The 142543-nt window shown below is 40.4% G+C and overlaps 3 protein-coding genes across 3 annotated transcripts; all 3 read right to left on the reverse strand.

The window, feature by feature from the left end:
• Positions 1–7734: 7734 nt before the first annotated feature.
• SERPINB12 (serpin family B member 12) lies at positions 7735–57107 on the reverse strand. The gene is made up of 9 exons (XM_032151692.2): positions 57075–57107; positions 56766–56929; positions 18881–19066; positions 16274–16408; positions 15004–15144; positions 13508–13625; positions 10599–10741; positions 9133–9300; positions 7735–8139 (listed from the first exon to the last, which is right to left on the reverse strand). The coding sequence occupies exons 2-9, from the start codon at positions 56781–56783 to the stop codon at positions 7735–7737; spliced, it is 1314 nt and encodes a 437-aa protein (XP_032007583.2). The 5' UTR covers positions 56784–56929; positions 57075–57107.
• A 13824-nt stretch (positions 57108–70931) lies between these two features.
• SERPINB5 (serpin family B member 5) lies at positions 70932–96370 on the reverse strand. The gene is made up of 7 exons (XM_032152102.2): positions 96283–96370; positions 88716–88890; positions 86050–86187; positions 83675–83792; positions 80041–80183; positions 73860–74027; positions 70932–72691 (listed from the first exon to the last, which is right to left on the reverse strand). The coding sequence occupies exons 2-7, from the start codon at positions 88881–88883 to the stop codon at positions 72299–72301; spliced, it is 1128 nt and encodes a 375-aa protein (XP_032007993.1). The 5' UTR covers positions 88884–88890; positions 96283–96370; the 3' UTR covers positions 70932–72298.
• Positions 75747–76157, reverse strand: LOC116468490 (ATP synthase F(0) complex subunit C1, mitochondrial-like). The gene is given in 1 exon segment (XM_032755308.2): positions 75747–76157. A coding segment is annotated over 1 exon segment (411 nt).
• Positions 96371–142543: the final 46173 nt, after the last annotated feature.

The following is a 142543-nucleotide window of genomic DNA, read 5'->3' on the forward strand; positions in this document are numbered from 1 at the left end:
CAATTCATTTTAAAAAAATTTTTTGGAGCAGAACTTCTGGTCATTCCTTTAGGTTAAAATTTTCAGATGGTAAACTTAGAGTGCTTGCTCATGCATCTTGCCCTCACACTTGAATAAAACTTTTTATGGGTAAATATTTCAGTTGACAGTATTTTTTGCTCCCAGAACTTCAAAATATTGTTCTGTGTCTTCTTGTAGGACAAAGAGAAGCTAAACTCTATATGATTCTCGTTCCAGTTTATAAATTTGACCTTTTAACACAAAAGGCTTTTAGAATATATTATTTTTGCATTTATCTTCTTTAATTTTGGACAGTGTGGAAGTGTGGGTTCTGAACGGGTCCTTTCAAAATGAGAATGCATGACTGTTTTCAATTCTGTACATTTTTTTCTTATTTCTTTGAGTATTTCTATTCTTCAGTTATCTCTCTGTTCTTTTTTCCTGAAATGCCCCTTAATGAATGTTGAAACCCTTTAAACTACCTTACATGATTTTAACATTTTAAGTACTTTTTTTTTTTTTTTTTTTTGAGACAGAGTCTCACTCTGTCACCCTGGCTGGAGTGCAGTGGTGCAATCTCGGCTCATTGCGATCTCCACCTCCCAGGTTCAAGTGATTCTCATGCCTCAGCCTCCCAAGTAGCTGAGATTACAGGCATGCCACCACGCCCAGCTAATTTTTGTATTTTTAGTAGAGACAAGGTTTCACCATGTTGCCCAGACTGGTCTCGAACTCCTGGCCTCAGGCGATCCACCTGCCTCGGCCTCCCAAAGTACATGAACCACCACACCTGGCCAACATTTTTAAGTACTTTTGATCCCTTTATCCTTTTATTTTACATTTTGTACAATTCCACGGCTCTATCTACCAGCTAACTCTTCAGCTATTTTAATTCCATTATTCAATCTACTTAACTGCAATAATCAAATTTATTTCCAGAAACTCTAAATGAATATTTTTTAATAATTCTCTGTTCTTGTTTTATGGATGCTATCAAGTATATTACTTATATATTTTTAAAAATCTCGTTTGACCTGTCAACTCTGTTGAGGCTGATACCCTTTTTTCGTGTGATTATTTTCTACAGTCATGTGGTAGATCTGGGTTGTAGGTTTCTCTTTGTATTTGAGATTCTTCATTAGACTGTCTATGAATACTGCTTTGGGGTTTACCACAACTTGCCTTGGCAATTTCAGGGTGGTAGGGCCTGGATGTGCTTTGGGGCAAGTGTATTAGTGGCTTACAAACCTTGTTGGGAACTTCCACTTCTTGACACTTTCATTGAGTAGTGGTGATACATCTTCTGTATAACATCCAGCCAGACAGCCTGGTTAAAAATCCTAGTTCAATCATTTGCTATCTGAGGGATGTTACGCAAATTACTTAATCTCTTTGTCCCACGGTTTCCTCATTTGTTAAGGGCGGATAAGAATAATAATCCACCTCTTAGGATGAGTGAGAGTGTTAAGTGGGCACATAAAGGTCTTCGACCAAAGCTGGCACACAATAAGCACAAGAAGTATTAGTGTTATTACTGTCCCAGTTCAGATATTTCATGGTTGCAGTCTTATTCTGGATATTGAAACTCATTCCATGCCTGAACCCAACATTGTAAAAAAAAAAAAAAAAAAAAAAAAAACCAGTGCTAAGGGAAAAAACAATTATTAGGTATAGTGAGAATTCTAAATGAGGAATTTCTCTTCTTCCATTGATTATCAATTGAGGTCTTAGTTTTACTGAAGGAATTTTTTTACTGGCTGATATGGTTTGGCTCTGTATCCCCACCCAAATTTCACCTTGAATTATAATAATCCCCAGGTGTCATGGGAGGGACCTGGTGGGAAGTAATTGAATCATAGGAGCAGATCTTTCCTGTGATGTTCTCATGATAGTGAACAAGTCTCATGAGATCTGATGGTTTTATAAAGGGGAGTTCCCCTGCACATACTCTCTTGCCCACCGCCATGTAAGACATGAGTTTGCTCCTCCTTTGCCTTCCTTCCTACCTCCTTTGCCATGATTGTGAGGCCTCCCCAGCCATGTGGAATTGTGAGTCCATTAAACCTCTTTTTCTTTATAAATTACCCAGTCTTGGGTATGTCTTTATTAGCAGTATGAAATGGATTAATCCACTAGCTTTTTGAGTCTTTGACTGCATTGGATGCCACTCAAAACAACATGCATTTAATTTTAATTCCTGTGATGTTTGCAGCATGGTGTCAGGAGCTAAAGATAAAATATATCTGCACTTGCATACACCAAAATAGATCTGAGAATGGTTTTCTGTTCCATGCGTACACAAAAGCCAACCTGCCTAGATATTAAATTCTTTTTTTTTTTTTTTTTTGAGACGGAGTCTTGCTCTTTCACCCAGGCTGGAGTGCAGTGGCGCGATCTCGGCTCACTGCAGGCTCCACTCCCCGGGGTTCACGCCATTCTCCTGCCTCAGCCTCCCGCGTAGCTGGGACTACAGGCGCCTGCCACCTCGCCCGGCTAATTTTTTGTATTTTTAGTAGAGACGGGGTTTCACCGTGTTAGCCAGGGTGGTCTGGATCTCCTGACCTTGTGATCTGCCCACCTCGGCCTCCCAAAGTGCTGGGATTACAGGCGTGAGCCACCACTCCCGGCCAGATATTAAATTCTTTAATCATATATTTTCCCTCAGACTTGCGCACTAAGTTTCACTATCTTCAGAAATTTTGTACAAAACAAAATTTGATGCTCATCTGATTTTTTTTATCCTTTATACATTATAACTATTTCTTTTTTTGCCCAAATGCTGATAGGATTACTTTCTCAATCTTTTAAAGTTTCTTAGCATGTCTGTTTTTGCTCTGCAGAGGGAGGGGGAATCATTCAGTATGATCCTGTGACTATCCAGATTAAAAAGGTTTTCTTCCATCATGTCTTGGATTGTTGACTTTATGCCAATTAGTCTTCTTTTTTCCTGAGAAACACCAAAGTTGTTGGGTTTACTTTCTATTCTCTCTTTATATCTACCAACTTCTCTCTTATTATTTCCTATACATTCTAAGAGACACACTCAAATACACCCTATTCATCACTAACTAAAGTTTCCAGCATGTCAGTTTTGCTTCTTTATTGCCTTTAAAGTCTATTTAAATTCTTCTATGGCATCTATTGCATTTTTTTGTTCCCTAGTGGTCTGTTTTTATCTCATTTAGCTTTTTCACATCTTATCAGAGTTTATCTTCGTGGCATTGCACTCCAGTTCCATAGATTTTGTGTCTCCTTAAATCCTATTAATTATGCCCAAAAGTTTTCTAAAAGCTTCTTCCTGTTCTTGCTGTAAATCATTTTATGAAGTCAGTCTCTCTCTCTCTCTCTCTCTCTCTCTCTCTCATTTATAACATGATATATCTCTTCTTATTTGGCACTTATTTTTTTCATACCTTATACTTTTGTTTCTACTTATTTAATCTTGAACATGGAATGATCTGTTCAGGACCTATGTGTGTCAACAAGAGGTGTGCAAGTTTCTCAGCCCCACTGTTGTGCACTAGATTGCTTTTTAAATCCTTTTCATCTATCTGTAGCTAAAACTTTGTTGAGGCACATGAAGGAAAACAGTATTTAAATGGGAAATTTATTACATTAGAATATGAGCATTTATAAATTAAATATTAAGTATATTATACTTAATATAAATACTATGAATATATTATTATTTAATATTCTTAATAAGTATATTAATATGCTTAATATACTTAAGTACGCACATTTGGGGATATTTGCTGTTTTCATTGGGTAAAAAAAGGATTTGGATTCTTTTCATCGCGTAAGAAGAAAATAAAATGGATTTGGGAAACTAAGAATGTAAGATGAGTGGTGTGGATAAAGAACACATCTGGAATTGGCATTCAACTGTGGAGCAAAGAAATCCATCAAGACAACTGCACAAGCTTCCTCACCCTGTTGCTTCAATTGGACCTCCACCTCGGGTTAATGACAGTGTAATTTTTAAAAATACCAGCATGCAAAAGCTGTAAACAGCAATTAGGAATGAAGCAACACATGTTCTGGCTTGTCCCAGCTCAAGGAAAAAAACTACAGAAGAGTTTGAGGAATATGCACTAGACAATGTATGAAGTTATAAGGAGGACTTGAATTGAAACGCAATTGAACATACAGATTCTGTATGTATTAGGGAGCCTGTTGAGTACTATATGTCAATTTTTCTCTTACCAGAATATTTACAGTCAGCATAAGTGAAACAATTGTTTTTGAATCTACATTACCTCATCTTATTACCTCATATAGCAAGGTTGGCATACCTGTCAACATTGCTATATGGAGGAAACCTTAAACTGAGGAAGTGGGGAGCTCATTCTCTTGTTGATTTAAAATCATGCTCTGGTTGGCTTTCCAGCAATTATATCGGCCTACTGACTGGTAGGTTCTTTCTACCCCTGGGCACCATATTGCTGGGTCAATCTTGCTGGTGCAAGAAAAATGAAGAATCAAGATCTCGCTGTTTGGAGCATAATTTCCAGTGTCTGAAAGGCTTCCATCTAGTGTAGTTCTGCTGGGCTCAGGTAAATATTCTCCTCTTTGTATAGCCTGGGTCTGGGACACTTTAAACAGACAATGTAGATAAAATATCCAAGAACACTGCCACCAAGGATCTTCCTGTCCTTGGCTTCACCAAAGTATTTTATTTCTGATGACTAAACTGCCTAGGATGGAAGGAACAAATGCCTGTCCTCACCTTCTTCCAAGTCATAATTGAGAAGTCATTCAGTCTTCAAATGGCTGCAGAAAAAAAGAAACTAACTAATAAGAAAGACAGAGGGTGAAGGACAGCAGCAAGTACAAAGTAAAGAGATAGACGTCCAAAATTCAAGTTGAGAGATAGTGTGTTTCTGAACTCAGAGGAAGGCAGCAATGGGAGAAAACAGGCAGACTGACTCACTGGCAATGAGATGCAGGTGACCCCTCAATGATGCCTCACTGCCCAGCCTCATGAACTTGTGGTCAGCAGGGACCAGGCACAGTGGCTCAAGCCTGTAATCCCAGCACTTTGGGAGGCCAAGGCAGGTGGATCACTTGAGGTCAGGAGTTCAAGACCAGCCTGGCCAACATGGTGAAACCCCATCTCTACTAAAAATACAAAAATTAGCTGGGCATAGTGAGAGGTGCCTGTAATCCCAGCTACTCAGGAGGCTGAGGCTTGAGAATCGCTTGAACCCAGGAGGCAGAGGTTGCAGTGAGCCAAGATTTCACCACTGCACTCCAGCCTGGGCAACAATGCAAGACTCCATCTCAAAGAAAAAAAAAAAAAGAAAAACTTGTAGTCAGCAGAAATTTCTTCTATATTCTGATGATCAGCTGGCTATCACTCCGGTTTCAGCATTGTCAGTTTTCTTCTTTTTTATATACCTTCATATGTAATTATGATGGAAAGCTGGGAGAAACTATTACTGGGGCAAGATGTATTTTTCCTGTGTAACTGAGATGAATTGTTAGTTTCATAGATTATGTATTTTTATATTTTTGGATGACAGTTTGAAGTTAAATTTATATCCCTAAAAAAATCATTTGGCAACATATCATATATATTTTAACTAATAACAAAAGTGCTTTATTCATTCAGAAGAAACTTCTTAATAAATCAAAGGTTAGTAAAGAATGTTTACTGATTTACATAAAGATTTAAGATTCTTAATTTTCCTCATTATTGTAAATAGATACATTCTCCCTCTCATGCTTCAAAATCTGAGAAATCCCGATGTAAATGAAAAAAAAAATGTGTTTACCAAGTAAAAGAATAAGAACAAAAGAAATGCCAGGCAATGCAGGCCTATATACAGGTCATGGTTTCCAGCTTGGTGTCTGGCAGTGATGCCAAGTCAGACATGGAAACAGCCCCCAAAACGTCAACCCCAAAAGGAACCACAGGGGACATGAAGTTTTTGGTTATCTGAAATTAATTTGACCCATGGGACATGCATTCTGGAAAAGGCACTGCCTCAAACTGTCTCACGTTACCAACGACAAATTGTTTTAGGTCGTAAGTGAGCTTCAACAATGAGGTTGTATGGAGAATGTGGAACTTGTCTCTCAGAGCACAAAGAAATCACTGGGGTAGGTGAGAAAAGGGAGAGGAGGCTAGCATGGGAGCAGGTGTGGTTCACCTGCCTTCTCCAGCAAAAAACTGCTGCGGTCACACTGAACGACTTGGTGGCAGCTGGGAGAAGGAGAGCCACAAGGTGGGCCAAGGAAACTGAGCCACAAGCAAGACCTGAAACCCACCTCGATAGGAAAGAGACTGACTCCAAAGAGATGTGAGTCGGACATTCAGCTAAGACAGAAATTAGGAACCCAGATTACCACCAGAGAACAGAGGCCCTGAGTCCGTGAGTAGGAAAACTCAGGGGTCAGGCCTTCAGTAGACTAGAGCTTGAGATGAGCCAAATGGCCTTCTTGACAAGGATTTCAGGTTTTGTTTTGGCTTTTTGGGTTTTTTTGTTTGTTTGTTTGTTTGTTTTTTGAGGCAGGGTCTCGATCTGTCAGCCAGGCTGGAGTGCAGTGGCGCCATCTCAGCTTACTGCAGCCTCCACCCTCTGGGTTCAAGTGATCTTCCCACCTCAGCCTCCTGAGTAGCCGGGACTACAGGTGCATGCCACCACGCCCGGCTAATTTCCATATTTTTTGTAGAGTCAGGGTCTCAATATGTTGCCCAGGCTGGTCTCGAACTCCTGGACTCAAGTGATCCACCTGACTCGGCCTCCCAAGAAGTGCTGGGATTACAGGCATGAGCCATCATGCCCAGCCAACAAGTATTTCTATGGACACCATGCCCAGGCTCAAGCCTGTTCTCACCATATGGACTGGCATGAGACCTCTCAGAAGACACAAAAGTCCACGCGGCCAGAAGGCAGAGAGAGGGGCACACGGAGGCCAGCCGTCCACGATGCCAGCAGCACTCCTCTCCACACCTGCCTGTGTTGGGTGCATAAGAGGAACTAGCCATAGGTGGGAATTCTTGGAGCTAGGGGGAGGAGAGACAGAGGAAAGTGTTTGATGATAATGTTGGGGGACTCAATAAGGAAAACTGAGATAAACCTCCTCTAAATCCACTAGCCACTTTCCTGGGGCAGTGCCAAAATCACAAGACAAATATCATTCCTCTGCTCTGTGCAAAATGAGTGCTGGTTGGGGCATTCATACGTCTTTGAGCTACCACTTGAATACACCCAAGCCCTACCTTCTCCTAGGTGAAAAGACCTCACAGGACATCTTCCATGCAGTAGCTGTCAAAGGAAGAAACAGGGCATCTTGCCCAGTGATGACCACAATCATAACTACCCCAGAAACAGAGCTGAGTTTCCAAACACGTTCCAGTCAAATATGTTCTCTTGCCGCCCATGTTAAAGTGGCCATCTCTTAGAAATGGTCTAATGACCTGAACTTTTAGGATTCCTTCAAAAGGAGGTAGGTACTGTTCTGAATTGTGTTGACCTTCAGGTCACAGAGGGTGAATTTTCATGCTTGAAAGTTTACGGTAGAGAACAACAGCCCTTCAATACTAACAGATTCAGATGAAAATAAGCTACAGGGTGACAGAAAGATCAAGATAAGCATAAGCTGATGGCTGGAGGATGAAGGGAATGCTTTAGATATTACCAAAAACTCAAATGCCCATCGTATGCCAGGGGAAGATTGTAACTGATATTTTCCTCCAGCTCCAAAGTACTAGACAGTGCTCGCCTTTTAAGGAGAACAGACTCTGCCATAAAAGAGAATGGTTTGGGTTTTGTTGTGTCTAATGAAAAAGAGAAAAGGGTGGTTGGCATTAAACTCCACCCAAGAAGGTAGTGACCTTTCTGAGACAACAGCCCCAGTGGCTGCAGCTGCCTGGGTGCCATTTTCATCCACCTCCACAAAGGTTTTGTGGATAATTTTTGACAAGTACAAATTGGGACTTGGAGAGATTCCGGTAAGATCAGCCCTCGTTCCATCAAAGATATCCGTAATGCCCATGTGTTGTAAAATGGAATTGAGATCGTAGCTGTCTTCCAGGGTGAACTGGGGGAAGGACAGGACCACTGATTCTTCTGACATGTTTTCTGAGCTGCTCCAGGCCTCTATTTTTTCATAGGTGATTTTTCTTTCAAGCTACAAGAGGAAGGAAATAATATTTAGCATCAGATTATGGGACCGCAAAGAATGCCCCCAGTAACTTCAAGGTGCCTGAGTCCATTTCAGCGGGCAGTGACGAGCTTCAAGCCCTTTCCCTAAGCTAGAGAATAGTCTGATTTCATCTAAAACTTCAAGCAAATATCTTTCCTCTTTAGAAGAAGTTAGGGGACAACTCAGGTTCCAGTGTGTTCTGGTGTTTGACAGACAAGTGTTCAAAGCACAGCAAAGCTCAGTCGATTAGTTGGGTGCTGTGGCCAAGCCCTAATTTTCTGAAGTTAAATTTCCTCTTCCATAAAACAGATAATATGATTAAATTCTTGCAAGCATTAATAAAATCATGTATATAAAGTACTTAACACAGTGATAGCACATAGAAAATTCTGAATAATGGTTGTTATTGATGTTGTAACTACTATATCTGCTATATTGGTATTTCTCTCTCACTTTCTCTCTCCTTCTATCTTTATCTCTTTACCCCCTTGGACAATCTGTAGCTGAGCTTCTCCAGCCTTTATTAATTCCTACCTCGCAAGCAATCAATTCTGTTGTCACTCTCTACACTTCTGTCAAGGTACATATTCCCCAAAACAGGATTCAGTTAATTCTTTAATTAACTGAGCTATAGAAAAATGGTATGAGTAAGAGGCCGGAAGTCAGGATATTCAGAGAAAAGGAAAAACTTAAAAACTTCTCAAGTTACTCAGAACCCAGATTCCTTGATTTGCTGAAACAGTGGCAGAGAGCTATGAGATTAAAGAAGAAACTCTAATCCCAATATTTTTGGCATTTGTCGTTAAATTCTAAACAAATGAGGAATAAATATCTAATCTAATTCAGATTCTTATATATTCCTTAATGTCTCTGACAGCCGAGGTACTGTATTTCCTCGAGATGGTAGACAGTAGACAGTGTTGTTCTCTAAAGATCTATCATTAAATATTTTGTAGAGATGTGGAAATGAAGATTTACCTCTTCCAGACCCTTCAGGTTATCTTTAGAGTGAGATGGCAGCAGCACGAACATGCTGAGCTTCCCCTTGGTGTACCTCATTTCCAGGATCTGTGCCTTCACCTCCTCTATGAAGCCAATTCTGTAGAGGCCTTTTTGCGTCATCATCTTCACACTCTTGTTTTCATTCTGTAGTAGTCAAGGTAGGAGGTCACAGGATGGCTATGGGAAGCTCCCAAATTCATATGGCCCCAGCTTCACTGAGGACAGGGGTTCCTAAAGATGAGAAGGTTCTGCAGGAGAAGTCCTGAGCCACACCAGGGATCCAGCCTACAAGAGTCTGCCCACTCATCAGTGGCCCTTACTTTGCCAACACTTTATCTTTCTGTGTCTTTTTTTGTTGTGGCGTGACGGGGATGGGGGCCGGGTGTTTGCTTGTTTGTTTCTGAGACAGGGTCTTGCTCTGTCACCTAGGCTGGAGTGCAATGATGCCATCACAGCTCACTGCAGCCTCACCCTCCCGGGCTCAGGCAATGCTCCCACCTCAGCTTCCTGAGTAGCTGGGGCCACAGGCATGGACCACCACACCTGGTCTCCCTGTGTTGCCCAGGCCAGTCTCAAACTCCTAGTCTCAAGTGATCCTCCCTCCTCAGCCTCCAAAAATGCTGGGTAAGCCACCTCATCTGGCCCTTTCCATGTTTTTTAATCAGTTCTTCAGCTCCCAAGATGACTATTGGTAAACTTACTATCAAAGCATCTCCACTGTTAAGTCAGCAGAAACACACCCTGCCAAGCTGTCCCACCGTAGGGCCTACCCCAGCCCAGCCTCTTGGCCTCACACCACCCCATGCCAGCTGGCCTGGATGACCCCACCACAGCACCAAGGGCAGACATCATTAAGTGAGAATCATCTCCATATTAAATAACAACACCTGCTCCTTCAGAGGGACGGCACAACCCCAGGCACCTTAAATCTCATAATAACCTCAAGGTGGTGGGTGAGGGGTCATCAACCTACAGATGGGGATATTCGGTGCTTGAGAGAAAAATGTATCTCCAGTAATAAGCCAGCTGGCCAACAAGTGGATGGCTGGGACCCAACCCTTTCCGTTTCCTCCCATCCTAAATCTACTAGCTTAGAACACAAGTTTCTGGGGCAAACGCTCACAGATTGAATCCTAATGAATGAATCTGGCTAACTAACTTAGCCTTTCCATTTTTTGCCTCATATCCTAAGTAGAAATCATAATAACACCCATCTCATAATGCTCTTTGGGGGAACAAATCAAATAACAAATGGAAAAATACTCATGCAGGAAGCACTTGGCACAAAAATACTCAGTGAAATGCAGGTACTGGTTCTTATCAACGAAAAATGTTCTTATTGTAAATGTAAGCTGTAACTTTTTGAGTAGACATATTGCAAATCATTCCTAGTGGAAATTAGGAGTTGGCTAGCTAGAAAACCATGAGTTCTGATACAGTACCGCATTTAGACAGAAAGGTGCATCCACCGTGTTTTCATGGTCAAAATATGTTTCCCATTTGGCCTTGAAGTAAACAGCATTCACCAGTACCAGCACAGTGTCAGCATTAATAGCGTCCTCGCTGAAGAGTTCCTTGATTTTACCTAAAAGAAGATCCCAGAGAATATCCTGAGTATGAACTGTATCAAAAGCATTTGTGTAGATAACTTTTTTTTTTTTTGAGACAGAGTTTCGCTTTTGTCTCCCAGGCTGGAGTGCAATGGCGTGATCCTTGCTCACTGCAACCTCTGCCTTCTGGGTTCAAGTGATTCTCCTGCCTCAGCCTCCAGAGTAGCTGGGATTACAGGTGCCTGCCACCATGCCTGGCTAACTTTTTTTATTTTTAGTAGAGACAGAGTTTTGCCATGTTGGCCAGGCTGGTCTTGAACTCCTGACCTCAGGTGATCTGCCCACCTCAGCCTCCCAAAGTACTGGGATTACAGGAGTGAGCCACTGTGCCCGGCCGATAATTCTTTTTAATGCAGCTTATCACCCCCAGGACTAGGGAGTGTCTCATTCAAGAACTAACCCAAGAAGATTAATTCACAATCTCGGCTGGAGGTAAGAGAGGGGGTGATGGGGCAGGGGAGAAACTCTCTCACTCCACCTCGCAGGGTGTCCAATCACAGCACTGTAACAGAAGGAATCTCCTTTGATTCCCTGTATTGCTTGTGTTTGCAACTTGTCAATAGACATCTTATACTATGGTTTATCTTTCAAATTATATAGTTAGTCATCTGACAATATGATAAGCTCCCCTGAGAACAAAGAACTACAATATAAACTTCCTGTCTCAAGCACTCAACATAGCGTAAGATATATGCTTACATATAAACAAAAATACACATAAATGTGCTAGACCATGATATAAAACCTATTTTATAGATACTTTTATATGCTCTTTCTCATTCCATCCCACCTTAATCAATTAATTGATCCATCCCACGATAAGGAGGTATTGTTATCCCTTCTTCATAGAAGAATCAATTGCATCCAGGGAGAGCTGAAGTCACACAGCCAAGAAGCAGTAAGACTGGCGGGAATGGGTCCTCAGGCCTTCCACCTTTGGGCTCGGCTCTGGGGCTCCTTCCACAATAACACAGCCCTAAGCCCCACTTGAAAAGCCCCAGGCTAGCAGGCAATATCCTATCTTTGGGGTACACCCTTTTCTACCTTGAACTACCAGATCACCAGTTACTTGAATGTTTGCAGATGTCTTAAGAAGAAAAGATCTTCCATCTCAAGAAGAGCTCTGCTTAAATCCCATAATAATAGATTAGGTTGACATCATCTACAAAAATACTCTGGAGGAGTTAAGTTAACTCACTAAGGGGAAAGTACATATCCAGGCCTTAATATGAACTTCGTTAAGGAATTGCTTTCCTTTTGACATCTGAGTAGAGCCTTGAAAGAATGGTCATTTTTGTGGCCTATGAAAGAAGGAAGAAGCAATAATTTTGGAATTTAGAGACTTCTCCCAAGGAAAGGCAGGCAGGGGTATCCCATCCCTAAGTCAGTGTGAGAAAAAGAGGAGACAGGGAGAGAAAGTCACCAAATGGAAGGGAGGAACCAAAAGTGTCGCTCTGGTACCAAGGACAGCCTAAAGTAAGTCAACTATCATTTCCCAGCCTCCAGCCACTCAAAATGTATGCAAATGCCTGGGGTCATGGTCTCTCTCTGAAGGCAGGGGACGTAATGCACTACCTGTGCTCTCTCATGCACTCCAAACTTTTCACTGTACACGAACATCCTCGCCAGCCCCACACAATGATCAAAAAGGGGCCTAGTCTGTGTCCAGCAGCCTGACCTGACCCTTCAGGTCACTAACTTTGGTCCTGGAGGGAAGAGTTTATTCTGTTTTTCAAATTCACACATGCACCGGCAGAAGGGAGCATTCTCTAAGCCCCACCTAGATCAGCACTAACGAGGCTGGTGTCCTCCTTTCCCGCCCAGAGCCAGCAAGACCAGAGACCAAAACTGCAATAATAAATAACAGCAATATCTAAGCAGTTTAACTGTTTGATGCTGTTCAGATCATGCTTTTTTGTTTTGTTTTTTTAAATTTCAACTTTTATTTTAGATACAGGGAGTACATGTGCAGGTTTGTTACATGGCATGTTGCTCACAGACAGTAGACATAGTACCCAATAGGTAGTTTTTCAACCCATTCCTCTCTCCCTCCCTGCCCCCAGTTAGTATCTGGAGGGTACATTGTTCCTTGCCATATTTATGCCCATGTGTCCTCAATGTTTAGCTCCCACTTATAAGTGAGAACAATGTTTGCATTCCTGTTCCTGTGTTAATTCATAGGATTATGGCCTCCATTTCCATCATGTTACTGCAAAGGACATGATTTCATTCTTTTTTATGGCTGTGTAGTATTCCATGATGTATATGTACCACATTTTCTTTATCCAACCCACTATTGATGGACACTTAGGTTAATTCCATGTGTTTGCTATTGTGAATAGTGTGGTGATGAACATGAGTGCATATGTCTTTTTGGTAGAATGATCTCTATTTCTTCAGATATATACCCAGTAACGGGATTGCTGGGTTGAATGATAGCTCTGTTTTAACTTCTTTGAGAAATTTCCAAACCGCTTTCCACAATGGCTAATTTACATTCCCACCAATAGTGTATAAGTGTTCCCCTTTATCTGAAGCCTTGACAGAATCTGTCGTTTTTTAACTTTTTAATAATAGTCATTCTGACTGGTGTGAGATGGTATCTCATTCTGCAAACCAAGCTTTGAACACAGTCCACATATGTGAACTTCTGGCCCCCAGTAGACCAGCAATCTGCAAACAGACCAATTTTCTTTAAAATGGAAACCAATACCAGCTCCCGTGCTTTTGGGCTTTCTTACCTTCGGATTGACATTCAACCCAGAAGTTAATCTCTTGTCTGGATTTTTCAGGGTTTTTTTGGAAATCAACACTTTCAATCGTCGTGTGGTAAAATTGAATCACATCATCTGAGTATTCCTGTTCCATTGGAATAAAAGGGAAATCGTGCAATAAAGTCAGGCAGTGATGCTCGTAGTTAGGTGTGAGGCTCTCCTGAGAAGTGTCCCAAGAAAGATTAGCCTGGTCATTTCACATTGCAGGGAGAGGCCTGACAGTTTATAGCCATCCCCAGTCTTAAACTAGCCAGAGACATTTCGGTTTTTGTAGTGACAAATGAGGTTATCGAACATTATTCATGAACAGTCTATAGTTACAACAGGACAAGCCTTTCCTACTGGATATCCTTTTATTTCAACAACCCATCTGTGGAGCCATCCCAAGATAAATACCAAGTAACTTGAAAGACTTGGCTGGAAAATGCTTCTGTTTTTAAGAATTAAACTCCCACTTAATGGTTGCAGAGTTTCTGTTTAGAGTGATGAAAAAAAAGTTTTAGAAATAGATAAGGTGATGGTTACACAACATTGTGAATGTAAGTAATGCTACTGAAATGTACACATAAACATGGTTAAAATGGTAAATTTTATATGTATTTTACTACAATTTTAAAAAAAATCAGTCATGTAATATACCAAACCCATTGGTTTGTGTACTTTTAACAGGTGAATTGTTTAATATATGAATTTATAGCTCATAAAAAGGCTAGTTTTAAAAAATCCAGCGTGAAAAATCTTACTTTCATTGCAAGGGAACACAGTTATTTTGGCCAAAGGAGGCCACCCGACCCCTGGCTGGTCCCGCGCTAACCAGCCATGTCATGTCTTTGCCATTGGTCATATACCCCACATTTATTGTTTAGCACGTGGCTCCTTCCAGTGATTCGAAAGGAAACTGAAGCCCAGATGGAGACACAGCTTGCTCTAGGTACAAAGCTGTTTAGCCAGAGAGACAAGTCCTGTGCCTTTCAGCTCCAAACACCAAAATGCAGTCTCCTCCTGCTACCCCACTCTCAAAACAGCATAGTGAACACAATTGCATTGCAGGGGTAGCCTGATCCTGGCACAAAAGGAGATTCCACAGAAATGTCTTGGGGGCACCTAACAGATAAGGGAGAGAGAAGTGCAGCAACCAGGCACCTTGACTGGGGAAGACAGTCAGGAGAGGATGCCATTACCAAGCCCACACGTGCTCCAAAGCCTCCATTACTCACACAACCCTTTTCCACCCACTCTATTCCACCCACAATGGGCCCCGTAAACTGCTCAAGTTGAACACTTGGAAGAGAAGAAAAGTGTAGGACTGAAAGAGGGAGGTCCTGGACACCTCACCAGTCCACAGCGCATCATCCTGTCAAAGAGGTTTGTGTTCTAGATGGCAGGTGAGTAACCCAGCTACTCCCTGATTTTTAAATAGTACGCTACCTGGTAACTTTAGTCACCATTCGTGTGCAACTCACCTGACAGATTGGGAATTCCTGCTCTTCATAAAGCCTGTTGGCAATACTCAGTGTGTAATCAGTCTTGATCCTGTCTAATTTGGAGAGAAGCTGCCCAAAGTAGCAGCTGACCAGTCCGCTCTCATTGTTTAAGGACTCAGCCTAAGGAAAGAAGAAACAAAATGTGACCTTCACTGTGTCTATCGGAAGAGCTAAACACCACTAAAGGATACGTGTTTTGTACAGAAGCAAGATGGAGCTTCTTAGTAAGATGTCAGTTGTCTCTGTTACCATGCGGGGGGAAGTGAGCTGGGAAGAACAGAGGAATAGAGGGTGAGAAGTGGTCCCAACAGAAGATTATGGCTCCCGCATCTATATAAAGATCATCCAGGAAAAATATGTCTGGGGAACTCAGCAACACTCACTATATTTCAGACTCACACACCCTGATTTTCTTTATACTTAAAAGAGGCCAGGCGCGGTGGCTCATGCCTGTAATCCCAGCTACTCTGGAGGCTGAGGCAGGAGAATCGCTTGAACCCGGGAGGCAGAGGTTGCAGTGAGCTGAGATCAGCCCACTGCACTCCAGCCTGGCGACACAGTGAAACTCCATCTCAGAAAAGAAGTAAGAAATAGAGAGAGAGAGAGAGAGAGAGAGAGAGAGAAAGAAAGAAAAAAAAAGAAGAAAGAAAAGAAAGAAAGAAAGAAAGAAGAAAGAAGAAAGAAAGAAAGAAAGAAAGAAAGAAAGAAAGAAAGAAAGAAAGGAAGAAAGAAAGAAAGAAAGAAAGAAAATCATCTCTCCACCCTCTTCTTAAACTTTCTAAGATAGGGGGATGCATACCCTGGAGAATATCTTTCCTCCTCCTGGCATGAGGCAACCAATAAAAGTTTTGTCTGTCAGCGCAGATTTCAGCACAAAATGGAACAAGCAGAGGTGGAGGGAGACAGTAAGAATTCCACAGCTGACCCTACCCCTTACCACCTTTATCTTTGACCATGCTCTATGCTGGGGCCCTGTGGCCTGTAGAAGCAGATGAGTGACAGAGTGATGATCTAGGTTTCTTTCTCATAAGCAGAAGATACCAGATCCTACTCTTTAGGAAACTAGCTCATAGCCAAGGACATCTGAGATCCATACTCAGAAAGGAATCACAGATCACATGAGGTTATTGCTGTTGATGGTATCCAGAGTCTAATATTTGGGGATAAGCAACTATCACCAAATATCCTACAGCCAGAATAAGTAGTTTGTAAAAAAGAAGGGCAAGAGTTTCCTATGGTGGTGACTCACCTGCTGATCCAGAGACTCTGTCATTTTTTTCTGCCCCTCCAGAGAGCTGTCAGCTAGCACTTTTTGTTTGTTGCTTTTCAGACAAGGGTCAGGTTCTTTGCTTTCATTCTGGGAAAATTCGTTGAAGTGTAGTATCTGCGTGATAATGGGATGGGGTCTTTCAGATAGTATGAACACAGGGAAGCCTGAATAACTTCAGAAACATTTTCATAATGAGACAATGACAATGATTACATAGTCAAACAAAACAATCAACAACAGTTTAAAGGACAGTGGGTGCTTCTGTCCTTGGGTTGGGAGGTGGAATGGAGGAGAAGAACCAACTGCTACCCTGGGAGAGCATTTATGAATAAATATAACCAAACTAAAAGAATATAGAGGTATCCACAAGCTAAATGTAGCTATGGAGCATTTCATAGATACCCAATCTGAATTGACTGTAAGTGCAAAATACACACCAGATCTTGAATATAGTATAAAAAATAAAATAAAATAGCTCATTAAAATTTTTATATTGATGATATGTGGATATATTTTGCATATACTAGGTTAAAAAATTATTATTAAAATTAGTCCCACCTGTTTCTTTTTACTTTTGTAACACAGTTACTAAAAATTTTTAAATTACTATGTGGTTCTCATTATGTTTGTGTCAGACAGTGCTGATCTAGAGTTTCACATGAATCAAGGGAGTGAGGACAGCAAAAGACAAGTTATCCAGAGCCTGGTAGAAAGGTAGGAGACAGGTGTCATATCCTGTACTACTCAGACCCATTTGGTCAGCAGGTGCCCCCAACTGCCTAAGAAAGAACATCTGAATTCTGCCCTGCAAGATGCAAACCACACTCTAAAGCTAAGTTTTGCTAATGGAATAAGAAAATAATACACCAAATCTTAAGAGATGAATAAAGCAGAATGACCCTAGAAACACATTCTGTCTTAATCCATAAATTCTACTGCTCCATATTCAGGGGAAGCAGCCTGATTTGTGCATAACCCCTGCACTATGTGCTACGTCCAAGGAAGTATAAGGCCAACCATGGGAACTTGTAGTTTATTTGGGGATTTGTTCTTATCGCCTTCATTTATTTATTCCAGAAATGTTTATCAGGTGCCTACTGTAAGCCAAGCACTGTTCTAGGACAAAAATCCCTGCCCTCTAGGAGATTATATTCTAGTGGAGGAGGCATACAAAAATCAAGACACATAGTAATTAATTTCTGTATGCAGTATGTTAGACAGTGGAAAATGCCACATGAAAAAAAGGTATCCCTTATGGGTTGGAGGTCAGGATGCAGCACTAGATTAGGAGGTCAAAGTAGGCCCCGTATAGGAGATAAACACTGATCAAAGTCTTGAAGAAGAAAATGAGCTGAGGTCACTTACCAGGGGAAAGAGCCATCAGGCAAAGGGACCCAGAGCAAAGGCCCCAAGATAGGATGGGCATGGCTTACCCAAGGAAGCCAGGAGGCCGGTGTGACAGGTACAGTGAGGAGGGATGAAAGTGAGAGATGGAGTCACAGGGCTTAGCTGGGATTCAGATCTCCAGATCCTTGTGGGCCATTGTAAGGACTTGAACTGCTATCATGAGTGAAATGAGAAATCCAGGTTTTTGAACAGATGAGAAATAGAATCTGGCTCAGGTTTTAAAAGGGTCTCTTGGGCTGCTGTGCAAAGGATAGATTGCCAATGAGAGCAGGAAAGCCCATCAGGAAGTTGCTGCAGTATCCAGGTGAGAAAAGATGGTGGTGGTTCAGACCTCAAGGAGACTGGGAGAAGTGCCTGGATTATGGATATCTTTCAAAAGAAAAGCCAACAGAATTTTCGAACAAACGTGGTGTAAAGTGAAAGAGAAAGAGTCCAGGAGGACACCAAGCTGTCTAGCCACTGGAGCCATATATGGTACTTAATGAATATTTATTTAATGAAATGAGTGAGAGAGAAGACATATACACATACTAAAAATCGCTAGCAATATTGGTATTAGTGATCATAGAGTAAAAGAGTGACAGACATGCATACAGAGATAAAGATAGAGATGAATGAGAAAAGCTGCCAGACATGAAGTTGGGGAGCACCCTAAAGAAGGTAGAAGTGGCCAGGCGCAGTGGCTCATGCCTGTAATCCCAGCACTTTGGGAGGCTGAGACGGGCGGATCACAAGGTCATGAGATCGAGACCATCCTGGCTAACACCGTGAAACCCCGTCTCTACTAAAAATACAAAAAATTAGCCAGGCGTGTTGGCGGGCGCCTGTAGTCCCAGCTACTTGGGAGGCTGAGGCAGGAGAATGGCATGAACCTGGGAGGCGGAGCTTGCAGTGAGCCGAGATAGCGCCACTGCATTCCAGCCTGGGAGATAGAGCAAGAATCCTTCTCACAAAAAAAAAAAAAAAAATAGGTAGAAGTTTAAGTGAGACTTTAAGAATGGTAGGAACGAAGAGGAAGTAAGGTGGGGAAAATACAAATAAAGACTCAGAGACAGGGATGGGTTCTGACCAAGCCCAGGGTGCAATAAGCCCCTTGGCTTGCCTGAGTGGGATTAGCATCTGACTTTGAGTGTGGACCCAGAGTTTAGGACCCTGTATAGCACCCTAGTGGACACGTACCTCATCAATCTGACGTGCACTATCATTTCTAGCGCCCAAGCGGACCATACCAAGGGCAGCTGAGAGGCTCAGGGGAGAGAAAAATATGTTTTTATGACGATCATCTTTGCTTATTTCTTGAAAAAGATCAAAGCAAAATTTGGTATTTGCTGCAACAAGAGAGTCCATTGTAAAACTTATAACGATCTAAAACCAAAAAAAAGGAGAAGGAGAAAATGGTGATTGGAAGAAAATAAGTGAACAAACAATTTTATTTTACATACCTGAAATACAATCATGCACAATTATTCAGTATGCTATTAAGAACTGGAAAACTAAGGTCATTATCACCCCTGTATATAAATATTGGTGTTGATATTGATATTGATAGACAGAGATCTATTTTCATTTAGTAGTGTCAATTCATTTCCTGGGTCTGCCATAAGAAATTACCACAGACTGAGTGGTTTAAATAGCAGGAGTTTATTCTCCCATGGTTCTGGGGGACAGACATCCAAAATCAAGATGTCAGCAGATTTGGTTCATTTCAAGACTCTCAGGAAAAATCTGTTTCATGCCTCTCTCTCAGCTTCTGGTGGTTGCCAGCAAACTGACATTCCTTGACCTGTAGACAAATCACTCAAGTCTCTGCTTCCATCTTCACATTCTTCTCTTTATCGTCCATGTATGTATCCAAATTTCCCTCTTCTTTTAAAGACAGGGAAGGAGACCAGGATAAGTATAGACATAGGTGGGTTTGGAGATTTGGTATTAAAAGTTAAGAGACCTCCCAACAGAAGGTTTCTATATACTCGGAGAAGTAGGCCATGAGATCATCTACTAAGTGTTAAGGTCGAGGGAAAAAAGAAGGTAGGAAAGAGGGGAAAGTGGAGGTTTGATTTTTTTAAATGTTTAATAAAGATTAGCCTAGCAGTAGTAATGTCTTCCTCTTCAACTAGCTTGTGGCTAACACTCAATTAATTTGACTCAAGAAATCAGAAATGGGATATTTTTATACCAATATTAATAAAGGCAAAAGTGCTGTTATGATGTCAAAAAAAAAAAAAAAAAGACAGCAGTCATTGAATTAGAGCCCATCCTAAGCCAGTACAACCTCATCTTAATTTGACCACATCTGCAAAGACCCTATTTCCAAACAAGGTCATATTCACAGGTAGAAGGATTAGGACTTAAACTATATTTTTAGGAGACATAATCCTACCACTTTGTGGTAGAACTCCCTTTATTCATGTAAAATGAAGCCAAAGGCTAACATTCTTTATTACCAAGTTAGCAGCCAAGCAAACATCATCCCATCTCATTCTTCTCCACAGGTTGTGGCTGGTTCTGCTTACACCTTTTGCCTGTACTCTCCCCTCATTGCTCTGTGACTGAGGATATGCCCAGCAAATTCCCATAGGTCATGTCCCTTGTTAACATTCTCACCGCCTTTTGACTCGTCCCACATGCAAACTACAGAACTTGAGGCACTTTAGTCAGTCATTCATATTGTTCAAGACACAATAAATCTTGAATGATGCTGGGGGTTTTGATGTCACCAGGTGTACTAGTCCATTTTCACACTACTACAAAGAAATACTAGAGACTGTGTCATTTATAAAGGAAAGAGTTTTAATTGACTCACAGTTCTGCATGGCTGGGGAAGCCTCAGGAAACTTACAATCATGGCGGAAGGAGAAGGAGAAGCAAGGACTTTCTTCATTAGGCGGCAGGAGAGACAGCGAGAAAAGGAGGAACTGCCAAACACTTATAAAACCATCAGATCTCGTGAAAATTCACTCACTATCACGAGGACAGCATGGGGTAACTGCCCCCATGATCCAATCACCTCCCACCAGGTCCCTCCCTCAACACGTGGGGATTATGGGGATTACAGTGTGAGATGAGATTTGAGTAGGGACACAGAGCCAAACCATATCACCGGGTTCAATGTCCTCTTTTGACAGTGTAGAACTACAGATAATATAGAACCAAAGTAAGACAGTGACTTCCTAAGAACAGGTATCTTGCCTTCACCACCCAATCTATTCCAGATTATCAAGAGAATATGTAGATCTCACCACTGACCTATGCCTCTCAAATGAAATGCCTTTTCTTTTGTCTCTTTGCCTATGGATATTGTGTATTTCCAAGATAGAAATGTAAATCCTCTTATTTGTGCTTTTATCGTCAGATACAGCACACCATAAGCATGAAGAAATATTGCTGCATTGAATGGAATGGTGTAATTTGTTTTAACACTTTCCCAGTTAATATAGACTTTCTTAGCCTGTAAAACCTAATTCAAAAAGATAACATTATGTAACTTTTTTAAAAATGTGTCTAACATGTGCCAAATATCTTACATGTGTTAGCTTTAATCCTACAACTCTGCAAGGTAGACATGATCATTCCCTCTTTTTCAGAAAAGAAAACTGCAGAATCAAATAGCACATATATTTGGCCCCAAACTAAGTAATCTTTCTACTGTATCTATCATTTCTAAGTTGCCCCTCAACTGATGATAGGTGATCAAACACATGCCTGCTGTATGTGGGTACTTTCCCCCCTTATTCAGCTTATAGTCCATTTTATTCTTACATTTTCTTTCAGCCAAGTCTGTACCTAACTCACAGTTCTCAACTTGCATCTGGAAACTGGGTTTGAGGCATACTTTGTATTTTCAAACTAATTTCAGGGTAATCATAGATCACCAGAGTGTTTTCAGGAGCATTATGCCTTAATTGGTGGGTGTTTTTTGAGTAATGGATGCCCTGGATGTATCTGGAAATTCAATAATGCCTCACATCTCAGAAAGCTTCCCTTGCATATGTTGGTAAACATCTTGATGTCCAACAGATTTTCTCTACACATACCTCACATTACCCATCTAGTAACAAGTCTACTAACAAAGAAAAGAAAACCAACAAATTAAAGATGGTCTGAGTTGGGAGGATTTCACAGGCTTTCGATTAATGATAAAATTTTGTGTGAAATGTAGTCTAATATTTTTTAAAACCTTTGTTGTATAACTTAGGTTGATGTTTGATCAAAATTTTCAGCATCGAAGGAGGAGAACGTAAAGGGCATTCTGGCAATTTGGTCATCACTATTAAAAGAAGACTAGAGCCTGACTATATTGAAGGAAAAGAAGGGGTTGGATAGAAAGACTGAATTATCCCAACCTGGCCCTTCAAATGTTCCAGTTAATCACTTGGCTTCACCCCTTCTGCCTTCTAACATGAGCACTCCCAGAACTGAACGATCAGAGTCTTGCCTGCTTTAGAAAGGACATGACTACTCATGCAGGCCAACTCCCTACTTCTCAAGATTAAAAAAAAACTGAGGCCAAATGAGGTGAAGTGACTTGCAACAATCATGCAGCTGTCCAGAAGCAAAGCAAGGCTAAGACCTCCTCATGCCTAGGGCTGCTTCCTCCTAGATCACACAGTTTTTCACATTCCGTTCCACTCTAATTCTGGCACTACACTTACTCACTCTGTGGGCTACAGAACACTCTAAAACTCTCTCTGCCTGTTTCTGCATCAAGCTTCTATAAACTTTGTGAACTACTTTCCAGGAGTACTGTGATGCTCTCATCCCAGCAACAATTCCCTTTTCTGAGTGTTACCTGGTTCTAAGCTTTCATTACAGTTGTGTGCAGCTTTAATGCTGCCTCACCTTCCAAGGGAGTTGAGAGAACAATAGTAACAGAAAACAACGAAAAAAAAACAGCTGGACAGTTGCTGCTAAAGTTTTATTACTATATGTAAGTGCTTATAATAGAAAGATCTTTCCTGGCTTTACATACAAGTCTAAAACATAGCAAATAATGAATATTTAACAACTTGATTAAAATGTCATCTGCTAATCACCTTCTGAAGGGTTGTTTGGTTATTTTGGGGGGTGGGGGTGAGTGAGTTTTTTTTAATTAGAAACTGCCTAAATATGACACCAACCTAATTATGAAGTTCTCCCACTGGGTTAGTCACTATATATAAAAGACGAACTGAACAAGACACAATCTCTGCCTTTGAGAAACCTGTGACCTAACAGAGCAGATAATGCATTTGCAGATTCAGGAGTAGAGTTTAAGAAGCATAGAAGAGTAAGATATTAATTTACAGAATGAAATAGAAAAGGGAAAAGAGTATTTTGTAGGAAGCACTCATTAAGATTTGATTATTCTAATAACACAGATTCAAATAGGCAATTTTAAAACATAACGCTTTAAAAATACTTTAAAGCTTTTTAACATTGCTTTTATTTATTAAAAATAAGCTTAGACTGTTAGTAAAAATCATGTTATGTTGTTGCAATTAAAAAGAAAAGAAAAAGAAATTTAAGGTTAGTTGTCTTGTCCTCATCAAAAATCCCTTTGAAACCAGCCTAATTGTTCCATAGAAGTGAGTTTATGGTCTTTATGAATAAACATAGAAATTGACCCTTCTGGTCTTAAAGCTTGAAACTTACATTTGTCTTATCTGAATTCCTTCCTCAGGAAACCCATTCGCAGGCCTCCCAGAGAGTATCAAGCAACTGAAATTCACATCATGGCATGCAGAAAAAGAGATGGCAGAACCCACACTCATCTTGATTATTTTCTTTCCCCTCCCTAATTCTTATTTTCCCATATGTAGCTACATTTCTTCCCCACTATATAAACCTCCCATTTTAGTAAGTTGAGGGAGAATGATTTGAGATTTATCCCCATCCCTTTGGCTAACATCATCTGATTAAAGCCTTCTTCCCTGGCAACACTTGTCTCAGTGATTGCCTCTCTGTGTGGTGAGCAATAGGACATAGACCAAATCCCTGGCATTTCAATAATGCCTTTTACATGGACACTAATTTGAAAACAGTAATGACTAAATCACAAATTCCAAATCAATTGGATTCAAAATAGGACCAATCTAGCAAGAAATAGAAAAGGCAGAGAGCTAAATATTATAATACCAAAATGTAATTGTAAGAGAGATTTCTTAAAGGTATGTAGCAAAATCACCTTAAGAATTTTTTTTAAATATGTACAAATATGTTCATAGCAACAATTTCATAACAGCCAAAACTTAGGAACAACGCAAATGTCCATCATCAGCAGAATAAACACATAGCATGGATCTCACATCACATCATAACATAATGTTGAGTCAAAGAAATCATACATGCAGCCCGGCCAACATGGTGAAACCCCGTTTCTACTAAAAATACAAAATTAGCTGGGCACGGTGGCGTGCACCTGTAATCCCAGCTACTTGGGAGGCTGAGGCAGGAGAATCGCTTGAACCTGGGAGGCGGAGGTTGCAGTGAACTGAAATGGTGCCATTGCACTCTCAGCCTGGGCAACAAGAGTGAAATTCCATCTCAAAAAAGAAAAAAAAGAAATTACACATGAAAACTTTATCTTTTTTTGGTTTTGTTTGTTTGTTTGTTTGAGACGGAGTCTCGCTCCGTCACCCAAGGTGGAGTGCAGTGGCATGATCTCGGCTCACTGCAAGCTCCACTTCCCAGGTTCATGCCATTCTCCTGTCTCAGCCTCCTGAGTAGCTGGGACTACAGGTGCCCGCCACCACGCCCGGCTAATTTTTTGTATTTTTAGTAGAGACAGGGTTTTACCGTGTTAGCCAGGATGGTCTCGATCTCCTGACCTCGTGATCTGCCCACCTCGGCCTCCCAAAGTTCTGGGATTGCAGGCGTGAGTCACCAAGCCCGGCCAAAAACTTTCATACTGTATGATTCCATTTACATAAAGTTCCAAAACTGGCAAAACTAATCTGCAGTTTTAGAGGTCAAGAGAGTGGCTACCCTTAGGAATGGGTGGGGAGAACTGTGGTTAGCCACAGGTAGGGACAGCAGCAAACTAATAAACTGTCTCCCAAAACACAAAAGTCAACAAAAATCCATGATTCACAATGTTTGCTGATTTCTATGGTGTAAATACCCCCATTAAGGTTAATTTCAAACCGCCAACAAGACACCATTGTATCCAGAGTTGGGAAAAGATGCACAGAATCAGCTCTTGTGAGCTGGTATGAGCCAGCCTCAGGACACCACGTAAACTAGTCATGAAGGAGACTTCTAGGAAGCTGGTACTGGTTCCTTTTTTGATTGGAGTGTTGGTTACATATTAAGCTTACACTTATTTCTTATGCACTTATGTATTAATGTGTGTGGGGGTGATCATGTAGGTATATATGTATAAAGTTTAATTTTAAAATGTATTGTAGATGTATTACTAAACATGGCATTTAATTTTAAGACATTGCAAGTTAGAGCCTAACAAAATAGCTAAGAATACTGTATATGGAAAATTGAAGAGAAATTTTTCAGAATGAAATTTTGGCTCCAGATGCATTTAGGGAATGCTCCCCAAGCATTCACAGGCCGTACTTGGTGTTTACTCTGGAAAATATCCACCACACAAAGAAGTTATTGTTTGATTGAGTCTAAAGGCAATTGCTCACACAGGCTGCCTCTTAGTAACCTACAACTTGAAAAACTTGCATGCAATTTACTTCAGTCATCATTATTTTCAAACAGACTTGAAATAATCTTTTAAAATAGTAAGTTCCCCCAAAATTCATTCAGCTTAAGTAATTGGTGCTAACTCTCCACAATGACATACTACTAATAGCTACTGTTCAATTTGAGCTTGTGATATGTCTGGCATTTCACAAATATTGTCTCTATTTTTCAAAAAATCCTGCAAGTTAGAAACAACTTTCATTGTACATCCAACCACTACGTGGTACAAGTGGTGTGCAAATCAGTTCTTACAGTCTGATTTCAAGGCTACCCTCTTTCCTCCTATACCAGGCCACCCTCTGGAGCAGGTAACACTTGTGCTCACAAAGGCCATGTCCTGAGTGACCACCATGTGGCTCTATGGGATGCAGAGGCCACCAGCAGGTCCATGTCTTGTTTGTGTCTCTTACCAAGACCACTGGTTGTAGAAAGGACCTCCTAGCACTGAGAGTCCATCTCAGGACGGCCGTGAACTCCCTCTCTGGAAGGCACATCTCAAGCTCCAGTTTGTCCTCCAAAGATTCCTACAATCTCTATGGAGGTTGCTTCTCTAGACTGAAAATTTACTCAAAAAAATCCTTCTCAAATTGCATTGAAATCTGTGCAAATGTATCATAAATATAGATTGAGATTTCAAGATTGCAAACAACCTTAGCCTAATTGGGAGTAACTTACATGATAGCTCCCATGTACTATCTGCAATGTCACCTCCTACTGACCATAGCTATATAGGAAAGAGATGATAAGCAGATCTTAGTCAGAAGAAAAAGAAAAAAAATCACTTTATATCAATACAAATACTATCATATTTTTGCCTATAATATTTTCCAAGTAAGTGATTCACGATTTAACCTCTAATGAAGTAGAAGAAGGAATTTTATTCTCAAGGTCTAATTTGTTATACAGACGGCAGAACAATAGTAATGAGGAATTCTGCCCTCACAATACTGAAAAATAAATTGCCTTTATTCTTCTGTGTGCTTTCCAATCTCTCAATCACTGCACTCATGTGTGTGTACGTGTCTGTTTATATGAACATTTTATGTTCACTTGTTTTCACTTCAAATTGCATCTTAAGTGTTTATCCTCACTAATACTGTCTTCATACATGTTCTTTTAATGGCCTTATAATATCTCATTATATTGACATATCTAAATGTTTAAACTAACATCATATTGCTAGATATTTAAATTAGCTTCCCAGTTTTTATTAATATGAATAATTCTACAATAAACATTGTCATAAATATAGCTTTTATTTCCCTTCACATTATTTCTTCAGAGTATATTCTTCAACATGGGATTTCTAGGTCTAATATTATAAAGATTTTTAACTTTCATACTGTCAACAAAAAGTTACAGATGAAACAGCTATGTCATAATCACCTTTTTCAGATATTATTGCCATTCTTAATAACTTAAAAAATAAAAAGAAAATTGTATTATTTTTAAATGTACATGGCATTGATACTTGCTAACATTTGAACGTTTCTCCATGTGTTCTTTTCTCTTTATAAATTCTCACCTATTAACTGTCTCTTGTTCATTTGTCAATTATCTATTGAGGTCTTGATCATTTATTTATTGATCATTATGAACTCTTCATATTATATAAACATTTTGTGTTTTTCAAACATGTTCTTTAAAAAAAATTTCCTCTAGCTGTTTTATCTGCCTTTATTTATCTTCTTTGTTGTTATTATAGAATCGTTTTTACTCTTATTTACTGAAAATTGTCAATATTTTCTGGCACTCTATCACTTCAAAACCTTGAAAGTAATGTATTTTCAATTTAATTTTAAAACTTCATCTACTTTCAATTTTTTACAAGAAAGAAAATCTTTCCTGTAAGATTTTAACTTATGTTGTTAGCTTTGAAGATACATTTTTAAATATTGATTATCTGAAATGTGTAACATTTTTAATTTTTTACAGGTTTTTCCATTTTTATGGTGTTTGAGGTATCAACAAATGATCTATTTTGCTTGTTTTCTTTCCTTCTGGCTTTATTACACACGTAAAACCTTCTTCCACTTTCCTCCAACCTCTCCCTCTAAAGAGTTAATTAGTCACCACTGTATACAGTAACCATACAGCATTTGTTTCCCTTAACTCCTCTATCACACTGTAAGGTAATTATTTTTTATACTGCTGTCTTTACTTCCAAATCACAATTGTCTTGAAGGTGGGTTCAGTGTTTTTAATTCATCCTTGTACCCATCAGTGAAGAACAGAATGGCAGCACATGAGAGCCCTTCATAAGATTTATGGATTGATTTGTTATCATCTGCCCATTTTTCATTGTAGATAATCCTAATGTTTGAAATGTTAGAAGATTATTTAGCATTTCATGTTAACTTTATATATTCTGCAGGCAGCTGTAATTAACAGAGATTCTGCATAAGAGAATCAGCTTTTTATTAATTTTTTACTGTGTAAGAAAAAGTTCATTTACTACAATATAAGAAAACATTCATTTACTATATAAGAAAAAGTTCATTTATTATAATTTTCCCTTATAGTAAAAATGTAAAGGTTTAGACAAAATAGACATTCTAACAACCCAAAATATTCTGAGTAAAACTGGTTTTTCCTATATATAGTAGGAATAAAAATATTTATACTTCAAAAATATTTCATGTCTTATAATTTATATAATTCCCACAAAGCTACTAACAACTCAAGAATGAAATTCAGACTTTACACAAATAGATGCTATTCTGCTGGAACAAATATTCAAACCAGGTTATAGCAAACTAAATAATAACCAATGTCTAAAAACAAAGAAATACTTGTGAACAATACCATCGAAAGTGTTTTCCAACTTATGGTGCAAAAAAAAATCTAAACTCACATTGTTTAAAATATAGATATTCTAAATATTATACCATCTTATGGTTCAGAAATAATTCATTAAAAGATAAAATACAATATGTCAAGTATGCAAAAGTTTAAAAAGTTATTCAAACATCTACATTTTTAAAAAATCAATCATATACATCAGGCATCTGACCAGGTGGTTGGGGCTGAGCGAGGCGACAAGTATTGTTAATATCTCCCAGTGATGACTGCCACATCTGCAGAAAATCCAAAACATCATAAAACTAACTCTCTTTTTTTAAGTATTTGACTTAATAAAGACAAGTATATCCTTCTATTTCAATCACATCTCCTTTGGGATTCTATCCTTTAAAATGGTTTTCCAATTCAGTGTTCATTCTTAAAAATTATATCAGGCAATTCGAGCATTTACCTTCTTGCCTTCAGAGTTGCTGCTAACAGCTGGTCAGGTAAGCTTCCATCCACACCCTGTCAGGAATGGAAATATATCAACTTTGCCCCTCCCTCTGTGGCACTTTTCCAATGCCATTTTGGAATCCAGAGTAAAATCATCATTGATAGATTAAAGGGAAAAGAAAAGAGTGGCATACACTTTTTAAAACAAATGCTATGCTTTCAACTACATTGAATATTTATCTTAATATGCTTATATTTTCTTTGCTCTTTCCAATTTATAGAGCCCTCAAAACAATACTTGGCTCATACTTTTCAATTCAAATTTCTATACTAGAAGACCATGAAGCAGAAATGTATCTTACTCCATATACACATTGTCTTGGATGGTCTCTTATATTTGAATTTTTGCATTATTCTAAAATCTTTCTAAGTTATTACATAGGATTTGCAAAATGTGCTCTAAGCTACTTCGAAGTTTTTGTTTTCCTGCAGTAGGTGTGTGGTAGGGATGAGAATTATTATTTGATTATTGACACACATATTTTACAACTGAAAACATAAAACTTTTTAAACTTAGCCAAAGCATGTTCTGATGTTACTTTTGGTTCTAGCACTCTACAATCCTGTTATGTTGCTGACTGTAAACATGAGGGTCAGTGGATAGGGCAAAAAGTGTGGAGCAAATAGGAGAAAGCTAGGAAGAGTCAAACTCCAGGAACTGACATGTCTTAAGGACAAATGAGGACTCCTCTCTGACCTGGTTCTCCTACTGAGCCCTTTATCTTCCTTTTCTAACTTGTTGTCAGAAAACAATATTATCTGAACCATGACCCTACAAATATATCAGGCGTAGGGAAATTCAAAAGAAAACTTTTTAAAATAGAGAGATGGCCTTTATGGAAAATATAAACTACTTATGTAGCTAGTGTATAAATAAAACAAGTTTTATAAGATATTGACCAGTGGAAATTAGTGACTAAGCATCCAGAGCTTTTCTGAATTCTCAATAGTAAGCATAGAAAAGAAATGTGCTGTTAGTTTTCTTTACTCTGTGATCATTTGAAAATAATTATTTTTTTTCTAAATTCTTCCACAAAATTCTAAAAACCAGTCTAGTCATTGGTTGTGATTTGCAAGAGTTTGGAAAATTTTAACACGTGAATTATTTAATATTTTATGTCATTGGTTACTACTTCATGTTGCCCATCATAGCCTTTCCAAAAGGGTATACCATTCACATTCAGAACAGGACGAGTTCTTGCCTGGCTTCCTGAAAGTAGGTGTCACATCTGTTACTGTTGGGGGATAATATTCAAATTTCACTGGGCTTCTGGATACCTGAGAAGAGTATAAACTTGTTTGAATGTCTTTAATCTAGGTTTACGTCTGTTTATCTTCTTAAATAATTCAACAAAGATCTAACTACAGATGACTGTGCACTACAAGCCTAAAAATTTGGTGTGGTGCGATTGCTCAATGAGCGATGACGAAATCTGACACTAAATGTAGCTAAACATTAAGGTAGCTTGATAAATCACTAACAAGGGGATGAGAATTTCTTGAGCACTTACTAAATGCCAAGCTGCATTTGGTACTTTACACATGTAATATATCATTGAATGACTGAAGAAGGCGAGCCTCTCTAGTATCAGTGACTTCAAGTGCCGGAGAATTACACTAGGCTTTGAAAGAATTTTGGAGGTCAACTAGCCTGACAGTGCTATTCAAGGCAAGCTAAAAAAAAAAAAAAAAAAAAAAAAAAAACAAACAAACAAAAAAAAACAGTTCTATGTCAACAGGCCGTAAAAATAATGTTTACTTCATCAAGTATAGAGCTAGATGATTCCTCCTAGGTATGTTACAACTCAGCATGAATTATGAGCCAATCAATAAATCTTTCAGCAATTAGCCTTTTCTGCCTAGAATTAAAAATTTAAGGATGCCAGAATGATTCAACAGTCAAAGACTTTGCCAGTTTATGATGCAAAATGATATGATTAATCTTCCTGTACTGATAAAGGCAATATTTTTGAAATATTACAAAGAGGCTCTTTGTCATTTAATTTTACAACCCAATATTGAGAAAAGAAAACATGTTTATAGGAAAAATATCAGCATAGACACTTTCAACCTAATGAAAAAAATGCATCTTTTATCTAAAGCAGACAGTTTTCCTTATGTTTATCTTGTATCCTCCAAATGTAAGAGTCTTATGACACATAAAAAGAGGAAAAAATCTATTAAAATAACAATAAAGACTAAAACACAAACTCATTTCAAAACTTGCAATCACTCTTAAGATATCAATTACTCCTCTCATAAAAGCCCTTAGTTCTTTCAACTTCAAAAATGACATCTCCAGGATTGAAAAAATTCAGCTGTCCACCCCAATATGACAGAGACACAGAGATCAAAGACAGGCAAAGCTATGAGACAGCAAAGAACACATAGAAAAAGCAGTAAACTTGCAATCAGAAGAAGCAGGCCCTGGGCTGAATCTTACTAGCCTGAGACCTCAGGCAACTACATCATGAAAACTTCAATTTTCTCGCCCATAAAAATAAATAATAATAATATGGTTTTCCAAGCTCTTACGTGTTTACAACTATTCATGTTTTTGATATGATTACATATAATTAGTATTGCACAAAGCTTTTTTTTTATTTCTTAGCCAAATCTTTATAACATTATCTATTTCTTCCAAAACTGTAAATGAGGACTTCATCCTTCAAATCATGGCTTACAAACTACAGCCTGCGGGCCAAATCCAGCCCTCTGCCTGTTTTTGTAAATAAAGTTTTATTGGAACGAAACATTTCCATTCATTTATTACTGTCTATGGCTGTTTTGCTCTACAATGACAGAGTTGAACAGCGGTAGTGGAGAAGAAATCACATGGCCTGCAAAGCTGCAAATATTTACTATCTATCCCCTTACTGAAAAGTTTGCTCATCCCTGCTTTAAGTGATGAAATACCATGGTTTTTAAAAGCTTTGAAGTTTTTATCTCCTTAGATATATAACCTCTATTTACATAGAATAAATATTGTAATATGCTAACAAGAAACATATTTTCTTAAATCTATAAATGCACATTTTGCCCGGGTGCAGTGGCTCACACCTGTAAACCCAGCACATTAGGAGGCTGACACCAGCAGATCACTTGAGGTCAGGAGTTCAAGACCAGCCTGGCCAACATGGCAAAACCTCGTCTCTACTAAAAATACAAAAATTAGCCTGGTGTCTTGGTGCACGCCTGTAATCCTAGCTACAGGAGGCTGTAATCCCTGCCTCAGGAGGCTGAGGCAGGAGAATCACTTGAACTGGGGAGACGGAGGTTGCAGTAAGCCAAGATCATGCCACTGCACTCCAGCCTGGGCAACAGAATGAGACTCTGTCTCAATAAAAAAATAAATAAATAAAAATAAAAATAAATAAATAAAATGTATGTTTTGATTAGATCTTAACCCCAAGCAAAACCCTAATGCCCTTCAGTATTATAGTAAAATAACAGCCTAGACATTCATTTGTTGAACAATTATTTATCAAGTGCCTACAATGTGTCAGGCACTGAGTATACATCAACTCAATGAACTTTAAATTAAAGTGATTATCTCTACATTATCATTCCTTTAGAACGAAGCATTCCACCATGAGGGTCTCTCCTTTCAAAGGGATCAGTGGGAAAGGCACAGGTTAGGGTTAGAGCCTTTAGTAAAGGGGACTGCCATTGTCCCTGCACTCATGATGCCTCATGCAATAGGAGCTTACAGTCCAACTAGATGACCTGCATTTAGATACAATAAACATTTTTCAAGGACCTAATATGTAACAGGCCCTTACATGCCCATTATCTCATTCATTCCTAATAAGTCAGGAAGAGAGACATTATTATCCCAATATGACGAATAAGAAAACAAGGAGTCAGCGGAGGCCTTAAGTTGCTCATAATCGTAATGCTAGAAAGTAGCAGAATAATCTAAATAAAGAAAATGTGGTACATACACAGCATGGAATACTATGCAGTCATTAAAAAGAACAAGATCGTGTCCTTTGCAGCAACATGGATGGAGCTGGAGGCTATTATCCTAAGGGAACTAACACAGGAACAGAAAAACAAATACCACATGTTCTAACTTATAAGTGGGAGCTAAACATTGAGAACATATGGACACGAAAAAGGAATAACAGATACTGGGACCTACTTGAGGGTGAAGGACGGGAGAAGGGTAAGATTCGAAAAACTACCTATTGGGTACTGTGCTTATTACCTGGGTGACAAAATAATCTGTACGCCAAACCCCACTGGCATGCAATTTACCTATATAACAAACCTGCACACATACACCCGGACCTAAAATAAAATTTTTTTAAAAAAAAGTAGCAGAATAACTTTAGCACTTCCCTGACTCTCTGATCCCAAGAATGAAGACCTGCAACACATATAGCTTCACTACAAGGACAACTAGCCCCCAGAGGCATCTCTACCAACAATAGCTTGTCCACCTCTGGGCACATACCTAGAAGCCAGTGAGGACCGTCCCCAGCTAAGGTCTGTGCTCTGATGAAGTCAATTCAAAAATCAATCGAGCAGAGGAGGAACCAGGCAAGTCCTACAGCCTGTGAAAACTTACAAGGAGAGGCATTGACCAAGCTATTCTGTCACTTTAAATACAGGTTTGTGAATCAGGACAATTAACATATAAGGAGGAAAACAAGACATGCATTTATGGCCATCAATTCAATGAATTTTAAGTTAAAGTGATTATCTCTACATTATCACTCCTTTAGAGCAAACCGTTCCACCATGAGGACCTCTCCTTTCGAGGGGAACAGTGGGAAAAACACAGGTTAGGGGTTAGAGCCTTAGTAAAAGGAAGCGTCATATCTCTGTCCCTTATTCTCCCTAAAAAACTTACAGAGCCCTCCAGTCACTGTGTAACACATGAGTTCATAATTTATAACAGAATACACAAAATCCAAGCGGAATATTTTTCATCACCTATCCCAATGCACACCATCAAATGAATTGAGTAGTGACAGAACTGTGAGGTTCTCAGTCAAGTGTGAGCTAGAATTTTCAGATATTATCAACTGTTATTAGCTACTCTATCATGACTGCAACTCCACAGCTGTCTAGGATATTTTCCTGAGCATCTTCACCAGTTATTATTTTTTCTTCTGGCATCTCAGACTGTACCTAGCAAATGAACAAAAGGTGTCTCTCCCCTCTTCCCTTCTGTCTCTGTTCCTTCTCTTCATCTCTGTCTTCCTCATCTCCTCCATCCCCATTCGCCTCTGTCCCACCCCATCCCATTTCCTTGTCTCTTTCTCCCTCTCCTTCTCTCAGTACAAATACCTCAGAAGACTTCATTCACCTGCAAAACTCACTAGATATTACCTATCATCATAGAACAACATCAGCTCTTTTTCAAAACGTGGTTCATATTTGGTTAAGAAAAATAACGCATCCTTGGAGGTTTTTTGAGATATTTTGAGGGCATTTAGTTCAATTTGCAGTCTTAAAGCAAAGCCAGGCCCTTGGATTTCCACAAAAAGGCTCCTCCTCTTGAGGCTCCTGTCACAAAGTGTAACTTTAGGACAGTACATTCGAGATCTACAAAAACTCATCCTGCATCATGACTGAGTGAGGATCATAACTTGGGGAGCAGGCACTGTCTGCAATTATATTAAAAATGAAGACCCTACCCCACTACATGAGAAAGCCCTATGGTGCTGTGGGTGTTAAAGTTGTGAACGCCCAACCTGTAAACCAGGTAATAAGAGAATCTGAGGGAACGAGTGGCATGCAACTTGCAAACATGAAATTGGGTTCCCATGAACCAGCTTTAACAATAATCATATAACTGAGAATATAATTGTCAAAGCAATAAAAGTTTTGAATTAAGGAGATGGTAGAAAATTTGGGGTAGTCGACTGCAAATGAATTTTAAATAATATATGTCATTTGAGAAAATGTTTCAGTATTAAACATACGGAAAACATAAAGAAAAGTAAAGATAATTTGTAAGCCCATCAAAATCCACATTTTCCTTTTCTCCATACACACTTTATACATAGCTGAGCTCATACTAATTTGTAATTTTGTGTCCTTTTAACATTTAGTACTTAAACCTAGATATTTCTTCATATTTTAAAATTCCGATCATAAGAATTATTTTAGTGACTATGTTAATGATATCCATTCTCCTATTAATTAAACATTTAAGTGATTTCTAATTTATATACACAGTTTTATTAAAAATATCTGGTTTTAACACGTTTATTTGATTATCAGATGATCTTCCGAGCATAGAATATCAAGGTGTCGAATTACTGGATAAAAATGCATTAACATTTTTCAGTTTGAATGCATCATGTTGAATTTTACTCCAGAGAAATCCCACCAGCTGTGGGATTTTAACAGTTTGTCTGAATCTCAGATTACTTCCTTAGCATAGAATATCTAGGTCTTGAATTACTGGAGAAAATGCATGAGCATTTTTAAGCTGCAATGCGTTGTGTTGAATTGTACTTCAGGAAGATCTCATCAGCAGTGGGATTTTAAAAGTTTATCTGAATCTCAGATGATTTCCTTAGCATAGAATATCTAGGTGTTGAATTACGGGATAAAAATGCGTGAACATTTTTAAGCTGGAATGCGTTGTGTTGAATTGTACTCCAAGGAGATCCCATCAGCGATGCATGGAATGTACTGCCTTTGCACTCTTTTGTTTTTCATCCCATTTTCCTCTCCTAAAATCTAGTAACCAACCTCCACTCTCTTCAGGAGAGGAAAGAAAAAGATCAGCATTTTGTACAACTCCTCTAACATAAATCACTCATTTGCACAATCAGACAAGTGACTATTTAGACATTCTACAATTCTTTTGAGCCAGGTTTTAAGCATCCTTCAAGCTAGTCTCTCACCATGGAGTTGAAACAGGGTGTAACCACCTAATTTTCTGAGTATTCTTAGGGGAACACCAAAGACAAATTGGAGCCTACCTTTCTTGTGTTATTTTCCCTGTGACTCTAGCACCCAGTTGCAATTTTCTATGTCCATGTACTAAGAGTCTCCAGTGGCACCCAGCAATGACTTCTATAGGACACACCATTGAAAAACTTAGAAAGAAGACCACCCTCAAAAACTTAATTTATTTGGTAAAAGTTGTGCACAAAATGGAAGCTAAAAGAAACAACATACATGTAAATAATGCCCAGCTGGTTCTCCTTTCTATCAGGAGGGTTTCTGGGAGAGTAAAGGCCCCATATCATACCTCCCAGTGTGCTTGGGGAATATAACTCATTTTAGACAAACCCCACCATGCCAGACATTGGTGTGCACGCCCACAAAGAATGACAAGATTTTGCTGTTGCTTTTGTTTTGTTTTGTTTTGTTTTGTTTTGTTTTGTTTTGTTTTGAAAGCGGGCGGGGTGGGGTGGGGGGCACCTGATGAGTGGAGGGAATAGATTGATAAATTGAGAGAACAGACATTAATTCCTTGACCCAGACCCAGGAAACAATCCTCCCACATCCCTATCTCATGTATCTAGAACGCTTCTCTTCCTACTTCTGGAGAAATGGGGATAAAATCACTGGGACATGCAGCACCTCCTGGTGCTCATTCAGCTTTGCTGAAAAAGTATGGAAATTTTGTGCATTTTGCTTCTGTTTTTTCAGGGGACATGGGGAAGTGGAATAGACTTATTTTCTTTAGCACACTTTTAGAATTACTGAAAAGTTGGACAGGAATATAAAGACCATGCTTTCTTTTTTCACACCTCCTATCCATTCTGACTGAGCCTTTGGGAGGGCCTTGGCTATGGTTGCCAATGATAGCTATTGGAGACCTCGAGAAGAGTCATGGTCATAAAGAGAAAACAGCATTGGAGAGAGGAAATAACCCTGGTCAGGGAGCAACCTTCATTCTCTTCTCATAGAGAGAAAGGTTGGTGGTCTCAGCCATCCCGGGTGAATCTCCATCATTTAAATACTGGCCAGAAACCAAGGGGAAATTTTCAAGGAGAATTCACTATAGGCATGGCTACCACTCCCAGCCACCATTTTTAAATGACCAATATTATTAGTTGTTAGGGAAATGCAAAATAAAACTACAGTGAGATACTGCTTTATACACACTGGGATGGTTATAATTTAAAAACAGACAACAACAAGTCTTGGTAAAGATGTGGAAAAATTGGAACCATCATATATAGCTGGTGGAAATGTAAAATGATGCAGACACTTTAGAAAACAAAATGATGCAGCCACTTTGGAAAACAGTCTGGCAGTTCCTGAAAATGCTAAACATTGAGTTACTATATGATCCAGCAATTCCACTCATAGGTATAAACCTAAGAGAAATGAAAACCTATGTCCACACAAAAGCTTGTACACAAATGTTCATAGCAATATTAATCATACTAGCCAAAAAGAAAAAACAACTCAAATGTCCATCAACTGTCAAATGGATAAACAAAATGTAGTATATTCACACAATGGAATATTATTTGGCCTTTAAAAATATGAAGTATTAATACATGCTACAACATAGATGAACCTTGAAAGCATTATGCTAAGTGAAAGAAGCAAGTCACAAAAGACCACATATTTTACAATCTCATTTACATGAATATCCAGAATAGGCAAATCCATAGAGAGAGAAAGTAAATTATTGTGGTTGCCAGGACTAGAGGGAAGGGTAATGAGGACTGCTAATATATAGAGTTCTGTTTAGGGATGATGAAAATGTTCTAAAATTTATTGTGGTTATGGCTGTACAACTCTGTAAATTTATTCAAAGTCACTGAGTTATACACTTTAAAAGGGTGAATTTTATTGCATGTGAATTATATTTTAATAAAGTAGTTTTCGAAGAAAAGTGCTAGACATGTTGCTTTCAACAGATCAAGGCTTCCAGCAGAAGTCCTGGTGCCTAAAGTTCTTCCATACTTTCATATCTTATTTCCATATTATTTTTACACTCAGTTATCATTCAACAAGTAATCACTGAGCACCTATTAAATACTATGGCAGATGCATCTAGAAGTGAATAAGACAGATCCAAAATTAACATCTGGCGGAATTTCTCCTATATATTAGAAAAGCCACAACCATAGCCTTCATCCCACCACAGTCTCATACCTGTCCCACCTACTCTCAACTGATCCAAATGTGCTCCTTCAAGCTCTAAACCTCATCGCTAAGTGCAAAGACTTAATGCTGTTTTTGAATAATAGTAATTAAATGGTTTCTGAAGATTAGTCATTAAGTGTAAATTAATAAATGTGACAACCTTTATGAGTTTTTTCAAACCATGCACAAGAGGGATTCCATATGGTAAGATTTCGTTCAGATAGTGTTAAAACTCGGGCTTGATTGTTTGTAGTTGCCTCCCTAAAAAGTCAGGGTTCTACTGATTTGTTTTCATCTCCGAAGCTTCCAATAACAATTTATTGGGCACGAAAGAATATTCATATAATTTATCCACACTCCTAACAAATGTAGAAATATGGGTGTAGAATTAAATCAAATATCTTTCAAGCATAAAACTGTTGCAACTCTATCATTACCCTTGGTATGTCATCAGTCTAGGAACATGCCTTTGTGCTTTTCTATCATTCTCCTCTGGCCACACCTGAATACACTCTTTCATTTACTCGATGTACTAAAACAGAAAACACAATGAACAAGGTGTACTAGGTGCAGTGCAAGAAACTAGGAACACACAGGTCAGAAGAACACAGTAGCTTCCTTGGAGGAACATGTAGCTTATTAGGAGAGATACTTCTTTACAGGGCCCTGGCTGTCTCCAAACAAACCATCGCTGGCAATCAGTCCATGATGTAGATATGTACTAGTTGATTCTGATAAACATAGGTTTTCATGTGATAAATTTAATCTTTTCTTGATAATGTAATTATCTTATATTTACAAAGTTGTTCCACTTCCAGAGAGCAGATAGTTATTCATCTTCAGTTTCTTCTAGGTTTTATTTTTAACTTTTTATTTTTAGTCTACCAAGAATTTATTTTGGTCTATGATGTGAGGTAGGGATTTAAATAAATTGTTTCCCCTAAATACCCAGCCAGTGTTCCCAGCACTATATGAATTACCAACTCCTCCTTTGATTGGCATTGCTTCTCTTACCATCCAATTAGTTTGTATATATGATAAAGTTAAAACATTTGTAAAATAATACTATTATTATTTGTAAAACAAATTATTGTGATAGGTGAATGAAATAATTTATGTATATAAAATACACCATGTAGTACCTAGCACACGAATGCTCTCAACAAAGAAATTAGTTATTTTGGACCAATGGAGATCATTGTTCTGTCCAATCTAACCAATCTTCATTAGGTGAAATGGATGGGGAGTGGAAAGAGAGGAATTTTTAGTCAATCTGTTCTTCTTTCATGAGAACAGAAAAAAGGAAGTCCTCTTCTCTCTATAAGAAAGACAATTTCTTCTAATATCAATTCTTATAAATTTGCCAAAAATGGCAAAAAGTGGAATCACCTTATTTTATTTTGCATTTTTTGATTAGTTATAAGTTAAGCATCTAATCATATTCATTGGCATTTGTAGGTTATTTCTTTTTCTGTGTCTTTGTGTTCATTAATAATTTCTAAAATTGAGTAATTCATATTTTCTTATTGATTCATACATCCTCTTTTGTTGTTATAAATATTAACTGTACCTATTGTAAATGTTCTTCCATTTTTGTCATTTGACATTTAAATATAGTTATTTATTTCAAAACATATGATTTTAATTTTTATTAAATCAAGTCTGTCTTTTTCTTTATGACTTTTTTGAAAGAACTGTTTCTTTTTTATTTTTGCTTGTAATAAATTTCAAATGTATAGAATGTTGTGGGAATACTAACAAGAACTATATATATCATCTATCCAGATTTACCAATTATTAACATTTTGTCTCACTTGTTTTACAATTATCTCTATATATATGATATTTATATGTTCTGAATACATATAAATATTATACATAGAGAGAAAATAGTTCTGAATACACATATAAACACACATATATAGCAACTTATTCATCAATAGTTCTGAATACATATATATACACACATCTATGTAACTTATTCATCAATAGTTGTGAATACATATATATATGCATGTGTATGTGTGTATATATGTGTGTGTGTATATTTATATATGTATTCAGAACTATTGATGAATAAGTTGCATACATCATGTCCTATTAGCTCTAAATATTTTGTCATGCATTTCCTAAGGAAAACAACATGCTCTTACCTAACTATAGCACAAGTACTGAAATCTGGAAATGTAACATAATCCACAGTCCGTAGTTCATATTCCAATGTCACCAGTTATCCCAAAAATGTCTTTTATGTCCAGTTTTCTCAGTCCAAGATCCAACCCAGGATTGCACATTGCATTTAGTTGTCATATCTTTTTTGTCTTCTAATCTAGGAAAGTTTCTCTGCCTTTCTTTGACTTTCATGGAATTAACATTTTGACGGGTAATGGCCAGTTATTTTATAAAATGTCCTTCAGTTTGGGGTATTATTTTTAAGTTTCCTCATGATTAGATTCGAGTTACACATTTTTGGCAAGCACAATGCCTAAGCTATCTTGGGGCATCACCTCGGGAGGCACATCATGTTCCTTTTTTCCCTGCTACCTTTGATCATTCTACTTTTGATCATTTGGTTGGGTGATGTCCTGTAGATTTCTCCATTGTAAAGTTATTACTGCCCCTTTTATTGGATAAATACAAAGGAGGGAGATATTTTGAGACCTGTAACTATGCTTGCCCTCATCAAACATTTTCAAATTTTAGCATCCACTAACGATTTTTGCTTGAATCAATGACTACTATAATGTTTTTAAAGTTATTTTCTAACCAGTATTCTCTCTATATTTATTAGTTGCTAACCTGGAAAATTGTTCTGAAAAATCCATAAACCATTAGCAATATTCTGACTGAGCATAGTTTTTCTATATTTTGCTTTCCATCTCTCATCTAAAATATTTTAAGAAAAATATTCTTTCTTTGAGACATTTACTCTGCTCATGGTAAATCTAAGGGTGTTCCACACACACACGTGCCTGTGATCTGCACTCTTTTGTTGGTCATAAGGTGTTGTGAGTGAGACCATGTTCTGCAGTTTCAATTTCCAAATAGGTTCGATCACAGGCAAACAGCTTCCTCCACCACCCAATCATTATATCAGAAGCCACAAAGACAAAAGTGTTATTGCAAAGTGTCACCACTACTGGAAAAGCAACTCATAAAACAAGTACTGATGACTACAGAGAAACTATATTAGAATGGAAATGAGTACAGATTGCCAGGGATTCTGCTTGATCCGGTTTCTCCTAAACATCTATTCTTTCTACCGAGAAAAAAGAAAAAAAGTTTGTGAATTTCAGGTTATTTCCACGTTCCACTAGATTAAAACCTCAGAAATCAAGTCTGCAATCTGTATCAGTAGAGTCTAGCTTTTCTGTGCTGGCCAATATTATGCCGGTTCATGAAAAGTTCATAAAACAATTGTATGAGTACTAAGTAATTCAAATTCAGAAAATCTGGTCGTTTTGTATGATAAATAATACAATAAGGCAGCAAGGACATAGCTGACAAATTCAGGGCCCTTTAACTTTAGTAACTCCCCACAAGTACCCACAGATAATTGTTAGGTGTTTTTTTGTTTTGTTTTTTTTAATGTGTTGTCTTCTTATAAAACAGACTATCAATTGCTACTAGTCTTACAATTGCTTTTGATGAGTGCGTTCTTTATTTTTAGATTCTAAGACTGTCAGTGAAGCCACATTAATCTAAAAATATTGGTGAGGAATTTTTCAACAAGGCCTGTGAGTTGAGTGACAGGGATCAATTTTTTAAATCATGCCATAAAACAAGCCAGAATCAAGTCTAGGACAAGTAAGACTGGAAGCAGTAGGATGTGTCATTGTGATTTCAGACTCTGCCCAGAACAGTGTCTGTGCATCCCAAAACTACCTCACAAAACAGATTTGTTCTCTGCAGATGATAAACATTCTTGAAGAATTCAACCTATTCCCATTTAGTCAGTAATTCTCTTTATCTATGCCTATATCTCAGCCCCAAAATTTCAAAAAGTTTACATCTAGGAAAATATGAGGGATGGAAAAAAATCTCCCCTGCTCCAAATATGTTTATTTCCCACATGCACATGTGGATTTCTGTAATTCTAAGCTTGTAGATGTATTCCTTTGGCGATGAAAGTTCAAGAGGTGGGAGGGTACACATAAACGGAGGTGGGAAAATGCCAGAGTTACAAATATTATATTATAGATAGTGTTGTGCAAACTAATCTCTAAAATCCTGGCTCTGGATCAGCAGTGAAAGAGATCAGCACCTATTCATTACAGCCAGGAGGGAATCTGGATTAACGTGTTTTCAAAAGGATTAAAACTATGCCTCTGTTTCATTATCTGCAAAATTAAGGGGTTGAATAAATGAAACTCTAAGACTGCTCTCAGCTCTGCTCTTCTATAATTTCAGACTCGGCATTAGGTGTAATTGGGTGCCATATTTGTTCACATAAGAATTGTATGGGAGGACAGTGGACTAACTGGTAATCATATCAAACTGTCAAGGTTGAAAGATCTGATTAAATATCATACTCAGGATTCAACCTTCTTACACATTCCCAACCACCAGAACTTAAGTTCGATTCATTCATTAAGAAACATGAGGCCGGGCGCGGATGGCTCATGCCTGTAATCCCAACATTTTGGGAGGCCGAGGTGGGCGGATCACGAGATCAGGGGTTCCAGACCAGCCTGGCCAACATGGTGAAACCCCGTCTCTACTAAAAATACAAGAATTAGCCGGGCATGGTGGTGGGCGCCTGTAATCCCAGCTACTCAGGAGGATGAGGCAGGAGAATCCCTTGAACCCGGGAGGTGGAGTTGCTGTGAGCTGAGATCGCACCACTGCACTCCAGCCTGGACGACAGAGCGAGATTCTGTCTCAAAAAAAAAAGAAAGAAAAAGAAAAAGAAACATGAACTGAGTACTTACTAGGTACCAAAGATTTACATAATAAAAAGCTTCTATTACCTGCTAGGTCAACTTTTTCAGGCTCAGAAAGGTATAGGGACCCACTACAAACATATTCTGGTCTAAAAACAAGAATGGCAATGGGGTTTGCTTCTGCCGCTGTTGTTGTTTTCCTTACTTTTCAATTATATTCATCAAACATCACTCAGAAGCCAGAATTAGTACCACCTGATCTGTGGACACACCCTGAGAGGTTAGCAACCCCTCAGCAAACTCCTACTGAACTTCAAGAATCATTTGCATCTACCATAGAAACAATCTCTTTAATCTCAAGCAACCTGCTCTTGAAGATGAGTCAGAGCAAGTAAGACAAAACCGTAGAGTAGGTAAAATCTGCCCAAAACTTTCATCTCCTCCTCCAAAATCCCCACTGCTCCTATAGACATACAGTCCGGGGCTACATCACATAATACCCACTTCCTTAATCAGCATTCTCTTGCTGTACCCCAAACCCCCAACATTCAGGCCCCAACCAGAAACTGACCTTTGCATCACTCCCACAGAAGTGGAAGCTGTCAACTACCTGGTGTGATAAACTAGTGATAAGTGAAAACTTACTATAACCTATGTGGCCTTCTCTAGATGTCCCTGGCCTTGATGGACAACCATTAAAATATCAATGGGGAGTATTTTCAACCACGTGAAAGAGGATGTCAGGGTCTTAGCAACTGCAAGCAGAAGGCTGGAGATAAGCAACCCCTGAGTCTCTTGAACTAAGATGTATGATCGTGTCCTATATCTGTGTAGGGTGTCTACCACTGAAAGGATGCCTTCAGTCTTCCCTAGTAGAAAATGAGGTACAAGGAAGCAAAAGTATGAGCTAGAGTCCAAGTGACCTTGAAATCCATCTGATAGGTTTGTATTAATACAATGATACTATTCCCAAGATCTTGGAAATTCCCAATAATCCTATTTCCCAAGATCTTGGAAATAACTATTTAAATCAGTGGGAATTATCCGATTACATGATTACCTTATTATGGGAAGTAACAGTCATCCCTAAACCATACTGGCTAGAGGGGCTCAAGCCGTGATCTCACAATGCCCTGGGTGCCACAGTTTGGATTAAAATTTTCCTTGACCATATTTACATAACAGCACTTCCCCAAATCACAGAAATGAAATGTTAATAAATAGAATTATTTCATTGAAATAATGTCTTAGGCCTTTGGCATTTGTTGCAAGTTATCTATATTAGGACTAGGTATAAGATGATATTTAATTTAGGAGAATGGAAAAAGAAGTAACAAATATTTGTTGAATATTTACTATTGCCAGGCACTAAACTAGGTATTTTATTAGTTTATGTCACTGAACCTTCAGTAGGAGACAGGGAATATTATCTCAATTTTACAGATTAGGAAATGGAAACTCAGAGAGGTGCAGTGACTTGCTGAGGTCTCTGAACTCTAAATAGGGTAACTCAAACCTCTATCTTTCCTACTCTTAAATCTTTACTGCCTCAAAAACTATTTGCCTGTATTTACATCCAAAGAACAATGCTATTTGAGTTTGATGTAAAAATTGCTCGGTGGTCCATCCCTGAATGTTTGAGAAACATAGACGTGGCCCAGGTCTTTGACGTTTCTTGTCCCTCCCTGTGAAGTTGGCACAAATTAGTAATCCAAACGTTGACTACAATTTAAGAAAGGCCACAGCAACTCAAGCTTAATGATCTCAGGATCTATAAAGAAAGAGAAAATTAAATGACCCAAGGGAACTCTTCATCCATTTTTGTGCACGGATTCATAATTATCAACAATTGCTCATTGAACTCTCTTGAGCATCTGGGATTTGGCAAACTCCTGCACATTTGAGCAAGCAAGCTACACTCTTTAGGCTACAATGTTGTAATGAAAGATCTCGGTCTATTGGGCCTTAAGGAACTCTATGATTTCAAAGAATTGCTGTTTTTTCAAGCCATGCAGCATACACTTGAGGATGAATTATATTTCTTAGAGCAAAAATAATTATGTGGAAGTGCCTGGCACTTAGTAGCTGATCAGTAAGTGTTTATTAAATATGAAACTGAGTTTCTGAATGGTTCAAAGTCGGCCATCTTGGTTAGGTTCTCCACCTCTCTAACCTTCCCCTCCCATTTAAAGATATGGTTGTAATTACTGCCTTTCTGTGACATACTTCACTTAATTATGCACTTATCACCTATAAATCCTTGCAGGAGGGCCTGAGTGTGTGAGCACCATGTATTACACCATCTGTGGGCATCTGATAAGTACTCACAGCCTGATTATGTTGTCTAGTATAACTTGACACCGGGCATTGAGGCAACTCTGAAAGTAAGACATCTCTTGAAGGCAGCAGTGGGACAGCCGCCTGACTTTCATCTATTGTTTTGATTGATTCTAACAAGTTGTTTAAAGAAGTATCATTCTACGACAAGAAGTAGAAGCAAGCCCTGAATCCAATGGAAGGAAGTTCCTCCTCTGCTTCAAAAGCTGAGATATGGAACTTTGGGGGGAAAATGGGTCTAGACCTGGGCATCGTGTGGCATTCCTTAGAAAAATGGCTGCAAGTGTGTATACATTAACAAACATCAGCACCAAAATGGCAGTGTAACTGTAAAGAGTCCAGGCCTATGGTGGTGTGGTCTTTTTGTAACTGAGAATACTAATCAGGGCAAAGACATCTCCCACCCTATCCTCAAAACACTATCCTTGTGCCAGCAATACTGACTTCAGCGTTAGGTCACCAAAGAGCTTTGCTTCAGTGGACAGGGATGCCCTATCACTGAAGAGAAACCTGGCTGGGACATTACATACCCAGGTCACCCAGATCATTTAGCAACGAATGAAGTCATGTACCTCGTGCCTGTGTTTGAACAGGGACAGCGACCACGGCAATAGAATGAGACCCCTCCACAGACTTAGATAGCTTTTTTTCCCCAATATTATAGTATTCTAGTAATCACAATGATTCCTGGGAGCAAGTATGCATCCTGTAGGTTTTTTAATTGTCATGGGAAGGAGTTTCTGAAAAAGGGAAGAAAAATATTACATAACAAGTAAAATGACTAATAAGAGTTCTTTAATTTGAACAGAGTGGAAAAAAGGAACCTAATCTTGTGCCCCAATCAATAAACAAAACATCAGTTTTTAAATTATAAACTATTTTATTTTTAATTGGCATAATTATGTTTCACTGGTTTAAACATCTCTTCCCACCCCAAACTATACACACAGGTACACACACACACACATACACAGCACTCCACCAGTTTATGCAGTAAAGTTATGAAAGAATATTTCAATACATGATTTTAAATGAAGTGCTGACATCTGGGCCAGTAGAAAACTGTCAACACATCAAACCTATAACATCCAAACTGAATTCAATCTATTTCCTCCAAGCTGGCTTTCATCTGTGAAAGTTGTCAGAATCCAAATTGAGTCACCTGTACCAATCCCTGACAAAACGCAGCCTGGGAAAGCCATGAAGATGGGTTCTCACACACATATGCCTGATAACAAGAACTATCACCAAAGACTCTGCAAAACCACAACTGTGCATACAGGCCATCAAAACCTTAGAAAATACTTTGTTGGGGGCATCTGTCCAGCGACCACCTGTCCAACCTTGGATTGATGCCATCCTTGCTATCGATTCTTGTAGCCAAAGACAATGGATTCAAGGCAACTTACATAATCCTCCTTGTTTTGCCTTCAAAAACTTCCCCTTGCCTGAACCTCTTTGAATACACATATAATTTACTAAGACACATGTATTCCCATTGCAATGCTACTCCTGAATAAATATTTTTATTTAGAGAATTTTCCTCTCTGTTTGTTATTTAGTTTGACATAATAGTGTCCAGAAGCAGGATAGAGTGAGCTCGCCTCAGATGGATCAATGGCCCCTGGAACTGAGTGTGGTCCCAGCAGAGCCCTTTGCACTGTCTACTTCCAGGAGTCGTCACCTTTTCTACCCTGATGAATCTCCTCTCTGATTCTTACACTCCCTCCTTTTGACGAGTTCTTTTGACTTTATTTGGGATCTTCTCTTTTGGTATAAGACTGCCTTAAATGAAGGACCCTGCATCCCTCTTGAGACTATAAAGTCTTTTTTGACAAGCCCTTTCTGATGTAAAGATGAGTGTCCTTTTGGAGAATACTCTAGCTTCTACCGAATTTACATTCCGTTTGTGAGGACCTCATTTTTTCTGGTGAATTCAGTTTGGGATCTTTTTATATGCCTAATTTAAGTTATTTTTGTTTGGTCTGCTTGCCTGGCCTAAAATTTTTGTGAGCGCTCTTTGATTTCATCTTGGTTTGGCTACACATGTCTGTAAATTATCTGGCTATTTTACTATTTTCCCCCTACCTCATTTCTGAACATATCCTAAGAGTAAAAATGAACATTCCATATGGTAGGCACAAGATGGCCAAAATTAAAAGACACTAGGGCAGTATCCACCATCTAAAACATTAGTCCAAACCCCTGACATGGCCTGATAGGATTTACAGGATTTATTTGTTTATTTATTTTTTGCTCTCAAAGATTAAGAAATGAAACGAGATTCTGAAATCTTGAGGCATGCTAACCTTTCTGTGACTCCACCCAGCTATCTATTCAAAATTTATGGTCCATTCTCATATACATTTTTAATCAATGGACAAATTACACCAAGGATAATTTGTGGCTATTAAACAGATCATTCAAACTCCCTAAACTTATTTTTCTTAGAAGTTTCCTAGCTAATTCTTGATTACTGTATTTAGTCCATTTTCATGGTGCTAATAAAGACATACACAAGACTGGGTAATTTATAAAGAAAAAGAGGTTTAATAGACTTAAAGTTCCATGTGGCTGGGAAGGCCTCACAATCATGGTGGAAGGCAAGAAGGAGCAAGTCACCTCTTATATGGCAACAGGCAAAGAGTGAGCTTGTGCAGGGAAACTCCCCTGTATAAAACCATCAGATCTCACAAGACTTATTCACTATCATGAGAATGGCATGGGAAAGACCTGCCCCCATGATTCAATTACCTCTGACCAGATCCCTCCCACAACACATGGGAATTCAAGATGATATTTGAGTGGGGACACAGCCAAACCATATCAATTACCTATTGATGTTGATTCTACTTGAATAATTTTAATTCTATGTTTGTGAATTGCCTTTCTTAAAAACTTTCCCAGTTTGTTAAAGGAGTTCACACAGAATGGGAAACTATGCCCACTCCCTATCTAATTAATTTAGCAAACCAACTTGCCTACACTCTTGAGGACATTACTACAAAGAAAACCACTAACATCTTTAAACTTCAATTACAACAGATAGAAGCTCCCAGTATAAAAACTAGGATAAAAATGCAGCTCACTGGAAAAAAAATATTGCCACAAAAGAAAAAGGCCCATGCAATCTTTCTCTCAACTTCCACTTTCCCCACCAAAAGACCATTCTCAATGACAGCCTCTTAAGGAGTCATCCCTTTTAATGTAAATTTGGATTTGACTGCCTAATAATCACTTAGAGTAATGAAACTGTTATTTGAAGGATTGATAGTCTGAAAGGAAAGAACTAGATAAATGTTCTTATAAAAGGCTTCCAGGTCAAACAGGTCAATGTCTTGAGCTCAGAGCTATAATATATCTCTGTCCAGCATAAAACTTACTTGGTCCGCCATAAAAAAATGAAAATAAATTTTTCTAAAATGCTTCCCTGCCTGCATTGACTAGTCAAGCAAACCAGACTAGCAAGCAAAGGAAAATTTGTTACTAAAATTTAAGACCACTTGGAGATGGTCTTGCACAATTCAACCAATTCTAACTATAGTCATATACTACATAACAACATTTCAGTCATCAACCAACCACATACAGGACTGAGGTTTCATATGATTATAATACACATTTTTACTGCACCTTTTCTATGCTTAGATATGTTTAGATACACAAAAACATGCCATTGTGTTACAATTGCCTACAATATTCAGTACAGTTACATGCAGCACAGGTTTGTAGCAACAGGCAATATGATATGGCCTAGGTGTGTAGTGGCTATTGCCATCTAGGTTCATGTAAATACACTCTATGATGTTCCTACAATGAGAAAATCATCTAATGACATATTTGTCAGAATGTATCCTCATCATTAAACAACATATGACTGTAAAATGTAAACATTGAAAGAATTAATCTCTCAACTCACTTAAAATTGAAAAAAGACAGGAAAACATGGTAAAATACTTTTTTACACCAAACTGTTTTATCCCAAGTATGGTCCACAGCCTTCATAAAATTATCAGGCAAATAAAAATCATAAAGCTAAGCTATCAAGCAGGATAGATTTGTCCCATTTGTCAGAAACACAATTTGGATAAAAACATAAAACAGTTAATGTCATGAGTTTATTTTACTATATTTTACTGTCTCGTGACTAAATATAGTAAAAGGTAGGGGAGGTGGGCACCATGACTCATATCTGTAATCCCAACTACTCAGGATGCTGAAGTGGGAGGATCAGTAGAGTCCAGTAATTCAAGGCTGCAGTGAACTATGTTCACACCACTGCACTCCAGCCTGGGCAACAGAGCAAGACCCTATCTCTAAAAATAAGTAAATAAGTACTAGTAAATAAATAAATAAAAAGGAAGCTGGGGAATCTGCTTCTGTATTTATGTTGTTTGTGTGTTTTCATGTTGTGTGTATGTAATAGCTTTCAACCAAAATTCATGAAAGAGCTCTAGTTAATCAATTAACTTAAAGGGAAAAAAATAACTGTTTAAATCAAATATGTTATCAAAAATACAGGAACTAACTCAAATGTTTTTAAGTTCCCATCATTTTTAAATTATTGATAATATAAAAATAGAAATGTCTTCAGAATTATCAGCATACATTTTTCCTGGGTTTCCTGGTCAGATGGGATTATATTTGTCTCCCCAAGATGTTTTAAAGTCATGAAAGTATAAATCCAGCTTAAAAACAAAATGATTTTTGTGTAAGTCTTTGATGAATAAGACTAGTTTAATATTGTTAATTTAATGAAAATAGCTGTCCCAGGCCGGGCGTGGTGGCTCACGCTTATAATCCCAGCACTTTGGGAGGCCGAGGCGGGCGGATCGCGAGGTCAGGAGATCGAGACCACGGTGAAACCCTGTCTCTACTAAAAATACAAAAAATTAGCCGGGCGTGGTGGCGGGCGCCTGTAGTCCCAGCTACTTGGAGAGGCTGAGGCAGGAGAATGGCGTGAACCCGGGAGGCGGAGCTTGCAGTGAGCCGAGATCGCGCCACTGCACTCTAGCCTGGGCGACAGAGCGAGACTCTGTCTCAAAAAAAAAAAAAAAAAAAAGAAAAGAAAATAGCTGTCCCTTCTGAATTATTGGCAAAATACACACATATTTACTTTAAAGTTCTTACTTGGGTGATAAATGCCTGATATTTACAGGCTATAAAAGCAGTTAACAAAGAAATCACTTGAAATAATGACTAGACCTGTTGAATATTGCAGTTTTCATAACTAATCTAGGTATAATTATGTAAAAAAAGTAAATTTGGTAAATATAAGTTGTATAAATATTTATAAATAAACTTTTCATGTAATTTGAAATGTTAAAGTAACACTATGTTGAATTAAGTAATAGATACTCGTTAAGTGTCTCGGTCTTTTCCAATATGAAAAATAAATTGCTGAACACAAGTACAAGTTTGTTCTTGACTTAAATTTTATATAACAACTAAATATATTTGACTCTATTAATAAAATTGTTAACTATTGAAAATTGTTCTATGAGAAGCTATGTTTCTAAAAATTACAAAATATGTATTTATAAGCTGTTCGTATAAGAATAAGAGTTCAAAACTGCTCACTTCTAAGGTTTCACTAGAAATTAAGGTTACTATAAGTAAAATTCCTAATTAGTATATATAATTCTGTACACAAATTGTACCAGAAAACTAAGATGTATTTTTGATGGGAAAAATTATAAGAAAGACATAGAAAATGAGTTCTTTATTGTCTAAGTCAGAGGTCATTTAATGGTTGTTTCAAAATTCAGACTTAGAAGGGAAATAGAAACAAAATAGAAACCAGTAAGCATGTGAGAAAGAAAGAAAATTATAGGTATGAAAATACATTTTTGGTAAGGAAGGTTAAAAACCAAAGAACTTTTCAAAATGGGAAGGGGGCCAGGCACAGTAGCTCATGCCTGTAATCTAGCACTTTGGGAGGCCAAGGCTGGTAGATCACCTGAGGTCAGGAGTTCAAGACCAGCCTAGCCAACATGGCAAAACCCTGTCTCTACTAAAAATACAAAAATCAGCTAGCCATGGTGGCACATGCTTGTAATCCCAGCTACTGGGGTGGCTGAGACAGGAGAATCACTCGAATCCAGGAGGCTGAGGGTGCAGTGAGCCAAGATCACACCACTGCACTCAAGCCTGGGTGACAGAGCAAGACTCCATCTCAAAAAAAAAAAAAAAAAAGGAAAGGGAAAGGGAAAGAGAAGAAAAGAAAGTAAATTTTTTGTCCTAAAATAAAATGACTGGTAAAAGGAAGTATAGCACAAAACTACAAAACTAAAGGTCCAAGCATGTTGTAGAAGTTCTGAGTGCATTGCAAATGTTATATAAATCATAAATTTATAAAAGAAATTTTGACCAGGCACAGTGGCTCATGCTGGTAATCCCAACAATTTTAGGAGGCTGAAGCGGGTGGATCACTTGAGGTCAGGAGTTCAAGATCTGCCTGGCCAACGTGGTGAAACCCCATCTCTATCAAAAATGCAAAAATTAGCCGAGCATGGTGGCGTGCACCTGTAATCCCAGCTACTCAGGAGGCTGAGGCAGGAGAATTGCTTGACTCCAGGAGGCAGAGGTTGCAGTGAGCTGAGATCATGCCACTGTACTCCAGCCTGGGCAACAGAGCGAAACTGTCTCAGAAAAAAAAAAGGAAAGAAAAGAAAATAAAGAAATTTTGTGTGTAATCAATTTGGCTATAATTAAAAGGAATTATTTAGAAGTTTTTCCAAAAATCGAGCGTTAATATACTAATACAAAACTAGAATATTTTGGTCCCCTATGTTGGAATAACAAAATTTACTTAAAGTGTTGATCTTTTCTAGGAAAAAAAAAAAAAAAGTTTTTCTTTTAATTCTGAATTTTTTTCAACCATTTTCTGAACTGCAACTTCTTATTGTTTTACAGTTTTTATTTCTGCCATATTTCTTCCTGAGATCCATTTAATTTCCCTATTTAAGGTTGAGAATGCTGTCTTCTTCACTTAGAATGGCAATTTTATTTCTCAAGGTAGAATTTTCCTCTTGAAGCTTTTCAGATTCATTATCTTGGAAGTTCAACTTCTGCTGTATCCGCAGCTCCTGATTTGCAAGTCACGCATCACTGCCTCCTGCTGTTTCTGTCCTTGAGAAAGCACAGCTTTTTGCTTGGCTGGGATGGTAATTCTCTCCTTCAACCTTCTCATCAGTTCCTATAACTTTTTTTTCCGTTTATTAATCTGCTGCTGTGACCTGATGGGGAAATGTTGGTCCTGAAGGCTTAGAAAAGCAGTGTTTTCTTGCAGTATAACTTGATTCTGTACTCTTGGTTTTTCTTGATCTGTCTGAATTGTGCTTGCATCCAGGCAATTTCAGGTGCCTTTACTTTTTCTAAAAGCCATATGTTCCCCTGTTCAAGGTACTGGCTTTCTTGTTTATTTCTTCTGTCATATGGTGTACATTCATAACTTGGGCACAGACTCTTCCTGTGCTTGACTGAATTCAAATAGCTTTTCATCAGGTTTGACTTCCAGATTATCTAAACAAGCTTCCCATATGCAGAAGCAATCACAATGAAGGAGGTTTGTTTCTTTACATTTTAGTAATTGGCCTAGGAAACAAATATTTTGTCATTTCTTGTGCTTCATGTTTTCTTCATTAGTTTACTACTTAGGAAAACCGAACTTTGAAAGGGTTAAGGATTTTTCTTCTTACAACCATGTGACTGTCTATATTTGCTTCTAAAGTCTTTTGAATATCAGTTTGTTTAAATGAATGACTATTATTTCCACAGTGAGATGTTATCCCATTTTGATAAAGTGTTTTGAACCTTTTGACATTTTTGGCAGGCTTCCCCACAATCAAGTTCTAAATTAAATCTTTTTTTTAATCTCAAACTAACTTTGGGATGTTCCAGAGGACCCTGGAACATCTCAAAGTTTTATGTTAACGACATATTAAACTAAATTAGGCTGAATTAATATGTTGAATTATATGGGAAACATTATCAAATGGTATCAGATGCTAGATTTTTATCTCAGTTACATTTATGAGTATGTTATTGATATGAATGTTCCAAAGTGATACAAAATTCCTTAAAATCTAATATGTCATCAGTTCTAATTCTGGCTATCTTGTTGTATGCCACAAAAAAAACAAATTTTCTTAGCGATTTCCGGATTTTTAGCCATGGTTATTCTAAGTTTTTGTCATCCACAGTTATTGTTTTGATTCTTTTCTAAAGGCATCTGCAGTCAGATTCATGGCAAAGATTCTAACCAGTACTCTTGAATCCAGATTTCTAATAATGTTTAGATGATGGACTGAATAAAAATTTTCCTTAACTTTAAAGGAGAAACTGTTGAATTTGTGAAACTGCTAATCAAGATCAAGCAAAACAAAAATTTAATTACATGAAATTGAATAACTGATAAAGATTATGTTTTATGGCTTTTATTTGAAAACTATTGGTTCTTTATTTAAATGTTTTTTTCCCAGATTTAAAGAAATTTTCCCTTTAACATTTTTCTCTTTATCTACAGCTTGCAGTTTGGTAAAATATACTCTTGTGAACAAAAGTGGAAACATTTACTTTTTTTTGCTGATTGATCCCTCCAAAATTTGGAAACTATTTGTGAATATTCTTATTTTTCTAGCAATAAGAATCTCCTCTTTTTATAACAGGATACGATTGCAAGTATTGGTTATATTACCAGGGTTTTGACTTAGATTTTAGTTTTAAGTTGTTTATACGTCCTGCAGACAAAGTCTGAAGTCTGCCTTGGTTCGGCTTTCTAGCCTCAAGGGGCTTTTTAATCCGAAATTACCATGTGGCCAATCATTACTCTTGTCACACTACGTAAATGATCAGGTAAAATTTGATAAAAACTAAACTTATTCTACAAACAAATTAGTCTTACTTTGAGTATCTTTGATAAAAATCAGGATTACTATAGAGAGAAAAACTATATTTCTCTATAGCTATAATATGCTTTTCATTAGATTGTAGCCCTATACACTGTTTTTGAGTTCTGGTTATCTACCTGTAGACTGAACTAGGTTCTGAATTATCTTACTTTCCTCCAATATCTAGCTACAATGCTCCAACTAAGAACAATAATTGTTCTGTTCCTGAAGCCCGATAGCTGAAATTAAATGAATTTTAAGGGACAAGTCTCATGCCTGATGTATGGGTCACACCAAAAGTTCACTAGACCACCTAATTCCATTACTGGAGGTGTTCAGACTCCAAACCAGGATGAGGTATAGGCAGTTGACTGCTGTGGATAGCTTTTCTCACAGTGACAGAACAAAACTCCCAGCATAATGAGATTCTCACCCCTCTTAATTTTCCCTTGCTTGTGCCTACCTTTTTTTTGAGCAAGATAATGCTAAGTACATCCTAGCAGACTAATGCTGGCCCAGTGCTTTGAGATGATAGCCAAGGCCTATGGAATAGACAAAAATTGAACTTGACAATAGACTCCAGGTCGACTTAGTCAAGAGCCACTCCTTCCAAACCTCCCTTGTTGCTCAAATGTTGCTAAAAGAATTTTGACCCAGACTCCTAGTCACCAGTCACTTCTCTCCAACAGAGGATCAGATCAGCAACCTGGGACAGGTCCACACTGACACTGAGGGATAACCAAAACTTATCAAGATGACTGATCGCTGATGCTTTCAGAGAAAAGTCTTGAACAGAAGGGGGAAATGTGAACATTGTCAGAATCAAATGGAGTCATTTATGTGAAGCCCTGACAAAATGGAGCCAGAGAAGGCAAGAAGGGATTTTTTTCACACGCATATGCCTGATAACAAGAACTATCACGAAAGACTCTGCAAAAACCATAACTTTGCACAAAGGACATCACAACCTCACACACAAAAAAATTCCTTATACGAGGACATCTGTCCACCAACTGCCTGTTTAACATTGGACTGATGTCACCCTTGTTATTGATTCTTGTAGCCAAGGATAATTAATTCAAAACAACTTATGTAATCCTCCTTATTTTACCTTTAAAAATTTCTCCTTGCCTCAACCTCTTTGAATACACACATAGTTAATTTACTACGATACGCATATTCCCATTGCAATGCTACTGCCAAATAAATATTTTCTTTTAGAGAGTTTCCCTCTCTATGTGTTACTTAGTTTGACACCTTCTATTTGTCTTGTAGAATGGCCTCACCATCTGTTTATTCACTTCAGCTTGAAATGTTAGTTGTTGATGTCTCCTGTTTACCAACCCCTACCCTCAGTTGGGCTTCAAGATGCTTAGCTTCTACCTATCAAACTTCTCTACATTTTCTCCTCTGTGATCTGGTTTTTCTACCACTGTCCTGGTTTATGCCTTCATTACTTTTATTCTGTATCACAGTCAACAGCCTCTGATCAGCTTTTCTTTCTCCTACTGAGTCCCACTATTTCACTCAGTCGGTCTCCCCCTTGCAAAAGGACACCTGCTCACTCCCTAGCATGAAGGACAATCTCCTGACGGTGGATGTCCAGCCTCTCCACACCCTGCATCTGTGACTCATTCTCCACTGACACATGCATTTCAGCCACACAGCCTCTCTAGACTCCCAAACACACCTTGCCCTTTCACTGTTCTTGCTTTTCCTTTCCTAGAAATAGCTTCCACCGCACCCTTATCCTGCCTGAGAAATCGTCATCATCCTCTAGGGCTGGGCAGAAGCATGGCTCCTGCCACCATTGTCCCGTCCTGGTAACACTTGTTCTCTGTGTGCTCCACAATTAAAGCATTACCAAGCCTGCACTGGGCGTGAGGCCATGGCCTGCTTATAGGGAGTAGGCCCGACCGAAAGGAAAAGGTTACTCATGGAACCCGTCTCTAAGGAAGAGCAAGAGCCTCACACTTGAAAACAGAGCTAAGGGTGAAGGCACTGGTTTGGACTACAGAAGGTTCCCAGGGGCGAAGGGACAGATCCCTGATGAGCACGTTTCACACGGGGTACCTGTTCTAGAGATAGGCAGGGAGCCAAAAAGCAGGCACCGAGATAGGGCATCCATGACAATGAGCCAGCCCCATGGGGCTGAGTTTCCCAACACAGGACCATTGGAAACTGCCTCAGAATCACCCGTGATGCTTCTTTCAAAATACTCATTCTGGAGCCTACCTTAGATAATAAGTCAGAACCTATAGAGATAGTACCTTGGAATCTGCATTTTAACAAAATTCTCAGGAGATGCTGAGACATATGAAACTTTTAGGACTCCTAGAATGAGGGATGAGGCATCTCGTGACAAGAAACACAAGGCAAAGTTACCAACTCCCAGCCTTCAGGGCTGGATTCCACCCAGAAGACCTAGTTCCCTAACATGAAAGAGGCTCATGATTTTCATCAGTTAATTGCAGTAATGCACCAAATGGTACTGGAATCTAGGAAACCAAGCTAGGAGGGCAGTCCATTGGTATATCAGACTGAAAGGGACAGAAGGGGTGGAGTTGAGGCAGAAGCAAAGAACAATTAGCAAAAGTTCAAGAAACAAAGTGAGGATCAAAGTACCAGTCCCTACCTTACAGGGTTTTTGTGCTACACATAAACGTGGTTGTGTGTATCAAGCATCTAGCACATGGCTGGTACAGAGTAGATCCACAACAGATCTCAGCTGCCCTGAGATTCATTCCACTGATTTTTCCTTTTATATGCACTTTGCAGAGCCATTGTTGAAGGTTTTAAGGAAGCTAAACTAGGATGGTCCCTGTCTCCCAGCCCCACACACCTGGTGCTCACAGAGCCACATCAGGTAAGTTGGGGCTGAGTCCCGGGTCTTACCTGTGGACGGATGCTCATGCAGGTAGAGGTGCTTTTGGGCAGTGTCTTGCTTGCTCCTACTCACCAAGACCCAGTACCACCAGCCTCTATGAGCCACGTATTTCAGTGTCCCCACTCTGAACTGTGGGTGGTAAATCATAGTCATACCGGGTGCAACATGAGTTCTAGAAAGACGGAAAGTAAAGTTTCAATTAAGCAAGATGAATAGATTCTAAAGATCTGCTGTTCGACACTGTACCTATAGCTGATAATAATACATTGTTGTACACTGAAAATTAGGAAGTTACACCTCATATTAACCGTTCTTACCATAAACAAGTTTTTTAAGCTTGGGGAGGTGGCCGAGAATGAAACGTTAAGGAATGTTGCAGAGTGTCTTGGTGGCAAGGAGAAGAAAGCACTTCAACAACCTCCCCATAGCGGCAGGGGCAGGTCTAAGGCAGGGCGGGAGTTCACAGATCTGAAAGAAAAGCTGTAGCAACTGACGGTTCCAGACCCTGGGAGGCACTGTTATAATATGACGGACAGCGCCATCTAGTGGAAGAGGGACTGAACAGAAGTGACCGATTCTCTTAATGGTTGATAACATTGCGTTTGAGTTGGAAGGCACCTTAACAGTTAATATTTTACAGAGGAAACATGGAGACAAGTTTGATTTCCCCACAGATTAAGCCAGTTCTCAAGTGACAGAGCTGTTTCCTTCTCAGCACTGACATCCACCCAGACATAGAAGCAAACTCTCTATGGTGTCAGGGTCGAGACAACAACCAGAAACAACCTCACACCTAGCAAAAATAACACCTCGCCTGAGGCCAGTGGAGATAAAGGAAACCTGAAAAGCTCTTTTCTGGAGAGCATTTTTACTATTCCGCCCTGTTATATAGAGAGCGCCACCATATAATTAGTCTTCCACACCAGGACAATTCTGAAAGGGAAAAGGGCATCAAAAATAATTACAGTTACAGAGATAGAGATAGAGATAGAAATGGAGATAGAGATAGAGATAGAGATAAAGTTACATAGATAGATGAAATCTGAATTGACAACTGCTTTTATTTCACTGGCGGACCTCTAAAATCATTCTATACAAAAAAAAAGTTTTCAAAAACAAAATTCTCTTTTTTTTCTTTGAGGCAGAGTCTCGCTCTGTTGCCCAGGCTGGAGTGCAGTGGTGAAATCTCAGTTCACTGCAACCTCCACCTCCCGGGTTCAAGCGATTCTCCTGCCTCAGCCTCCCGAGTAGCTGGGATTACGGGTGTGCGCCACAACGCCTGGCTAATTTTTGTGTTATTAGTACAGACGTGGTTTCTCCATGTTGGCCAGGCTGGTCTCAAACTCCTGACCTCAGGTTATCCGCCCACCTAGGCCTCCCAAAGTGCTGGGATTACAGGGGTGAGCCATCGCGCCTGGCCCTAATTAAATTCTTTTTTAAAATAGCATGTGTCTGGCCAGACGCGCTGGTTCAAGCCTGTAATCCCAGCACTTTGGGAGCCTGAGGCCGGTGGATCATCTGAGGTCAGCAGTTCGAGACCAGCCTGGCCAACATGTTGAAATCCTGTCTCTACTAAAAATACAAAAATTAGCTGGACATGGTGGCGTGCACCTGTAATCCCAGCTACTCGGCAGGCTGAGACAGGAGAATCGTCTGAACCCGGGAGAAGAAGGTTGCAGTGAGCCAAGATCGCCCACTGCACTCCAGCCCCATCTCAAAAAATAATAATTAATTAATTAAAAATAAAATAGCATGTACCCGTACACACTAAGCAAAACGTGAAAAAACTTTTTAAGTTTGTTATCTCAGTGTTAAAAAAAAAACACAAACATACACAAAATCATTATTCTTGTATAATCTCAGGTATTTTAGAAATCCTGGTCTCTAAAGCTGTCACTACTATTTTTCCAAAGAATTTAGTTTTTCAATGTGCTGTATTATTTTTAATTCTTTTATAAAATTTCCAGAAATCTTCTTCAAAGTGCATTTTATGATTAATGAATGTTAGAAGATAGTCTTTCAGTAGATGCTGAGACACTTGCTAAGCTCAGAGCAAATTCTACATGGGGGATATTGTTGATTAAAACTTTTCCATAATTTAATTCTTAAATAATCCAGCTTCGATATTGTCACAGCTACAGTTTCTTCGCCTCTATTCAGAGAAAATGTTTTCAACAAGCCGGAACTTGTCAAATAAGTTATCTATTTATTATTATTTTGAACATTTCACCAAGTTTGGAAAGTGCAAAATTGAGGACCTTCGTTTCATTCTGTACTGGTAAAAAAAAAAAAAAAATATATATATATATATATGAAGTTGTCTAATTAAAAGTACAAATCCTATCAAAAGATCCCTCCCACGAGTTGAAATATTCCAAAATGCAATTATAGAATTTCAGAATTAAACATCACACACATTTGAACTCTTATTTTTAAATTTGTTCAGCTCCCTCTCCGGAACGGGTGATTAATTTATATGGCGTCCTGCCTGCAGGCTTTGCTTTTGATACTTTTAATTATCTAAAAGCTGACGTTTTCTTATGCTCTGTTTTATAAATGCTTTGTGTAGACACTTCTAACTGATTTTACGGGGGAAATGCAATGAAAAGGTAAATGATTTGTTTACTAAAAACAACAACAAAACTTTAATACTAATATGGGACATGATTTGATTCATAATATAGTTTTTCAAAGATTCCAACACTTCTAAAATCCAACTGATGAAGGCTTCACAAAAAACCTGCAATTATTCTGTACATACATTTAAAAATTTGTACAGAGGACACTAGAGATTGGTAAGAGATGGAGGGAAGATAGAAAGAGATTTGTTAAAAAATACAAAATTACAGTGTTCTATAGCACTGTGGGATGACTTTAGTTAATAGTAACATATTATATACCTTCTAATAGCTAGGTGTATATTGAATGTTCCCAACACAAAGCAATGATAAATATTTGAGATGGTGGATATGCTAATTACCCTGATCTGATTACTACACGTAATATGTATCAAAACATCACGCTATACCCCATAAATATATACAATTGTTATATGTCAATGTAAAAAATTAAAGGAAAAACAATTTTTAAAATAAATAAATGTTTATACATTTTTACAACTGTAACTTCTAGTTTTGTAAAATAACAGTGTATTTGGACACAATTATGAATTTTATGAGCCCTACAACCAATTCCAAGTTCATTGCTGACTCAGGGGATTTTTTTAATTTAGAAAAGAAAATGTGTTCATTATAACAGTGACATTATTTTCCTTTTGTAGAGAAACAAATGATGAAAAATAAATGCATATTTTTTTAAGTTGAAAAAAAACACTGACATTTCCAAATTTTCTATTTATGTTATCACTATAGAAATAAGTATTATCTTCAATTATGAACCTTTTACTAAATTTACAATTAAATGCATAATATTGTCAGATGTTTCTCATTTAATAGACAAATGTTCCAAAAGTTTTGTGAATCCCACAAAAGAAAATTGGAACCATTATTTAAATTAACATAAATAATTTTCTATTAGCAACAGCTCATGACACTGACATAAAACTGACCTCATTTAACTGTTGGGGGCATTCTTATAAGATGGAACTCACACATCTATAGCTATTGCTTCACTTGTCCTATGTAAACTTGGAATTAGAATGAGTTAATTAATTTGGACAATAGTCACATGATCTGAATGAAACATCACACTTCCCAGAGGGCTGCATGGAAGGCCTTTGTAGCCAGATGTGCTTAATTGTAACATTTGGCGGAGACCCTGGTGCTTCTCCAGCAGGTTACCATTTCATGTGGTCAGTGATGGCAGTGCAGCCCTTGGTTAATGGGAAATTTTAATCCAAGTTACATCATCAACAGGAAAAAAGCAAATTCAGCACCCTTGGTTTTTCATTAAATATGCTCTTTTTTTTTTTAAGCTCAATGTTGTCAACAGGGTTTACTACAAAATTAAAAGTTGTTACCAAATAAATAAGCAGCTGCAGATTTACCCCCATGCTCTGATAAAACCACAAGTGCCTTCAGACTATTCTGTATATGCTCACAGAACCCCTCAGCCTGCATTACCCGGTGTTTCACAATCACGCAAGCTGTAATTTCAGACATTTCCTATTGACCTCACCACCTGGCAGCCCTGGAGCTTTGTGAACCTCAAAGGCCAAGGCCTTTGAGGCAGCAGCCTCATGGAGCAGCAGCAGCCAATATTTCTCCCACACTCAGAGATCCTAAGTCAATGTCTAGATGTACTTTATTTCACTATCTTACATAGTATATTGAATGAATGGTATTAATTTTGTGGTATCTGGAAAGGCTCCAAGAAAATAAATAATGAATAAATCAATCAAACAGTGGTTTGCGTGTGTTGTTTTTTTTTCTTTTTTTTTATTAATGGGCCATCTTTTAGGTTTGACCCCGTGTTTAAATGAAAATTCCGTTTCACACTGTTAGAGAAGACAATGGCAAAGCTAGAAGTACAAGTTGCGAGGGAGGGGTTGAGCGAACTCATCCAAGATTGTCTTAAATATTAGGCAAATGTTAAATATATTTCACTTAAAATTATTTTAAATCTGGGGTAAATGCTAATAGACCTTCTGAAAACAGATGTAACGTGAGTACTGTCTCTATGCTTATAAAGAGCAATCTCCAATCCCTTTCTAAATTACCTCCACACCACCATTTGCATGCCAAGAGCTCAGGTGAATCTCAGCTGCAGCAGGAGAGGGGCTGACTGAGCTTTGGACAAGGCGCGCTCCTCCCCTGTGGAGGAAGATAGAAGTGGCCTCGTTCTTCCCCTTCCTTTACAGAGAAGAGGGTAGGCTATTCGCCAAAGGTTACTTACATAAACTTAAACTAATAGGAAACTGAGGCGTACAAAGGTAAGAGGAAGCAAATCAAATTGTTCTTGAGTTTCAGAGTGGGCTTCCTTTATGTTAGCATTCCTTAATCTTTGGAGATGACTTTCCACCTCACAGGTGGGTGCCTTGGATAACAGGTTTCCAGGATTTGTTCCCTTAAGTTTTTGTTCCCTTGTCATAGCTTTACTCATCAGGAATTTGCAATTGAAATGGGCTGAATTCCTTCTGTGGATAATATTAACGTGCTAATAGAGCAAGAAAACCCTGCAGACCTGCCTCCAAAATCATTCTTGCTCAGGTCAGTGAAAATGCAATAGGAACTTTTCAGTCTGTAAGGGAGCTGGGTTTTCTGCAGCACTGGGCTCTTGGCTCTCTAAATCATTCCTTTCTTAAACTCGTCCCGTCTCTCTGTGGCTCCTCTTCCTTGGCAGGCCACACATCCTGGCTTCCCTGGGTTCTGCCCTCAGCCCACTCTCTTCTCCTGATGCTCTCTCCCAGCCATGGTTTTGGACTCCACCAAAAGCTGATTCGTCTCTCGCCTCTAGAAACACTAGTATCCTTTCCTGTCTCTTGCTGAATGTCCCATTGGCATCTCAAAATCAACATAGCTAAAACTAAAAGCATGTTAAAAATGAAAACAAACAAAAAACCCTACTCCCCATCCTCCCCCTTTTTTTTTTTTTTTTTTTTTTGCTGTTAGAAAAAAATGCAACCCCACCTTTCTTGGGACAAAAATTTCATAGAAGACAAAAATGGCAACAGACCTCTAGATAAAAGCATTAGCAGAATTCCAATCAGAATACTGCATTCCCTTAATGATCAATTTAAAATGAAACCTAAAGTAACAGAACACATTGAGTACAATGTTTCTTAAGAGAATTTATTAGCAGATCTATACCATTAAAAATATTAGCAAGAAGGTATGTTTCCATTGAATTACTTAGTATGTTCCTATAGTGCAGCCAAAAGAGATGCACACACATCAATGGCTATCATCAAAATGTTAATATGAACACACCTGCATACTTCTCTCCCTTTATCCTTCCTTCTGCCCCTCTGCTGCCAACCTGGTAAACAAGTTGTAATATACACTGCTCAGAGGCAGTTTAGCAATTCCATGTCCAAGATGAATATTTTCTGTCAATTATAACAAAAAGATATTTAGAAACCAGCTAATTTGCTAACTCTTTTTAGTCTACATTTCCAACTCAGGACACCTATGAAATTTAAATGTTGCAAAATAATAAACTTTGTCCATAATAAACAGAGGGACTTTTCTAAAAATGCTCCTAGAGACCTACGGTTATCATCTCAAACCATCTTCTAGATCTGGAGATGCCAGCAGAGAGCACTGCCCTTCAAGACTGAGTCCTGTTCACAGTCACCCTGCAATTCCCATGTCCAAGATAGTTCCATTAAGTTGTATAAGCCTGAAAATGAAGAACCATCACAATCCCCCTGTGGTCCTTCTCCCACACATCCCTACCCAAAAAATCACCACGCCCATTTGCATCTACATTGGGTAAATGGCTCTCCAGAGTGCATATCCTGATCTCCTCTTCCCATCCCCACCACCACTGCTGAAGCTGGGGTCTCACACACTCTCACCTGGGTTACTTCAACTCCCTCCTCACCTGTCTTCATTCTTTCAGGCTTCATCAGGCACTGGCCAGGTACACCTTTCAAAAATGCAAATCTGAGCTCTCCTCTGCCCTCCTTTCAACTACTGAGACTCTAAGGAGGCTCCATGTCTGTGTCAGTCTGTGGATTCTGAAACTTGGCCATCATGAGATAAGTATAGAAATGGAGATTATGAATATAGAAACTGTTAGGACAATTTCACCAAGTAATTTTATGTATGTCAAAACTAATCATGAAAAGCGAGGGCTTCTGTTTTGGGTGTCTTCATTTTTTTATTTTACTTTCCTTGGAACTCATATTTATTTTGTTTTACTGAAGTATTGGTCTATGATGAATTGGTAATATAAAGGGGGAAACTGTTCCTTCACCATAGGTAGTTTCAGAGGCACCTCTGTGAATTCTCTTCCTCCTCCTGATCGTCCTTGGGATGAATTTCAACTTCCTAGAGTGTTGGGGTGTCATGCACAGTCCTGCCTACACTCACCACCCACCGGGACCCCGGTGGGGTCCTTTCTCCTGAGTCCTTCCTATGCGTGGGACACTATCCCCCTGGGCTTTCTTTTCCTAACTAATTCCTGCTGGTCCTTTCAGACTCAGCTCAGACTGAGCCGGGGGTCCTCCCTCTTGCTCCAGCGCCCATCGAATAACCCATCACAGCTCTGCTCGCGGCTCACTTTCTCTTACACGGCTATGAGCTCTGTGTCTTATTCGTACCTCTTCCCCCACACTTTGGCCAATAAATTTTTATCCAAAGAATTAATGAAAAGATAAGTTATTAGATTGATGAAAATTTCCTTGATAACCTTGTGGACAAGATGGAGACAGCAAATGACGGTCTAGTTAGGTCGTTTCAGACAGCTGTCTATTGGATGCTCAATACAATGTTATTAAATGAAAAAAATAAATTTATGACTGGGAATGATGTGCTTAAAATGATTGAATACAGAGTGCAAATCTTCTTTAATGCTTACTATACCTCCATTATCAGTGCCTGTGATGAATTTTGGTAACGAAGAGAACAATATCCAAATGGTCTCCTGTTCGCCAGCTCAGGCAGGCCAACTCTGAGGCCAGCGACATTGCAATGACACCTGCCCAACGATGGGAAAACCTGTTCTCTATGTGGAAAGCCATTGACCTAATTACCCAATCCATGAAGTTCCTGCTTTCCCCTAAGTCAGCAAGAAGAAGAATTAAGGGCAAGAGAAAACTGCTCATCCTAACTTCCCAGCCCCTCCCTCTAGCGGCTGACTAAATTTAGCAATCGACCCCAGCTCTTGACAAAGGAAATAAGGCTTGTTTATTTGGGTGCTGTGCACAAGTGTCCATCTCTCCAGTACCCAGGCTTTGGTTCTTAGGCATCCAGCTCCCTTTATCCAGGCGTCCTCCCTAAGGAAAGATGGAACTAGAGATGGCAACAACTCCTTTTGGACCCCGGGTTGACTCCAGTCAGGTCTCAGCATGTCATCACGGCTATCAGACTGCTCCTTGCGATAAATCAGCTGATACCAGCGCCCCTCACTCATGCTCTCCCCCAGGGTATGTCCATCTTCCTAAGCAGAGCCTACTTCTCATCAGCTTATTTGCTCCTAAAATCTGTATACTCCTAATTGCCCTAATTTTACAGTGGACCATTGTCTTAGCAAGGTACCATATTGAATTGATGATGCTGATGTCAGTGATGGTAATGATAGTAGTACTGAAGATGTAACGATGCTCTTTTTTCTCCTGCAAATTTTTCTGAGTACTGAACAGGGCCACTGCTAGCCTATACCCTATCTTTTTGTGACTGCAAAAGAGGTGACCGTTTCTCAGACAGGCACAGCCCCACACCCTGGAGCCCTGCTATGCAAGTGGACTACAAGCTTGACTTCGGCTGCCTCTAACCATCTCTGTAGGATATCCTTGTGCAGGGATCTACCTACACACCTGTGTGCAATGGTGCTCATGTGGGCAACAGCCTGAATAAATAGTAAAAGACTAGGCAGCCTACAAGAAAGAGGCAGGTCTGTGTTTATATTTGGGCAGGGGAAAAGCAGCTATATGGTGTGGAAGAGAAGCTGGCTGTATTGTCTTGACATTTCCTACCTCCCTCAGTAACTTTCTGGGATTGCTGGAAAGAAAAAGTCATTTCACCACTAATGCGTGGTCCTAGAATTGATATAACAAGTGAGTCTTTGCCTCACTTGTTCTCATTTTCCTGCCAAAGTTGTGTGGGGGGCATAGCAATCATGCCTCTTCACCTTTGGGAGGACAACCTTTGTTCCTAGTGTCAGAGAGGAGTGTCAGACCCTTGACCAAGCTTTTAGAGATGGGAATGGCAGCCATCTCCACATAGATGGATGGGTGAGGGATGGCTCAGGATAGAGGATTTGTTTGGGCCCTGTGAACTATTAGCTTCAAGAGGAATCTCAGAAATCACTGAGATAAAGACCCTCCCTCCCTCATATACAGGTAGAACCTGGGCCACTGATAGGAGTGGTTTGGTTGCTGGAATCCAGGGCTTCCTCCCACACCAGGGTTCTTTCCACAGCATCCACATGGCAACCGGAAAAAATCCTGATTTTTCTTACTGAGTCTATTTCCCAGCTAAGCTGACTTTTCCCAAAACTCACTCTACTAAACAATTGTCCTCCAAGATGCAGGGTGACTACCAGGTTTAGAGGTCATATAAATTTAAGAAACCAGGCCGGGCGCAGTAGCTCACTCCCGTAATGCCAGCACTTTGGGAGGCCAAGGCAGGCGGATCACGAGGCAGGAGATCAAGACCATCCTGGCTAACACGGTGAAACCCCACCTCTACTAAAAATATAAAAATTAGCCTGGTGCGGTGGCGGGCACCTGTAGTCCCAGCTACTGGGGAGGCTGAGGCAGGAGAATGGCGTGAACCCAGGAGGCAAAGCTTGCAGTGAGCCGAGATCGCACCACCGCACTCCAGCCTGGGCTACAGAGCGAGACTCTGTCTCTAAAAATAAAATAAAATAAAATAAATAAGAAAGCAGACACTGTACCCTCCTCCAGATATTCAGAAAACACGTCAACTGCGTCAACTTCTTTTTTTTTTTTTTTTTGAGACAGAGTCTTGCTCTGTTGCCCAGGCTGCAGTGCAATGGTGTGATCTCCACTCACTGCATCCTCTGCCTCCCTGGTTCAAGTGATTCTCCTGCCTCAGCCTCCCAGTTAATTTTTGTATTTTTAGCAGAGACAGGGTTTCACCATGTTGGCCAGGCTGGACTCGAACTCCTGACCTCAGGTGACCCACCTGCCTCAGCCTCCCAAAGTGCTGGGATTACAGGTGTGAGCCACTGTGTCTGGCCACATCAACTTCTTGAAAGCTTGAAGAGTACTGCAGAATCTGTTTAATTTTGTTCAAAACAGCTTTTTCAAGATTTTTCAACCATGGACTCCTATTTGGTAGAAGCTTCTCATACCCTACACAACTACTGTTCCTCCAGACACACTTTCAGTAACACAAGACAATCTTGTTTTATGTCATCAGAGAAGCCCTCATTAGATGCAAGGGGCAACCAATACAAACACATAGATCACCCGTCCGTTCAAACTCTATTTTCCATCCGTTGAAAATGTGCCTTGGTATTTATTTTACTATGTGTCCCAGGAGATGTGAGAAGTGCAAAGCAGCCTGTGATAGAGACAGGGAGGGCTGTCATTTCAGGCCACGTGCAACTGGCAAGACTCCTCAAATGCAGTCGGAAGTTCCAGGGACACGTCTGTATCTATCTCATCTCTAATGGAGAATAATGCCATTTCCTTTGTCTGTTCCAGAACTTGGGAAAGGAATAGTCGTTTTCTGTTAGTGAAACAGTTTGATCTCTTTTCTCGAAAAGCTTTCACAAACTCAAGCAGCTGTTATTGTCTGGCAGAGGATGGTGATAAGGACAAAAGAACAGGCAAATGCCCATTGCCTAAATCTTCCATGACTGCAGAGTGGGGTTGAGGGTAAGAATGTTGTGCTAGTGGTTTCTAGTCCAAGAGCTAAAACTTAGAAGAGAAGTCTTTTTTATCTGATATAAATCACAAATGCCATACAGTTGACTGAATAGGACTCCTGAGAAAGAAACAGAATTTTCCAAAAATTACATTTAACCAGACATATTTGAAAAGTAAATATTTATGGAATGTTTACTTATTATGTAAACATTTAACTTTTATTTTTATCTACATTCGTTTGTCTTCTATTCAACATAACATTTCATTTTTAACATAGAGGAAAATCTGCCCTTGAAGATTTTTGTTTTTTTTTTTTCCTATGAATCATCAATTTATTGATGCAAAGCAACCAATACTAAAGAGGCTAAAGGGACTTAGGTCTCTTTCTTTTTTCATTTGTAAAAATGTATGGGCACACATGAAATTTTGTTCCATGTGTAAAATGTGTAGTGATCAAGTCAGGGTATGTGGCTATCCATCACCCAAGTACAATACATTTTTGTTAAGTACAGTCACCCTACTCTGAAATCAAACATTGACTCTATTCCTTCTATCTCACTGTATGTTTGTACCCTTTAAGCCACTTTTCTTCATCTTCCCCTTCTCCCCCAGCTCACCCCTCCCAGTCTCTGATCTCTATCTTTCCACACTCTACCTCCATGTGATCAAATATTGTAGCTGTCACATATAAGTGAGAACATTCGATATTTCTCTTTTTATGTGGGTTATTTCACCTAAGATAATTAATCTGTCTTATTTTACTTCAGATAATGACCTTCAGTTCCATCCATGTTGCTGCAAATGACATGATTTAATTCTTTTTTATGGCCAAATACAAGTAAGTTTTGTAACATAATCAAATCATAGTAATTAGTAGCCATCTGTGCTCAGCAAGCTTTTTTGTTTCGCATGTCTGAACTTTAGCACCTTTCACCTCAAATGGTGCCCCATAGGGTTGCTGTGGAAGCTGAATTATAACATATGTCATGTCTAGCAAAGTGGCTGGCTCATAATAATTACTCCAAGAATGGCAGTGGTGATGGAAGGAGTCATAGTTGGAAAAAGTAATCACTCATAATTATTATACAATCATAATGAAAGATAGAGAGGCACTGGGAAAACCACTTTGGAAAACTGCTTGACATTCTCTACCAAAGCTATTTGCAAATAAATGTCACCAATCCCATTCGTAGGTAAATGAGTATATGTACATACATATGCTACTATATATATATATATATATATGTAACAATCAGGAATGCACACATATTTCATCAAAAAACATGTACTAGAGTATTCATAATGGTACTATTTGTAATAGCCCAAACCTGGAAATACCCAAATGTCCATCGAGAGTAGAATGAATAAATTGTGATATATTCACAACATATCAATCACAAAGATTTTAGAAATCTTAAAGAGATAGTGGCTCACACCTGTAATTCCAGCACTTTGGGAGGCCAAGGGGGGCAGATCATCTGAGGTCGGGATTTTGAGACCAGCCTAGCCAACATGGTGAAACCCCGTCTCTACTAAAAATACAAAACAATAGCCAGGTGGGGTGGCACATGCCTGTAGTCCCAGCTACTCAGGAGGCTGAGGCAGGAGAATCACTTGAACCGGAGGGAGGGAATTGTAGTGAGCCAAGATTGCACCACTGCACTCCAGGCTGGGCAACAGAGAGAGAGACTGCCTCAAAGAAAAATAATAATAATAATAATAATAATTACAGATGATTAAGTATAGAGGTGTCCATGGTAATATTATTTATAACAGAAAAACTAGAAACTAGCTAAATATTCATCAGTAAGGAAATAACTAAATATATGTTTTCACAGTAATAATGTTCACAAATCCAAGCCCTGCTGTTTACCCATTTGGATGCATTATCCAATTCTTCTGAGCCCATATTTCCTCGTAAAATAGATAGGCATAGCCCTTAACTCCAGGGTCACTGTGAGAATAAGCAAAGGCAGTAATTGGGCCCCTTACTGGTGGACTGTCTCTGACCCTAGGGATGGTTTAGTTGACAAGGAAAGGACTGCCAGGATAAGACAAATATTTTGGAACTGCTAAATAGAGAAGGTCTGGAAGAGAGGAATTCTTTCAGGTTCATTCAGTGACCGCCTGTCAGGGATTGCTGTCAGTTGGAAGAGGGCATGGAGCACAGAGGTTAGGAAGTCCAGCTCTGGAGTCAGTCTTCATGAGTTCAAATATAGCCACCAACATGCATTAGCTCTGTGACCTTGAGTTGGTTGTCTATCCATTCTCTGTCTCAGCATCCTCATTTATAAGATAGGATCATGGTTTCCTCCTGAAAGGTTTGTGGAGAGGACAAAATGAGATAATATACCTGTGACCAGTTTGCTAGTGAGCTGGGCTGGGCAGGGTGCTTGCAGAATGCACTGAATTCTTCCTTTCCAAACCGACCCTCTTGCATCTTCCTCCTCATCCTAGACAAAACCCCCCAGACTATCCACTAGATGAGAGTTCCCAGTTGCGATAATGAAAATGTCCCCTAGGGGGCAGAATTTCCCATGGTTGAAAAATCACTGAATTAGACTGTCCCAGCTAAGATGACCAAAATTTTCAGTGTTTTCCAAATGCCAGGAGACACTTTAAGCTCCCTGCATTCTTGATTTAAAGAGGCACTAACCTCTCCCCTCCTCTAAAAACTCACTAACGCTTTTCACAGTCATCTCACATTTTGTATTTCATAGCCTGGATAAGAGGGATGATGAACTAAGAGGGCAAAATCTAGCTTTGAGCAGCCCCAGCAATCCTGCACAAATAATCTTTTAAGGATGTGGGGGCATTTGTCAGCTTTTGTACTCACCATTTGTTGAAAGAGGAGACACGTTTAGTTCAAGCACACAATAGGGACAGAAAAGAGGCTATGTTGAATATTAGGTTCAGGGACACCACAACTAATTTCAAACAAATGCGCATGGCATTGAGAAAAACTCTTCATAAGAAGAAACAATGTTTTAGGCACATACAGTGTACCTAATAAAATGACTTTTGAGGGTGGGTTTAGAGTGAAAAGGGCTGGGAAGATCTCTATGTCCTGCCACAAGGTCTCTGATTCCATTATAGACGTTTATGCAGTTGAGAGTCATTCTAGCACCGCCCTGGTCTTTTACTCCCTAGGATGAAAGGAGTGTGGGAGGAAGAAGTGAGAGCTGGTGGCTAGGCAGAAAGGAAAACAAGGGAAAAGAGGAAGTAATTATTCTTATTTCTTTTTAGTCTGCCTCAATCTTCTAAAGAGCATTTTACATACAGGGATGCTTTGGGGTTTTGGGGGGTTTTTTTGTTTTGTTTTTGTTTTTGTTGTTTTTTTGTTTTTATGTTTTGAGTTGTTTTTTTTTTTGTTTTGTTTTGTTTTGTTTTTGTTTTTGTTTTTTGAGATGGAGTCTTGCTCTGTCGCCAGGCTAGAGTGCAGTGGCATGATCTCGGCTCACTGCAACCTCCACCTCCCAGGTTCAAGCGATTCTCCTGCCTCAGCCTCCCAAGTAGCTGGGACTACAGGTGCGTGCCACCACGCCCAGCTAATTTTTGTATTTTTAGTGGAGACGGGGTTCACTATGTTGGCCAGGATGGTCTCGATCTCTTGACCTTGTGATCTGCCTGCCTCAGGGATGCTTTTGTAAATGCATGGCTTGGTTCTATTTCAAAATAGTCTAACTTAATGGGAAAAAAAAAAAACAAGACATGTAGTTCAATAATATTTTATTGTCAATAGCATAGGAGAAATTCAATATTGAATCTCAGAACAAGAAGAACCTATTTACAATGCATGGCAAGGAAGAGATGGGAGAAGGAATGTCACAAAATCTTTGGTAAATATATATTTTTTTATAGAGAAGTAATCCATGAACCTGCAACATGGATAGCTTATCCAACCAACTTCACGAATTACTATTAATATAAGTTACATGCTTGCAATCTAAAATAACTAAACCCATAGACTGAAAAACTATGTGTCAAGGTAATGTGAGCACTTTAATCGCTTTACTTATATTTCTAAAGGCAGTAGTTTCCTCTCCTTTTCCCACTATCACATTAGACGAAAAGACAAGTTCCTTCAACACAAATTCTGATATTGGCTATTGTGAGAAGCCCTGTGTGAGTCAGTTAGAAGCCCCTGCCACCAGTCTAGTGCCAACCAAATGACCAGGTGGGACAGCTATCAAAAATGAAAGTGAATTTATATTAAGATCTGAACTTCTTCTTGGGGTCTTACATTTCAGCTACTAGAGGTCTATAATTCCTTATCCAACATTCCACAATCTGAAAAGCTCCACGAACAAAGTGTTTTTGTAAGTTGGTGGCATACGCATTTGGCAGCAAAATTTGATCCCTGATGGGCTACTTAGTCTTTATATGTCCATTTTGTCTGAATATTCTACATTTTGTTGCAGCATATTAAGGTGTTGATTTATAGGGTGCTGCCCCAGATCTGATCCATGAAGTTCTATAACATACAGTGTGTGTAAAATATTATCTTTTGAAAATCCCCAAAATTCAGAATTTGAATAAACACCTGCCTGCCAGGGTTTAACATAAGGACTTCTGGACCTATAGTAGCCTGAGCATGTGCCCAAGTTTCACTGGAGCCAGGGCAGTTTCGTGGGTCCCACGCACCACACTTTCTTCAGTCTTTCAGGGAAGCAAGAATGTCTGGAACATTCTCAATCCCAAAGAAGGAAGGCATAGTGCTGGGAAGAAGAGCTTCCAGTCTTCCTTAGAGGAGTTATCTTTGTGGAAGACTGTATTTCTGCCAACTACCCCGGACAATTTGACAAATAATGAATAAATATTTTTCCTCTAAGATGATTCCTTTTCATTAAAAGCATATGTCATTGTCTTATGGGAAAAAAGGAAACAAAAGATAGAATTGGAAAAAAAAAAAAAAAAAGGTCTATCCGTGTGAAGGCTACATATGACAAGTACTGGCGGCTTCCTGATCCAGCAATGTTAGCAATTTATTGTATCTAGAAAATGAATCTCTGGATGCAGAGTTTACAGAAATCGGCATCCACAGAAAAGTCAGGGGGGACTTAACGTGGGCTATGCCACTTAAGGAGAACAGAATTTGCCAAAGAAAACGATGTTTCGAGTTTTGTTGTGCCTGATGATGTAAATAAAGGGATGGTCAGCATTCAATTCATCCTTGTGCTGCAGGATCCGTGCTCCTGGCACCTCTATGGAATCCCCACCATCTTCAGTTATTTCTAAGCACACTTTGTGGATAACATTTGATAGGGCCACTCCCTTGGTCTCTGACATTCCAGAGAAATCAGATGTGTCTTCACTGAAGATATGTTTCAGCCCTAGATTTTCCAGACTAGCTTTGGGATCAATCATCTTTTCCACCTTAAATTTTGGAATGGAGAGTTTGACCTTGGCATTGGCCATGGTGCTGGGATTAGTCCACTGTGACAGCGACTCTGAGTTGAGTTGTTTTTCAATCTGAAGGACAAAAATGAAAAGAAATTATTTTGATTTATTTCCAGTTGTAAAAGACCTGGCTTGATTGAAAACATAAGGTGTTATTATAAGCCCAGTTTCAAAGCAGTCTGGGTGGAACATCAAAGATGGCCCAGAAGTTTTTGGTATGTGACTCAGGAGACCCAGCAGCCACCCAGCTGTGTCCTCCTCCTCCCCAGCCTATAACAGTGTTCCCTGTGCACTGAAATTTATGAGGACAGGGTTCTGTTTTTTCATTTTAAGTTAGACAGTAGTTTTTTGTTTGTTTGTTTGTCTGGGGTTTTTTAGACAATCTTGTTCTGTCACCCGGGCTGGAGTGTAATGGTGTGTTCTTGGCTCATTGCAACCTCCGCCTCCTGGGTTCAAGCAATTCTCATGCCTCAGCCTCTCAAGTAGCTGGGATTACAGGCACACTCCACCATGCCCAGCTAAATTTTCTTTTGTATTTGTAGTAGAGACAGGGTTTCATCATGTTGGCCAAGCTGGTCTCAAACTCCTGGCTTCAAGTGATGTGCCAGCCTCAGCCTCCCAAAGTGCTGGGATTAAAGGTGTGAGCCACCGCACCCAACCTTAAGTTGGAGAGTAGATTTATAGAAACAAATGCCTGGATTGTGATGTTGCATAGTGAAATGAATATAAAATTAGAAAGCCTTTTACACATATTTCTTGAATGCTTATTGTAATTTCTCTATGAGGAAATCCAGAATATTCATGTACTAGGAATGGCATCAGATTTAAAAAATTAAATTAAAGCTAAAGTTACTTTTTTTTTTTAATGGGAATTTGAACTAACTCTGAGCCCTGCCCATAGACCAGTTACCTACCCTCTGTGCCTCAGCTCCCTCACTGGTAAACAAGAGTGTGGTAACGGTCTCTAACTCATCAGCCTGCTGTAAGAATTAAATGAGATAATGTACATAGACAACTTAGCACAGTCCCTAGAACACTGTAAGTGCCAAATAAATGTTGGCTATTGTTAATATTAAGGAGGAAAGGCCCCAGAAAGAACCATGGGCCCTTGGAGGTGACTGAGCCCGTGGCAATAAGGGAGGGCTGCCGGCCCAGCTCTCACGGCCCACACAGCCCTGTTCGCACAACTCTTTGCCAAGGCAGGAGGTGCCTTTGTGGAGAGCACCTGCCTTCTCCTTACCTTCTCCAAGCCTGTGGACTCGTCCTCCACATCCTTGGGTAGCAGGATGAACATGCTGAGATGCTTATTTTGAAAAGGAAGCTCTATGATCTTACAATTGATACTGTCAATGTTTCCCATACAGAACGTGGCCTCCATGTTCATCATCTGCACTGGTTTGGTGTCTGTCTGTAAAAGGGAAAATTTGGCCTGCTTACTTTTCAATTTACACATGCATAAATATATATATATATATACACAAACACACACACACATATACCCACATGTATATATACAGACACACATACATATATACCTACACCTATATATATATACAGACATACATACATATATACATACACCTATATATACACATATGCATATATATGCATACATACATATACACACTTACGTACATATACATATACACACACCTATATATACACACACTTATATATACATACTATATATATACCCCATACATATATACACACATGCACATATATACACACATATATATGCAAACACATAAATATATATGTACATATATATACACAAATTTGCTCTTGACACAGTGTCAGATTATTATGGTTTATAATTCATCATCCACTGAGATCCAAACTGTATTGCACCCAAACCAGAGACTGCCCTGTGAAGAGTTTGTGTTCCTTTGAGAAGTTATTCACATACTTTATAATCTATATGTTACACATTACAGGAAGTATATATAATACTGTATTTGCATAGATCAAACCTTAAAAATAAGACCGTATGGCTGTAAATATAGGCAACGTTTGTTATTCTTTACAGATGCCTATGAGATCTTTAAACTATTCCTGGTGGAGCTGACTTGAAAGTAAATTCTCCTGCAAACCCACATAACCATTTATATAGCTTTTCCTAATAAAACACCTAATTTCAAAAACTGGCTGGGTGTGGTGCCTCACGCCTGTAATCCTGCACCTTGGGAGACCACTTGAGGTCAGGAGTTCGAGACCAGCCTGGCCAACATGGTGAAACATTGTCTCTACTAAAAAATACAAAAGTCAGCCAGGCGTGGTGGCACACACCTGTAATCTCAGCTACTTGGGAAACTGAAGGAGGAGAATTGCTTGAACCTGGGAGCCAGAAGTTGGTGTGAGCCAAGATCGCACCACTGCACTCACTCCAGCCTGGGCAACAGAGCGAGACTCCATCTCAAAACAAAACAGAACAATAACAACAACAAACTTAGCACATAGCAGAACAAAACAATATTTGTTGTGACCTCTGTGTTTGTCTTTGGTTTGAATTGCCCACTCCCCACTGTACTGCCACCTACTCAGATCCAAGCTAATGAACAAACTCTGAATTGAAGATAAGAACCTTGGTTTTTAGTCCCAAATGTGACATAAACAGACTCTGTGGCCTTGAGCAAATCACTCAATCTCTCCAGGCCTCAGTATTCTTGTCAGTAGAATGAAGAAATTGTAAATTCAGAATAATGGTTACCACTGGGGAGGAAGAAAGAGGAACAGGACAGTAGAGTGAGCAGTGAAGGGACACATACAAAGCAGTGCAACTGTTGTTATATTTTTTCTTTAAAATATCTGAAATAATTAAAGCAAAATATTAAGTTCAAAAAGATGACTGATCAGTATATGGGTGTTTGTTTTATTATTCTCTATCATTTTCTGAATGCTTGGAGTATTGCATAATTTTTAAAAAGGAAAATGTTCTTTAAAATTATCTCTAAGTCTTTTTAAAATTATCTCTAAGTCCCTTTGAGCTCCACTGTATGCCCTGTTCTTTTTTTTTTTTTTTTTTTCTCAGAAACGTTGTGTTCAATGGTAAAGCTTAGCACAACCCAGCACCAGGAATGGTGTGGAGTCGCAGCAGCAGGGACAGGCAGGTGACCCCCACAGAGCTTCACATGGCGAAGAGGATAAGGAAGGCGACCATCAAACAGAAAAGCCCCATCGCCTCAGACAGGGCAAAGCCCAGAATGGCATAGGAGAAGAGCTGCTGCTTGAGAGATGGGTTCCTGACATAGCCAATGATCAAGCTGCCAAACACTGTTCCAATGCTAGCCCCTGAACCAGCCACACCAACTGTGTCTGCCCCAGCAACAATAAACTTGGCTGCTGTTTCAATGTCCCAGGAGACAACCCTGGTCTAGAACTCCCGTCTGGCCACCTAAAGTGGGGAGCTGCTGTAGGGAGGCTGTTTAGATGAATTCTCTGGGCTATTCAAGAAGGAGGCAGACACAGGCCTGATTAGACCCCTAGTACAACAGCAGATCAGAGCTGGAGAAATAAGTAATGCCCCGGTGGTCTGCATTTTTTCAGTCTCCCAACTTTAGCCCTTGGTCTCACCCTCCTGCTCTTCTTAAAGGGAGCCCATGGAAGGGTCTGATCGTTCAGGTCTTTATCTCCAAGCACTGCCCAGGCCTTTTCTTCTCTTTGCTCCTATTAACACCTGGCCTCCTGTCTCTGCTCCAGAGATGACTGATTTCCTGAAGGAAAATCAATTCACGCTAAGATGTAAAAGACTAACAGTAACGTAGTATAATCTATTGACATATACCTCCCATGGGATATTTGCCTGTTAACTAAATCTCTTTGGGGAGAAATTTCAAGCTTCCTATCAAGCCTGCAAGGATAATACTCCAGTAAACTTGCATCTGGTATCTTCAAATACTAAGCTGAACCTTCCCCAATACCTCTCTCCAGCAGAGCTAAACCTTATTTATTTTACTTTTGTATATACCTCTATTTTAACACTTGCCACAGTGTTAGAAATATTATCTAGTGATTGTCTTTCCACTTCCCACCCCAACTGGAATACAGTCAAGGAAGAAACTAAGTCTTACTTTCTACCCCAGCTTGTAGTTGCTCACTGAATATTTGGCTGATAAATAATGGAAGACTTCAACTCTATGTGTAACCAAAAACAGAATTATATTAAAACATACTACTTTGGAGGTTAACAGATAATTCTTCCTTTTACTTCTACTAAAGAGGATATTGTCTTAAAATATATTCCTCCCAAAGAAATTTGTCTAAAAATCTCCAATAGGTTAGACTGCTCATAGTTTCTGAATGCGCACATAATTGTGGCCTCCAAAAACTGTCATCAATTTCACTTATCGGCACTGACTATGGGTATTTTATTTTCTGAAACATATGTTGAGACATATCTTCTGAAACGAGGACCAAATAAAGACTATCTACCCCAGAAAATATAATACAACATATATACTAATATAGATATATATGGATAGATATCTTTATCAGAATAAGTACTATACTAAACTTTTAATAATGTAACTTCACCAATTTAGTCTAACTCTTACCGGAGACACCACAGGGCATGAGAAAAGGTTTAGTAATGTCACTCAAAAAGTTCTAGGGCTGACAAAGCAATTCAAAGAAAACAAAGGAGAAGTAATAGCATCTGCATTCAAAAGAAGGGTGCAGCCTCAGGCAACTGTGAATAGCATTTTATTGCTTTATCAAGTGAAACACTGAGAGATCAATGACATTTCAAACTCTTATTAATTCTGTTCATAAAGGCTGAGTTTCCAGGATCTTATATAACCTAGCTTTATGATTTAATAGCAAGAATAAAGGAATAGCACAAATTCTTCTTCCCTTCTCAAAAAACACACATTAATACTTTCTTAATGAAAAAAGCACGACCCTTAGTGTGGTTGACACAAGAGTCCACATTCTACTCATTGACTATTGCAACATTTTCATGGTGTTCCTTCCAGGCTGGCTCTGGGATCTTGAAGAGAGGCACCATTGGCAACCTGTTTCAGATTTCACTTAAACAGAGTTAGGAACCCTTTGCCAGCCCTTGCTAGGGAGGAGAGCCAATCACTGATCAAAGGAGCCAGAGGGGTCACTCCATGACAGTAAAGGCTGTGTGGATGCCATCAGGGCCAGTGGGGCCAACACCCCTCCCTAACTCACAGTAGAGGCTGGGTAAAGTCACGTTCCACTTCCACTCCAGATAAAAGACAACACTGAGAAGGTCAAAAAGCCATGCTTAAAACTCAAGGACCTGTGTGTGCAAAACAGAAAAGTGTGAAGAGCCTAAGGTATGCCTCTAGAATCTCCGACAGACCTCTTGGGTGCAGTGTCAATCCTGTCTCTGCAGTCAGCTTTGAGAAGATCACTGCAGTTGGGAAGCTAAGCTCAGGAAGGTAGGAGGGCCTCCTACCCATCCCTCAGCACCCATGGATATTTTGAGTCGGTAAGGAGCAGTAACTGTCATCATTGTCTTCTCCCAGTGAAAATGCCCAACGGGTCTTGCTTAGGAAACCATGGTAGTCCCAAAGTCCAGTCAGGTTTTGTCTGCTATTGATTATTTAAACAAACTGACCCTTAGGGACTGACCATTCATTCAACAAATTTTCTGAGCACCTACTGATGTGTTAGAGACTTGGCCAGAAATTGTAGACACTGAGGTGAATAACACATTGTCCCTACCTTAAAAATCCCATGCACTAGTAGGGGATCTATGTATGTAAACAGATTTCACTGTGGAAAGCACATTCTGGCAGGGGACAGGGGAGAGTGTGAAAAAAATTCCATGGGAACAAAGAAAGAAAGAGTAATGGAAGCCATCCAGCTAACCCAGGCGTAGATTGTATCTTGCAGGGCTTTTCCTCATGGATGCTAGCATTAAGAAGGTGCTACTATATTTGGCAAAAACAAGATATTGATGCTAGGTACTCCAAGTACTGGGAGAAGCAGGAAAACTAGAACTGATGCATAGGAGCTGCAGGTAACTAAGCTACCTTCAAGTACTGTACTAACTGAAGTGCTGCTTCCAGTCTAACACAAGGCAGATCCCACCCACGGAGACCCCATCACATCATCATATAGATCTCTGGGTTTTCCAATAAAATGGGTAAAATTTCCAGTCTCAGTTCCTTGGTCTCATTTACAAAAGAGGTACTTTACCCATTTCTTTTTTTTTTTTTTTGAGATGGAGTCTCACTCTGTCACCCAGGCTGGAGTGCAGTGGCATAATCTCAGCTCACTGCAACCTCTGCCTCCTGGGTTCAAGCCATTCTCCTGTCTCAGCCTCCTGAGCAGCTGGGATTACAGGCACATGCCACCATGCCTGGCTAATTTTTGTATTTTTAGTAGAGATGGGGTTTTACCATGTTGGTCAGGCTGGTCTCAAACTCCTGACCTTGTGATCTGCCTGCCTCGACTTCCCAAAGTGCTGGGATTACAGGCATGAGCCACTGCGCCCACCCTCTATTATAATTATTTTAACATATTTACTTCAACAGTATCAATGAGACTGGCCTGCAAAACAGGTTCTTAATTCTTCCCATAATGACTTCCAGTGATGCCAATGAGTAAGCGATACTTTGTTTTTTCACAGCCAACAAGTGCCTCAAAGCATCTGGTTTTGTTTGTTTGTTTGCTTGTTTTTCTTGAGATGGAGTTTCACTCTTGTTGCCCAGCTGGAGTGCAGTGGTGCAGTCTCAGCTGACTGCAACCTCTGCCTCCCAGGGTCAAGTGATTCTCCTGCCTCAGCCTCCCATGTAGCTGAGATTACAGGCACCCATGACCATGCCCAGCTAATTTTTGTATTTTTAGTAGAGACAGGGTTTCACCAAGTTGGCCAGGCTGGTCTCCAACTCCTGACCTCAGGTGATCTGCCCGCCTCGGCCTCCCAAAGTCATGGGATTACAGGCGTGAGCCACCACGCCCAGCCATCAAAGCATCTTATAAATTATAAATTAAAATCCCAGAACAATATACTTCACTATCAACAGATAAGGAAATGAGATGCTAGAGAAGTTAATCAATCAGGAACAAGATTCCTAGATGTCAAGGTTTCATGATAATCCAAAGTCCTCTGATAATAGAGTTTGGTCTTTTCCTTTTCTGCTAAAGTTCTCAGATGTTTGTAGCTATTTTTCAGCCAGTGACTTAGCTTTCCTCGCTGGGTTATAAATTATATAAAGTTTCACTCAGCTCAGATCCTTGAAGACATTCTGGAAAAGAGGAGGGAGGGCCTCTGGATTCTGGCTCTTTTTGTACCACTTACCTTCCAGCTGTTCATCTCAGGAAAGGCACTTTGCCGGCCGTGCCCTCAGGTTCCTCATTGGAATGGATTTATGCCCCACTCTGTCCCTATCATTTTTCACATCTATAATTGGGCTCCTTTTGTTGCTACATGCTGCCCCACATACCTTGTTGACTCTGAAAGGACATTCTTTTGTTTCTGATTCAGGAAATTTCTTCATCCACTTGCCAACAAAGTAGGCGGCATTAACCACAAGGATTTTGGTCTGGTCGTTCACACTGTTGTCAGCTAAAATGTTCTCAAAGTGGCCTGCAACAATTTTAGGAAAACACAAATAGCAGAATTATTCTTCCAAACTACATCTGAAATTCACATGCATATTCGCTGAGTATTTACCACTTCGTGGAGTCACACCATGTAAGGCCTGGTAGTTCCAACCATCAAATTTCAGAAGGACTCTTTTCTCTCCTTCTACCTTGACACAACCAGATCTACCAAAGAGGTCAGGAGAGGAGAATGAAGGAGAGGGGAAGAAAAGAAGAGAAATAAGAAGGAAAGCACAGCTACCATTCTGAATGCCTATTCTGTGTCAGGCAGTATACAAGCTATTTGATACACATGATATATATTTCTTCCTACTTTACGAATGAGGAACCTGAGACTCAGTGATGATAAGTCATTTTCCAAGGATGATATATAAACAAGGGTGGATTCAGGATTCAAAGCCAGCTCTTTCTGACTCCAAAGCCTGTGCTCTTGAATGAAAACACGTAATCACTTTCCTTATGGCAGAATTTCACATATATTATCTCAGTCTTTTCACAATGGTCCTATAAGGCAAAGATCATTATCTCCATTTTACAGTGCAGTAAACTGAGGCTCAGAGAGGCCAAGGAGCTGTTCTAGTTTCCTCAGCTGGAAAGCATGTCTGAAGGTTCTCGCCTTCACCCCACAGCTCTCCATCCACTCCCTCAATTGCACTCCTTGCAGGCAGGCTGATTGCCTCAAGGTCAACTGTAATCACCATGGGGCTCAATCACAATTGCAGTTATTATAAAGCTAAATCCCAACAGCCAAAACAATTCAAGGGGAGTGATCCCTTAATAAAAAGAACTCCTCACATTTGAATAGCCCACAGGTTTTTTATAAAGGGTTTTCATTTACCTGATCTCCAATTTTCAGACCAATGTTCAGGGCCCACTTCACAGGCCTGTGACCCCTGTGTGAAGGACCCTGCACTTGGTTTAATGTTCAGATGTCATCACCTCAAAATTCTTAATAAATGTTTAAACAAGAGGCCCAGCATTTTTACTTTTGCCCTGGACCATGCAAATTATGTAAGTGGTCCTGCCAACACTATCTAATATGTTGAATATATATTAGTGTTATTGAAGAAACCTGAAGAACAAAGAAGTGTGGGAGCCGGTAAACGACAGAGCTTCAACTTCAATCCTGAGACTCCCATTTCAAATTCAGAAGTCTTTTCATGGCTGGATGCGGTGGCTGACACCTGTAATCCCAGCACTTTGGGAGGCTGAGGCGGGCGGATCACCTGAGGTCAGGAGTTTGAGACCAGCCTGGCCAACATGGTGAAACCCCGTCTCTACTAAAAATACAAAGATTAGCTGGGCGTAGTGGCACACACCTGTAGTCCCAGCTACTTGGGAGGCTGAGACAGGAGAACCCCTTGAACCTGGGATGTGGAGATTACAGTAAGCCAAGATCGTGCCACTGCACTCCAGCCTGGGCGACAGAGCAACATTCTGTCTCAAAAAAAAAAAAAAAGAAAGAAAGAATGGCATTCACAGCAACCTAGATGGAGCTGAAGACCATTATTCTTTTTTTTTTTTTTTTTTGGTGGGAGACACAGTTTCTCTCTTCTCACCCAGGCTGGAGTGCAATGGCGCAATCTCAGCTCATTGCAACCTCCACCTCCCAGGTTCAAGTGATTATCCTGCCTCAGCCTCCCAAGTAGCTGGGACTACAGGTGCGTGACACCATGCCCAGCTGATTTTTGTGTTTTTAGTAGAGACTGGGTTTCACCATGTTGGCCAAACTGGTCCTGAGCTCCTGACCTCAGGTGATCCACCTGCCTTGGCCTCCCAAAGTGCTGGGATTATGGCATGAGCCACCATGCCTAGTCTGAAGACCATTATTCTAAGTGAAGTAACTTAGGAATGGAAACCAAACATTGTATGTTCTCACTTATAAGTGGGAGCTAAGCTATGAGGATGCAAAGGCATAATAATGACATAATGGACTTTGTGGGGTGGGGGAAGAGTGGAAGGAGGTGAGGGATAGAAGACTACACACTGCATACAGTGTACACTGCTTGGGTGATGGGTACACCAAAATCTCAGAAGTAACCACTAAAGAGCTTATCCATGTAACCAAAAACCACCTGTTCCCCAAAACCTATTGAAATAAAACACAATATAATACAATTTTAAAAATTAAATCAGGTAACATGTGCCCCATTTTACAGTTCAGTAAATTGAAGCTTTGTGTCCAAATATCAGTTAGTAAGTACCAGTGTCTGGATTTGAACCTAGGTGCTGAATGACTCCAGAGACCCTGTTCTTTCCATGTTCTCATCCTGCAGCTACTGTCCTGTTAGAACTTGCTCAGTCAGTACAGAGAGAGAGCAGCTGGGGGCGCTAGTCACTCTCGCAGGAAGTGGGTCTCCCTTGCCCCGGAAGTGTATCCCTCCCTAGACAGCAGCGACTGCCTAGGCTTTATTCTTTCACGACTAGATTCGGCCTCCCAACGGGTCCCTCCAGATGCAATTATAAATATAGCCACTGGGGAAGGGGACAAAGTCACTGATTTGCCCTCAAAATCATCATAACCCTAATTCTTTTCCAGCAAGGAAGACGACTCACCGGCAATTTTAAAGGACGGACGAGGAGTTCCACGAGGCAGACGCCTGGGGGAAGCACTGAGCCGGAGAAAGAACCGGTTAGGAGCTTCTTGGACCCCGGGGCTATGAGTGGAACGACCAGCATGGGGAGCTGCGGCACCGAGGACAAGCTGACACTACGGTTTGCTTTGGTTTGGTTTTCTTTTTTCTTTAAGACAGAGTCTCGCTCTGTCTCCCAGGCTGGAGTGCAGTGGTGCGATCTCTGCTCACTGCAAGCTCCGCCTCCCGGGTTCACGCCATTCTCCTGTCTCAGCCTCCCGAGTAGCTGGGACTACAGGCGCCCGCCACCTCGCCCGGCTAATTTTTTGCATTTTTAGTAGAGATGGGATTTCACCGTGTCAGCCAGGATGGTCTCGATCTCCTGACCTCGTGATCCGCCCGCCTCGGCCTCCCAAAGTGCTGGGATTACAGACGTGAGCCACCGCGTCCGGCCGGTTTTTCTTATACATATGTTGCCTATGTCCCTTTTTCCTTAACAAATTTGTAAAATTTGTCACCTGAAAGGGGCCTCGGGGATCATGAAGACTATAATCCCGTCCCTCTATTTCCAGACTGAAAAATGGCCTCATGATTGACCCAAAGTCATACTTTGTTAGAGGCACAGCTAGGATTCCACTAGGGCCTGTGACAGCTCGTCAGAGAGCAAGACAAAATAGACTAACACTGAAGCACCAACAGTTTCTATCAAGTGATGAGATGATACAAGAATTGCCCAGAAATCCAAGTTGTTTACATGGCTTGAAGGGAAAGAATTTAGCTTGTGTGGTAAAAATATCCAGAGAATCCTCCAGATGTTTTTTTATCCTTGGAGCAAGCATTTATGAGATGGAAGGCCCTGTTTACTTGGTGATTGATAGCAGAACAATTAAAGGGTACTTGCCATCTGTGAGATCCTTAATTGAGTTGTTGATCTGACCTTTCGTTTCTTCCAGTTTATCTTTGAAGTCAACAGTTTCCAATTCCTTTGCATAGGGTCTCTTCGTAGAGCTGATGAACTCCTGAAAAACATGCAGTTCATAAAATCAGACTCTGTAGTCAAGCTGTTGCATTGTTATTCTCTTCTAACAAAAGGATTATTAAATATCAACTGCTATATGTACACTTTCAAAATTGGTAACACCGTATGAATTGAAACCTCATGTAGAAGTCAGTGAATTTCTTTGTATTGAATGTTCCATTCTTTTCAATTATAAGATAATTTCAATTATTAAATGCATCTATCAATTTAATATCAGCTTTGGGGAAAACAAAAGAGATACTATGTTAAATATACCCAATTCTCTTATGGGTTCTAATTTTAGAAACATGAAAATGTTGTATGTCTACAGATACATATATATTAGAATATAGGAAATGTATAGAAAAGAGAATTATGAGCAGAAAACGCTTGTCCTTGCTGAACTAAATAAATATCCTGTAGACCCTTGCTACTCAAACTGTGGTCCAAGGTGGTGTATAGCATCACCTGAGACCTTGTAAGAAATGAAGAATCTCAGACCCTACCCCAGACATACTGAATCAGAATGCATTTTAACAAAATTTCCAGGTGTGCCATCTGCAAATTAAGGTTGGAAATACACTGCAGTAGAGAACATAGCAGGAGTTCTTACTCTAATGTTTATTTAAAATGTGCAACCCTAAACCCCATTCCCACCTTGACAATCAAGAACTACCTGGGTTCAATCAGAACTACCTGGGTGTTAAAAGGGCCTGAAGAACTTGCCCTTTTAACACCCAGATAGTTCCGATGCAAGAGATCCTCCACAGACCAAACTTGTTTGGACCTTTAACTGGTAAATTTGCAGATGCTGTGCACCTAGCAGAAGCAATGGAAAGCAGTCTTTTAAAAAATCTTTTGTAATGAGCCAAGATCATGCCACTGCACCCCAGCCTGGGCAACAGAGCAAGACTCCATCTCAAAGGAAAAAAAAAAAAACTTTACAACTCCTAGTCTGGTTAAGATCATTCCAGATGTTGCATGGAAGTTCAGCCAAACTAAATATAACTTGATTCAGTGTCATGTCAGTTCACTTCCAAGCACAGGGCTTCTTGAATTTCTTCAGAGCAGCTTCAGCCTTAGCCAATTAACTTAGCTTCAGTTAATTGCAAATCAACCTTGGGACTCACTGTCACCATTGACTGAGAGAACCAATCTCACCTGAAAACATTAGAAAGCCTCAGCCAGATGGAGGAGGGCCTCCATTGTCCTCACTGCCAGCAATAAAAATGTGTTAATTGTCTCTTTAATTATCATTTAGGGAGCTTCTAGAAATTTTGTATACTCAGGCTTCAACTCACATCTCAGTTTTTTTTTTTAATTCTTCAGATGATTGTTGGAAGAAAAATGGTTGTGTATATGTATCTTTAAGCAACAAAAAATATACCCACAATATCTAGTAACCCATGTCCTCAAAAGATCTTAACCACAAAAATACCTACTGCAGAAAGTTGCAAAATCATGGTAAAATATTTAAAAACTGGTAGTCTAGCTTTTAGATTTGGAAAGCTTGAAATTCTGACCATCAAAACAGAAACTAAATCAACTCTATGTTACTGAAGTACAGAGGGAACCTTCATGTAGTCTAGAATATTGTCTGTGTGTTTCAAATACAGATTTTTAAAATATTACAACAATTGGTACCATAGTGTTGTTTGTATGATTCCTTAGAGCAATGGCTAAACTTAAATAACCAGAGCTGCCTGTGGAGATCCCCATCTGACCAGCCCAGCCAACAAAACTAATTTGTGACTGATGAAAATTGTGAATTCATAGTTATTATTTTCCTTACTGATTTTGAGAAACATCAGAAGAACTTTGTGTGCATAAAAAAATGAGGTGGAGAGCCTAAAACATTGTCCCAGGCCACATGCCCTGCTCTTTAAGGAGAAAGAAGTTTAAATCATGAGCTGTCTTACACTTTGTAAGACAGCTCATTGTCTATGGAGCTACATTTATTAGAGAGTTAATTACTCTGTTCTCCATTCTCTCAGAGGAAGCTAAAAGAAAGGGTAAGATTTATTTGAAAGGGAAAAGGAAAGCCCATAAGCTTCTGTATATTTTGAGTTAGAAGATGTGACTGCAATTGATTCCCACTATACTCAACCTCTCCACTAGGATTTATTTATTTAAAGCCTCAAATCACAAGTGAACATCCTAGAAATGAGTTTCACTGAAAAAAAGTTGTAGGTCTAACAGCATGAAAATGCCACTCCTTGTAAAAAGTTAAGTCTTGCCACTTGCTTTAAACAACTTACTGTAGAAAGATTCAGAGATTTGTCTACGTAGAGCCGCTTGATTAGTTTCAGTGAGTAAAAGGAACTAAGTTTGTTTACATCAGATGTTACTGTTTGAAATCCAAAGGGCACATCTTTGACATTTTCAAAATGAAGAACCTGTTAAGAGAAAAATCCATTACCCAAAAAGCATTGCCTCTGAATGGTGCTGCACTGAAGTGGACACGTGATAATGACCAACGTCCTTGGGCATACAGAATCCTCCTGCCTAGTTCCCGTAAAGTAAGGCTCCTCAACCTCAGCGCTATTGACATTCAGGCTGGATGAGTCTTTGTGGGGCTGTCCTGGGCACTGCAGGATGCTTAGCAGCATCCCTGACCTACTAGATGCCAGTGGCATCCTCCCCCTATTTGTGAGAACCCAAAATGTCTCCAGACATTGCCAGATTATCCCAGAGTGGGAAGGGGAGGACAGATTGTCCCCATTGAGAAACACTACCATAAAGGTACTCTTCCAAATCAGCCATCGAGAACATTTGTCCTTTCTTCAAAGTGATGCCTTTAATACTCACACAGAAGGATTTCCAAACTTGGAGAACGATGAAGCCGGGTTATAATTTCTATCCAATTCAGAGACCAGAGAGAGAGATTAATCAAAGACGCCATCATCAGGCAGGAATCAGATTTCAGGACAAGTGCCTCTAGCCAGAGTCTATCTAGTCCCTCTGGGTGCTTTAGCAAATGCCAGGTAAATAGATGTGTCATTTCTGATGGGCAGCTACAATAAATGGTGGGCTGCCCTGGGTGGGCTAGAGGCTAGAGTCAGACGGCCCTGCCTATGAATCCCAGCCTTCACCAACTCTTCTCCAACTCTTCAGAGCCCCCTTTCCTCTCTGTAAAATGGGCTGAAAATGCCTGCTTTCCTGAGTTGTTATGAGGATTACTTATATGTAAAACACGTAAAATATTATACGGATTCAAACTGTTAATTATTCTTGTAATAATATTGTAAGCCATTTAAAACCAGGATACTATCATTTGGAGGGCTTAAATCATTGTATTTTGTTCCTTTTTTGTTGTTGCAATAGTCCAGCATCTTTTCTGCCTTGCAACGCTGCAACATGTAATGTCAGCATAAGATGATACCCTCCTCGCTCCATAACTCATAATGGCCATGCTGTGGTTCCACAACCCAGATAATGAACGTTGCCAAACCGGCACATTGTGCCGGTGAATTACATAGCCTCAGCATTGCAGGGTCAAATGCTGGTCCCAGACAGTGCATAACTCTCATGCCTAAAGATGGATGAAGGAAACCAGAAAATTTAAGAGCCCAGGTAACTACTGCTGGGGAACTAGTTGCATATACTGAGAAGATCTTGAGGAATTATTGAGGAACAGACCCACTACCCGGAAGTTCTCTTTCTCTGGCCTTTCTCTAATGGTAGATGATAAATGAGGAATGGGAGATTGGGTAGGGATAGTGGAGTTGCTCATTCAGAGATGAGGCTCGATGAGAAGATACATCTCCTCTTTGCAGGAGTGAAGCTGCTTCAAGTCCCAAGTGTAAATTCTTCATCCTGACCTAAATAACTCTTATGGGCCATACTTTCTGGGCACATATGAATACAAGAAGGTGTTGCCTTTTTTTTTTTTTGTACAATCATGTTCTTTTTTTTTATTATTATACTTTAGGTTTTAGGGTACATGTGCACAATGTGCAGGTTTGTTACATATGTATCCATGTGCCATGTTGTTTTGCTGCACCCATTAACTCATCATTTAGCATTAGGTATATCTCCTAATGCTGTCCCTCCCCCCTCCCCCCACCCCACAACAGTCCCCGGAGTGTGATGTGTTGCCTTTTTAAATGCTTATGAGCTAATGGAAAAGAAATTCTATTGAACCTAGAATGATTAGCATAAGAGTAATAATGAAATAGAATAACATTCACCTATTATCTAAAACTACATGAGGACTTAAAATGGAACAATCAGGAGAATCATCTCATTTGAAGGTCTAAGAACTTTACAAAGCTAGATAATCAACCATAGCCAGAAAGAAACCCTAAAACGATACAGATGCTCCTTGATTATGATGAGGTTGCATCTCAATAAACCCACTGTAAGTTAAAAATATTATAAGTCAGAATGAAAAAGCTGTGATTACTCAGCAGATCTCCAGGTTCTCCATCACAGCCTGGTGCCTGTCCCAAATGTGAGTTGCATTACCTGCAAGCGAGCTTTCACATTGAAAAATAGATTAAGATGCCTGTAATCCCAGCACTTTGGGAGGCCGAGGCAGGCGGATCACCTGAGGTCAGGAGTTCGAGACCAGCCTGGCCACATGGTGAAACCCTGTCTCTACTAAAAATACAAAAATTAGTCGGGCATTGTGGCATGCGCCTGTCGTCCCAGCTACTTGGAAGGCTGAGGCACAACAATCGCTTGAACCCGGAGGCTGCAGTGAGCCAAGATCGCACCACTGCCCTCCAGCCTGGGTGACAGAGTGGGACCCTGTCTCAAAAAAAAAAAAAAAAAAAAGATTAAGAGAGTCCTAGAATGGCACAATTCTGAATCTTGACCAATTCTGGCCACAAAGTCTACATTCCTTTTTTCCGTAGGCACTGCCTATGGGTTCTAATAACTGTATTCCCACTTAAAGTAGAAACAAGGTTTTGGGGCTTACCTGTCCAATTTCATTTGCAGTGTCACCTTTAGCACCCACTTGAGCAAGTGACAGAGAGGTGGAGAGACAGATTGGAGAGAAGAGGACATTGCCCAGTGGCTCCTTTTCACATAGTTGTTTGAACAGATCAACAGCAAAAGCCGAATTTGCGAGTTGCAGGGCATCCATTGTGGGCCTGGAAGCAAGGACAAGGGAGCGGTTAGTTTCTGAAGCATCTTTAACGTCTTCTCAACTGCATCCTGCCAACACTGTAAGAATTCTATTTAAACAAAGTAATTGATCTCAGAAGAAACAAGGAACTTTCTGTAAATTCAAAAGTAGGATCAGTTGTGAAGAAACTTCCAGGCAAATGTCCGAAGGCGTATGAGGTCCTCTGTGTGTCCAGCTCTGCCTAGACTCCGCAGTCTTGGGCCTGCTCAGCCACAGTGGCCATTGTCGGGAGCCCAGTGGTCACACCTCTTCTCCAGCATATGTCAGAAAAGTTGACAGCACTAATCAACATCAGTTGGTTTTATTTATCACATATTGTTTCCATTAGGATTTCAGTTAAACTACAAAGTTAAAATTTTTATAAAACAAAAACAGTCGAACTGCAGCAGTTTTGCATGGTTCAGCTTAATATTTAGTAAGTGTTATGAGTTGAATTGTGTCCCCCAAAACGATATGTTAAGTCCTAATCCCCATTACCTGTGAATGTGACCTTATGTGGAAACAGGGTATTTCCTGTTTCTTAACTAATATATAATTAGTTAAGATGAAGTTACATTGGAGTTAGGTGAGCCCTAATCCAATATGACTGGTGTCCTTAAAGGAATAAGAGAAGAGACACAGAAACAGACATACACAGAGGGAAGATGTGAAGACACAAATGTCTTCACCTGTGTGAAGGACATGCCGTATGGCAATGGAGGCAGAGATTGGAGGGATGCTTCCACAAGCTAAAGAATGCTAAGAACTGCTGGCAACACCAGAAACCAAGAGAAAGTCGTGGAACATTCTCCCCTGGAGCCTTCAGAAACAGCATGACCCTGCCGACATCGTCACTTCAGAGTACTGGCCTCCAAGCCTGTGGATGAATAAAGCTTCTGTTGCTTTAAGCTGCCTGGTTTGTGGTGCTTTGTGATAGAAGTGCTAGAAAACCCTTAAAGTAAGTAATGCCTTTGCAGGACACCCAGCACATAACAATACTTAATAAACAGCAGCGGTTATTGTTTGTGTTCATAATATGCATCTGTGTGTAAGACACTACCCAGAGTGTTATAAGGATCAGTGGACCTCCTCCTTCTCTAAGCTCATAATCTCTTTGGGCAGATATGTAGACAAATAACTAGAATACAGAGCTGCCCAAGTCATGTGAGTGGTATAATAAGTAATATGGGAGTTAAAGAAAAGAGGGAACAGTTTCAAAATATGTAGCCTGGTAAAGTGGGTATAGCAGCAACTAGGCATCTTGTCACATCTCAGAGCTCTTCAATTCTAACACAGCAATTTCCAAAGTGTTGTGTCTTGACTCCTGGCAGTCCCTAACACCCTTTCAGGAGGTCCATGAGGTTAAAACTGTTCTCATAATAATACTAAGACATTATCATTCTCAATCTCTAATAGGCAGTGGAGTTTTCTAGAGGCTATATGACGTCCCTTCTGTTAAGCCAAATAATAAGGAGATGTGCAAAAATGAAAATATCACTCTTCTCATTATATTTTTTCACTTTAGAAAACTTTTTTAAAATATATATATATTCATATTAGTATTTAATGGTTATATTACTTTAATACATTAGTAAATGAACATTTCAAAATGTGTCTGGTTTTAATTTCTAGTTTGATAAATAGTGATAGATATAATCTACATTTTTTTAAAGAAACAATTCTTTGGGGTCCTCATTAATTTTTAAGAGTGTAACAGGGTCCTCAGATTTAAAAAGCTTCACTGTTCTATTTAGTCTAGTAGTTACTGATCGACTCCAAAGACAATTGGGTAAATTCAGGCAGTCAGGGCTTCCCTTTCTGGGAGCAGAGCTGAACTACATGGACTCCTGAGACGCCGCCTAAGCCAGGACAGCATGTTTCTAAGGGAAGCGAATTAATATTACTACCCCTGGGTGAGCAGTACAGGGATTAAACTCGAAGTGTTCCCGCAAAGCCTCAGGCACACACACACAGACACAAGGGCCGAATGTGACATTGAAGGTCTTCAGGTAGGACATGCACCCTGGCATCAGAAAGTAAGCTCCACTGCTTAAGATAGAGGACTGCCTTTGGCCAGTACCCAAACGTGTGTCAAGAGTCAAAGGCATGATGAATAGGACTGCAATTTGCACCTTATACCTGGACACAAATTCAGAATGCAGAGACGAGAATAAGATGGAGGAGAGGACTCCTGGTCTTTAAACATTTCTTCAGAATTCTCCCTCTTACGGGATATATGGCTTGTGTGTAGGGTGGACTCAAATCGATTATATCTCAGCGTCTGAAAAAGCGAGTTCATTATCCAAAAATAATGTTTTGTTGACTCTGTTCATGCTCACTGGTCATCTCCACGGGCTTCCTCCTTCTCCATATGTCCCTGATAAATCCAGCCATGCACTCAGGCCAGTTCCCATTGCAAATATACGATGGGGCCCCCTGAAGTCAGGTGGGCCTCTTACTTTTCTTTAAAGCCCACCACCTTACTCCTTCTCCCCTCAGGGCAGGGGCAGGGGCAAGGGCCGACAGGTGACATCACACCCCAGGGAAAGGTGACTGGCATTAGGTGTATACTGAGGTCAGCAGAGTATACTGAGGCAAAAATGAAAGCCTGTGGAGTGTTTCACCCAATGTGCCCGCCACTGGGAAAATACAGAGAAACTCTTCACAAAAGGTTTGGGGAATCTGTGGACAGACTTTCAGAATAGGAAACCTGGCTGCCTTCCGCAGCACATTTAATATTAATAAAACCAAGTTCATCTACAAGTAAAACTCAACATGTATAAGAAGTAATAAGTTATTTCTTCACCAAATAGAGAAGCCTAAACCCAGATCCCTGCAAGCTTCTTAACACTTCCACCAGTTGAGAGCTAATTGCACTGATAATAATATGAAAACAAACAAACTGCTTTAACAAACGCAAGTAGTTCCTCCCCGCATGTGTTTATTATCCTCCAAGAGAAACTAGAATAATTTTGCATAGTCAATAACAAACTATACTTTTAGTGATTTCTTTTGTATAGAAAAATGGTGTTTAAGATCTTAAATTAATGTGCTGAGGGAGTTTGGCTGCAACACCTACAAATGGATCTTAGAAGTGGATCAAAGGGTGAGATGTTCATTTTACCATTTTATTCCACTAAAGCATTATTCATTCACTCGTCATAACATTTTGAGATACATTTAGTCTAAATGATTGTGGATACAAGATCATTGTGGATACAAGATCATTGTGGCTTTTAGTGTAGTTAATTACACAATACAATTAATGCTCTGTTGCAATTCAAGGCTTAGATCCAGGTCCCTGTTGGAGGTGTAAATCGGTGCACACCTGACATCCTAACATCTCTGGGGCTTTCTCTCACCACTGGCAGACCTTCGCTTTGAGTGAGTCCCTTCCTTTGCATGCTAATCCTCAGTGCATGAACGCAAAGAGATCTGCCTTCCTGTTCCTATGCTGACTGGCTCCTTTCTCAGAAAATGCTCCTTCATGTCTGGGAAGGTCATACAGCCCTTAGTATCTGGGGTCCCAGCAGCAACAGCATTGTTTGATGCTGGCTAAAGGAAACAGGAAAGGTCTGTACATGGAAATGGTTGTAGTGGCAAAAAATCACCAAGTAATCAATCAAATATTGCCTGGTAAATCTGATCAGTGGCTCTATGATTAGTCCCAAGTGACCTAAAAACACTATAAAGTTGATCTGGTCTGAGATAGCTCAAAAGATGACTTTGGCCACAGTTGCCACATGACCGTGTTGCAAGACAATCAAAGCATTTAAACAAACCTCAGCAATGTTAGCAATACATGACCTGGAAAAAATACAAACTTCCTACACAGACCATTTTGCATGATCAAATGCTGTAAAATTGTAAGTACCAGAGTAGAGATTAGCAATTCCTATGTGGTAAATTTATGTGCCTAATGACTTCTGTTGAAAGTGCTACAATTGCTACGAATTTTTTTTCATTTTATTGCCTTGTCACAAGGGTCTTCTTCCATTTCTGTGAAAACCCTGTAACCATTTTAACAAGGAGAACTTCGTTTATAGTCGCAATGTAGAAAAAGTCTTTCGGCACTTAAAAGTTTAAAAGGAACTTTATTTTAACCATAGAAAAGTGAGATAGATGGAAGTTCAAGTAGTAATACAAATGCAGTTTTAAGAACTTATTTCCAAGTACCTTGCTTTCGCAATCTGTGCTAAATTATAAACCTTGAAAGTGGGACAAGATCTTGGAGAGGATCTAGGCTGGCCACACCTCTTCATTTTACAGATGAGGAAAATGAGGCAGACAAAGATGAAGTGAGTCTCCCAGGCCACCCACGCAGGGAGTGAGAGTGGCAAAACCAGACCTAGAATTCATCGCTTCTAGCTCCCAGCCTGGCACTTCCCCGCCACACCTGATCACCTGATTTCTTGGTAATTGCATCTTTGCTGGCATCTGTTCTCTCAGAAGTCTCTCGAGTTCCAAAAATCCTACATGTCCTGAAGTCTCCCCTTGAAGATATCAACATATCCTGCATGGTTTGTTTAATCGACACAAAACTTCTTCCCTATGATTTTCCTACTTGAAGAAGCCCTTGTTCCCTTTCTGCCACTTATGTTGTAAACTCTTGGTATGATGTTGCTTTCATCTAATAAGTATTAACTGAGTACCTAATGTGTGTCAGGGTAGGCATTAAGAAAACAAAGGTGAACACGACATAGCCCCTGCCTCCAAGGAGCTGTCAGTTAGTGGCATGATGAATGTTTTAAGTGTTTTGATGAGCACACAAGTCACTATGGGATCCCCAGCAGTGACAGACCCCCCATACTAGAAACCTCAGTGACACCTCCTCAGAGACAGTGACAACTGAGTAAGTCACATTAAAGGTGAGTCCTACAGGATAAGTAGGAGTTACCATTCCAAAAATGCGAGACAGGGAGAACTGACTCAATTCACAGACTGCAAGTGGCCCCAGTGAATGGAGACACATGTACTGGGCTGGGGGTAGGGGCTGTGCTCACTTCTCTAGACTTATAGCTTGTCACTGGTCTTTGTATGAAGATTTCCTAAGTTTTTTATGCATCTGAGCCAATGGTCCTCAAATTTTTTGTCTTTAGACCATTTAGGTGAGAAAAAAGTCCTGCAGATAGGATTACTATATATCCCACTTTGCCTGGGACAATCCTGGTTTATGTCTGCTGTCTTGACATTAATAACAGTGCCCCGTTTACTCTCAAACATATCCTGATTTGAACAATGTATGTTCATTTTACTTATAGACCATCAACCACACTCTTCAACCACACGTCACGGGTGTGCATATTTAAACAGAGCTATGAGCATAGTTTTTTCATCCCTGAAAACCTTAACTTTTGGCCAGGCACAGTGGCTCACACCTGTAATCCCAGCACTTTGGGAGGCCGAGGCGGGCAGATCACTTGAGGTCAGGAGTTCAAGACCAGCCTGGCCAACATGGTGAAACCCTGTGTCAACTAAAAATACAGAAATTAGCCAGGTGTGGTGGCACGTGCCTGTCATCCCAGCTACTTGGGAGGCTGAGGCAGAAAAATCACTTGAACCTGGGAGGCTGAGGTTGCAGTGAGCCAAGATCGTGCCACTGCACTCCAGCCTGGGTGACAGAGCAAGACTCCATCCCAAGAAAAAAAAAAAAAAACTACCTTTTCACTGTGTCAGAGTGTTGTTGATATCATTCAGCCTAGCCTGCTTCATTTTAAAGATGGAGAGACATGGTAAAAAACATCTCTCAAGTGTTTGGTATAACCAGTCCTTAGGGAATGCCATGAGAAACCTTGCCTATTATAATATCAGTAATGGAATGCCACAAAACACAACCTCCATTGTCCACATTCTAAGTCTTTGAGGAGCAAAGGATGTGCAGGATTAAGAAAATAGGATATTTTGAAGTTTCTGCAATGTGAAAGACTATGAGGACTAAACGAAGTGATTAAGTGAATCAATGTATATGAAAAGTGCTTTGTGGGCAAGAAAGTGCAATACAGCTATTAGTAATGAGATGAATTGCTTCAATTTCCCATGGCAGGGGGGCGTCTGCTTTGCTCTGAAGCATCATAGCTGCTCCTGTCTCTTCAGAAGCCTGATCTTGACCACTGACCCAGCCCACTGTTGCCAAGCAGTAAACTTACAGCCAGACTCAGCCACACCAGAATGGCCCAAATCGCTGAGACTGCATAGCCCCAAAGTCAATCCACAACCCAGAGGGATTGAAGTGGCACAATTCAAGGCGTTAGGAAGCAAAGATATAAACCTGCTGACTCATTTCCTTTGGAGACTCCTTTTCTCAGACAGGCTTCATCTCCACCCATGAAGGAACTCGTCAAACACTTAACACTAACTGGCAGGGACTGAGGTTTGAAACCCATTATTGAAAACCTCCCGGGAGATGCAGGGGATGAAAAAGATGGTAACAGAACACATGGTGTTGTGGAAACATCCCGAGCTGCAAGTTTGAAGGCCTGATTGGATCTCAGCGGTGCTACTTACAGGCTGTGTGACTTTGGACACCACATCACCAATGTGAGTTCTGCTCCTCATCTACAGAATGAGGGGGCTGGGCTGAAATATGCCTAAGAAACCCCAACTCTGAGGATCTGGTTACGAGTCTCTGGAATAGCCTGGCATGTTGGTTTGTAGTATGATATGCTTAAATGAAGCCATAAGAAAAAGCTTACAGCATATGAGTGAGAAACTACAAGCAGCCATTATAATTTATAAGTCCAAGAATATGCATCTGAAATGTGTAACTTGTTTAAAGTTATGCTGAAACCCAGAAAACTGGAGGGAGAATAATTTCGGCTTAGAAGAATGCAGTTGCAAGTAGATGAACAGTGATCTGATGCTTAAAAATGCCAAAAAGAAGGGCACTCCATATGCCTAAATCTCAGCCTTACGACGTCAGCCAGGGAGAAGTGCCAGCCAGATACACCAATACTTCTCAACTTTCCCCAGTTTGCGGGTACCACACCCTTTCTGAAACTAGCATTGCAAAATTCATTCTGAGTTCCAAGGTAGGCCTGAAAATGTCCTCAGAAGTATTTTCTACTCCATGAATCACAGTTGCACCCCTCTACCACCAAAACCTCCGAGCCATGTGACTTCTTCATATTCTTACCTTGTATGGTGAAGTGATTTTACTCCCTCTGTGGTGTTCCTGGTGCCCAAAAGGTTGGGAGCTGGAAATACTGCCAACATGGGGGATGAGAGGCGACAGTACTCAACCCGACAGCCCGTCTTTGAAAACAGCCCCAGAATGGACATAAGTCCATTTTGTTCACCGTCTCAAATCAGCTCAAATAACGATTTTTATGAATTTCCCTGAAAAAGGAAGTCATCAGCCCTGCTACCCCACCTTGCTTACCTGGGGTCACAGTTATCCTGGAAAATGAGTGGAAAAGGAACAGGCAAGCGAGGAGCACAAAGACCTGGATGTGGAGGCGACCGTGTCTAGGCAGAAGCAGCGGTGGCTCACCTGGGCAGCACCGCCACGCCCACTGTGCCAGCCCAGCTCCACGCCCCGCCCGCCCCGCCTCGGCGGCACTCCTCTCCTACTCAAGCCTCTTGGCAGCTTGTCCACAATTGAAAGAAATGATTCAGGCTGAAGTTGCTGTTGTCTGCACAGCTTCCAAAAGGCCTCCAACATGTTTGGGCAGGAAGGGGCTGTGAGTTACATGCGTACGTACAGACATGCGTACGGCAATCCCCTCAGCCCACGCAGGACCACGCTTATCTAGAATTCCCTATTGTACATTTACTCTGATCTCCATTCTTTCTGTGTGAACTGCAGCAGCTCATTCTGCTAGATGCCAAAAGAGGTAGCTGCCCATTAAACAGAAAGGCGATCAAAAAAGAAGGAATGGATGTATGTATAAACACAGTGTGCCTACCTAAAAATTAGGTACTATTAGCAAAATATTTACTACCAAATTGGTAGGAGATATTGTTTAATGGGTGGCACAGGAAGTTTCTTTTTAAAATCCTGTGATTAGGATTACTCAGGCCTGGCGCGGTGGCTCACATCTGTAATCCCAGCATTTGGGGACGTTGATGTGAGCGGATTGCTTGAGCCCAGGAGTTTGAGACCAACCTGGGCAACATAGTGAGACCCCATCTCTACAAAAAATGTAAAACAATAGCCTAGTGTGGTGGTGCATGCCTGTGGTCCCAGTTACTTGGAAAGCTGAGATGGGAGGATTGCTTGAGCCTGGGAGGTCAAAGCTGCAGTGAGCCGTGAGCTAACCACTGTACTTCAGCCTGGGTAACAGAGCAAAAGAAACAAAAAGAAAAAGGAGTACGCAGCTCTGCTCTGAAATCTCTGCGTGGAGACTGCTCTTGTCCTCCTGTCTTCCCACAGCTTCTTTATTTGGCGAGACCTACTCCCTTCCAGCCGAATCAGTCTCAGGAAAGGACCTGAAACGGAACTGGTTGCTTCTCTGCTGTGCTTATCTAGAATTCCCTATTGTACATTTACTACATTGTTTCATAATAATCTCTTACGTTCTCCTACGTTTGACTACAACAGCGTTAAAGGTAAGTGCCAAGCTTCATTCATTTTTACAACACCAACGCTTGATACAGACCTGATGTACAGTATGCAGTCAATAAGTGCTTGTTGACTAATGAATAAGAGCAACTCGCTATATTAACTTACTAAACTAAGAGTGATAACAGCTTCCCCTCCCCCATGTCCTGGGTATTTTAATGTTAACCAGAATCAAAGTCATAAACTAAGTGAACTCCAAAAACAGAATTTCAGGCATCAGTGGAGCAAGTGGAGGGAAGATCATAGGTGAGAAGGTGTGGAAGGATGCTTCTTAAAAATTCTATTATCCAGCTGTAGGAGGGAAAATGAGAATTTGGGAGCAGAGTCATAAATTTGCAAACTAAATCTAACCACTCATTGCTTGAGAAATCCTGAGCAAATTGCTTAATCTCTTTAGCTTCAGATTCCTCATCTGTAAAATGAGATCTATATATAGTTCTCATTTGTCAATAAGATCTATAAAATGAGATATAGACAGAGACGGATGAAGAGACAATTCTTACATAGTTTCTGGCACATAGCATGTGCTTCCTAATGATGGCAATTAGTACCACCTTGCCCATTGGTTAGGCAGGCTCGGGGAATAGTGGACAAAAGACTGGAGCATGTTATTGACATTGAATTCACCACATTTATTGAACACCTGCTTCGTGCTTGCTACTGTGGTCTACAGATTTCAAGCGACTTGCACTTAAATGGTAGAGCTTCTCTATTCTCCTTTTTGAAGTTTTAATTCCCTCTAAAACACTCCTGTTCAGTGCTTGCTCAGCCGGGGCAGAAACATTTCCAATGACAGGAATTCAACAATACCCAAGGAAGTTCAAGCAAAGCGAAATGCCTTCGGGTGATTCTAACTGTGTGAAAGAGGCACCATTCGATTGGGGCTATAAGACACGTTCCCTCTCCCCAAAGGGTACAGTAGGAAGACAAGAAACACAGGAAAGTATCTGGAGGCATGTAATAAGGGACATAAGAGAGGTGCAAAGGACAAAAGGAGTTCAGAGATGAGTGTGACCTTTTCAGTCTGGCTATGACTGGGGAAGGATCATGGAGGCAGCATCATTGGACATCAGGAGACCATTTAAGTCTGAGAATGGAGGTCCAGAGCTGGGACAATACAAGGTATATTGGACAGATATGTTAACAAAAGATTAAATAGAACATTTCCTGTCAAAAGCTTTCACTTGTTGAAGTATCTCTGGAGGTCAGACCCTGTACCTGAATGTTCTCACCCTCTCACTGAACCCAAGTAAGGCAAGGACTCACAAGTCTCAGGTGTAACATCACTGACAAAACACACTGTTGATTTAGGCAAAACAGTAAAAAAAAAAAAAAAAAAAAGTGGTTCCCATTCAGTGGAAAGAGTATTAAAACTGTGATTCTATTTGACTGAGAAGACCCGTTTCTCAGTAATATTCTTTTCCATGGCAGCCAAAATTTTAAGTTCTTTAGAATTCTACCTAAAAAGACACTAGAAAACAGAAAAGTGGGAGAAGACGGAGTTATACAAGTAGTTCACATTTTTTAAATTACAGAATTTCAAACTAGTTTCTGGAGAACATGCCTGCTGATTACTTTTAGGAAAGAGTGGCCTCAAGAATGCCTTCTGCATTCAACAGGTTTCTACTCTGCTTCCCTGTTTTAACTGGACATTTTGATTGGAGTCTGTGATTGACTGAATAAGCATTTGTTGAGTGTGTCAGACCCTGGGCAAGACCCAGAATAAGACCTAACTATGGATCTCAAGCTGACTACAGTTTAGCTTTGCATTTCTATAAGTCAGATACCTACACTAATTGTTATACTGTAAAAATAAATAAATAAATAAATAAATAAATACATCCTGAAGGAAATGCCTGGAAAGAACAAAGTTGTCATGTCAATTATGTTAACCTGTGGACTTAGAAGCATCAGACTTTTAAGAAAAAAGGTTCTACTCATACTAATAACTCAGAGAGCAACAATATCAAAATAACAATATGGTGTTATTATCCTGTTATAATCTTCAATCTCTTGCCTCATGAAAAGCTTTTTATGTGGGCCCATGAATAGTCAACTCGAGTATTTTTGATCTCCCTTCTTCTTGATGAACTTTGAATCTATAAGAAGCAGATATAAAGCCAGATTTTATAGTTTTCTATATGATATACTATACAATTCACTTATTATGTTTACTGTTGATGGCCTCCTTCAGCTGAAATCTAAGCAGATTTTTTTGGTCTGTCTTTTTCACTGATGGAGTCCAAGAACTTAGAACAGTATCTGGCACATAGTGGGTACTTAGCACATAGTGGGTAGAGAATGAATGAGTGGGAAATAACCCTACCTGACAGGAATTCAACTAAGGATGAATTCAACCCAAAATTTGAAGTCAGTTTGACATTTCCTTAAATACCAGCTACCTTTCCTCCAGTTCTCTTTGTATATACTGAAGACCAGTGCATCTGATTCATCCCAAACACTTTATATTTGTAAAATAAATGATTCTTTTTTTTTTTTTTTTTTTTTGAGACGGAGTCTCACTCTGTCACCCAGGCTGGAGTGCAGTGGTGCAATCTTGGCTCACTGCCACCTCCGCCTCCCAGGTTCAAGCGATTCTCCTGCCTCAGCCTCCTGAGTAGCTGGGATTACAGATGACTGCAACCACGCCCGGCTAGTTTTTGTATTTTTAGTAGAGACGGGCTTTCACCATGTTGGCCAGGATGATCTTGATCTCCTGACCTTGTGATCCACCTGCCTCAGACTCCCGAAGTGCTGGGATTACAGGCGTAAGCCACCGCACCCAGCCAAATAAATGATTTTTTTTTAATTTAGTGACAAAGAATACACCTGTTTGTAGGAAAAAGCATTTGCTCTATAATTTCAAAAATAATCCATAATGCTTTCCCCTGTCTTTATTTACCACAAAAACCATTTTATTGGCTATATATTTAAAAGAGTGGATTTTTTGGAGGGGAGATACATAGCTCAAAGAATGAATTATTCATTCATTCATTATACAATTTTATGAAGCAATAACTTCCTCTAGTTCAACACAAGTAGTCATTGGGCCAAATATTTAATAACCTAGGAGACTGTTTTGTTGGTGCTTTTTCTTACCTATAGGTTGAAGCTTTGCAAATATTATACTTGATTACTCAGCATCCAGGCTGAGGGATGATTCGACACACCCAGCCACTCCCAGGAACAAATGAAAGGAGCTTTGTTCTAGCATGTGCCTCTTGCTTTCTCTCTCTCTCTCTGTCTCTCTCTGTCTCACTCTCGCTCTCACTCAATCTCTCTCTCTCTTTTCCTAAGAGAAGTTTCAGCCACAAATTCTCAGCATTCTCCCCAGATTCCTATAAATCATCAAGTGATTATTTTCTTCACTGTTAAGGTGATTCCCACTAATTCACATGATGCCTCTCCCATACAATAGTGGAATGACATTAGCCTCCCACATTTCCAGCCATTCACAGTTCACGATAAAGGATCCTAACTAGTCACTGAGGACTATTGTGTCCTTTTCACTTGTGGAGAAACTGAGTCAGGGAAGATAAAGTGACTGCTTTAAAGTTTCTGACTGAGATAGAAAAAAAACTATTTTAAAAGCCCCAGATTTATAATTCTTTATCCTAACTACTCTATTTTGAGGATTTATTTTATACTTTTTGTCTTTTCAACTTCCGGCGTTTGTCTAGAAGAAATTTTATATTAAATGATAAACTGTTACAGAAAACAGGCTACGTGAAATTTCCTAAGAAGCAAACTTAAGAGAAAAAAAAGACCACAGTGAAAAAAAATAGAGTTAAACAGGACCCCAAAGTTAAACCAAAACCAGATAGAAGTGGTACAATTCGCCTCTAAAATGCTTCATTAACCAGGCTCACACCTGTAATTCTAACACTTTGGAAGGCCAAAACGGGAGGATCACTTGTGTTCAGAGTCTGAGACCAGCCTGGGCAACATAGCAATCCACAGTCTCTATTAAAAATATATATGAATAAATAAAATGCTTAATACTATGTGTAAAGGCATATCTGAGCAAAAAATTGAGTGACAAATCCCTTAGGCCACTACACTCCAGCCTAGGTGACAAGAGCGAAATTCCGTCTCAAAAAAAATATTATTTTATATACTGTCTTCAAGTCCTCTAAATATCTAATTTGCTAATACAAAATTAAGCAACCCTTAAGTGCTTTATAACAAGAAGCAGAAGCTCCTAATTTCTACTGGCTTACTGCGAACTCCACCTCCCAGGTTCAAGGGATTCTCCTGCCTCAGTCTCCCAAGTAGCTGGGACTACAGGCATATGCCAGCATGCCCAGCTAATTTTTGTATCTTTAGTTGAGACAGGGTTTTGCCATGTTAGCCAGGCTGGTCTCAAACTCCTGACCTCAGGTGATCCGCCCGGCTAGGGCTCCCAAAGTGCTGGGATTGCAGGTGTGAGCCACCTCACCTGGCCTAAACAATTTTAATAATAGTTATTTCTGGCTGGCAAAATTAAAGATTATTTTTCTGTATCTTTGGTGTATCTTGCAAATTTTCAACAATCACCATATATCATTTCTTATGATTAAAAAGTTGCATTTCTTAAGCAGTGGAAATTCCAGAGCATCTTTGTGAGGCATAGGACCTCTCAGCTGCACAACAGAAGCTGACGTCGTCCTGAGATGAGCAACCAGCCCTTGGCACACCACCCCTACCACCACCCACACCCCAGGTGAGCCAGGTTGAGGAGAGCCCAAGCCCGGGGCTCTGGGGTGCTCAGGAGCACCTCTGAGAGTATCAGCCCCCCCCAGGGGAGAGCTGCTCAAATGGGAACACGCCTGACCTCTTTCTCCCTCCTCCTCCCTTCTCCTCCTCTGTAGCATCAGCCAATGCGCTGACTCAGTTGCAGGCCATAATCTCTGCCTTGATAGGTGATGCAACTGAAATGTGCCAAGGAGAAGCGCAGCTCTTTGCTAAAGGAAGCTTGCTTCTACTAAGTCCAAACCTTGTTTCCAAATGGTGAAGAACGTACACCCACAGCGCCTTGTGTGAGCATTTTTTAAAGTCATATGAGGAAGACCTTTTATACATGCTTTGCAATAACACTTTATGTAAGATCTATTTTCATCCCAATTTATAAATGAAAAGGAAAAACATGCAGATGCCTCGGGCTATTGAGTAACTTCCCCCAGGTCACAACGTTAGTGAATGGTAGAACCCGATTTAAATCCAGGTAGCATTCTTAACAAACATACTATATCCACGTGTTAAACGTTATATTCTTGACCCTAATCTGAGATTAAATAAGCCTATTCTTGTATCAAATATAAAAAATACAGCCGGGTGCAGTGGCTCATGCCTGTAATCCCAGCACTTTGGGAGGCCAAGGAGGGCGGATTGCTTGAGGTCAAGAGTTCGAGACCACCCTGGCCAACATGGTGAAACCCTGTTTCTACTAAAAATACAAAACTTAACTGGGCATGGTGGCGGGCGCCTGTAATCCCAGCTACTTGGGAGGCTGAGGCAGGAGAATCATTTGAACCTGGGAAGAGGTGAGGTTGCAGTGTATCACGATAGCACTACTGCACTCCAGCCTGGGCAACAGAGTGAGACTCTGTCTCTAAAAAAAAAAAAATATATATATATATACACACACACACATATAATATATAAATTATAAAACATATAAATATATAATATATTTTTATATATTTTATAAAATATAAATATATAAATTTATATATTTATATTATATAAAATATATAAATATATGTTTATATATAATAGCAGTTATAAAATATATATATTTATAATTGTTATTATATAGAAATATATTGATATGAAATACTTTTTCCTCTAATAACACTTAGTTCTATGTGATGTCAGGATCCAATTCAAGAAGAGAGAGAATGCAGGAATTTACAGGCCTCAGAAACACAAAGTCAGCTGGCTTTACTTGGAAAGGGAGGAATTTTGTTTTAATTTTTTATTTTTTATTTTTCTGGGTAATTGTAAGTGTACATATTTATGGAATACATGAGATATTTTATTACAGGCATGCAATGTGTGATAATCGCATCATGGAGAATGGAGTATCCATCCCCTCAAGCATTTATTCTCTGTGTTACAAATAATCCCATTATACTCTTTTTGTCATTTTTAAATGTACAATTAAATTATTATTGACTATAGTCACCCTGTTGTGCTATCAAATACTAGATCTTATTCATTCTTTCTAGGTATTTCTTGTACCCATTAGCCATCCCCATCTCCTCCACACCCCATGGGAAGGGAGGACATTCTCATGAAGTCTTCGAAGGTCATTTGGCAGGGGCGGGGGAGATGTATAAATCAGCCTGTACCAGGTATGTAAAGCACTGCACTAGACTCTGCAGATGAGAACTCTGTCCTAGTCTCTGCCTTCTAAAATAAGATTTAAGAGTGAGTCCTTCTATCCAGCGACTTCAATTTCTCCCAGACCTGGAGGACTCTGAGATTCACTTGTAGCTCCAAGAGTGCCCCCCATAGAAACTTGAGAACAGACACTTCTTCATGAGTCCCATTCTGGACTTCTGTCTCTTCACTCACTCCCACATATGAGGGGGCTTAAAAAATTCATGGAAATTTTGAATTATAAAGAGAAAAATTAAAAATATAAACTCTACTTCTCAACGTAAGCTGCATCAAGTTCAAGACACTTTTCTAGGTGATGATATCAGCCATGTAGTCCATCTCTGAAGAAAGAAGAGTCCTGGGAATTCATGTCAATGCAGTCCCTTTTTCATTATCGCTGAAGAAAAATGTCTGCCCTTTGAAGATTTTTTTTTTTTTTTTTTACAATTAGGAAACAAAAAGAAGTCAGAAGGAGCCAAATTAGGACTGTAAGGCGGATGCCTAATGATTTCCCATCGAAACTCTCGCACACGTCCCCTCATCCGATGAGAGGAACAAACTGGAGCATTGTCATGGTAGAGAAGGGCTCTCTAGTGAAGTTTTCTCTGGTGTTTAAATAACATTTTGGCTGATTTTTTCAGAATGCTCTCAAAATAAGCAGATGTAATTGTTCCTTGGCTCTCCAGAAAGTCAACAAGCAAAATGCATTCAGTATCCCAGAAAACCATCGCAATAACCTTTGCTCCTGACCAGGCCCCCTTCTGTCTCTTGGTAGCCATTGCCGTGATGGTGCTTTGCATTCAGGGTCATACTGGTAAAGCCATGTTGCACTTCCTGTAACAGTTCTTCAAAGAATCTTCGGGATCTTGATCCCACTTGTTTAAAACTTCACTTGAAAGCTCTCCTCTTGTCTGCAGCTGATCTGGCTGTAACAGATTTGGCACCCATCAAGTAGAAAGTTTGCTCAGCTTTAATTTTTCAGCCAGAATTGTGTATGCTGAAGCACCTGAGATGTCTACAGTGTTAGCTATTGTTTGTGCTGTTAATCATTAGTCCTTTTCAATTAGGGCACAAACAAGATGAATTTTTTTCTTCACAATCTTCAATATCTTCTCATCCCTACTTAAAATGGGTTATCTATTTGTAAACTGCTGATTTCTTTAGGGCATTGTCTCCATAAACTTTTCACAGAGCATCAGTGATTTCACCATTCTTGCACTCAAGCTTCACCATAAATTTGATGTTTGTTCTTGTTTCAATTTTAGCAGAATTCATATTGCCTTGATAGGGGCTCTTTTCAAACTGATGTCTTATCTTTCTTAGCACCTCCAACTAGATCCTGTTTAGACATGTTGTAACCAGTTAGTATGAGCTTATTTTGATACGAAAAAATTGAAATCCATGCATTGTTTTTTCATGATACACATTTTTGATGAACTTTTTGAAGACCACCTTATATTACTTGCATTCGTGCCTGGTTCCTCTCTAGACCCTGAGCCATGGGGAGGCCCGGGACCACAGTTTATCTGTGGAAGTACATCCCTACTTCCTCTCCTAGAATTCACAAACTTCTTTTCAGACTACACATTAAATAAACTTGTCCTAGCCTAGTAATAGAAACCAGTCAATTACCTCTCACAATGTCATAGTGCAGACAGTGATTGTTAGGACAGGAAGTGGTGTCCATGAAAGATGGTGTTGCTATTTTAATATCTTGAAATATAAAGAAAGAATTAAACATTATAGCAAGTAAATCAAAGGTTTAGTTTTTTATCCAACTAGATAAAGATCCTTATGCTAGTGGTCCTTCAACCTCACTGCACATCAGAATCAAGAAGGAATAATGTGTGTGGAGGACAGGTGAAGAAGTACAATCAAATTTCACATTTCCAGACCCAAATCCTCAGAGACCTGGGATTTAGAGGTCTAGGGTGAGACCCAGGAACGTGAATCCCTTTGGGTGGTTCAGAACTGGTTGTTTACAGACCACACTTTCAGAATCACAAGCTTCTGGCAGGTTCTGCACAGACCACGGGTGGTCCAATGGTCAGCGCTGATTCTAGCATGAGACTGGTTGGTTCCCACTCTGCCATTAATGACACCATGGCCTTGAACAAATTAGTACATTTCACTTTGCCTCAGTCCTTTTGTCTGTAAAATGGAGGTGACATTAGCAATTCTTCATAGGGTTATAACAAGGACAAAATGAGATAATACATGCAAAAGGCTTAGAATATTGCCTGCCACCAGTAAATGTTCAAGAAATGTTAACTATCATGATTTCTGTACTCTAAAGGCTGTAGTGAAGTTACAAACCTCAGAGAGATTGGTTTTACCTCAACAGTAGGGATAGATAGAAAATCTTTTGTCTGTATTTGTATTAATATATTTCAAGATTTTTTAATTGGAAGAAAAACTGATAGTCTTTAAAGCTTGAGAAGAATTAAGAATCATTAACCATATTACATTCACACACACACACAATTTATGTGAAGTTTTCACTTTCTACCTTTGGGTTATGGTGTCTTATAACGTGAAAAACAAGAATAAAATGAAATTTACTCATAGTGAGAAAGGAGATTAAGATTTCAAAGAGTGGAGTATACATTTAATACTTCATATTACATAAATATCATCAATATGATCAGGCCGGGCGCAGTGGCTCACGCCTATAATCCCAGCACTTTGGGAGGCCGAGGCAGGCGGATCACGAGGTCAGGAAATCGAGACCATCCTGGCTAACACAGTGAAACCCCGTCTCTACTAAAAATACAAAAAATTAGCCGGGCGAGGTGGCGGGCGCCTGTAGTCCCAGCTACTCAGGAGGCTGAGGCAGGAGAGACTGCATGACAGAGACCCCACTGCACTCACCTGGCGACACGAGACTGTCTCATCAACAACACATCATAATTATGGTGCTTTGCAGCTTATTAGTTGTTATTGTTTACCCAGCCTTTTCTTCAAAGCAATTATATATGTATTATCTCTTTCAAACCTCACAATAAATCAGTCAGGTATGTATTATGATCTCCATTTTACAAATGAGAAAAGTGATATTAGAAATTTAAGTAATTACTAGTAAGAAGTAAAGTGAAAGTCACACTCAGAACTCAGTGAGACTGTACAAATACCATACTGCCTTCCATTGTCTAAAAAAAAAAAAGAATGGAGGCCGGGTGTGGTGGCTAATGCCTGTAATCCCAGCACTTTGGGAAGCCGAGGCAGGCGAATCACTTGAGATCCAGAGTTCCAGATGAGCCTGGGCAACATGGTGAAACCCCGTCTCTACTAAAAATACAAAACTTAGCTGGGCATTGTGGCATGCACCTGTAATCACAGCTACTCAGGAGGCTGAGGCAGGAGAATCACTTGAACCTCGGAGGCAGAGGCTGCAGTGAGCTGAGATCACATCACTGCACTCCAGCCTTGGCAACAGAGCAAGACCTTGTCTCAAAAAAAAAAAAAAAAAAAAAGGAAGAAAATGAATGAACCAAAGGTAATTCTCTCAAGATTTATTATCAGTTTCCTTTTCAAAGGAGGTTTTGAAGGGGAAGCCCAAAGACTCAGCACAAAGCCAGACCACCATGTAGACTCACTTGGTCCACAACGTGCTCACCCCCCTGAGGAGAACACGATTGGTGTCCATGGTAGATGCCTCCCTGGGGTCCCTCATCATAGAGCATACCCCTAACTGAATTACTGAATTATATGCATCACTTGCTAGGATGGCAAAAATGGTTCATTTTCTCTTCTTGTGTCAAATAATATGTCCTTGATATTAGTCAGAAACCTACTTTTCTTAAGCTCTTGTATTCCAGGAGTTGATGAGCAAACCAGTGTTTCCCTACTGTCATCAGTCATGACACGAAGATATCATTAGCCAGGGAGGAAAGAGCCGGAGGAAAGTGGGGCACATCTGAGTGGATTCACAGCAGGAGGAGGCTGTGTAAGAGGGACAGGACCTCTCCCCTTCCACTTTCCCTGTCCAAACAATTACAAGAATGTCTCTAAGTAGCTGAGCAACCATAGAATCAACGCTAGCTTGAAGTTAAGGAAGGAGAAAAACTAAAAAGAAATGCAATTCCTTTAAATTTAAAAAAAAAAGCCAATTAATAGGTTATTGGCACATGAGTTAAGAATTAAATAGAGAGGAGAGACATAAGGTGCAAACTAAACAGAGAGATTTCTCGCCCAGTAATGGGAAATCTGACACCTCATGCCAGAAAATGAGCACAAAGAGTAATGTGGCGTTTGAGTCATGAACTAAAAGTCTACAGTACATGGAAGGTGTTAGCTGTTCTTTTCAAGGAGGAGATAAATTGCCAAGTCATCATAAAGCTCACCAAATTGATTTTAGGCTAGGAGATGTTGTTAGGTAACAAATAAGAAAAATCTAGGTCAGGCATAGTGGCTCACACCTGTAATCCCAGCATTTTGAGAAGCAGAGGTGGGAGAAATACTTTAGACCAGGAGTTCAAGACCAGCCTGAACAACATAATGAGACCCCATCTTTACAAAAAATTTAAAAATTAGCTGGGTGTGGTGGCACATGCCTGTAATCCTAGCACTTTGGGAGGCCAAGGTGGGAGGATCACTTGAGCCCAGGAGGTTACAGTGAGCCATGATCATGCCTTTTCCTCCAGCCTGGGTGACAGTGCAAGACCTTGTCTCTAAAAACAAAGAAACAAAAATGAATATCAGAAAGAGGTTTCCAGGTTTCTTCCTTTTGGAAACACCTTCTGTTGATTGACTTTCCCCACACTGGCACCACCCACAGTGGGTTTGGTGCTGATGATGAAAGCTTACTTGAGGACCAGGTGATTATGGGCTGTTAGGGCAATTGTTCTGGGTGGAGAACACAAGTTTTGTATGTTCCAGCTCCAAGATGTTGAAATTATTTTAACTTCAACATCTCTACCGTGGAGAAGTCAAGTACCAGCCCAGATGTTCAGAAGACTGAGTCCCAAGAATTATATGATCTCTTGTTTGATTCAGGCTCACGATTACCTGGGGTCTTTCAGCACAGACTGTGTTCCAAGCTTAGTATAAATATTAATATTATCTTTGCTGTACATAAGAGGTAATCAGTGTAAACTAAATTGTTTCTAACCCGGAGGAAAAAAAAAAAAACAACTGTCATCTTCCAACTGCCTGCTGTACAGTAATTGAGAAGTCTGAATCTAGTGAGGAGGTTCCTGTCCATGTCACAGGACAGAGATATACAGTTGCAAATTGTGTATGGTGAACTAACAAACATCCACTCATCACCTGCCACGGGTCAGGCACTACAGCATCAAATACTTCGTTGATAATGCCCATGCCACAACGTGTCTTCAAGTCTCCACACACTGCACAACTCCTGGCATCAGAATGGAGTCAGAGACCCCCAGTTCCCTTTTCTCTGGCTCTGCCTGGACCTCCCTTCCTCAGGATGAAATTAAAAATCAAGCCACATGTAAATTACAATCTCATCTCTCATGGTGACGCCCTCTTAGCTTGGGGCAGGTGGCTCTCATCCCTTCTTTAAGTCTCCTTTTTCTTATCTTTAAAATGAAGTTAATAACACCTATTTCTTTGGGGAGATGGGAGAAATAATTAGCCCTGAAATGCTTTGAAGATGAAAAGAACCACATTACTCTTTGTGCTCATTTTCTGGCATAAGATGCCTAATTTCCCATTAGCATTGGCATGTTCTTCAGGAAAACCAAGGATGAGACTCTACTAAAAGAGTTTGCATGATTAATTATTGGCAAATGGACCAGCATCATCACATCGTATTTGCATTCTTCTACTATCTTAAAGAACACAACCATCCAGGCACAGTGGCTCACGCCTATAATCCCAGCACTTTGGGAGGCCGAGGTGGATGGATCACTCGAGGTCAGGAATTCAAGACCAGCCTGGCCAACATGGTGAATCCCGTCTCCACTAAAAATACAAAAATTAGCTGGGCGTGGAGGTGCGCACCTGTAGTCTCAGCTAGTTGGGAGGCTGAGGCAGGAGAATCACTTGAACCTGGGAAGCAGAGATTGCAGTGAGCCGAGGTCACGCCACTACACTCCAGCCTGGACAACAGAGCCAGACTCCATGTCAAAAAAAAAGAACACCATCTCCTAATCAACTTATTGTTTTGAAAACCAATGCAAAAGAGAAAGAGCCCAAATCTTAAATAACTAAATAGTAGATAAGGAGACGTTTTCTCTCTGTAGATATATTTCAGCTAATAAATACAGAAGAAATGATAGGAATATAACCCCTAATGAATTCATATATTTTAGGCTATGATTATCAATTGCTGATACCATCTCAAAAAGAGACACAGTCAGATATTGTCTATTTGTTGGTGGAAGCTCACAGCATCGTCTTGGAAGTAGTCTAAGCAAAACAAATTGAACCCGAATATGATCAAGTTTCTAGATCTGACTACAAATTTCAGGAAATAAAAAGAACATTTTTTAAAAGTATATTTAAACTATACTACAAGATTCAGTTAAAAAAAAAGAAAATTCAGATTATAGGAAACTTTATAAGCATACAACCTGTTTTCTTCGACAATTAAACTTCAAGAACAAAAAAGAGTTCAAAGGGGAACTTATAAATTCAAGTAAATTATGAGACATATCGAATGATCACAACTGTTTGGATCTTGCTTCACACTAGCCATAAAACAAATTAATGAGAAGACCAAGGAGATTTATTGATGATACTAAGAAGCTGATATAATTTTTTTAAGTGTAATAATGATATCAGAGTTATGATTTCTTAATATTCTCCTCGATTTAAGATAACTACTAATATTTTTTACAGATAAAGTGAGGGTTCATAAAGTATTCTCTGTGTCTGAAATGTTTCATAACAAAAGTTTAAAAAAGAAAAAAGAGACCAGGCATGGTGGCTCATGCCTGTCATCCCAGCAGTTTGGGAGGCTGAGGTAGGCAGATCGTTTGAGCCCGGAGTTTGAGACCAGCCTGGGCAACATGGCAAAACCCTGTCTCTACAAAAACGCAAAAGTTAGCAGGGTATGGTGGCATCTGCCTGTAGTCCCAATTACTCCGGAAACTGAGATGGGAGAGTCACTTGAGCCCAGGAGACTGAGGCTGCAGTGCTCCATGATCACGCCACTGCATCCTAGACTAAGCAGCAGAGCAAGATCCTGTCTCAAAAGAGAGAGAGAGAGAAAAGAAATCGCGATTTTTAAAAAAAGGAAGATGTAAACAGCCTCTGGATACAAGAAAGGGAAGAGATTTCTAGATAAAATGGATTTTTTTTTCTAGGCAGGTCATTTTACCAATTAAGGAAAGGCTTCAGGGTGAGGGGACCAGCAAGACCAGAACTAGACAGAGGGCAAGGGGGAAGAAGAAAACCAACCTGCAAGAGAAATAGTTTGAAGCAGTCAGGAAAGAGTATTAGGTTTTTATTAGACACCACTCGTAGGTCAAGTGTTGGATAGAGGTTGAGCGTACAGGTTCTGGACTCAGGTTTAATACTTGGCTTCACACTTCCTAGCTATGTGAACCTGGGCCAATTGCTTTCCTCTCTGTGCCTTCTTTCTTCATTTTTAATACGGGAATGATAGTAGTACCTACCTCATAGGGTAGTTATGAGAATGAAATAATACAAACAAAGTGCTCAAACTTAGTTTAGCATATTGTAAGTGCATGATAAAAGTTATTATTGTCTGTAAATTTAAAATCTTATCAGCTGATGCTCAACATCATTGATTATCAGGGAAATATAAATTGAAACCAAAATGAAGTATTACTGTACAATCTTAATTGCTAAAGTTAAAACAACTGGGCACATAAACTATTGGCAAGAATGTGGAGGAACTGGAACTTGTATACATTGCTGACAGGAATGCAAAATGATATAGTTACTTTAGAAAGCAATTTGGTAGTTTCTTGTAAATAAAAATATACCCCTAGCATAAAATCCAGCAGTTTTTCCCGAGAGACATGAAAACGTATGTTCACACAAAGACATGTACAAACATATTCATAACAGCTTTCTTCTTAATACCAAAAAAAGAAAGAAAACAACACAAATGTCTATCAACAGATAGACAAATCTTAATATGTCCATACAGTAGAATGCTACTTTAATTTTTTTAATGAACAATGAAACAAAAAAAGAAAATACAGAATAATATGTTTATATATTATATATGGTAATATATATGAATCTCAAAATGTTATGCTGAATTAAAGAAGTTGGACACAAAAGAGTACAGACTGTATCATTTCATTTGCACAAAATTGTAAACAAGATAAATCTCATCTAAAATAACAGAAAGAGATCAGAGGTTACCTAAGACCAGGAGTGAGACTGACTGGGAAGGAGCAGAGAGAATCTTTTGGGATGATGGAAATGTTCCATATCTTCATTGAAGTGGATACATGGAAGCATTAAGTCAAAATTCACTGGACTGCACACCTGACGTGGTACATTTTATTATGTGTACATTGTACCTCAAAAAAGCTGATTTTTAGAAAACACAGGCCAGGCATGGTGGCTCACACCTGTAATCCCAGCATTTTGGGAAGCCAAGGCGGGTGAATCACTTGAGGTCAAGAGTTCAAGAACAGCCTGGGCAACATGGTGAAACCCCATCTCTACTAAAAATACAAAAATTAGCCAGATGAGGTGGCACACCTGTAATCTCAGCTATTCGGGAGGCTGAAGCAGGAGAATTGCTTGAACCCAGAAAGTGGAGGTTGCAGTGAGCCAAGATTGTACCACTGCACTCCAGCCTGGGTGACAGAGTGAGACTCCGTCTCAAAGTTAATTAATTAATTAATTAAAATAAAAAATCCAACCAGGTAAACTAAATGAATGTGTGAATCTGTATTGGATCCTGAACCAGAAAAAGGGAGGAAAGAAGGAAGAGAAAAAAATAGTTTTTCTTTAGTTATATAGGACATTATTGGAACAACAGTTTGAGCAACCTTAGAGTAAGTGAGATTTTAAACTTTAGTGGTGACTTGACTTCACTTATACAGCAATGCAGTTGAATTAAGAATATGAAATCAAATGTTTTGAACCTTAGATCAAATATTCAAATAAGCAGAGCCCCAGAACTGGACTGGAAAGAATCATAGGGTCCCACCGAGACAAGAAACTGGGTGGTCTACTGGTCAGGGTCTGAAGAACTGCCTGGTCCAATAAGTATATTCAGGGATCAGTCATTTTCATTCAAAGCCCACCTCGGGAGGTCAAGCTTTCTCCTCCATCCTCCTACCCCCATGCCTGCTTCACTTGCCTCACAGAAGTGGCAAGAGGAAGCTCTGGACCTGGCAGATGAGTAACCAAAGCAATGGACTTTTAGAAGAGCTGATATGGTTTGGCTGTGTCCCCATGCAAATCTCAAATCTCATCTTGAATTGTAGTTCCCATAATCCCCACATGTTGTAGGGAGGGACCCAGTGGGAGGTAATTGAATCATGGGGGCAGTTACCGCTATGCTGTTTTCATGATAGTGAGGGAGTTCTCACAACATCTGATAGTTTTACAAGGGGCTTTTTCCCCTCTTAACTTATACTTCTCCTCGCTGCCGCCATGTGAAGAAGGACATGTTTGCTTCACCTTCTGCCATGATTGTAAGTTTCCTGAGGCCTCCCCAGCCATGCTGAACTGTGAGTCAATTAAACCTCTTTCCTTTATAAATTACCCAGTCTCAGGTATGTCTTTATTAGCATGTGAAAACAGACTAACACAAAAACCAAGAGTATCCATTGCTTATAGAATATTTCTGGTTTTCTCTGTTTTCTTATACTTCCAAATGTGCTTCAACTAACATACAGAGATTTTGTGATTTTTTTTTTTTTTTTTTTTTTTTGAGACGGAGTCTCGCTCTGTCACCCAGGCTGGAGTGCAGTGGCGCAATCTCGGCTCACTGCAAGCTCTGCCTCCCGGGTTCACGCCATTCTCCTGCCTCAGCCCCTCCGAGTAGCTGGGACTACAGGCGCCCGCCACCACGCCCGGCTAATTTTTTTGTATTTTTTAGTAGAGACGGGGTTTCACTGTGGTCTCGATCTCCTGACCTCGTGATCCGCCCACCTCGGCCTCCCAAAGTGCTGGGATTACAAGCGTGAGCCACCGCGCCCAGCCAGATTTTTTTTTAAAAATGCCAACAGCACATATGACAAGAAGAGAAAGCAATACTTTTATTTCAAGAAGATAGTCTAGATAAGAACATATGCATTATAATTATTAACTATGATTTAATATTAATTTTATTTTAACCCAAAACACCTACAAGTGTTATAAAAATGGGGGGTGGGAGGAAATCATGTAAACTAGGAGACAAACCTACGGGAATCCTTTGGGCATATGAAGATAAGTTTTCTCAGACTCCACTGAGACAAATACAAATGATTTTATATTGGGTTGAACACATTAGGGAATGATTTTTTTTTTTTTAGATGGAGTCTTGCTCTGTCACCCAGGCTGGAGTGCAGTGGCACTATCTCAGCTCACTGCAACCTCTGCCTCCTGGACTCAAGCAATTCTCCTGCCTCAGCCTCCCAAGTAGCCACCATGCCCGGCACGAGACACTATGCCCGATTAATTTTTTTATTTTTAGTAGAGATGGAGTTTCCCCATGTTGGCCAGGCTGGTCACGAACTCCTGTCCTCGAGTGACCCACCTGCCTTGGCCTCCCAAAGAGCTGAGATTACAGGCGTGAGCCACCACGCCCAGCTGCAAGCCTCATCTTTTACGATGTTATGGTTAGAATGATTAAATGATTGCCAGTTACAAAAGGTCTGTGAGTGTGATAAATCACTGGTATTGTAAGCCTAGATAAGAAAAGGAGTGGCAGCCACTGTGACTACTCATGGATTCGCAATATCTCCTCTGATCTAGAACGTGTTTGTTAACACCTAAAATACCATTTTATTTTTGTGTAAGCTGTGATTTTCACCCAAGACATGTTGGATAATCTTACCTATAGCCAAAATTTATAGCAATTCATAATACTTATAAATGTTCAAATGTGAAAGAAAATTCTGGAATGATGAAGAGTATTTTGAAAATATATATCAGAATTGTCTGTCACACACAGAACAGCACTTGAGTTAACCAGTATAATACAAAAATATAAAATTACGGTTGAAGGAACCACTTAGGGATATGGTAGTTAATCTACAACATGGAGAAATGAGATGGATGTATACCCATGAAATCTACCAAAAAAGTGTCCATTGTCTCATCTTTTCTATCTAAAATATAGGGAGCTAATTTAGTTCACAGTCAAAACCTAATAATTGATACAATTTTACAAGAAACTGTTTTCACATCCACATCCCAATAATCCTCATGAAGAAGAAATATTTTTTCACAACTGTAGGAGCAAGAAAAAATATTCTTGCCTCAGAAGGATCTCCCACAATGTCTAATACGTCAAGCATTTGATCTTTAGTACCAGCAATTAAATTATAAAAACTGTTTTAGGGTATATTCTGAAGACTTTTCCAGGCAGTTATATATTTTCAAATGTGTCATCGGATTTTCTTACATGTTTAATGCTCACCATTATAAGCTTGCCAGCTACTTGTAGGTTCAGGTTTATTTAATGCTAATTATCAGAAGTACTGCTATGCCAAATACAAACAAGTAGTCATTCAAAACCTCTAGGACTTGAATAGGGTGGAGTAGCTCACACCTGTAATACCAGCACTTTGGGAAGCCAAGGCAGAAGGATCGCTTGAGCCCAGGAGTTTGAGACCATACTGGGCAACATAGCAAGACTCCATTTCCACTAAAAACTTAAAAAATTAGCTGGTCATGGTAGTACATGCCTTTAGTCCCAGCAACTCAGGAGGCTGAGATGGGAGGATTGCTTGAACCCAGGAGTTCGTGACTTCAATGAGCTAGGATCATGCCACTGCACTCTTGCCTGGGCAACAGAGTGAGATTCTGTCTCTAAAAAATAAAAAAATTAGGCTGGTGCAGTGGCTCACGCCTGTAATCACTTTAGGAGGCCGAGGTGGGCAGATCATGAGGTCAGGAGATCAAGACCATCCTGGCCAACGTGGTGAAACCCCATCTCTACTAACAATACAAAAATTAACTTGGCTTGGTGGCACACGCCTGTAATCCCAGCTACTTGGAAGGCTGAGACAGGAGAATCGTTTGAACCCGGGAGTCAGAGGTTGCAGTCAGCCGAGATCGCACCACTGCACTCCAGTGTGGTGACAAAGCAAGACTCTGTCTCAAAAAACATAAATAAAATAAAAATAAAAATAAACAATCAGAGGTGAATTAACACTAGCATGTAAGAGCCCTCTTTTAAAGTGACTTGACACTTCAGTTGGTCCTTTAAATACAGACCACACAGAAATATCAGGTAGACCAATCACTGTCAAAACAGTGATATGATGTATTTATACCTTTTCAGTGTCATATGAAGTAATCCCCTAACAGGAGGTCTTCTCATGGGAAACAGTTATCTAGCTCCTTTTTACTCAAAGTGAGGTCCTTAGAGAAACAGGATCCACATCACCTGAGAGCTGACGATGAAATGCAGAACCTTGGACCCACCCCAGGCCTACTGAACAGGAACCTGCATTTTAACAAGCCCCCAGGTCTTGTTAAAGGGGGGTCAAGTTTGAGAAGCACTGATTTAAACTTGTCATCTGGATCATGTATGAACGAAAAGAAAAATAGATGAACTCTTTACATAGAGTTACCATATGACCCAGCCATTTTTCCCATCTATATATGCCCCCAAAAATGAAGAATATGTCCACAAAAACTTGGGCATGAATGCCCATAACAGCATTATCCATAGTAGCTAAAAATAGAAACAGGCCAAATGTACATCAACTGATCAATGGGTGAATAAAATGTGGCACATTCATACAATGGAGTATTACTCAGCCACAAAAACAAATGAAGTACTGACAGGTACCACAGCATGGATGAAACTTGAAAACATTACGCTAAGTGAAAGAAGCCAGACACAAGGTCACATAGTGTATGATTCCAGTTACACAAGATTCCCAGAATAAGCAAATCTATGGAGACAGAAAATATATTAGTGATTGCCAAGGACTGGGGGTGGGGGTGGGGTTGGAGTGAAATGAGAAGTGACTGTTAATGGGTATGGGGTTTCTTTTAGGAGTAATAAAAATGTCTGGGATTAGGTAGTGTGGTGATGGTTGCACATCTGTGAAAAAACTTTAAAAAAATTAATTAGGCCAGGTGCGGTGGCTCACGCCTGTAATCCCAGCACTTTGGGAGGCCGAGGCAGGTGGATCACGAGGTCAGGAGTTCAAGACCAGCCTGGCCAACGTAGTGAAACCCCATCTCTACTAAAAATACAAAAAAAAAAAAAATAATAATTAGCCGGGCATAGGGGCATGTGCCTGTAATCCCAGCTACTCGGGAGGCTGAGGCAGGAGAATCACTTGAACCAGGGAGGTGGAGGTTGCAGTGAGCCGAGATTGCACCACTGCACTCCAGCTTGGGCAACAGAGTAAGACTTCATCTCAAAAAACAAAACAAAACGAAACCAAAAAAAACCTTAATTATATACTTTAATGGGATGAACTTTATAGTATGTAAATTATATCTCAATAAAGCTGCTATTTTTAAAATATATGCTTTAGGAAAAGTCAGAGTGATACGTAAACACCAGTAGTGTGCCAGCTGCAGGTTGGAGGAAAACTGAGCTTTGCCAGACAGTCCTTGATAGAATGAATTGTGGGCTGTTTTAGAGGGTCTAGAAAAGATAAGAATGATACAAGGTGATGCTGGAGACCATTAATGGAAGATGGAGTGGGGGAGTCAGCAGCCATTCAGCCACCTTGTTGAAGCTGTCACTGCAGACCCTGTGAAGGAGGAAAGAAGAAATTACGCTGGGCACAGACACATCAGGGAGTGGCTGGTTGTGCAATTATAAATCACACAAATGTAAGGCTTCTTCTCAGTAGCATTCTAGCTATCATTCTGGAATATTATTGAAAAATCTAAAACCTAGAATATTAGTCTCTTTTTCAAACAGAGTCTACCTTCAAAATCAAAGTTTTTGCATCGTGACCTACTGAGAAAACTGTACCCTATTCAACCTTCTGTGAATGCAGGAAATAGATAAGATTCCTCTGTTTCACTGAAAAGAGCCCTTCCTTCATCCATGGGTAAACGGAGCCATGGGTGGGGCAGTTAATGGTGGTGTCCAAACAGCCCCAGGCCCTGGGTGCTCTGTGAGTAAGCCTGAGTCAAGGCCACGGCCTCTCCCAAGTTGTCTGGCAGCTGATGATGTGGAAGGGGAGAAAAAAAAATCATTTCTTTTTTGAACCCTCCTAAGTTTGTTGCTGGGACAGATTCCTGTTAACAAAACACAGATGAACAAGAGAAAACCAAGCATTTTTATTTATGCATGCCATGCCCATTATGCAGGAGAAAGCAACTGTCCCAAATCAGTGGCTTAGAGGACTTGCTTAAACAGTATCTTATCAAAGAGCAATAAATCTTAGAGCAGTGATGAGATATAAAATTTCCAGTCTCTCAAGGTGGGAAAACTGTGGGAAGGGAGTGAAGTTTGCTCCTAGATTCCCCTAGCCCTGCTGGCGCCAGTTTCTGAGCTGATGAGAGCCAGAGCCATCTCCAGCGAAGACAGAATTTACTTCTGTCTTTAGATGGGAAAAGAAGGGAAACGGGAGAAAGATTTTTTGTCCTTGTGAATCACCGTCTTCCCATCAGGCAAGCATAAGGAGCCTCGATATCCACCCTCTGCATTTTAACCTTCTTCAGCTCAACAACCTTCAGTATTTTGTAGAGAAATATTTTCGTTTTCTTCAACGTCACAAAGTAAAGGAAAGATGATGGGGACACTGTCAATATCCCTCTATAGAGATTGTATCAGATATGAAACACTGCAAAGGAGGAGCCGAGGGAAAAGATTTGGGATTAAATATTTTCTTTCAATTTTGGCACATGAATTGATGTTCCACTGAGATTCAGAACAATGATTGACAATCAACTTGAAGAAACAATAGGCCAATTGTTCTAGGAAGCACCTGTCTGGGAGGAACTGAATGGTTTTCCTGGAAGGAGTCTCCATCCCTGCAGCAAGTGGAAGTCGCTGGTATGTATGGGAGAGAATACATGACAATAGGTAGCTAGTCAGACGTGAGCAGGGCAGGAGAGGGGCCCCCCCAACACACACACCAGGAATGTCAGGCGGCCATCAGGTGATGGTCAGGTCGTTGTTAAACTGCCTCTCTAAAATAATAATTGTAGGCAGCCAATTATCTATCTATTGGGTGACTTCCTGGAAAAGGCAGTCTCCCAACAGATAGAAGAAAAAAACCACACTGGTAATCAGAAGCTTCCTAATAAGATCTCAGAAGTTGGGCCAGTGGGCTCAAGCATGCACACGAAGAGGCAAAATGGCGGAGTTTAACTAGCACAGACCTTCCTCTCGGAACGTCAGACTGTTAAGAGAAGAACGCTTTATTGGCGAGGGAAAAACACCTCAAGCCAGCATGTGCAGAACTCCAGTAAATACGCTGCATGTGCAGCCCTTCCCAAGTGCTGACAGGCCGCTGCACATGTGGACAGCTCATGCCAAGGGAAGCATCACAGGGGAAGGGATGCAAGACCCCAGAAGTATGCCAACATGTAACACTGAAGGAAATAAGGTATACAGTTACCCATTTCCAAGACAAAGTGCCTTGAATCGGCTTGTTGTGGGATTCAGGAGGATGAGAGAGACCTCGGGTTGAAAGAGGAGAATCTTTATTGAGTGCACTCAGGCCCACCTGACTGACGTCCAAAAGACTGGGCCCGGAACAAAGACAGTACTTGACTTTTATACATACTTCATAGAAAGGAGTGGGCTAGCTTGAAGCAAGCTTACAGTGGTGTGAAAGCAGGCAGTCAGAGGCAGGACAAAGACAAGATTGCACATGACTATTGCCAAGCAACCCAGATGTCCATTATCTAGGTTCGCCTGGGCACACACAAGCTTATCTTACAACCTTCACTATGGTGCCTAGGCAGCTGTAGTTCAGGCCTGCTTAGGCTTCTCATGACCTTCGTTGTACTTCTTAGATAAAACAGAATACTTGAAGTCACTAGTTACAGAGAACAGGAATCTATAAACTCACTCCATAAAACAAAGGAAATTTTGCGTTCTTTTCCCTATGTTGAGGGAGTGCTGGGAGAGTCTCCAGAGCACATTAGGTAATATTATCAAAACTGTTCCTGGGTCTGGGCTGTGCCTGTTGCTGCCTCTGGGAAAAGTTAGCCTAAAACAGGAAAACTGATTTCTCTTTCTTTTTAATTTAATTTTTCTTTAATTTCCCCCTCAGGCTTAGGCCAGCAAACTACATAGCAAATAGGATATACTAGGCCCCTTCTTGGATAGCCAATGCCTGCTCGTCTGCCTCCCCCTCCCCAACTTCTCCACCCCTTAGTTGCCCTCACCCAAACCAAAGAAGTGTAGTCTAAGATGTAAGTTTACTAGCCTGCAAAATAGCTCATTTTGTCTGTTCTTATCCGCCTGCCCAGTTTTTATTTAGGTCATAAATCGAATACTTGAAGAGCCCCAGAGCTGACTGGGATTGCAATGCATTGTGGGCAGCAACCAAACGCAGCAAGACAACCCTAAAAAAAAAAAAAAAAAACACCTAAAGTCCCTACCCAACAATCAATAGGTGACGTCCAGGAAGATTGTGACCCCCTGCCTATGTGTTCCCAGCCTATGAGGCTGGAGTCTTTTGGACATAAGCCAGCTGGGCTTGAGTGCACTCAGTAAAGATTCTCCTGTTTCAACCCGAGATCTCTCTCGTCCTCCTGAATCCCACAACAAGCTGATTCAAGGCACTTTGTCTCAGAAATGGATCACTGTATACATTATCTCCTTCGATGTTACATGTTGGCATACTTCTGGGGTCTTGCATCCCTTCCCCTGTGATTCTTCCCTTGGCATGAGCTGTCCACATGTGCAGCGGCCTGTCAGCACTATGTGTTCCCAGCCTATGAGGAACGAGGTGAGGGACCTGCGCACTGGGAGATAAATTGCTTGTTGAAACTGCACTGGGTGTGCCTGCCCGTCAGACTCCCAATCTTGCAAGACCATCATTAAAAGTCTCACTTTCGCTGTTCTCTGGGTCTCTGAGACCATTCTTTGGGTTTGGACAGGTGAGTTTGTTTCTCATAACACCCTAAGTCAAAAGGCCAACTGCACACTTGATCTCTCAAGTCACCCACTTGGCCCTCTTCCAAGTGTATTTTACTTCCTTTAATTCCTGCTGTAAAGCTTTTAATAAACTTTCTCTCCTGCTCTAAAACTTGCCTCAGTCTCTCCTTCTGCCTTATGCCCCTCAGTCGAATTCTTTCTTCTGAGGAGGCAAGAATTGAGGTTGCTGCAGACCCTTATGGATTTGCCACCAGCAACAAATAGATTTCACTTTCTATTTTTTTGAGATGGAGTCTCACTTTGTCACCTGGGCTGGAGTGCAGCGGTGGGATCTCAGCTCACTGCAACCTCTACCTCCCAGGTTCAAGCAATTCACGCCTCAGCCTCCCAAGTAGATGGGATTACAAGTGCGTGCCACCATGCCCAGCTAATTTTTGTATTTTTAGCAGAGACGAGGTATTGCCATGTTGGCCAGGCTGGTCTCGAACTCCTAATCTCAAGTGATCTCCCCACTTCGGCCTCCCAAAGTTCTGAGATTACAGGTGTGAGCCACTGCTCCCGACCTGACTTCACTTTCTTTCCACATAAGCAAAATTCCATATAAATCAGCAACACTTTTTACCCATTGACAAGGTTGTGTCCAGTTCATTGATCATTCCTCAGGTTACATGCACGTGACCTACCTAAGTTTATAACACAATGCTTAAAAACAGATTTCAATGGAGGCAATTTCTTATTAAGGCATTTTGATAATCAGTTGATTTCAATTCTAAAACTAAATTAAATTTGTTTTTCTCTTAGTGGAAGGAGGCAGCAAGATATATAGAAAAGGCCTTTAACTCCAGAATCTAATGATGGTTTCAGCGCTCAAATTAATAATGCAACTTTTCTAAGCCCTGGGTTTTTTAAATCAAAAGGTAGAGATAATCATACCAATGTCATAGAATTGTTGTAAGGTTTAAATAACCATCTTAAATCATGAGTAAACACCACTCTTTCCATGCATGCAACTGAATGCCAATATCACCCTAGACATTTGGTCGTCTAGCTAGGATCCTCCCTTCCCTGGCTTCATGTTAGAATCACCTGGGAGTATTTCACAAATACAGTTTCCAAGCTCCACCCCCAGAAATTCTGGTGTAATTGATCTGGGGTAGGGCCCAGGCATCATTATTTTTTTAAAGTTCCCAGCCAATTATAAATCACAGCCAGGTTTCAGAATCAATGGACAGAAGAATTCTCAAATTGAAATCTAGAAATCAATTTCAACAGAATCACCAGGGTTGATTACAGAATGAGGATTCCAGGGCAGGGCCTCACCCTATGCCGACTGAGTCAGAATTTCTGGAAGGAGCCTCAAAATCTTTTTTTCTTTTTTCCTTGGGTTTTTTTTTGAGATGGGGTCTTGCTCTGACGCCAGACTGCAGGGCAGTGGCACAATCTCGGCTCACTGCAGCCTCTGCCTCCTGTGTTAAAGCGATTCTTGTGCCTCAGCCTCCCTAGTAGCTGGGATTACAGCCACACGCCACCACACCCAGATAATTTTTGTGTTTTTAGTAGAGACGGGGTTTCACCATGTTGGCCAGGATGGTCTCAATCTCCTGACCTCATGATCCTCCCACCTCGGCCTCCCAAAGTGCTAAAATTACAGGCATGAGCCACCGTGCCCAGCCAAAATCTTCATTTTTAACAACTTCCCCAGGCAATTAGAATGTATACTAATTGCCTAATTTATTTATTTATTTATTTATTTGAGACAGGGTCCTGCTCTGTCACCCAGGCTGGAGTGTAATGCTGCTATCTTGGCTCTCTGTAGCCTCAATCTCCCTAGACTCAGGTGATCCTCCCACCTCAGCCTCCCAAGTAGCTGGGACCACAGGTGCCCACCACTATGCCCGGCTAATTTTTGTATTTTTTTGTAGGGGTGAGGTTTTGCCATGTTGCTCAGGCTGGTCTCGAACTCCTGGGCTCAAGCACTTCATCCACCTCAGCCTCCCAAAGTGCTGGGATTACAGGTGTAAGCCACTTCACCCAGCCACTACTTTTATTTTTCTTTAATGTATGGAAGTACGGATTTATAACACTATGAAGCTAAACATTGTTATGATATTTTTACAGATGAGAAAACTGGAATTCAGAGGAGTCCAGTAACCTTCTCCAGGTTAGGTGGTCCCCATCACTAAGAAGTGGTCCTCTTTAACTCATTTGTGCCGTGGCTGCTCTCTCAAGTGATTCCTTACTGAGTCATGAAAACCATTTCCCACTCCCCTCTTCTCTCCCACTGCCTCATTAAAGGAATTGTTTCTGGCCAGGCACAGTGGCTCACACCTGTAATCTCAGCACTTTGGAAGCCGAGGCGTGTGGATCATCTGAGGTCAGGAATTCAAGACCAGCCTGGCCAACACGGTGAAACCTCATCTCAACTAAAAATACAAAAATCAGCCGGGTGTGGTGGCGGACGCCTGTAATCCCAGCCACTCGGGAGGCTGAGGCAGGGGAATCACTTGAACCCAGGAGGCAGAGTTTGCAGTGAGCTGATATTGTGCCACTGTACTCCAGCCTGGGCTACAGAGTGAGACTTCATCTCCAATAAATAAATAAATAAGATGTAACCAGTGGGGGAAACAGTGAATGGAGGCTCTCCACACTATCTTTGCAATTTCCTGTGAACAGTTAATTATCTCAAAATTTAGAAGTTAAGAAGAAATACAGTGAAGCAACTCCAATAAGCGGCATATCCAGCTTGTTTACAGCATGCCCAGGATGTGTAAGCGGTGCACATTGTAGAATATATTTGAACGTAAAGGTAAAGGAGATGCCACCAGTCCCCACATCATGATGCTAAAAGTAGATAATCTTTTTTTTTTTTATTCTTCTGAGACGGAGTCTCGCTCTATCACCCAGGCTGGAGTGCAGTGGCGCGATCTCAGCTCACTGCAAGCTCCGCCTCCCGGGTTCACACCATTCTCCTGCCTCAGCCTCCCATGTAGCTGGGACTACAAGCACCCGCCACCACGCCCGGCTAATTTTTTGTATTTTTAGTAGAGACGGGGTTTCGCCGTGTTAGCCAGGGTGGTCTCGATCTCCTGACCTCGTGATCTGCCCACCTCAGCCTCCCAAAGTGCTGGGATTACAGGCGTGAGCCACCGCGCCCGGCCAAAAAGTACATAATCTTAACACCTGTTCTGCAGTGAGAAGCTCTATGAAACCTAGCCCCAAAGACCAAGGAAGCTGAGAGGCCACAGAAAGAGGCTGATAAATCCAGTTTCTCAGAAAGAAACATGTCGTAGGGGCTTAGGAACAGAAGCCGTGCTCCGTGCGGCCCTGAGATGGTGGATCCCACCCTGATACCCTCCAGACCCAGGGCTTATACACCATAGGGCATTTGCCTAAGGGAAGGATTTATGGTAAGTATGTGTTTATGATAACACAAAGGTTGTTTTGACCTAAGGGCAGGATTTACAGTAACTATGTGAGATTAGAAATCTTAGAGGTGTTCCCAGAACTTGGGTTAATCAGAAGTCAACTTGGGAGATTAGTATCCAAGATGCAGTTGCTGTAGCCTCCATTACTCTGGCTCCCAAATACAAGTTTCTGGGAGCAGATCGACATACATATTGAGCACCTGCCATTGGGCCATGCACTGTGCTAGGTGCAAAGATCATTGAACTTGGACTGTACAGCAAAAGCTAATGCGACATTCAGAGAACTGAGGCCCGTGCCAAGTATCTCCAGTAGAAAGCAAAATGGGAGAAGTGCCAGGAGTGTAAGAAAGGAACATTCGACCTTTACTGGGTGCCTGTTACAGGACAGAACTCTGCTGGGTCCTCGGGATATGAATATGACAAGTAGCACATCCCTGCTGTTAGGGAGCTCACAATCTAATCCAGGAACTGGGCACACACACACACAACGGGATGTACTTTCCAGCTATGTAAAGCAAGCCTTCAATTGGTGCAACTTTGTTTAACAATATATCAAACAATATATACCATTCCCATCAGCAGTGCCTTAATCATAAGTAAACACAGAGAAACGCCTAAAGGAGTACTCATGAAGCTACAGATGCGACGTACGACACGACCACAAACTTTACACCGGTGCCTTAGTGTTAAGTTTCCTTGCAAATTCAAGGAAATAATACTGAGTAATGGATCAGGTAGATCCTTTTGCTTGCAAGTAACAGAAACATAATCTTGCCCACAGTGAAAGGGGACAATATACGTCCGTTTAACCAAGTAGGGTAGGCAAAGCCCAGGGGTTTAGCGCAGGCAGGAAAGTATCTCACTTCCTTTCATCTCTGCTTCTCTCTGCATGTTGGCCTCAGTCTACCCCTGCAGGTGGGCTTTCTGCAGGCAACAGGAGACCTACAGCTTCATCAACACCTACCCCATGGCCAGAGAGCACAAAGCTCTATCCTGCCAACTCCACGAAGACTGACTTCAGGGAAACATGCTGATTGGCCAAACTCTGGTCACATGTCCATCTCCAGACCAATTAGTATTGTCCAAGTCTGTTACCAATGAAGTAAGTCCCACGGGTCGTTGAATTCAAATTGTTCCATTGCAAAGAGTGTCACCTCTCAGATGCCCTTTCAGAAATCTTACAGCAGTTATTATTGCAATGATTAAGCAACAATTAATAATAACAAGCCAAAGATCTTCCTTGATTTTAACTTCACGAATTTAAAATTTATTCTTATGTATTCATAGCACTGATTTGTATTTGTTTAAAAGTTCAAAATCACCTTTTAATGTTTATGATATATTAATATACAATGTAGGACTAAGAAAAATTATACTTTTGTAGGCCAGGTGCAGTGGCTCATGCCTGTAATCCTAGCACTTTGGGAGGCCCAGGTGGGTGGATCACTGGAGCCTCAAATGCTGGAGGAGGCCCAGGGAGACAGCAAGTCTCTATCAAAAAGTCCCCCCTGGGGTTACAGGTCATGACAACCCTGGAGGGGTAATGGCAGTACAAGATTGTGTCTAGGCCGGGCACCGTGGCTCACGTCTGTAATCCCAGCACTTTGGGAGGCCAAGACAGGTGGATCACCTGAGGTCAGGAGTTCAAGACCAGCCTGGCCAACATGGCGAAACCCTGTCTCTACTAAAGATACAAAAATTAGCTGGGCATAGTGATGCACGCTTTTAATCCCAGCTACTCAGGAGACTGAGGCAAGAGAATCACTTGAACCCGGGAGGCAAAGATTGCAGTGAGCCGAGATCATGCCACTGCACTCCAGCCTGGGCCACACAGGGAGACTCAGTCAGAAAGAAAGAGAGAAAGAGAGAAAGAAGAAAGAAAGAAAGAAAGAAAGAAAGAAAGAAAGAAAGAAAGAAAGAAAGAAAGAAAGAAAGAAAGAAAGAAAGAAAGAAAGAAAGAAAGAAAGAAAGAAAGAAAGAAAGAAAGAGTATACCTTTTCATTTAGTTGACTAATAACCATAGGTATTTGTGTTTATTATATACTTTGAAATATTAAATTATATTTCTTTTGAGATACTCCATCATTTAGAATTTTCCTTTATCTAAACTGACGTTCTTCCCAATAACTCTAAGCCAGTGAGGCTTGGCTCCTCTCTCCGGGCCTTTCTTTCTCTCTCACCTCAGTCAAATCCACCCTCTCTGCTGCTCCCATAAAACGTTTAGGAGAACTGGTTAATTTCTTCATAAGACAAGATATTTGGCTTTAGGATACAAATGTGACTGGGCCGGCTCTCTGCCCGGGGACTGGGCCCAGCTCCGAGTGGGGTTTGTTCCAACAGAGAATCACCCTAACAGGCCCCAACAAGAGGATCACGGGTTCCAGCTTCTAGGAATGAGGGCTTCTCTGCTACATGGTGCCCGGCGCCTTGTCTTCGGTGAATCTTGGCTCAAGAGAATGAATTCACACTTTGAGGAAGAATGGGGAAGAATTTTTGGGTGTGGTTTTTGGTTGTTCTGTGGGGGATTTTGGCCATTAAAGAAAAAAAGCTCCCATTTCAGGCGTATATTCACCCCAGGGATGGGGTTGCTGAACTGTGTCTTTGAAGAATGAATGCTAGTACTCAAATCCATCATCACGACAGGCACCCTACCTTAGGGATGAAGTTTTATGTGGTAATAAGTAATAAAATATGTATGTACGCATTTCGGGAAACATATTTACATCTCATGGAACCAGAAGCAGAACAAGCTGTTTCCCCAGAGACTCTTTTTTTAACTTCCTGTCAGCCTCAGTGATGGCTCCGCAAGTGTTTATTGCCAATGAGTGACATAATCGCTGTCTCATTCAGAGAGCACATTTTGCAGAGACACTCCATTGGACCCACTCAGACATACTGGGTGTGTGTGTTGTAATATTTCTATAAGCTACCACATGCTTTTAATTTATTGCATTTTCAAATGTCTAGGCATTTACTCAGGTTTAAAAGTAAGTACTCAAGAAATAAGCAATCCATATTTCTAACCACAACACTTGTTAAATTGAATAAACGGGAAAAAAAAAAAGGAATGAAAAATAAGCTTTTTAGAACTATGTTTCAGGCTGAATGAGGTGGCTCACACCTGTAATCTCAGCCAAGGCAGGCGGATCACTTGAGGTCAGGAGTTCGAGATCAGCCTAGCCAACATGGTGAAACCCCGTTTCTACTAAAAATCCAAAAATTAGCTGGGCTTGGTGGCAGGCGCCTGTAATCCCAGCTACTCGGGAGGCTGAGGAAGGAGAACTGCTTGACCCCAGGAGGCAGAGTTTGCAGTGAGCCGAGATCGCACCACTGCACTTCAGCCTGGGCGACAGAGCAAGACTCCATCTCAAAGGAAAAAAAAAAGGAAAAACAAGAACTATGGTTCAAATGGCTCATAGAACATAAGGTGAAGTTCTGCACACTTGTGATTTCCCCGCCTGTACCATGACACGCCCTTGACTCAATGCTCATTTTAGGTAACTACCATCGCTGACCTCCAGGTGCAAACCTCTCACCCTGACTTTACTATTTCTTTCCTGCTTGTTTCTCTGTCCTGATTAGCCCTCCCTGAGACACACATCATCTCTGTTCACCACCCTACCACTATGGGCCGTTTTAGAATCCCTGTTCTCCTGTGAACAGAGAGGGGTGTCTGTGTTTTGAAGTATGCGTTATTGGGTGTGGCAGCCACCTCCAGGCAGCTACACCCAATAACCCAACAATGCCTCTTTCCCTTACACTCTCAGGCTCTCCCACGAGCCCAGGCATGGCCAGAATTAGCAAGCAAAGGTGTCGAAAGGAGTAAAGCAGAAAGTATTTTAAAGAAGGCATAACAGAGAAGACCCAGTTCTCCTAGGCCCCACCCCCACTCCAATAAAACAAAAGACCCTCTGATTTGGATGACAGACGAAGAAGCCTTGGAAAGGAAGTAAGAGGGTAAGAGTCAGTGTGGTAGCCACAAAATTTGCCCGTCATTTGGCAAGTCAAGTTGGGGGTGGAAGGAGAAGTAGAAACACACTATAAAGCTCCCTTTTCACTTTCAATATCCGAGAACAGGCAGGGCCTGAGCCTCAAATGCTGGAGGAGGCCTAGGGAGACAGCAAGTCTCTACCAAAAAGTTCCCCCTGGGGTTACAGGTCATGACAACCCTGGAGGGGTAATGGCAGTATAAGAGTGTGTCTAGGCTGGGCACCGTGGCTCATGTCTGTAATCCCAGGACTTTGGGAGGCCAAGGCAGGTAGATCACCTGAAGTCAGGAGTTCAAGACCAGCCTGGCCAACATGGTGAAACCCCGTCTCTACTAAAAATACAAAAAGTAGCCAGGCATGGTAGCACGTGCCTGTAATTCCAGCTACTCAGGAAGCTGAGGCAGGAGAATCACTTGAATCCAGGAGGTGGAGGTTGCAGTCAGCCGAGATCACACCATTACACCCAGCCTGGGTAACAGAGTGAGACTCTGTCTCAAAAAAAAAAAAAAAGAAAGAAAAGAAAAGAAAAGAAAAGAGAGCATGTCTAGGCTTGGGACGGCATCTGGACACATCCATGGCCACCCCCTGCCAGGGGTCTCTTGTGCCTCAGATGCAAAGCTCACATCCTAATATCTATCCCAGGGAGAGGAATAGTGCCTGAAGTAATCATCCTGAATATGGCTGAGCTTGTTCCAAGCATGACAAAGCTTTAAGTCAGTAATGCCCCCAAATTACTGAATGTAGCTGGATATACTTAAAAGTAGCCAGACTATTTTTCCCTGTATGAGAACTAAATTCAGTTATCAAAAAATTACATTTTTGTATATCTGATTTTTGAAAATGTGTAACATTACATGCATGATTTAACCTGTATTTTCAAACATTTCTTTGTACACTTGTCCCATCTCCATACATTTTAATACTTGGAATTTGACTTCTGCCCACTGGCACCACATCCCTTACAATCTTCTCTAATGAAAGGTGAGTTTCGGCCATTCCTCCCTCGAGGGAAGCATTCCCCAACCACCCTCCTCCTCCTTCTTCCTTTAAACTCTCTCACAGAAGCTTCTCATCATAGCATTTATTGTACATGGTTACCTATTTCATTATTTGTGATTATCTCACCTACTGAACTACAAGATCCATGTCTTTTTTTATTGCTTCTATCTCCATGATCAAGAATGGTGCCTGTCCTAAAATTGGTATGCAGTAGAATCTAGCAGATTCTGTATTTACAAACATTCAACTCACAAACTTCACAGATATATACAAGCTCCTCTGGAAGACTAGAGTGCATCAAATCTAAACAGCAACAATATTGTGGCCTAATCTCTATTACAAATACAGTTAACTTATAGCTAACGTAAAGAGGTGGCTTTCCTTGGAACATACCCCACTCTGCTGCCTCAAAGGATTACTACTGGGAACACCCTTCTGCAAAATAAGCCCTATCTTCTTCTGTTGGTGTCTTTCCTGATCTTCAAGGCACAGTCTAAAAGCTTCACCATTCTATATCTTATTTCAGGAGAAAATTCAGCTCCACTTGGGATAGTTCAATGAGAATATTCATTTTAAATGTTCTTGATCTTGATTTACTTTTTGCTTTCCCAATTATAGGCAGACTTGGGGAGAAAGTTGACCAATATAAAGACAGGGAGAAAAGAGAAGCCTCAACATAAAAGTGAAGTCTTGGGAGGTTGGGGAATGCTGGTTAAGATATCACAGCATGTTTGGAGAGATGGTGGAGACCAGCAGGATAGTCCCTTGCCTTATAAGTTCCTGGTAGGGTGGCTTTACTTGCTGCTAGCATTCCCTGCCCTTCTTAAAGCAGCAGCCTAGGGGCTGCCACGTGCCTTGTTTGGTTTTCCTCAAACACTGAGTGTCTGGAATGCATCAGACACCCAAGACAGAGTGGAAAGGCATAGACTGTCCTCAAAGAAGATGAACAACAAAATGGATGACCACAATCTGATGTGAGACAAATGTCAGGGCAAAGCGTGGGTAAAAAGAGAGCAGCACACTTGTAATCCCAGCACTTTGGGAGGCCGAGGCAGGTAGATCACTTGAGGCCGAAAGTTCAAGACCAGCCTGGCCAACATGGTAAAACCCCGTCTCTACTAAAAATACAAAAATTAGCTGGGCATGGTGGTGCACGCTTATAATCCCAGCTACTTGGGAGGCTGAGGCAGGAGAATCACTTGAACCTGGGAGATGGAGGTTGCAGTGAGCCGAGATCATGCCACTGCACTCCTACATGGGTGACAGAACAAGAATCTGTCTCAAAAAAAAAAAAAAAAAAGCAAGAGCAGCGCCCAGCCTGAGGAGGCTGAAGCCGTAGGAGGGAGAAGGGCAAGGAAACAGGAGAGGTGAGCATTCATGGTGGGGATGGGAAGGGAAGAAGCTCAATGCCTCCTCCAGAACTAAGAGCCAATACATAATGACTAAAGCCAAAAATCCACAAACAGAAATACATGTAGCTGATTTGGAGAACTGGAAGTAAATTTCAAAATGACCAGTTCAGAGGTAGTGAGACATCTGGGGAGGAGAGAAGTGAAAGGGAAAGGGGCCGATGCTTTTCATAATAAACCGTACAAAACTCGGGTGTCATGGAGTCATGGATAAAACAAAACAAAAGAGGGAAAACATTAGTTGAAACCTTATTTGAAAGCTACATAATTTCCATCATATGGAAATGTCATATTGTTAAGCAATTTCCTACTGTTGAATATTTGTTTCAATTTGTTCCTAATATAAAGAAAGCTGGTTGAATAGATTTATCCATGGATCTTGCTTTGCATCTCTGTCTACCTCCTCTGGGTAGATTCCCCTTCCAGGGCAGAAGGTCCAGAAAAGCCATGCCCTTCCACCATAACCCATGGCTCCCTCTCATTAGAACCAACAAAACAGCCTGGAGGACAAAGACCTTCACAAACAATAATACATTTAATTAGTTTCATTATATACTTATTAGTAAAATTATACATGTTGATTACTAGTTTAATTTTATGGATGCATCTAATTTTTAACTAGCCCACCCCACCCAACCTCAGACCCCAAGGGAAAGGGAAAGAAAAGCAAGCCAAAAGTGTGACCAGCAGTCCGAAGGAGTGTCAGTGTTCCTGGGCCCAGGCCAAAGCAGGCCTGTCAGGGATGACTAGACATGTGCTGCTGAGGGTTACAGCCATCCTGAGAGCCCAGTCTTGCCAAAGTTGGGAGCAGAAATGCAGTCCAGCCCAGCAAAGAGACACAGCCCAACCCAGCAAACAGGAACGTGGCCCCCAAAGCCAGAGCTGTGCTCATATTTCACTGCCACAATCTCCATCAATATAACTGCTGATCTGGAAGCTGTGAATGTTTGTAAGCTCTGGATACATAATGTCAATCCACCTTCCAGAGTTCTGATGCTGCTACTTTGTATAATTGTTGTTGCGCCAAAAATGATACAAACACAATATTGACTTCTAGATTCTTGCAAGGGAATGTATGAATGTATAATGGTCTTTTTCTAGACAGATTTCAGGAAAATGGTAAGGTATTGCCTTGAGCTATGAATTGTAAATTGTGAAGCAGGTAAGGTCATATGCCTCACATCTTGTCTTTGTTTCTGGAGTTGTCTTGTACTGTCCAGCACAACAACCACCAGCCCCATGGGGCTACTAAACACTTGACATGCGTCTAGTCCACATCGAGATGCACTGCAAGTGGAAAGCACACACCGGATTTCAAAGACTCAGTGCAACAAAAACACTGAAAATGTCTCATTAATTTTTTATATTGATTACATGTTGAAATTACAACATTTTAAATATGTTAGGTTCAATAAAAATACATTCGTAAAATTATTTTCACTTGTTTCTTTACAGTTATCTTAATGTGACCACTAGAAAATTTGAAATTATATATGTGGCTCTCACTTGCAGCTTGCATTATTTTTCTATTGAACAGCATTGTTCTGTAGAGAAGTAAGCGTTTTTCAATTCAACCCGGAGGGCTGTGGGCCAAGGCTTACTTCACAGTGGGTTTCTTAATGTGTGTCTTTCGGTGTTGCTAGCCCTGAGCCTACTACCTCTGGCAATTTTCAAGGGGGGCTACAAGAAAAGGCAAACTACTTAACTGTTGAATCCCCCGTTCCAGCTGCACGGATAGAGAACTGTAGTTTCGGAGTATTGCCAGTAGAGGGCACTCTTACCACACTTAAGACCAAAAAACTAGCCCACTAACTGGAATACAGATTGTCTTTAATACATTCTGGATTGGTAGTTGATTAAAAGGTAGATTGAGCTAAGAAAATAAAATTAATTCAAGAGTGGGAGAATTTCTTTAAAATTTGCAGATGAAACTGATATTTGGGGATTGATCCAATGGCCGGAAAAAAAAAACATTAAAAGGAGCAACAGTATTTGAACTCCTCTTTTAGTTTTTTCTAAAACCCTTTGAATCACAATTTTTAAAATAATTTGAATTCCTTTGTCAGACCACTAGACACAGAAGAGTGAAATTCTTAAATTTTCTGAGATAATTACTTTATTTATAAAGGAGCTTTATCCTGTCATTTGTACAGAATATTTATAACAAAAGTTGACCTGGGAGTCAACATTTCATGTCGTGTCAGAATGCTCTTCATGGCAGTTACTCATCTGAAGCTAACTGTCGCTAGGTTCTGCTTCTCCTTGGAATCATTTAGTAATATTTGGATCATGAATTAGCTTCAGTTCATGTTGCCATTGCTCAGGGTTCTTGATTGCTGACTGGTATCCTTGTTAGAAGAGGGAAATTTTGGCTGGTGCCGGTGGCTCACACCTGTAATCCCAGCACTTTGGGAGGCTGAGGTGGGCAGATCACCTGAGGTCAGGCGTTCGAGACCAGCCTGGCCAACATGGTGAAACCCTGTCTCTACTAAAAATACAAAAATTAGCTGGTCATGGTGGTGCATGCCGTGGTCCCAGCTACTCAGGAGGCAGAGGCAAAAGAATCACCTAAACCAGGGAGGTGAAGGTTGCAGTGAGCCGAGATCGCACCCCTGCTCTCCAGCCTGGGTGACAGAGTAAGATTCTGTCTCAAAAAAAAAAAATAGTTGGGCACAGAGACTCAGACACAGAGGGAGAACATGATGTGATGACGATGGAGGCAGAGATGGAGTGATTTGTTTGTAAGCCAAGGAGAACAAAGGATTGCCAGCCACCACTGGAAACTAGAATTAGGCCAGGCAGGATCCTTCACTAGAGCCTTCAGAGGGAGCATCACTCTGATTTTCAGACTTCCAGATTCCAGGACAGTGACAGGATATATTTCTGTTGGTTTTTGTTTGGTTGGTTTTATTTTTAAGACAAGATCTTGCTCTGTCACCCAGATTGGAGTGCAGTGATGCAATCATGGCTCACTGTAGCCTCAAACCCCTGGGCTCAAGCTATCCTCCCATCTCAGCCTTCCAAGTAGCTAGGACTACAGGCATATGCCATGCCAGAGAAGTTAATTTTCTTTTTTTAAAATTTACTTTTTGTAGAGACAGAGTTTCAACATGTTGTGCAGGCTGGGGGTCTCAAACTCCTGGGCTCAAGCAGTCCTCCCGCCTTGACTCCCGAAGTGCTGGGATTGCAGGAATGAACCACCATGCCCCACACTCCATTTCTGTTGTTTGAAGCCATTCTGTTGGTGTTACATTGTTACAGCAGCAATCCAGACACAATTTTCTGTTTTCTGAGCTAAAACATTTGATAAGATTTCTTTAAAATTATTTTTTAAATTTCTTTCAATCCATTGCAGAAATATTTCAGAAAAAAAAGAGCTAGGAAACCTATTATGTTTAGATTTATTCACATAAGTATTCACATTAATTTGAAAATAAATACTTACATAAAATTATGTAAGATTGGTCAGGGGCTGTGGCTCACGCATATAATCCTAGCACCTTAGGAGGCCAAAGTGGAAGGATAGCTGGAGGCCAGGAGTCCGAGACCAGCCTGGGCAACATAGTGAGACTCTCATCACTACAAAAAAATAAATAATTAGCCAGGCATCATGGCACACACCTGTGGTCCCAGCTACCTGAAAGACTGAGGTGAGATTGCTTGAGCCCAGGAATTTGAGGCTGCAGTGAGCTATGACGGCAGCGCTGCACTCCAGCCTGGGTGACTGAACGAGATCCTGTCTCTTTGAAAAAAAAAAAAAATTACATAAGATTAATAAATTACAGAGATAGGCTAGGCGCAGTGGCTCACGCCTGTAATCTCAGCACTTTGGGAGGCCGAGGAGGGCAGATTGCCTGAGCTCAGGAGTTCGAGACCAGCTTGGGCAACACAGTGAAACCCTGTCTCTACTAAAATACAAAAAATTAGCCAGGCATGGTGGCGTGCACCTATAGTCCCAGCTACTAGGGAGGCTGAGGCATAAGAATCGCTTGAACCCAGGAGGCGGAGGTTGCAGTGAGACGAGATTGCGCCACTGCACTCCAGCCTGGGTGACAGAGCGAGACTCCATCGCAAAATAAATAAATAAATACATACATACATACATACATACAAATAAATTACAGAAATAAATATATCCCAATTCCCACTTGTCATATACATATTTCTGTGGAGCAGAGGGAGAGGTGGCATCACACCTTCATGAAGAACCGGCTGCCTCTCAGTATCTTCACGTGCTGCATCTTAGCTGTCACACTAACTGTATGATATTGACCTTAACTGGTGATGAAATGGTACTTAATGTGGATATGTGGTCTAGCCAGGCTCACACATCCAGTACCTGATACTGCTTTTCTTCTCTGGGTTAGGGTAAAAAGAACGTCCACAGCAGAGATGAGCTTATGAATTGATTGGAAAATAATTTTCTTTAAAACTTCTCTAGGGAAGAGTCTGCACAGACCACATTCTTGGCATCATCCTGCCACCCACCTTAGCACCATCCTGCCACCCACCTTGGCCCCTGCCTTTCTGCTCTTGAAAAGCCCAGCTTCTCCTCTCCCACCACCAAGAGGCAGGTCAGTAGTGAATTCCTCTTAGTAGCCATCCCAGGCCAGCCCAAAGCAGTCTCTTCTCCTTCCTGAAGTTCCTTCTTGTAATACTACTCAACCTTATCACACAAGACTGTGTATTGCTTATTTCTCCACACGTGAATGGACTGTAAGCTCTTTGAAAATAGGGATCATGCCCTACACAGGGAGTTCCCTGTGAAACTGTGAAAGGTGGAAACACCACGAATGAATGCTTATTTCTGAGTGCCAACAAGAAGTCCCAGGTCTGAGAATAGCAAATGACAGGTGCTCAAAATGGGATAAATGAACTAATCTAAAGCTGATTCCAAAAGCAAGCTTTGCGTGACATGGAAAGGGTTTATAACTTTGCACCTTATAAGGGTCACTGGTGGTACACAGGAGATGAAGGGCAGTGGCCACAGTTGGCAGAAACCTGCATGCTGTCCTCTTTTCCTAAAAGAAAAAAGAAGCATTGGCTGGGCTCAGTGGCTCACGCCTGTAATCCCAGCACTTTGGGAGGCCAAGGTGGGCGGATTGCCTGAGGTCAGGAGTTCGACACCAGCCTGGCTAACATGCTGAAATGCCGTCTCTACTAAAAATGCAAAAATGAGCCAGGTGTGCTGGCAGGCTCCTGTAGTCCCAGCTACTCTGGAGGCTGAGGCAGGAGAATAGCGTGAACCCGGGAGGTGGACCTTGCAGTGAGCCAAGATAGCGCCAATGAACTCCAGCCTGGGCGACAGAGCAAGACTCGGTCTTAAAAAAATAAAATAAAATAAAATAAGAAAAGAAAAAAAGAAAAAGGAGGCATCCAACAGTATCCACGATGTGGTAAAAATGCAGAAACACAGAGCGGAGCGGGCGTGATGTGCTGGGGATGCTGGTGAAAAACAGGAGCCTGAAAAGGAGGATGGAGAAGAACATCAAGCTGAGAAGCAGCTTTACTCAGTCGGCAGAATGTCCCACACTTGGAGCCTATCAGAGCTGACCTGACCACATGGAGAAGCCTTGGGCATTAAGTGCCAGAATTCACCGTAAGATCTGAGTGAGAGACCTTACAAAGGTAACATTCAATATCTTTGTAAAGTACTGGGCTCCATTAATAAGTTTCCCTACAATTTCATACCTGACAGTCTACATTACATAAGATACCATTATGCTGTGTCTGCCGCCGCAGCGATGCCCTAGACACAGGAGACTGTTATTAGGTCTACTTTATTTTCCCATAGGACTAATGCTACACCTTGGCATTAAGTAGTTCATAGAGGTAAAAATAAAAAGCACCACCAGTTACTGAGTGTCTGCTATGAGCCAGACATTGTAGTTTATCTCTCATCTTTGCGGCAACGTTGTAAAGTAGGAATTACTAGTCCAATTTTAAAGATAAAACTAAGTTTTAGACCAGGTAATTATCTGTTCTTGAGTCTCACTTCAAAATCTCTAATACTTTGTTATATCACGGCGTCTCAAGAGTCAGGCATAAAAGCATAGGTGCAACTTTAAGCATCCACAGTAATTTCAAGTGATGTAATTATTTTCTGCTTCAAGGGACTGATTTAAAGCAGCAAGATAATTTAGAGGTGATGTAGCTTTTTCTCTTCACCAACAAGCAAACTAAAGACAAAAGAGAGAAGCTTAGTGACCTTCTTGAAGTCAAAAGACAAGGCAGTGGGATAGCTGAGTATAGAACTGAAGTCTTCTGATTCCACCACACTCCTTTCATCCAAACCCCTTCCTTTACTCTCTGAGAAAGGCACCAAAGCTGTTGAGTGGAAGAGGCAGGCTTAGAACCTAGGACTTCTGGACCCCAGAGAGAGCTCTTTGCGCAACATTACAATGTGTAGACACAACACCATAAAATTACAATGTCACTGTTGGTACTTCTAAAATATATCTGTATTGTTAATACTCATGAGTTAGACAATCAATGCACAAAGCTGCCCTTTTAGGGAAATTTAGAAGGAGCTTGGAGAGTTAGGTACCTTTCACATAATAGTCAACTCAATTTAGATTTGTTGATTGACATATTGGCCACTTGGATCAATTACATGATACTTTACACTCTGGGGTCTTTGAAGAGAGCCAACTTCTAAACAAGTTAATGTTTCCATCTCCCTCCGAGGTATACATTTCCCCTGACCTAAATCAACCCCTTAGGGGCTCTTATAATATCCCTTTCCTGGAGTTTCTCACTTGTCCCTGGCACAATAAGACCACTTAGCTTAGGGGTATTCCTTACCTTGATAGGGGTAGTATATTTTCTCTTTTAAGAGGGAACCTGAACCTTTTGCTACTACAAAGTCCCTCCATTGGAAAAAATGAGCCCTAAAACACAAAGAGTGAAAGCAAAACATTTCTGTCTTTTCATGTCTTTATTGGTAATGTTCCCAAGCATAACATCTCTTACTACAGCATTTTCATAACCTGTGAATACCTAATCATAAGACTATAGGAGAGGCCGAGCATGGTGGCTCACACTTGTAATCCCAGCACTTTGGGAGGCTGAGGTGGGCGGATCATGAGGTCAGGAGTTCGAGAGCAGCCTGACCAACATGGTGAAACCCTGTCTCTACTAAAAATACAAAAATTAGCTGGGCGTGATGGTGCGCACCTGTAGTCCCAGCTCTCAGGAGGCTGGGGCAGGAGAATTGCTTGAACCTGGGAGGCGGAGGTTGCAGTGAGCCGAGACTGTGCCACTGCACTCCCGCCTGAGCGACAGAGTGAGACTCCATCTCAAAAAAAAACAAAAACAAAAAAATCAGACTATATGACAGGCACTTGTGATTAATTCTGGAATCCACTGTTTCTCATATAATTTTTGCAGACCCAATTTGCATCTTTACAAAATCGATGACAAATTTGTTTTTCGGACTGCAACTAGTGGTCATTCACGTTACTGAGTGTGTTTTGCATGATACTCTTTGGCCCAATGCTTTGTTGCGCTAGGTTAGGTAAGCTACAGAATTCTCCAAGAGGACCAGGGGCGGAGGATGGAATTTTCCAATGAAAAACACAGCCATTTTGCAACTTCGAAAATATCATTGGCCAAAAATTGCCCTTGGGAATAGTTTGTCTGGCATAGAATAGCTCATTTTCCCAGGACGACCTTAGGATATAATTTGGTAATGAGATCATTTGGCAACCTTGAGGTTTAATACAGTGAAATTAAATAATTGAATTGGCTGTGGTTTTTAACTTACTCCTCCAAGGTGGAATTTGGCCAAGATTATGAGTAAACATTTGGGCTTCCAAGACTTCCATTTTGGAATTACGATTTGAATAATATGAAAACACAACTCTCTTTGGTAGCACCGAGTGCCTTTACATGAATAAGTAAATTCTTTCATTGTATCTAGTTTCTTCTCTAGGCATAGTTCAGGCCCAGCCCTTTCCATGGTCACTGAAACATCTCTCACTGCTTGTTTATAACTTATAAGCTGTAAAATGTATTTATCATTCGTTTTGACCCATAAAGACTGCCTTCGGTATATACCTGCTTTATTTTTTCAGTCGTTTTAGAAGTTTTCAAGAAGGGGCCATGTTTGACTTCTGTCTGGGATTCATTTCTCTTAAACATCAAATTTAAGTGCTGCATACCTGACAGAGTCTCAATTAACACCATCTGACCAAGTGATTGAAAACCAGTATTCGTTCCAACACAGCTGTGCCATGAATTCTATCATCTCTTCTTCGAGTCCCAGGGTTCACATCTATTTACACATACAAATAAGAATTCTATCCCACATGTTTTGATTTCAAAGCCCAACATTATTACAGCTAAAGTATAAATAGGAGTATTGAATGTCTTATGTACTTAAAATATTGACCTTAAAGTGCCCTGAAACAGCAACTTCTAATAAAACATTGTTGAAGTTTGGCAATTTTTGGTTTTTCATAGGGAAACTGATAAATTACAAAGAAGGTAGCCAGTTGATTTTCAATCTTAAGGTTCCAATTGGGGTGACCTTTCTCTGGGTCCCCCAGTCCTGTTTCCTTACTTCCCACTACCCAGAGTATTACCCTCATCTGTTACTCAAAAATTTACCTAAGGCCCTTTACTAAAAGTTTAGCTAGTAATTAAATCATAAGGCTTCTCTGTGTGTTCCACACAAAACCACAACCACAGCTTATTTTTTTCCTGACAGTTATATTCTTTTTGTTTTTATAGCCAATTTGTTTTTAGATATTTTTTCTTTTCTTTTTTCCAGATGGGGTCTCACTCTGTTGCCTAGGCTGTAGTGCAGTGCCATGATCTTGGCTCACTGCAACCTCCACCCCACAGGCTCAAGCGACTCTTCAGCCTCAGCCTCCTGAATAACTGGGGTCACAGGTATGCACCACCACACCCGGCTAATTTTTGTATTTTTTGTAGAGGTGGGGTTTCACCATGTTACCCAAACTGGTTTTGAACTCCTGAGCTCAAAGAAATCTGCCCCCCACTCAGCCTCCAAAAGTGCTGGGATTATAGGCGTGAGCCACTGCACCCAGCTGTGACAGTTATATTCTTTTTAAAAATGGCTGCAGTATCAAGAAATTATATAAAGTTATGTACTTTGAAAAGGAAGAAAAGGCAGATGGAAGCAAAGCTTAAGGTCTCCAGAAAGATTTGCTTGAAGTTGATACAAATGAGCTTGTAAAAAGGTGAAGGACCTGAGCACGGTGCTGCGCACCTCTAATCCCTGCTACTTGGGAGGCTGAGGCAGGAGGATGGCTTGAGCCCAGGAGTTCCAGGCTACAGTGAGATAAGATCTATGTTCGTACCACTGCACTCTAGCCTGAGTGACAGAGTAAGACAGCATTATACTATTTTCAGGAAAAAAAATTACTAAACAAACATCATAGGCATCATATTTGAGCCCTCTCTAATACATAATTCCTACTTTTATGATGTATTCACTTATTTCTGCTTAATCTTGTTGACTTGATTTAGCAATCAAATAGGACAATGAACAACTAATGTAGACTATAATTCCTGGGAAAATATGCAGTTAGATAATGATATGCAAAATTCCTTTGCTCATCTAGCCAATCATTAGCCTGATGATGGCATTGTTGCTATTTGGGAGATTGTGCTATTTGGTGCTGGGGGAATTCCTGAAATTGAACCTAAATTCTCCTGAAACTAGTCCATGAGAAATAAATAGAGGTGCATTTTTGGAAAAAAAATGATTCCACTCCAATACTCTCACCCTAGATCTGCGTGTTGATTTAGTGACAGCAATCTTGGCACTCCAAATTTTGCCAATCCAAAAGACAACTGGAATGAGTTACTCTGGAGAAGGGGCACTCAGTGGACAATAAGAGTTTCTAGATCCAGATGAATTTTGCTGCTGGAATATGTATTAGTCAGCATATTTCCAAGGTACGGAAAACTAATTCCTCTTTTCTAAACCAAATGCTTCCCCTCCATACAATGTCCCAAGGCAGTGCTTTACCTTTTTTTATAAGCATCTGCCTTTGGTCACTCCTCTTTTTTATTATCTATTGTTGATATCTAAATAAATGCAACAGTTGTCTTAGTCTTATAAAACATAAATTACATATTGACATACATATAGCACCAACAAAAATTTTATAGCTGCTTGTGAGCATAGCATTTAGAATATGAAATCTTACACATTTCTCTTATGTTAAGAGCAGAATATTAATTTTTCCTATCTCCTTTATAGAGATGTGTTCTGAAATATTACTGTAGCAGATATACGCCAGTAAGTCATACCTGTGTGTAATTTCCTTCTCCTTGAGTGCAGGCAGAACCTGTGACTTGCTTCAAACCAATAGAATATGGCAAAGGTGAAAGGATTTTGCAGATGTAATTAAGGCACCTAAGCAGTTGATTTTGAGTTCATCAAAAGGACGATTATCCTCAGTGAATCCTACCTAATCAGGTGAGCCCTTTAAAGAGGGTATGAGCTTTCCCTAAAGTGAGAGACTTGAAGCAGCAGAAACTCTACGTGCGTGTGTGTGTGTGTGTGTGTGTGTGTGTGTGTCTGGCTTTCAAGAAGCAGCTTATCAGCTATCATGAATTCTACAGCTCCAAGCAAATGAATTCTGACAACAATCATAGGCAGTTGGAAGCCCATCCATCCCTAGTTGAGCCTGCTGATGAAAATGCATCCCAGCCTACACCTTGATCTCAGCCTTGTGAGACCTTCAGCACAGAACATAGCTAAGCTGGGCCTGGCTTCCCGATCCACAGAAACTGTGAGACAATAAAAGTATGTTGTTTTAAGCCACTGAGTTTGTGCTAACTTGTTATGCAGCAATAGAAAACTAATATAATCATATTTCATGTGTTAAATGATTCTTTATAAGACACTAGAAGGATTTCCTTTAAACTTTGGGAGAATATAAGGATGTCTATTTTTGACACTTTTAACTTTGTGTGGGAAAGAGGCAAAGGTATCACTGTTTGCAGAAGTTTTCATCATTTGCCTAGAAACCCCCAGAGAATAGGTAGATGATCTACTAGAAACAAAGTGTCTGCCAAAATCAACCTGCATATATTCATGTTCTCCTGTATATAAACCATAATCTGCTAGAAAATATGGGAAGAAAATATATTACTTGTGATAGCAAAAATAGCACAGCAAAATTCCTAGAGATAAATCCAAATCAAATGTTCAGAAACCGTGTGAAGAAAAATATAAAATACTGCTAAGAAGCATACAAGAAGCCAGGTGCCATGACTCATGCCTATACTCCCAGCACTTTGGGAGGCTGAGGTGGGCAGATCACGAGGTCAGGAGTTCAAGACCAGCCTGACCAACATGGTGAAACCCCATCACTATTAAAAATACAAAAATTAGCCAGGCATGGTGGTGCGTGCCTGTAATCCCAGCTACTCAGGAGGCTGAGGTAGGAGAATAGCTTGAACCCGGGAGGTGGAGGTTGCAGTGAGCCAAGATCACCCCACTGCACTCCAGCCTGGGTGACAGAGTGAGACCCGTCAAAAAAAAAAAAAGCATACAAGAAGACTTGAAGAAAGACGTTATCATGATTTTTAAACCTGAGGGAAGCTCATTTCTGTAAAGATGTGTCCATCTGCTCTGAATTAATATATCAATTCAATTACAAAATAAATAAATGTTTTAGGTGGAACTTGACAAATAATACTGAAATTCATGTGGAAAAGTAATGTAAGAAAAATTCTGAAAATTCTTGATAGCAAACATTTAATGAG

The sequence above is a fragment of the Hylobates moloch genome, unplaced genomic scaffold, assembly GCF_009828535.3.
Source record: "Hylobates moloch isolate HMO894 unplaced genomic scaffold, HMol_V3 SCAFFOLD_5, whole genome shotgun sequence".
Taxonomy (NCBI): Eukaryota; Metazoa; Chordata; class Mammalia; order Primates; family Hylobatidae; genus Hylobates; species Hylobates moloch.

Coding starts and splice junctions, on each gene's coding strand:
- SERPINB12 (XM_032151692.2), bottom strand. Junction 13,626..15,003: donor AGGAATTCCCAATCTGTCAG/GTGAGTTGCACA, acceptor CCAATGGAACAG/GAATACTCAGATGATGTGAT. Junction 9,301..10,598: donor CACCTTTCTGTCTAAATGCG/GTACTGTATCAG, acceptor TGACTACTACAG/AATGAAAACAAGAGTGTGAA.
- SERPINB5 (XM_032152102.2), bottom strand. CDS start 88,883: ATGGATGCCCTGCAACTCGCAAATTCGGCTTTTGCTGTTGATCTGTTC. Junction 86,188..88,715: donor CTGCAAATGAAATTGGACAG/GTAAGCCCCAAA, acceptor TTCTCTTAACAG/GTTCTTCATTTTGAAAATGT. Junction 83,793..86,049: donor AATCTCTGAATCTTTCTACA/GTAAGTTGTTTA, acceptor CATGTTTTTCAG/GAGTTCATCAGCTCTACGAA.